This window comes from Megascapheus bottae, chromosome 18 (genome assembly GCF_031878675.1).
Source record: "Megascapheus bottae isolate mThoBot1 chromosome 18, mThoBot2.hap1, whole genome shotgun sequence".
NCBI classification, from domain to species: Eukaryota; Metazoa; Chordata; class Mammalia; order Rodentia; family Geomyidae; genus Megascapheus; species Megascapheus bottae.
Genome location: NC_143526.1, coordinates 25,591,473 through 25,717,835, shown reverse-complemented (window position 1 = coordinate 25,717,835; position 126,363 = coordinate 25,591,473). Strand labels below are relative to the sequence as shown.

Here is a 126,363-nt window from a genome sequence, read left to right as displayed (position 1 = left end):
TACTTGAAAGTTTCTCAGTTACTGCATCACAAATATCCGTGTATGAATTCTAAGAGCTTAAAATTCAGTTCCTCCAGGGCCTCATTTCAAGTCCTCAGAAGCCACACGTCACTCGTTCCCTGGTGGGATGGCACAGGCCTGAGAGCAAGAAGCCACAGATGAGCCCAGAGGCCCAGAGCTGACTTCCTTCTTCCTAGCAATATAGAGGGAAGACTCATAAAGCATGGCCAGAAAAGAACAATTTTTCAATTTCCTTTATTTCCCCACTCTACCATCTGGAGAGGCAGTCCTTACCTGTAGATGAGACTTTGGCAGCTATGTTCCCTGAGATGGGAGGAAAGCCCAAAGCCTGCTCTTTCTCAGTTCCCAGAGGGCTCTGGGAGAAGGGAAGAAGTGGTAGGGGAGACAGGATGCTCCATGGTCCCCACTGTGACCCTGGAAAGGAGGACCTCTCATGCCACTGAAAAAGTTGGATACAACCTCTCCCACGGACCTACCTTGAGGACAACTGGGAAGAGCCTTGAGTTAAAACTATTAAACCAGACTTTATTTACTAGACTGATAGTAGGGGGTTTTATTTCACTCGATGGTATAAGAAGTAAAAATCTACAAAAGGCCAGGCCCTGGTGGCTCATGCCTGTAATCCTAGCTACTCAGGAGGCTAAAATCTGAGGATTATGGTTCAAAGCCAGCCCAGGCAGGAAAATCCATGAGACTCTTTTTTTCTCTTGGTTGGTAGTTATTTGTCTTTTTTTTATTGTGATTAATAGAAGGGTTACATTATATTCACCAGATGAGACTTATCTCCAGTGAACCACCAGAAAACCAGAAGTGGCACTATAGCTCAAAAGTGGTAGAGTGCTAGCCTTCAGTGAAAAAGCTCAGAGACAGTGCTCAGGCCCTGAGTTGAAGCACGCTGACTAAAAAAATACACAGTGAGGGAGTGGGGGGAGAGAAGGAGAGGAAAGATAAGTGATAAAGAAGTAAGAACGCTTAGACAAAGTCTACCCCTGGGATCCAACTACATCTGGATGTATCTGGCACATTAGCAGGTGGGCTGGCTGGAATTTTTTGGCTGGAGAGATGAAAAAAATTCATCTGGGGAGGTCATTTCCACTCTAAGGAAAGAGGAAAGTGAGTCTGACCCAGGAATAGAGTTTTGATTGACAGACCAGAGTTGAGTTTGTGTCATTCATCTCTGCCCCAAACCTGGTCCCCTTGGATACATAGGAGGGGTTCTTGAGAAGACTCGGGGCCTCTAAGTTAGAGCTCAAAGTTATATTTCAGAGCTACCCTGAGGTTCAAGCAATCATACTTCGGGGATCCCCCAAGCCAGGTAAATACTTAAGGGGCCAATATACTGCCATTTAACTTCTCTAATTCAAGGGCTTGTTATATTGACATTACTCAGAAAGACAGACTGCTGGCTAGACTACAACTACTCCTCTTCTAGTGCTCATGCCCTTATCCATTCAATAGTCTACCAGGTGAGCCATGCTTCCAGTCCTTCCTTCCTTCCTTCCTTCCTTCCTTCCTTCCTTCCTTCCTTCCTTCCTTCCTTCCTTCCTTCCCTCCTTCCTCTCTCTCTCTCTCTCTCTCTCTCTCTCTCTCTCTCTCTCTCTCTCTCTCTCTCTCTCTCTCTCTCTCTCTCTCTCTCTCCCTCCCTCCCCCCCTCTCTCTCTCTTTATGTGTGTGGTGGTGCTGAGGCTTAATCACAGTTCCTGGGCTCTGTCCCTTAGCTTTTTCCCTCAAGGCTTCATCCACTGGAGTGACAGTGCCACTTCTGCCTTTATTTTCCTGGTTAACTGGAGATAAGAGTTTTGGGGATTACTGGATACTGGCAAATGCCACTAGTTACTTAAGAGACTGAAATCTAAGGATCACAGTTCAAAACCTGCCCAGGCAGGAATCTCTGTGAGACTCTTATCTCCAATTAACTACCAGAAAATTAGAAGTAATGTTGTGGCTCAAAATAGTAGAGTACTAGCTTTGACCAAAGAAGAGCTCAAGGACAGTACGTTCTCTTTCTCTCTCTCTCTCTCTCTCTCTCTCTCTCTCTCTCTCTCTCTCTCTCTCTCTCTCTCTCTCTCTCTCTCTCTCTCTCTCTCTCTCTCTCTCCTCTCTCCCCTCCCCCCTCCCCCTCCCCCCTTCTCTCTCACATACACAGAGCAAAGGAGCAAAAACCAGTACACCCAATAATGTAATCAAGGCTGACATAATATTTATAGGGATGTTTAGTGTATTTATTAATGAGTTTAGGTGAGATACCTCTGCCAGCCTGATCCCATATCCTGGGAACCAAAGCAGCATAGTCAAAGCTACTCAAGTCTGAATGAAGGGGTAAAATTTAGATTTCCATCTGTTCATATGACCTCATTTGTTCTCTTGAGCAGGAGAGACCTAAGGAAATTTGAGTAACAAGATTTTTGTCAGTGAACCCTGTAAGTTTATCTTTCATGGGAAAGGTCTATCTTAATTAAGAGTCTACTTTATCCACTAGTAAGAAATGTTCAAAGTATCTAAAATATTTATATGGGACAGTGTCTAGAAACACCCTCAGAGATGGAAGAATGGGTTAAAGCTCTCAGAAAGAATAGGAGACCTAACTAGATGTGTTCTGCTCCACTTAAAACACAAACATGAGGGCCGGGAGTTTGGCCTAGTGGTAGAGTGCTTACCTAGCATGCACGAAGGCCCAGGATCGATTCCTTGGTACCACATACATAGAAAAAAGCTGGAACTGGTGCTGAGGCTCAAATGGTAGAGCTCTAGCCTTGAGAAAGTCCAAGGAAAGTGCTCAGGCCCTGAGCTCAAGCCCAGGACTGGTAATGAATAAACAAACACAAACAAGAGCCAGACGTGGTGGCTCACACCTATAATTCTAGCTACTCTAGGAGGCTGAGATCTGAGGATCATGGTTCAAAGCCAGCCCAGGTACTAAAGAATGTGAGACTCTTAGCTCCAATTAACCACCAGAAAATGGGAAGTGGGGCTGTGGCTCAAGGGTTAGAGTAGAAGCCCTGAGCTAAAGAGCTCAGGAACAATGTCCAGGCCCAGGGGTAAGGTGGTAGCCTGGAGCTGAAATGCTCAGGAACTGTGCCCAAGTCCAGAGTTCAAGCCCCATGACTGACAAAAAAAAAAGACCCACAAACATGAGCTGGTAAGAATTAGGAAAATCAAAGAATTTGAAGTGTATCACCTAGACTTTTTATTTCCTATCTAATATGTCTCTTTTTACAAAAAAATATTTTTGTAGGGAGTCTCAAGGCTGAACTTCCAGCAATCACCCTGCTAAACAAAGTGTTTATTATAAATGTTTTTTTAACTAAACAGTTCCAAATTAATAGAAAACTTCACAGAGTTTTCCTAGGAATCCATTCAAGTTTTCTTAACCCTAAGGTTACATTCCACTAAAGCTCCTCTTCCATTTTTGGAAGAAAATACCAATTACTTGTGAATGCATCCATATTGTCATAATACCAATTGAATACCCAATTAAAATGATATCAATAGTTATTAATAAGGCATTGATGATAGGCATGGTAAAAAAAAAAGGAAGCATTAATCCAAAAGAACTATGAAGCAGTATTTCACTCAACAATGTATTTTGGTGGGTTTAGAAATAGGAATTTAATGTAATCAAGTTCCCAGCTGGTGGCTCATATCTATAGTCCCAGCTACTCAATAGAATGAAATCTGAGGATAGTGGTTCCCAGCTTGAGCAGTAAAATCCAAGAGACTCTTATCTTTAAGTAACCAGCAAAGAGCCAGACATGTAGCTATGACTCAAGTGGTAGAGTACCAATTTTGAATGGAAAAGCTAAGAAACAACAGTACTGGCACACACTAAAATATGAAAGCAATCAAATTGTCACTAGCAAATCTTACAATTATTTGGTTGCAAGAAGTAGAAGCCATATGAGCTAAGTAAAATAATAATAATAATTAAAATCATAATAATTTTAAAGAATTAAGATCTCTTGAAGAACTCCTGAAAAGAATACAAGCAAGCTAGGGCTAATATGGACTTTAATTATATTCCACTGTCCTGTCTCAGTTTCTCTCTATGTTGGTCCCTCCCTAGTTGTGTAGTATCTTTTTAAAAATTTTTCTGTCAGTTGTGGCGTTTGAATTCAGACCTGGGTACTGTCCTTGAGCTTTTGGTTGTGAATTTCTTGTCTCCAGTAAACTACTCAGAAAAGGCTGGAAGTGGTATTGTGGCTCAACTGTGATAGAGTACTAACCTTGAAACACACAGAGACTTGAGGATAGCACCCAGGCCTAGAGTTCAAGTCCTAGGGTTGGCATAAACAAACAAGCAACGGAAGGAAAAAAAACCATCCAATACAGCACTCTTGAATCTCTTGAGCTCCTTGGTTCAACTAAAACTATGTGCAAAGGCCTTCCCATATTCTCACGCTGCTCTTCATGCATTCTCATGCTTCAAAACCTGGGGCAAGTGCCTGCACAGTGAGTTTATCCACCAGCTAGCCAGCCTCAGGGGCCAGGTGGCATCTTCTTCTCCATGTGCCACCCTGTGAGGCTTCAACACCTGTCTGATAAATGAAGAAATCACTTGGGCAGGCAGGTGGGGAAAACTCACACTGGGCTCATATGGGCATCCATGAGAGTAACATCTAGATTGTACAACATAAGGGCAGTGGCCATTCAAATCACATCGCATTACAAGTATTTACTCATCGAACCCTCATCCAACCCTGAGAGGTGGCACTATTCATCTTCTTGCTTTACGTATGGGAAACTGAAGCAAAGAGTGGTAGAGAACTCTCAGGATTAAAGCTAGAACTGGGATGTGAACCTTGATCTCATCTAGGGTCCCCCCCCACTCTCTCTCTGCTTGTATGGAGCCTCAGGTCAGCTTTGAATAATACCTGAACCTGAGGCTGGTGGCTGCTAAGTCCTAGGGTGGGGTAGGGGATGTGAGGGTCACTGTGTCTGGGACTGGGCCTTGGAGCAGCATTGAGTGTCTCCTCAGAGCCCCCTGGGGTAAGTGTATGATGCCCACCCACCCTGGGCCAAACTGTGAAGCCAGCCTAACTTAGTCCTGGTGCAGTACCCTTGTTCTCTTCTCCTATCCCACGCCCCAGTTTTTGTCTTCATTGTTCACTAGTTCATTCAATAGACATTTAATGGATATCAGCATACCAGGATTGTTTGCAACACTTGGAGACAAAGCCCTAGAAAGTCATTATAGTGTAGTAAAAGAGTAAATATATATTTCTGTGATGAGATAACATACTTAAGTATTAACAGCTGTGTGAGAGAAGGACAGAGACACAGAGAGAAACAGAGAGGGACAGGATAAGGACTACAGGCAGAGTTCCAGCTTCAGGAGAAGAGCTTGCCTGAGCCCCTCTTGTACCACAAGTGGTAGGTTCATGCTCAGTGTAAAAAAAAAGTAAAAAGCATAGAGAAGAATGCCACAAATCACAAAATGAAGAAAAGTCTGTGAGAGGTTAGTGGCTTGTCTGTGTGTGGCACAGGAAAAGTAAAAAACACACATCCTGCTAAACACACACACACACACACACACACACACACACTTTTGAGTTGTTCTGAGCTCTTCTGAGCCAGAGAGAGACAGACCTCATGTTACCCATACTATCACTTGAGAAGGACTATGGATAAAAATTTCAGCCAAGGATTTGCTCATGAATTTAACAACATAATGACTATATATTTTTCATATTATATATAAATATATATATGTGTGTGTGTATATATATACATATATACATATATGTACTGCCATTCCTGGGGCTTGAATTCAGGGCTTGGGCACTGTCCCTGAGTTTCTTTTGCTTAAAGCTAGCCACAGTACCACTACAGGGTTGTTTTTTTTTCTTTCTTTTTTTCTGTTTATGTGGTACTGAGGGATCAAACCCAGGGCTTCATGGATGCTAAGCAAGCATTCAACCACTAAGCCACATTCCCAGCCCATGTTTGGGGTTTTGATTTATGTTTATGTTTGGGGCTCAAATTTAAAGCAACTTCTGGGGTTATGGTTACAAAACAAAATCGACATGTTCTAAATATGGAAACTGTAAGTTATAATGTAGATACAACAGAAAGAAAACAATGAAAAGGGGGTGTGGGTGAGACTTGAATAGTAGAGCACTTGCCAAGCAAGTGCTAAAAATCTAGGATCTCATGCTTATCAGAGCTGCCCAGAGCCTGAGATCTGGAGGATCATAACTTGAAGATAGTCCTGGTTTTAAAAAAAAGTCTGGGGCTGGGAGTTTAGCCTAGTGGTAGAGTGCTTGCCTAGCATGCATGAGGATCCAGGTTTGATTCCTCAGTACCACATACATAGAAAAAAGCCGGAAGTGGTTCAGTGGCTCAAGTGTTAGAGCTCTAGCCTTGAGAAAGTCCAAGGACAGTGCTCAAGCCCTGGGCTCAAGCCAGGACTGGCAATAAATAAATAAATAAATAAATAAATAAATAAATAAATAAACAAATAAATAAATAAAATAAAAGCCTGGGAGATTGACTCCATCTCTAAGACAAGCAAAGGCTACACTGGGAGTGTGGTTCAAGCAGTAGAGAGCCAACTAAGCAAATCAGGTAAGCAAAAGTTTGAGCCCCTGAATTCAAAGCCGAGTACTGCCAAAACAAAACCAAAGAAAACAAGACCAATAAAAGAAAAACAAACAAAACAATGAAAGCAAGAATTCGTTAAATGTACTCATTTCCTCATGTTTTATAGGAAGGGAATGAAAAGATTTGTTTAAAGTAGACGACTCAGCTCTCAAAAGTACAATTATATTTGAAGTTCTACAAGTATCTTCAGCCAGGGACATCATCTTTGGTGGCCTGAGGGTTCAAGCAGTGCTGACATCATTTGGACTAAAGATACAGAGTGAACTGTGAAATATTCAACTGTCTTGGACAAAGATTTGTCTCTTCCACACGCTTACTGTGTCACTGTGGAGAAATAAAATAATAGAACTATTAGTAGTCCTAACCAACCAAAGTTAAATGGAGGAAGCAGGAACAACCTGATTTGGTCATTGCTCTTGATGGAATATCAATTAATGATGTGTTAAGAAATAGTAGATGGTGGGGATGGGGGGAGGGAAATGGGGACCAAAACATGAGAAAGGGTCTCAAGGTTTGTGAAGTAATGCACCTTCTCTCTGGTGAATATAATGTAACCCTTCTATTAATTACAATAAAAATTATATGAAAAAAAGAAATAGTAGATGAAACACACTGGGTAAAAATGAGAGTGCCTTTTGGTACTGTATGGCTTATTTCCCCCCCCCCCCGCCAGGTGTCCATAGGAGCTAGCTAAAAAGTAGTTGAAAAGTAAAGGAGACCCCCATGGACCAGGGAAAGAAGGAAAGACAGGGAGTGGGAAACTTCCCTGTGGAGCAAGTTCACTGGATGCTGGCAAGGATCTTGAGAAGGTATCTCCCGTGCTTTCTAAGGTTGCATCCAAGGGATGAGAGTGGACGATAATAAGACCCTCCGTGTTCAGATCAGTGTGGGGTCTGAAACTGGAGAAGAACTGTGTCCACATCGCATCTATCCTCTGGAGCAGCATGGTACCTGTGACATGGGGAGCTGTGGGAGAGCAGCCAGCATTTCCCTGTCACACAAGGGCAGAACACCAAGTGGAGAAAGCCAGGGGACTTGATGGTATCTCACCGGTAGAAGCAGAGGCTCCGCGGCGAGATGACGTCTAGGCCAGGCTGCGGATCAGTTCGATGCTCAGACACCTTGTGGAGAGTCAGTGTGGAAGGATGATGGCCACCAAACAAGCGTGCTCCACACCCAGGACCAGAGATGCCCCTTCTAACTCCATAAACCCACTCCACCCCGAGTGCGGATGAGATCTAGGTAGGGGATAGGGACCACAAGAAGGCAAATTTTAGAAATAACTGACTCGTCACCTGTAATGACCACATTTCCCAGAAATTGCCATGTTTCCTCTCTCCCTCTCTCTCTCATTAGTTGGATGGAGTTTCAAAGTAGAGATTCATCAGGGCACTGGTGCCTCACCCTGTAGTCCTAGCTACTCCAGTAGCTGTGATCTGAGGAGCATGGTTCAAAGTCAACTCAGGAAGAAAAGTCCATGAGACTTCTATCTCCACTTCACGAACAAAAAGCCAGAAGTGGAACTGTGATTCAAGTGGTAAAGCACTAGACTTGAACAGAAAACCTTGATACATAAGGCCATATAGTATGAAGCTAATTGAAAGGACCTCCAGGATATTGAAACAAAAGCCATGTAACGAATGATTGTTGTCCTTAATGTACTATGTTGTCTCTCATCAGCTTTGCTGTCCCTTGGTTATCTCATATTGGTATAGTATCTCACTTTGTTATCTGATATATTGAATTTATTTGTATTTGGTTATTTGAAATTTGATAGGGAAGGGGGGAAAACCAAGATGGGAGGTGGGGGGGAGGGTAATGGGCACCAAGACATGTGAAAGGGTATCAATGTATGGGAATTAATGCACCTTCTATCTGGCAAATATCATGTAACCCTTTTATTAATTACAATAAAAAAACTGGGAGAGAATGAGAGAGGAGGTGACATTGTTAAAAAGGAAATGTACTCATTACCTAACTTACATAACAGTAACCCCTCTGTATAACAATTTTACAATAAAATTTAGAAGTAAAAAAATAAAAGATTAAAAAGAAAAAAAAGAAAAAGCCAATGGAGAGCACAAGGCTGTGAGTTCAAGTCCCAGTACCAACATCAAAAGGGGGGAAAGAAAACACTACAGATGAAGCTGTATTTTAAGTTCTATGTGCAGCCCACGGATTATTTGGCCTGAAATTTCCAGTGAGAGAACAAGATAACCGCTTTCGCTTTTCCTGATTAGGATGGCCTGCGGCTGGTAGCATCCCTACACCTGAGAGTTAACGATAAATTGAGAAGCAGGTGCTGTGTGGGTGTATTAAAGATGAAGCCCTCTGCCACAGTACAGCACCACCCTGAAAGCCCTAGACAGACAGGGTGAGAGGAAATAACCTTTGGGACAAAGAACTAGCTAACTCAAGACTTAGGGTTTGTTCTGAGGGAACAAATGGGAAAAATGTTCTGAGCAGAGACTGCAGCAAGTTCATGGCGGTCCGGCTCAGCCAGAGACAGCATGGCTGGAACGAAAGGTGGAGAACGAGAGGTGTTTTATGTTCCACTTATGCAGCCAAAAAACAAGTCCAGTTCCCTGCTTCCAGGGAACTGGAGACCAGGGCATGGTGGGCCTTCCTCTCTGCATGATTATAGTTCAAACTGCAAGGCTGAACAGGGAGCTGCCATCCCCTTTCTCACACAGAGGACGGCAAAAGCTGCTTGAGAGGAGCCAGCTGGGGGAAGTTTCTTGGAGGACACACATGCTTCCCAGGCCAAGAAGCTTCAGGAAGACGCCAAGGAGGGGCGAGTAGGACAGCACAGCCAGCAGGATGGCCCAGGGGCCTCTTCCAGCCAGCCCTGAGATGCTGACCCTCTGCCAGTGCTGGCCAAATTTCTCCAGTTACAAAGCCAACTCACAGAGCTTTCCTTGGACACTCTGACTGCCTCTTGTCCCTGCCCAGGGCCCAGCAACCCTCCTCCATGCATGCACAGAGATGAATGATCAGCATGTTCTCTCCCACGCTCTACCGAATCACTTTGCTATGGAGACTTCCCCACGCCTTCCTGCTGTGGCCTGATTGAGAACAGGCCCTAGCTGTCCAGTGCGTCCAACAAACTTAACCTTTTCCTCCCCAGAGCCTGGCTAGCAGGGAAGAACTGGGAGGAAGGCCTTGAAATGACTCTCCACTACCCATGTCCAGGCAAGGATAGGATAGTGCCAGGCAAGCCGGGGGAGGGGCAAGAGATGGGGGCAGGATTTTCCTTGTGCTGTGTCTCATGGTGAGGAATTTGAGGTTTCCTCTATAGTGCAATGAATGGGTTATAATGGGTTAGATTGTGAAGCTGGTGAGGTGGCATCTGCAGGAAGATCATTGGGAGTTCAGGGGGAAAATAAATCCCCTGGGGGTTGGGGAAGGAAGGATGAAGAAATGTATGGGAGAAAGAACCTGGGCACTGGGCACTCTGGTAACCCCAGCCAGCTAGGGGAGCCTGGGATGAAAAGACAAATGTAAAGCTCAGGGGATGGAAAGTGGAAAGCAGGAATGAATGAATGAACTGGAACACGCTATAACCTGCGTCTGTCTTTCATTTGTCCGAGGTAACTCATGCAGGTTGCCAGTGCACAAATCTCAGAACTGCAGGTGGATCTTATAGGAGGAGGGGGTGGGGGAGGAGGAGGAGGAGCAGCAGCAGCAGCAGCGGCAGTGGAAGCAGACTGATGGGAGTTCATGCTGACAAAGCCCTGTAGCAGATGGGGGATGGCCACAAGTGCAGCATCAGTGGTGCTGGGCTCCTGCACTAATGCAACCTTCCAAATGCAACTGCTTATGCCACTCCCGTTTCAGCAAAAAAAAAAAAAAAAAAAAAAAAAGGCAGGAATAACCCCTGTCTCTGTGTATTTATGGCGGTACCTTTGCTGATCAAGAGCACTGTGAAAGGACCCCTCAAGTGGAAGTAATGGGTTACTGCAGGATGGACTGGTTTGAGGGGGATGAATATTTTTTACATCTATAATCCTCGCTACTCAGGAGGCTGAGATCTGAGGATTGTGGTTCGAAGCCAATCCAGGCAGGAGAGTTCCTGAGACTCTTCTCTCCAATAAAAGTTCGAAGTAGTGCCGTGGATCAAGTGGTAGTAGAGCTTTAAATAAAAGAAGCTCAGGGAGCCGGCACAGTGACTCACGCCTGTAATCCTAGCCACTCAGGAGGCTGAGATCTGAGGGTTGCAGTTCAAGACCAGCCCAGGCACAAAAGAACCTCAGACTCTTATCTCCAATTAACCACTTGAAAATGGGAATGGGGCTGTGGCTCAAGGGGTAAGGCAGTAGCCTTGAGCTGAAGAGCTCAGGGACAGCACCCAGGCCCAGAATTCAAGCCCCATGACCCACCAAAAAAAAAAAAAAAGGAAAAGAAAAAAGAAGCTCAGGGACAGGCCTCAGGCCCCAAGTTTAGCCTCAGGACCAATACCAAAAATAAAAAATTAAAAACTTACACACATTTCACTTTGTTTTGATTTGTCATAATAAAGACAATATTCTTAAAGGCCCAAAATATCAGTGAGGGTGGGGGGAATCTTAAAATAGTAATGGTTTCTTTCTGCTTCATTCCTCCCTAAACAGGCACTGAAGGTAGCATACCTTGCATTCACCACCCTATACACTGATCCACATGTATGTAGCAACTGGGTCTCATTTGGAGAGGGGGCTAAGCTCCCACCCAGTCACTCCAGTCACCTGGGAATATGTCTGTGTGGCCCTCTCAAAGTTCTGAGTCCCTGGGGCAATACATAAATTACAAGGAAGGAGAGAGATTCAGAGATAAAGTAGGAGAGAAGACATTTCTTGCCAAGGGCAAAATGTCTTGTATGGATTATTTTTTGTCAGTCCTGGGGCTTCAACTCAGGGCTGGGCACTGTCCCTGAGCTTCTTTTGCTCAAGGCGATATCCTACCACTTAGTATGTCTGTGTGGTCCTCTCAAAGTTCTGAGCCTCTGGGGCAATAAGTAAGTCCCAAGGAAGGGAGAGAGATTGAGAGAGAGAGCAGGAAAGACAGTTATTGCCAAGGGCAAAATGGAAACCTTGTATGATTTTTTGCCAGTCCTGGGGCTTGAACTCAAGGCCTAGGCACTGTCCCTGGGCTTCTTTTGCTCAAGGCGATGTCCTACCACTTGAGCCACAGTGCCATTTCTGGCTTTTCTATTATGTGGTACTTGTTAATCAAGCCCAGGGCTTCACACATGCTAGGCACTCTACCATTAAGCCACATTCCCAGACCCCAGGTTGTATATGTTTGAAAGTGACCAAAAATAGAGGACCTTAAACTATACCCAAAGGAACTACCATAATGGAATAATGTTAGGAGTTACTTTTAAAAAGAGGAAGACTCTTATCTCCAAGCAACCACAAAATATGGCTCAAGTGGCAGAATCCTAGCCTTAAACAAAAGCTCAGGGGACAGTGCTCAGACCCCAACTTCAAGTCCCAGTACTGGTACAAAAAAAAAAAAGGAAGAGTAGTGAGCAAGAGGCAAGAGTAATAGAGGTGTGGATTTGTTCAAAGTCATGGGTATATACGTATTATAAGGAGACCTCTTGATATAACAGGTGCTAATAAAAACGTAAGTCGGGGTAGCCAGTGGTTCACACCTGTAATCCTCACTACTCAGGAGACTGAGATCTGAGGATCATTGCCAACCTGTCAGGAAAGTCTATGAAACTCTTAACTACAATTAACCCCCTAGAAAAGCTGGGAGTTTGGCCTAGTGGTAGAGTGCTTACCTAGTATGCACAAAGACCTGGGTTCGATTCCTTGGTATCATATACAGAGAAAAAAGCCTGAAATGGTGTTGTGGCTCAAGTGGTAGAGCTCTAGCCTTAAGAAAGCCCAAGGACAGTGCTCAGGCCCTGAGTTCAAGCCCCAGGATTGGCAAAAATATTAAAAAAAAAAGTCGGAAGTTGGACTGTTGTTCAAGAAATTGGCACTCTCCTAATCATTTTGTGGTAGTTGCTAGGAAGATCTCCCACAGAGGAAATGGATACCAGGTTCTCAGTAGGGGTGCATGCCACTCCAGCTTTCATGTTCAAATCTTCCAAGCACCTGACAATAATGCCTGCAAACTTGTTCAACTGAATTTTGTTGCTGGTGGTGGTGGTTGTGGGGCTGTTCTTAAGCCTCTTTGTGCTCAAGGCTAGTACTCTACCACTTGAGTCACAAAACCATTTTTGGTTTTTCAGTGGTTAACTGGAGTTGAGTCTCAAGAGGACTTACCTCCCCGGGCTGTCTTCCAACCATGATCCTTAGATCTCATCCTCCCGAGTAGCTAGTATTATAGCCATGAGCCACCAGTGCGAGCTAACCGAATTTCTTTTTTTCTTTCACCAGTCCTGGGGCTTGAACTCAGGGCCTAGGAACTGTCCTTGAGCTATCTCAAAGCTAGTATCCTACCACACAAGCCCCAGCAGCACTTCAGGCTTTTTCTGTGTATATGGTACTGAGGAATTGAACCCAGAGCTTTGTGCATGCTAGGCAAAGCACTCTACCACTAGACCACACTCCTGGCCCCTAACTGACTTTATTTGCCGATTTCCCTCCCTTAGGTGCTGACTTTTAATGAATTACACATTTCTTAAGAGACCAGACAAAAAAGGAGACACGTGAACAGCAAAACTGTGTCCAGGAGAGCTTTTATTTGTACGGAACAGTTTTAAAAATACAGAATAAAATAGCTTTATCTCTACTATTATTCACAACATCTGGTCCAAATATTACATTATTTTTTTTAAAATACTTAAACGTTTAATGAAGCCATGTTAGAAAAAACAATATGAAAATTCTTTTTAAAAACTCCATAAAAGAATTACACATCTCAAAAAACAACCCTACCCCCAAATAACCCTCAGTTCATAAAATAAAACAAAAACAAAGAACTCCAGGAACGTGTATAGGCAGGGTCAGTCACAAAAACTCAAGGAAAAAAGAGGCATTTCCACTGTTTTAAGAACAGTCAGAAATGTACTAATTTGTCAAAGCGAAGGTAGTTAGGAATGCAGCGAGAAGGGTCTTCAGGAGCTGTTAGTTAGACAGCCCTTGCCAGGACATCCTAAGGGCCTGCAAACACACACAGCAATGGTAAGATGGCGGGAAACGGGTGTGATGAGGAGGCACAGCCAGTAACCTAAAAGGAAGGACGGGAATGTTCATGAGGCTGCTGGAGAGGGAAGGACCCTCGGTGCTCATATGCTTTGGGGATCCATGGGTGGAAGGTGAACACTGGAAGATAGGCAGCCTTCTTGCACTACTGAGGTTCTGACCACAGGAAGAGTAGAAAGCCGGGATGTCCTACTCCGTGTCCACATCCTAAGGTGATGGAGGACAACATATGGCCCCTGAAAGCCTGGCCTCTTCTCTGAAGAAGGGGAGGCTCCCTGTGGACCAGAGCTCTGAAACTGCTCAGGTGCAGGAGCTGCGAATGAATCTTTACAGTGGGTATGGCATGCATAGCTGGCATGCAGTGGTAGCTGGGTGAGCAGGCCCTCACTCCAAGCTCAGGGCTGAGAATACAGACCAAGCATAGCCACCTTCAGGATAGTGCCTCACCTCCGTCCACATACATAGGGTCTGGGATGAGACTTGTGCAACCACATCCAGACCACATCTTCCATCTGGCCTGGCTACTCTTGTGGCACTGATAGACAATGGACATGAATGAAAGAATTAACAATTTAGCTCACCATCATAAAATATACATATGGGTAAATAAAGTATCCACACATACTAGAGATTCATCAATGGAGAAATCCTATCAGCACATGACATTGTCATGAAAATTATATCATTCCCCCCCCTGGAAAACTGTGACTTATCCTGGGCAGAAATGTTATTTTACTATATGGAAATACTGCAATATTCATGCATAAACCATGTTGTCATCATAAAAGTCAGTATTCTACAATATAAAGCAATTCCTGCATGTGAATTTGTTACCACCAAATGGGAAAATACAGGACCCAAGATGCTTTGTTTTACCTGGCCTAGAATAAAGCCACTTCTCTTGCCTGGATCAATTCCAATCATCTAAAAGTGAACACTGGAACCCCTCTTAAGGAAGGTTCTGGAAATAAATGTACCAATGAAGCTAACTTTAATTTCTTAATGAGACTGAACACCATTGGTTTTCTCATTTTCTAATGAGAATGAAAATCATTTAGCCATTTTCCATTATTCTGAACCTGCAGTGGTGTCCCCCACCTCCCCACCCTTGTTAACACTTCCTGATGTTCATGGGGGGGGACACAGAGGCTTTCCCAGGGACACTAAGCAGGTGGAGGCGGTCACTGAAAAGCAGAAATGGGAGTTGTCTTGCAAGCACTTTCCTATCTGGAATATTTCATAACGGTTGCCTGTCAAAACAAAGGGAGGCATGGGCCAGTGGCATGGACAGGGAATGCATCAGGTACGGACGATGTAGAACCACCAAACCCTTCCTCCCAGAAGACAACCTCCCCTCAGGTGTGTGCTTGGACTCAGGTAGACTATATATACTTTTTTGTTCAACAATGGGCTTCTATTCTGTAGTACACTTGGTAGAGGGAAGATGACTTCCCAAGAGAGCTTGTGGGAGTAAACGTTGCACATTCGGGATTCATTACTGGTTAGGGATGTCCAATTGCTCAAGGTATACAGAAGAGCCCAGACTGGGTGAGGGCAATCTGCTCAGGCTGGCTGCTCTTTTTCCTCCCAACTCTCTTCTCTTTCCTCCCCCTGGAATAGAATATCAACAGTTGACTCCAAAGGAGCAAGAAGAGCAAACTCCCCATTTTCTACTGGGAGGACTATTCCCAAGGACCGCAGGACTTCCTTTCTGTGGATGCTTGTCAAGGTCGCCTTCCCCAAGAACAGAATTGGAGTCCCATGATAAAATCTAGCCAAAAAAAAAAAAAAAAAGATTCTAAAGGGAAAAGATTTCTAATAACCAGAGGCTCACCGTCTAGGTAGACAGACACCCAGGAGGGAAGGTGCCTGGTCATATTAAGTTGAACGGAACTTGGGTCTCAATTATCAATAGTACTATTGCTTTCTTTTGTTTTGTGGAGACAGGGTCTCAGAACACAGACCAGACTGGAATTTGCTAATTAGTTCAGGCTGGCCTCAAAGTCATATAATACTCTTGCTCCTGCTTCCTAAATGTTGAGATTACAAGTGTTATGCCACCACATCCAGCAGCTTTAATGCTTTTTATTTAGCTATCTGTGTTCCTTCTGCCCGCCTTAGAAAGCTAGAATTCTGTCATTCTCTGGGACATTTAGCAGTTTTTCCTGCTTTTCAGAGCCGAGAAACTGGAGATCCTGAGCAGACAGAAGGAAATGGGAGCAATTCAAGGCTGCAGGAGAACTATCAATCTTATCAACATGAGGAAACCACAGTGTGCTTCTAAAGTAACTGTGCCTTGAATATACATTAAACAAGACACAAATTAAATGTAACTTCGAATCTAAGTTCTTAATCTGCAAGAAAATTTGGCAAAACAGAGGTGTGGGTCTGAGGTGTTCTCGAAGCCCAAGACTTCCAGGAAGTCAAGGAGACCATAATGATACACCAATGACCTGGCAATGCTGTGTGAAGTAAAGGCAGCCGGGGTGGGGGCACGGGAGAGCACCCAGTGACACCAGGCAGCCTGAGAGAAACACACCCTGCTGGGAGAGGCAGCCAGGTGAGCCAGCAGGGAGGAGGCACAGCCTTGGGAAGCAGGCTTTTCCTTTGGCGGCAAAGTTTCAAACCAAATTCAAGAGAAGTCATTTTGTCAGAAAGAATGTAGTGTTGTAAGTTAGAACTCGAAACAGAGTGCCCACTGTTTTTCTCACTATCTTCTGCAACAACTGAAAAGGCAGGAGTTGGTGAAATCAAGGGCCAGCGCGCATGCATTATGAATTCCTACCAAGAGTTTCTGGGCCATGTCTTCTGCTGCAGAAGAATGAGAGAAATGACTTTACCAGGATGCTGGGCCATTCAATATGGCAGCCCATTCTGTGACTTGTCCTAGCTTCCCTTCTTCACACAAAACACATTCATGTGTAACTTGACCCATGGTTTCTGGGCTCTGGTCCAGTAGTCAGTTTTGATAAATAGATTAGGCATTACAGTATTTACACGTGCATGGTATCAAGCAATACAAAACACAACCACAATCATGGTTTACTGGCCTTCAAGAGCCGATACAACAAACTTCCCTGATGGTGTCCACAGCTTTACAAATGCTGGTTCTTTTCTTAAGGGGGAGGAGGGGAACAGGAGACAAGTAACAGAGATACAAGAGAAGAGGACCACATGGAAAAAAGAAAACAAAACACTGATTTTGAAAAATCTGCTATAGTCAATAACATTAAATAGTCTGAATAAAATGCAGCAGTAACATCCACATGACAACAGAGCCAAGACACCCACACTAATCTGACAGGTGCCTATGTGTATATGTCACACCAGCCAGTAGTTAGAAATGTCAAATAAGGTACCTCAGCCACAAAGAGAGGCCAATGTAAATGTGCTGGCCCAGAGAGGGCAGGGAGACAGGGAGACAGGGAGACAGAGAAATGGAGAATCCAATATTGGCTCTGGGTCCTTTCCCTTCCCCTTCAATCCCCTAAAGAGAATCCCATTCAACAGTATATGCACCAATCTTTATAGGACAATCAGGAACAACAGAATCACACTGGACCAGGGAGTTGTGCCCCTTGGCCAGAGGTGATCTCTGCAGACATGGACTGAGGTTAAGCGAAGAGAAAGCGGGCCTGGACCCTGGAGGGGGCTTTTCAGGAAAGCTAGCACTGGGTAGTAGAAAGGGACCAAAAAGAAAGGATCCAGAGGACTTCAAGTTCAGTGACCATGGCCAGCAAGGGACACTGTCAAAGGACACGGGATCAGGGCTTAAATAAGGAAAACAAGTGAGACACCATATTTAGACACAATCACCAGCCACAACAGAAAAGGGATGTGCAACCTGTCTTAGCTCTGGGGTGCAGGATGTAAATGGAGATATACAAACAGGTATTTTACTTCTTGTTACTCAGCAAGGGACTACAGATACATGCCTCACTGCGGCTGAGCCGCAGGGCACAGCTAAGGCTATACGGTGGCCTGGGAGTCTTCGTCTGAACTCCGGCTGTTCTCACCCTTCCCGAAGCCTTTCCACGTGTAGCCTAAAAAGGTTGGGCTGATAGGTAGGTAGCTGAAGCATCTGTATTTTTTAATAATGTTCATGCCAAATGGCAAGTTGTAGGACTCCATGCCATCCAGAGACTTGTTCCCTTTGCCTATGCCCTTCTTCCATTTCTGGATTCCTCTTTCTTCTGGGGTACCTGTCATACAATACCCCAAACAAAGAAATGTTTAGTTTAACAGTCCTATGAGGAATGAGATCCTTAGTCCCTGTGTGTACATACCCACCTTCTATACACATACACTACATCCCTACCCTCCCTGCAGTATGACAAGGAACAACTGAGAAACTAGAATGGTCTCAGCTCTCCAGGTTCCCAGATCAGAAGCTGGAAAACCCTCACCCCACCTTGTCCTTCCTGTTCCCCACCTGAGTGATTTTTGGGTGACTTTCCATCCTCCCTGAGCCTCAAGTCAGGCTCAGGCCATTATTACAGCCTTCCTAGGTCAGGACAGTGCTCTCCTGACTGGCCGTCCATCTAACATCCCTCTCCCAAATCTGTCCCTCAAATAGGGTGCAGAAATAGCAACAATAACAAAACCATCAAATTTAAACTTGTGAAACAGGCCGGGAGTTTTTGTTATAGCACACAACACCTTTACCAGTCTGTCACTACACACATCTGACTGTTAAGGTGTTTGGCTCATTTCAGTCTGCATGCAGGGGAGCAGGTGTTCTTGTTCCAAGCTTGATTCTCTCCTGCCTCTGCTCCAGAGTACTACTTACTGCGTTTAGCTTATGAAAGATTTGTCCTTTAAAATAAACCCACTTCCAAAAACTTTGAGAAGCAGCTTGGAAGACTCCACGGTGAGCTGCACTCCAGGCCAGTCCTTCACCTGGCCCAGCATGGCAGGAGCCCATCAACGAGGGTGACAGGCACTGGACTCCGTCTTCACCTCATGACCTGACCCATCTCCTATCACTGATCTTGGCCTCGCTGATCTCAGCTTCTGCCCACTTTCCTCTGGCCAGTCAGCTGGAAGCTCAGCTTAGGAAAACTCATTGGAAGATCAGGGCTCCCAGAGGAAAACACAAAAGGCAGTGATCGGTGGTTCATGACTGGGTGAATGAGTCCAGGAAAGCCACACCGCAGGGACTGAGCAAAGCTACAGGCCAGAAGGAGCCCGGGGACATTCGTTGCTATGGAATGGGAACCAACTTACTAACAAAAATCAGGTTCTTAGGTAGGGAGTCTCACCACTTTCGAAGACAGTTTTCACCACTGATGGCTTCAAACTGATTTACTCTTCCTGCTTGTCGCTTCCTCCCCCTTCTCCTCCTCCCTATGCTGGCCAGCTGGCCTTAAGAGATCCTCCTCATAAGTAGATGGAACTACAGATATGGGCCACTGTACCCCACTCTGCTTCTTGTCTGTCATCAATGTAAAGTGACTCGCACATGGAACACGCATGGTTAATGTGGGCCACATACCTGGGATGGTGTTGTCCAAAATGAAAGCCACGCAGCCTCCTACGAACATTGCGGTTGTAAGAAGGACGTTCAATACTTGATCAATTCCTGCGATGCCTGGAAACAGTGTAGGAACACCATGAGTCATCAGTGTGGCCAGGCCAGGCGTGACCCCGGGGGTATCTGACAGGGGACATGGACTGGATATGACTGTGCCAGTCAGTGCTATGTATGGAAGTTCATTCATTCTATGATGATCAATGAAAGTACCGGGGGAGGGAGATCTTCCCGTTTAAAATTACTCAAAAATTAAAGACAGCTGTTGTAAGGCTAAAAAATGCCTTACAAAATGAGCAAGACGACAGAAATGTGATGTTTGACTATAGTCAAACAAGCGTTTTCAGAATCCTGGATTGCTGACTGGAGCCTTGTTGCTTTTAACCAGGAGCAACTGAACTTATGAAGATATCCTTCTGTGAATGTGACGCTTGAAAATGGGAAAAAGCTAGCTAGGTGCTAATGAGTCATGCCTGTAACCCTAGCTATTCAAGAGACTGAAAACTGAGGATTATGGTTCAAAGCAGAAAAGTCCATGAGACTCTTATCTTCAGTACACTGCGCAGTAAAAGCCAGAAGTGGTGCTGTGACTCAATAGTAGTGTGCTAGCCTCAAGCAAAAAGAGGACAGGCACAGTGTGCAGGTCAGGAGTTCAAGTCCCAGGACCAACAAAAATGGTGACTAGGGACATTGTTCTGTTCTGGCCCTGAATTCAAGCTGTAGTACTGGCACAAAAAGTAAACAAAAACATTTTTTTAAAGAGCTGCATGTAAGCCTCTTCCCTGCTGTTATGATACATGCACACTTTCTTCACCTAGAAGATGAGATGTGCTGGAGAGGATGTGGAGAAAGGAGCCTTACACCTAGCTGATTGGACTGTCAATGGCAAAGCCACCAATGAAATGTGTGGCAGTTCCTCCAAAAACCTAAACCCAGAATTATCACGTGACTATTGCTACACATATGAAGAGAAAAGAAGGTGCTAAAACAAATAATTTTTATGCTCATCAATCACAGATCTGTTATCTGTGAGGGGCTCTAACATCTAACCACAAACCCTGAATGAATAGTCTAAGTGCCTCTCCATGCCATTCACAGGCATGTACAGATAGAGAAAGGTTTGTGCCACCCACATGAAGCCAAATGAGGATCTCTGCCTTCTCATTTTAGCTCTCCCACTATAAATGTCCTTTGCGCAGTCTACTTATAACAGTGTCTATCGCACGGTGTGCTTTTCCTTGGTAGCTGTGTTGTTAAAAATGGCCCCACATGTACTGCCATGCTGTCTGGCATTCCTTAGCACAAGAAGGCTGATGGTGGGTGTAAAGACAAGATCCACTCCAGGCTGAGTTACAGTACCTCTGGCCATATTTCCTCCCAATGGTTTAAAACTTGCTAATTCTGCTTTAGACAATGCCCCAGCAGCCAAAACACAGCTCATGACGGATGCGTGGATAAAAATGTTATGGTACATGCACGTGCACATTTGCGTGCGTGAGCGTCTGTGCGCGCGCCCACACACATACACAATTTAGCCAGAAAGAGAGAAAGGCCATATACTCTATGATTCCATTTATATGAAATGCCTAGAACAGTAAAGTCTATAGAGACAGGAAACCTTATGGATACCAGAATATCAAGTTTTCTTTTGAAGTGTTGGCAAATTTTGGAACTTAGATAGGGGTAACAGTAAGATAAAATTGTTAATGGAGTAAAAATGCCACATTAAGCATCTGTCTAGCAAGCAGAAGGTCATCAATTCAAATCCAGGTACCCTGGCAGGTTATATTGATCATGTGAATAACTCTCACATAGAAAGTTAATCCATAAAGTTGCAGTTCAAGGTTAAAATTGGGCAAAAAACTTTGTGAGACCCCACTTCAATCAACAAGATGGCTTATAACTGTAATCTCACCTATGTGGGAAACACAGATTGGAAGAGAAAAGTTCAGGACTGCTGAAGGGCTGAAGATGTGGCTCAAGCAGTAAGGAGCGCTTACTTGCCTTGTAAATGCAAGGCCTCGAGTTTACAACCCCATAACTACCAAAGGAGGATACTCTTTAGGGGAGGAACACAAGGCACAATGCCTATGTGATTCTGATCATATAATACTTACGGAAATGAACTCCAGGAAATGGAAACAAGAGGATTAAAAAAAGAACCCATAACCACGCCTCAAAAAGTCCTTAATTGTGCATTTGAAATAATAAAATACCAGTCTTGATAGATACTTCTTTTGTTGTTGTTGTTGGTCATGGAGCTTGAACCCTGGGCCTATCCCTGGCTATCTGGGCTATCCCTGAGCTCTTCAGCACAAGGCTGCTGCCCTACCTCTTGAGCCACAGTGTCATTTCCGGGTTTTCTAGTGATTAATTGGAGATAAGTGTCTCACAGTCTTTAGTACCTGGGCTGGTTTTGAACCATGATCCTCAGATCTCAGCCTTCTAAGTAGCTAGGATTATAAGCGTGAGCCATGGCACGGCTCATGTTTGTGTTTTAACTGGAGCAGGACACATCTAGTTAAGTCTCCTATTCTTTCTGAGAGCTTTAATCCATTCTTCCATCTCTGAGGCTTTTTCCAGACATTGTCCCACATAAATATTTTAGATACTTTGGGCTTTTTTTTTGGTGGGTCATGGGGCTTGAACCGCCTTCCCCCAGGGCCTGGGAGCTGTCCCCAAGCACTTCAGCTCAAAGCTACTGCCCTACTCTTGAGGTAACCTTCACTTCCCATTTTCTAGGAGTTAAATTGGAGATAAGAGCCTCAGGTTCTTTTGTGCCCAGGCTGGCTTGATCCTCAGATCTCAGCCTCCTGAGTGGCTAGGATTATAGCTGTGAGCCACCGAGCCTGGCTACTTTGGACATTTCTGACTAGTGGATAAAGCAGACTCTTAATTAAGCTAGACCTTTCCTATGATAGATGGTTCCCTTGATAGATGTGATAGCTATTTCTTAATATGGTTCTTCTCTGTCAGTCTCCATGATATATTTACCAAAATAAAAAGCAGGAGCCAACCAAACAGGTCTATTTGAAAGTAGCTATAAAGTCCATGAAGTTGAGTTTAAGAAATCATATTTCTTTTGTTGTTTTTTGAGATAGGGTTTCACTTAAGTAGCCTAGGCTTGCCTGGAACTCATGATCCTCCTGCTTTTAGTTCCATGGCAAGAAGTTATACATCTTAATATGGCAGTCCCAGTGATCAAAGAGACCATGACACTTCCTTTAGCTCTGTAGAGAGGCAGCCAATGGGGAAAGCCCATGGAGCTCCACGGACTGCTAGCGTGAGGGTCAGAAGGAAGGCTGACAAGGTACAGCCACAAAAGTGCCTCAGGCCCTCTCCCACTGGGAAAAGAGCTGCTTGCGACTCCTGGCTGTGGTTCCAGCTCTGTCACCCCAGGTTAAAGGCCTGCTTTCTTTACCTGTCACTAGAGGATTCTGTCTGAGGTAACTTGGAAGGACGAGTCCAAAGAAGATTGAAAATCCAAGCACAAAGAGGTTCCGGGAAGAATTCAAGTCGATGAACTGTAGATTGGAGAGGCCAACGGCTGTGATCATTCCTGGGGAGAACAACACGAGGTCACGTTTCATGGATTTCTGGGCCACACAAGGACAGTTACTACGTTCCTTTCTCCACCATCAGAAGCAGTTGGGAGACCAGGGCAGTCAGTGGCAGGAAGAGAAGTGTGGAGCTGGAATGTAAGCATTCTGCCTCTACTCAAATGACCTTGGCAGAAGCACCACGCACCTTTCCTCTAGATTTAAGGATGGAGAAGAACAGTGGTTCCTCTTCTGATTAAACTGGGGAAGTCACCGAATATCTGCTACATGACCCTGATGGCTATAATCAAATGGCTCAGCAATCAAACCCACAATTCCACTGTGATACAGTCAAGTTTAAATATCCCATCCCCAGAGAAAGATAGGTGAATTCAATCAACTAGAAACGAATTAAGAGACTACTACCTTAATATTCATGGCATTATTTTCTTATTGCGGGTTCTACCTTTAACATAAATTCAATTCAAGAGAGTAATGCTGACATAACTCTTTATACTTTAAAACAGAAGTTATTAGTCTTAATCTTAAAGATTGAAGGGAATTAGCAACAAACAAACAAACAATAACCACTGCTGATCTTCATTAAGAATTAGCCAATGTGAAGAAAGACAACCGAGAGGGAAGCTGGCTTCCAAGGAGTTAGAATCTTCCTTACCGAAGAGCGTGCAGAAGAGGGCTCCGAGCACGGGGTCTGGGAGGGACGCAAACAGGGCACTAAACTTGCCAATCATACCCAGGCCAAGCATGAGTGCCGCGCCGTACTGGATCACCCGGCGGCTGCCCACCTGTGAACACACCAGAGGTCAATGCCAGTTCGCTTGCCATCCTTCCAGCCATACATCCCAGGGCAAATACAGCAGGTGCTGGCAGAAGCCAGATCATCTTAGCTGTCTTGATTGTGGGTAGGGGGCCTCATAGACCAGGGGACCAGGGGGCAGGGATGAGCTTTGTTTCTCCGTGCCCTAGATTATGTCACCCGTGCTCAGGTGGCCACTGGCTGAGATGACCCTCAGGGGTCTCAGATGCAAAAAGTTACACTCTAACCTTACTTCCCTTCCGGGTTCCTCATATCACACTTTACTAAGTCAACCCTCCAGAGCCTTTGGCCCAAGTCTATTCTCCCTCCATTTTCCACTGCCAGACACCTATCCTCCTCCCTCCCAACATCGTTCCTCATGGTGTGTCTTATTTGTGAGCAGTGGTACTGTGCAGAGGCCACATTGGTTTGTAGCACCTATTCCACCCGTGACATACGTCCAGGCAAGTCAGCGTCCCTGGGTCTCGAATCTTCTGGTAACCCTCATGATTTTGTTTGACATACCTGAAGTAGTCTGGGCAGTGGCTGGTCAGCACAGAGTTATTTGAGGCCACAGAGCTGGGCTTCCTCCTCTTACTGACATGGATGGAGTACACTTTCTAAACACACTGAAGTTGTGCCTGCTAGTTAGTGTCTGCCTGCGTCCTTGTCCTGTTGTGTTGAGACCTAACTTCTGCTTTCTAGAAGTTTCCTTTGAGCCTGAGGTCACTCAGCAGGAAGTAAAACTGGCATCTAACGCAAGAATTTTTCACTGTTGTCTTCTCCTTTTTCTGCCTAGACTACACCTGCTGCTGTAAACTAGATAAAGAAAGTTCCAGACATGTCTGGAGGCGTGTCCACAGGACTATATAGATTTATAGTGAGAAAAAGATGGCTAACTTAAATTTAAACTGATTAAAAAGAAGGGAAATTTAAAAACCAATTCCTCCTGTGCACAGGTCACACACTTCAAGTGCCCACAGGCTCACCTGTCACCCTCTGGCGCAACATTGCAGGGCCTGGCGTGAATGTGGCAAGTTTTACAGTGTAATCTGGGTTTTCAGGGCTGGTGGTGTAAGTGTGTAATTTATGGTCATGGTCAACTATTCCAGAGTTCTAGCCAGTGATGACCTAAAGCTTCCAAAGTTTCTCCAAGGTTCAGTCAGCTAAGGGAGCAACAGGACCTAACCTTTTCCTATATGAATGAAGAGCTGGTTGACCAGCTGGACTTGGTCACAGCCAGCTTCCAGCCTCCATCATCTCAACCCAGAAGAGCAGGGCAGGCCAGTAGCAGGAAGGGTGGTACCAACAGTTGGATTAAGCAGAAATGAATTGTGCTTAGCTGCAATTACATGACGAAGAAGTCTTTCATCTGCAAATGGCTTCTCAGTGAACACCTTCGAGGATTACTGGACTAGCACGTGTTAGGCATCCGAAGATGGACAAATCACAAACTTGTAACAAAACATTGCTCTTCTATGTGGGTGCCCAGAGGGGTGTGTGTGTGTATAAGTTAGAGAGGGTTGCTGGAGATGGTCCTGTAGACTAAGTAAGAGTTCTCTGGAAGAGGAGCTTCGAGGCAGAGGGAACAGCCTAGCCTGTATGACGATTTCCACCAGGGCTGGGAAGCCCTGCCATGAAGTTTATGTGAAAACCATGCACAGAAAACTTTTCACACTGTCAAGAACCAGGCAGCAACTAAGCCACTCTTCTGCTCAATCAGTATTACTTAAGAGCCCATGCACACGTCCCTCTCCTTACATACCACACACCTGGTATTAAAATCTCTGCCCTCTAAGAGTGCCCTTCCCAGCAGTTTGTGTCTCTTCTTATATTGACCATTCTCTGGCTTTTTCACACCTAATTCTGACCTCCCTCCCGAAGAATGAAAGCTCTGCTCATGCGGGACCGTCTATGTAGGACAACCCACTGTTCTGACTTCTCAAGTATTCCAGCAGTATGCAACACAACAGAAAACAGTGACCCTGGACACCAACCACCAAGAGGTAGGACATCTAAGGAGACTATTCGCTCTGTTCCTAGAGATAAACGTGGGGCCAAACAGCTCCAATAATCTTTCTGTTGCCTGCCACATATTTGCTACCTACTAGGGAGGCCCACTAAGTGCTCTATATCGAGTGATTCACTCTAATACCTTATGAGACACCATTAGATAGAGCTGGACACCAACAATGATGGAACTTGCCCATGGATCAGGGCTGGGATCCAAACCAGTCACCTCCTACCGTGTCACATGGTTCCTTTCTATAGGATAAACATTAAACTGTACTTGGCACAGTGGGGTCTGGTAGGAAACACTAACTGAAGAAAACAAGTTAGCAATTCCCTGTACCTGGAATACATGATTAACTGGATGAATCACTGTCTATAAATGGAGGCAGGACCTTGGGGAGAGATGCAGATCTGTTCTCTCATATGGAATCTGGCTCAATGGCTCAGCCCAGTGCTGTCCACAGAGCTTACTAGATAACGGAAACATTGCTCAGCTGCGCTGTCCACTGGCAGCCATCAAGCCAGGTGAGAGACTTGGCCCATGGCTACTGCCACTAAGAGAACGAAGATTTAAATACACACGAGGCTACTGACTACCACATTGAACATGGGTTTAGACCTGGAGCCACAGGATTTCAGCATTCTGCTTTGACTTTGTCCCAAGTCCTTCAGTGCAGGAGTGGCAAGATGGGTCACACTAACATTTCTGCCCCGTGTTCCACTTCACTGTTCCAGGCAGATGCAGATGGACTGGTTGTGACTATAACCTTTTCTCCAGGGATCACGACATGTGATTGACCAGATTGCAAACCTGATTACTGGCCTGACTTTCTGCCCTTGACTGGATAGATGTTGTCTCTTTGCCTGGGGAAGTGGCTCGAAAAGCTTGGTCCACAGGGATTCAGCTAAACATCAATTAGCTCATTAAAAAGTGTTGGCAGGGTGCCTTTTTTTGAGTAAGCTTGTACCATCCAAATTTTAATAAAGATAATTATTCCCCATACCACCTGGGTCACTTGTTAAAAAAACTTCATCCTCTTCAATGACCTTGGCTTAGTAATGTGATTTGTTTTCAAGGGGTACACAAAGGGAGAAAGCTTGTTAAACTCTTTCCCCTAAAGAGTCCCTCTCTATCAACAACCATATTGTGACTATTTGGGGCCAGTTATGTGCCTGCAGGCTCATGTGTGGCTGTGGACTAATGTTTCAGACAGCCTGGATCAAGAACTGGAACGGCAGGATTCTATCCTCTTCCGGCTCAGGAGTAGCCCATTTTGCACCCATTGGACCATTCCTGGGGTTGACTTCCTGGGCTCCACACCCACTTCTTACCACAGACAACAGAATTTAGGAATGGTGCTGGAGGAGGTGCCCCTTGGGCAACCTTTCCCTCCTGTGCCATGCAATAGGTACAACAGGCAGCAGGTGGAGCCAATAGCACACATGAGGCCCCATGAGTTCTGGCCTGGCCCTGCCAAACTTAGGGGAAAACCCAACAAACAAGTCAGGAATGAACCCTGCATCCACGTGCTGCTTCTCTCACCTGGATCTGTAATCCAGATTAATCAACTTTAGTGTTAGGTTTCTGGTCATCTGGCTAAAGAATCATGGGCAGAGCTGGAGGGAGGACTTGTCTAGAAAGCGATCCCCAACCCCATCTAATGTTACAGAGGTCAAACAGGTCTAGAAGTCTTCCGGAATTCAGCCGGAGTTCTCACGTAAGGAGGCCTGTGACTCATATAGGCCATTTAGGATAGGGAACCAGTTTTAACAGTCTCCAATTACACAACACCCAGGCCTCTCCTGAGTAATGAGGCTTCTGGCAAACAGTGCTCTTTGGCCTAAGGCAACTGGGATGTAAAGTTTAATTGCCTGTAATAAAGTTGAAAGGCCCTAAAGCAGCATTCTTTTTAAGGAAGTTGATTTAGGGGTGGGGCAGTGGCAGCTTATGGGTCATGGTGGAGCAGTGGGGTGACTCAAGCCCTGCCCCCATCAGTGTCTTCTGGTGTCAAACCCCAGTGTCACAGTGCAGGGTCTTCATGTGAGATAGTTTTCTATAATGAGGGGCATCATCTGTAACTGATGACACCCCTAAACTGGCCCATTTCTATCTGCCCCATGGTCTGCTCACTTTACAGCAGCCAAAGTGACCACTAAGAAGTCAGATCACGTTACTCCCTGTGGTACCTCTTCTACTCAGTGTCTGTGGTTCCCCTAAGAAGGGCTCTGTGAGCCAGTCATCAAGGACCTGTAGGCCAACACCTATTCTTACTTTGTTTCCTCTCCCCACTAGTCTCCTATGCTGATCTTTTGTACAACTCTACTATGCTCCCATGCTGATCTACAACTCTACTATGCTGTCTTCCATGCTTACTTTTTGTTCACTGATGAATCACCAAGTACGGTTCCAAATGGGTGGGGATGATGGAAGTGAGTACTCCATCAACATCTGAGCACACAAGTGCCTCCTTACCCAGCCAGGCCAGGGCAAGAAAGCATCCACAAACTTATCAAAGGGAAAACCAATGGGAGAGGAGGAAGGTAGTGAGAATTGCAGGTCCATCCTATCTTAGACGGATCAATGGAAAATAGACAAAACACTTGCCCAACTCATTAATTATGAAAATATTTGTACCTTTGTAATCCCCAAAACTCCAATGTTGGGACTGGATGAAGTAGAGCCATTTCCAGTACCAAATATACCATCAAGGACACAGGAGAGACCCTCCACGAAAATCCCCCTAAAATGTAAAGGAATGGAAGAAAGAGAAACATTGGTTAATGGGAAAATATCCTGATAAATTTTAACTGTTTTGCAACCCACAAATGTGGCAGAAACCTGTATCACTTAAGGGTGTGGAGGGAACATGCAGAATCTCAGGCTCCAACCTGGACCTGCAGAAAAAGCAGGACCTGCTTTCCCACAGGCTGCCAAATGCATGCTACTGATTCTGAAAAGACTTACTAGAAACACATTAAACACAGGTGTTTTAAAATCACTGCAAGCACTGTTCTTGGGCTTCAAAATCACTGAGCACTGTCCTTGGGCTTTCTCTAAGCTAGAGCCTTACCACTTGAGCCATAGCACCACTTCTGGCTTTTTCTATGTACGTGGTACTGAGGAATCAAACCCGGATAGTTGGGCATGCTAGGCAAGCACTCTACCATTAGGCCAAACTCCTGGCCCCCACTCAATCTTTTCGAAGGACAGCTGCTGGCTAGGAAACTGGGGTGATACGGGCTATTTTCTCTTCTCTGCAAGTCCGCTAGGGTTATTCTCCATCTTGACATCCAGAAACTCAAGACCAAAGGTTTTGCCAGGCACCAGTAGCTCACCGCTATCATCCTAGCCACTAAGGAGGCTGACACCTCAAGATCCAGTTCTCAGTCAATCAGGGAAGGAAAGACTCTTATCAGCAAAAAGCCAGAAGTGAAGCTGTCTAAATGGTAGAGTGCCAGCCTTGAGCAAGTAAACTAAGGGTTAGTACCCAGGCCCTGAGTTCAAGCTCTAGTACTGCTGTGCATATAGGCATCCATGAAAGAAAGAGCAGAAGGGAGAAAGAGAGAAAGAAAGGGGGGAGAGAGGGAGGGATGGAGGGAAGGAGGGAGGGAGGGAAAAAAGAAAAAGGAAGGAGGGAAGGAAAGGGGAAGAAGGGAGGGAAGGAAGGAGAGAGAAGGAAAGAAAGAAAAAGACAAGGGCTCTGAGGGTATAAAATCTACAGCAAAGCTCCTACATTTCTACATTGTGCAGATGTCATCTATTCCTGATCTTCCTGCCCCTAGTTCTATGCACTGTAATTGTGAACAGATCGCACAGCATCTACCCTGAAAAATACATGAAACATCTGACAGACCATAGTGATTCACTGTCTGCTGTTAAGGTTTCCCCTACGAAAGTGAGAAAAGTGTATCCTTATGCCTTCTGTCCTCCTTAGTCGGGACTGAAAGAACCCTGTAAACTATGAAGAGCTGTTTCACTCCAGCATCTAAAATTTGAGCTTACATGGAAAACAAAGACAACAGAAAAATCAAAGCATATCTATCAAAACCACAGGAAAGCAAGGGATTTATTGTGTGAGTTTCGGGCTTAAAGTAATTTTCATAGAGCAACTGGGAGAGAAGGGCAGGAATTGTGCTTTGCATTACAGATGAGGGGAAGAGGGCCAAAGAGAGCAGTGACTTGTCCAAAGACAAAGAGTCAATAAATAATCCTTCTCCTTGGGAGCCTTCGTGCTGAAATTCCTAGGTCATCTAAACCAGTGGCCTGAAGAGAGGAAGAACAGGGCTTCCTGGAGACATACCATACCTGTTTATTGCATGGATAGGAGGTGGTGGGGCACAGGAGAGCCTGGCGCAGGCATAGTAGTCACCGATGGACTCAATGATACTGGCAACAACAGCGCTAAGCATGCCGATGACGCCAGCAGCAGACACGGTGGGCAGTCCCCACTGAACTGAGGAGGGAAGAGAACAGCAAAAGCAAAGTAAGCCATGTTTACTCTCCTAGAGGGGAAGGCCAAAGTTATGAGCACTTCAGGGATCTCTATTTCTGCAAGATCAGCTTCGATGTTGAAGATCATGGGATTTTACTTTTGAAAATCTCAGCCATGGAAGCACGGGATGTCTGGGAAAGTTACTGAGTCAGGCCTCTGCTGAGGACCCTTCCACATCTTTATCTAAAAAAGGAAGCCACTTGGCTGGAAGAGGAAGATGTTCCTTGTCAGGCTCAGTGTCTAACAACTCCACACTCCCTGCTGTGCTGGAAAATTTATATGAAGGGGATTTATGACACTGCTATAGAGAACACAGTGCAAAGTGGCAGCATCAAATAAAAACACAATGAAAAAAATCACTAGCTAAATCTAAATTCTAACGATGTTTCTGGCACCTTTTTTTTTTTTTTTTAAAGTAAACCACAGACCATGTTATAAAAAAATTGCTATGTGCCGGTGGCTCATGCCTACAATCCTAGCTACTCAGCTAAAAGAAGGATCATAGTTCAAAGTCAGCCTGAGCAGGAAAGTCTATGAGACACTAATTAACCGCCCCCCCCAAAGTTGGAAGTAAACAAGTAGTTCAAGTGGGCCTTGAACAAAAAGGCTAAGGGGTACTGTAGACATTGAGTTCAAATCCCAGTAGTGGTACATGCACGCACTTGCACATACATACACACAGACACACAGACACACAGACACACAGACACACACACACACACACACACACACACACAGGGCTGCAGGATGCTGGTGGCTATAATCCTTGCTATTTGGTAGACTAAGCTCTGAAAATTGTAGTTCAAAGCCAGCCTGGGCAGAAAGTCCGTGAGATTCTTTATCTCCAGTTGACCACAGAAAGCTGGAATTGGAGCCAGGGCTCAAGTGGTAAAATGACAAGTTTTAATCATAAAAGCTCAGGGCCAAGGCTGGGTGCTGGTAGCTCTTGCCTGTAATCCTAGCTACTTAGGAGGCTGAGATCAGAGAATCATGGTTCAAAGCCAGCTCAGGCAGGAAAAGTCCATGAGAAGCTTATCTCCAATTATCTACCAAAAAAACTGCAAGTGGAGCTGTGGCTCAAAATGGTAGTGCAAGCTTTGAGCAAAAGTGCTCAGGGACATTGCCCAGGCCCTGAGTTCAAGCCTTGCAACCACTGCCCGTTACCCCTCAAAAAAAAAAAAAAAAAAAAAAAAAAAAAAAAAAAAAGCTCAGAAACAGAGCACACAGGCCCATAGTTGAAGCCACAGAATCAGACAGAAAAAAATTTTGTTTTCTATTTTGAAACAAAAAGTCCCATCATTAATAGGATATATTTTTCTTTAAAAGTGTATCTATCACTTGCTGTTAATATGAATAGTCTCCCTTCTTCTCTAAACCACTAGGTACAATATACCCACTGAAGATAAAGCAGTGAGGGAGAGAGACGGATGAACAGTCTCTCAGGCAGAAATAAATCCTGTAGTTTGGGGTGCAAGGTACTCCAAGAGAACCAGGAACAACAGAGAGACAGGGCAGTTCCAGTTCAACTGAAGGCAAGCCAGGTATTAGGGAGGCAATTAGTACCCTACTTGGGCAAGAGGCAGGAAGAGAGGTGGAGTGTCCCTGGAAGGATGAGGAAGGGGTACACTACAGGAACAGCTGATGTTCAGCAGAGGGGGATGTGTAGGGCATGGAAGCGACCTGGAGAGGTTTTGACTTTTGTGTGGGAGGAAGGATGGGCTTGGATATTAGAGTATGTCAAGACCACTAGGTCAGGGATACAAGGTGCAGCTCCCAAGCAGTTGTGAAATAGGCTTGCCAGCACCTCCTTTCAGGGTTGGTTCAAAGCCTTCTTAACCAAGTCACATCTGAGGTTTTTTTTTTTTATTTTTTGGGGGGGGGCGGCAATCATGGGCCTTGAACTCTGGGTCTGGGTACAGTCTCTAAGCAACTTTTGCTCAAGATCAGTGCTCTACCACTTGAGCTACAGCAACACATGCAGCTGTTTCTGTGATTAACTGGAGGTTAGAGTCTCACAGGCTCTCCTGCCTAGGTTGGCTCTGAACCAAGATCCTCAGATCTCAGTCTCCTTAGTAGCTAAGATTACAGGCATGAGCCACCAGCACCTGGCATCATTTGGGCACTTTCTAAATGATCCTTAATACTGTTTCTATATCAATGTGGTCGTGTTTTTTTTTTTTTAGGGGATTCCTATTTTATTCTGCCATTTACAAGTTGAACTTCTCTAATCTGAAAAGCTCCAAAATCTAATGTTTTGTGTGTGTGTGTGTGTGTGTGTGTGTGTGTGTGTGTGTGTGTGTTTGTGCCAGTCCTGAGCTTGGGCTCAGGGCCTGAGCACTGTCCTTTGGTATTCTATCACTTAAGCTACAGTACCACTTTTGGCTTTTTTTTTCTATGTATGTGGTATCAAGGAATCAAACATGGGTCTTCATGCATGCTAGGCAAGCACTCTACCTCTAGGCCAAACTCCAGGTCCCCAAATCTGTTTCAAAATTCCGAACCTGACCTCAAGTAATTAGTTAAATGCAGGGGCACTAAAATACCACACAAATGTTATCCAGGCTGTGGTATAAGGTGCCAAATAAATACAATTGTACTTTGACTTGGGTTCTATCTCAAATATATTTCAGTATATAATATTTTTTCCCCAAAATCTGAAATCCAGCTGGGTGTTGTGGCTCATACCTATACTCCTAGCTACTCAGGAGGCTGAGATCTGAGGATCATTGTTTGAAGCCAGCCAGGGCAGTAACATCCATCATGAGACTCTTATCTCCAATTAAACACTAAAAAAGCTGGAAATGGAGCTATGCTCAAGTGGTACAGTGCTAGCCTTGAGCAAAAAACCTCAGGGATAGTGTCCAGGGCAAAAAAACAAAAACAAAAACAAAAAAAACACAAATCCAAAACACTACTGTTCCAATCATTCTGGAAAAGGGATCTACCAGTACTATTTTCAGAAAGTGTTTTAAAATTCTTAATCTTGTCACCCTTAGGATTTTCTTTTTACCTGAGATCCTTAACTCTGATTTCTAAAATAATTTATGCTAATACTCTAAATTCATGATCTTAGTTTTTAATACCCTCATATACACACACATATAACTATCTTGATGATTCCCAGCCTTGCCTTAACGCTAGCATATTTCACTTCTTTAACTAAAATCTCCTTGTTTCAACAAAACGTTTTCAAATTTCTTCCTCGACACTCTTCTCACGTTGGATCAGACAGAAATGTGTATATTGTCCTACCAGTCAATTCTTTCAAAGGCTGAGGATCTCTGGTCCCAACATGAAAAACTTGCCTCCGAATTAATCGGAATCACTGGATAGCCGCCCCCCCCCCCCCCCCGATTCCAGGTCTCTAGAGATTGCACCAGACCCAGAGGATCTCTGGCACCTCACCAGCTCTCAGCCTCGAAGGAGTAACCTGAAGAAGTGCCCTGTACTCCATCATCACAGTAACACTACTCAACCTGTCACACCTGGGGAAGCGGCGGTCCTGCAACAGGAACGCCTGCCCTACCTCATGCTCCTACTGGCCCCCGGCCTGGGAAGCTGTCTGTACAGGCAGAGGCTACCTGCATGTGCTGGGGCTGCAGCATCCCACCTGTCATCCCCCACTGTCTCCTGACTGCCTTAACAAGGATTATAGGTATGTTTATGAACTATGTACATTCTTTTGTGGAAACTAGATAGGTATGTATAAATATATACTTAGCCCTCATGTGATCTGATGAGAATGTTATGTTAGAAAGACTAGACTTTAAAGCTTTTGTGAATGTATCAAGAACAGAAGGAGGAATGCCAACATTGTCATTATTCAACATGCTTAAGCAGTCATCCTTGACCTAACTTCAATTATTCTTGGCTTCTCTTGCTTTCTCCCTTTGTTTTTTTATAAAATACAAAAGTAAGACTAAATAAATTGTCTTAGTCTGATTAAGCACAGGCTTTGATTCTCATAAAAACCCAAAATGGTATAAACAGTACAATCACCGAGCAGGCAACACCAAGCAGGCAACAACCACTAGGCTCATGAAGCTGACTGAGGGTGGGGCCTAGAAAACACTACACGTGACTCCAGGTGACACTTCAGCAGGAGATCATATGCTCTGCCCATGAGTCACCCAACACTCAAACGAAAACTTAAGATCCATCTTCCGGTGCTTGTGGGTATTGGTTTACTTCTGCAGCTGTGACCAAATTAAAACGATTATGGCCACCCATTAAAAGATTATATAAATCCCGTCAAGTGTGAGCAGTTTGCTTGCTAATCTCCAGGCCTCTCCTATTCAAGCTTTGTGATCTAGGCAGCTCATTTTGGAACCAAGCAGTTTCATCCTTGCCCCCTCAAATCCTGGCCACTAAAGGCCAAACTTGCCAAGGATTTAGAACCTCACAGAGGTAGAGAGCCAAGCAATTAACCCAAGAAGGAAGCTAGTTAGTGCTCCTGTTTTCCTTTTTTACTGTCTATTTTCCTTTTTTACTGTCTAATCTCTAATCACCAAACTGCCAGACCTTTCGATGTTTTGGAACAAAGAAAATGTTTCATGCTACTTCCAGTCCTTCTAAATCAGAGCATCCTGGGCTCTGGAGCCCTCTAGCCACCAAGATACTTACATGGATATGGAACCTTAAACCAGGGGGCTACCATAAGCACACCATGTCTGGCATCTGTGCGGGCATAGAAGCCATACTTGGTCTTGTCAGGTGGGAAGACATTAGTCACTGTGAAGATGAAGCAGAGTAGCCAGGACACCAGGATGGCCAGGATGATCTGAAGTGGTCAAGGAGAGAAGCTCTGTCAGGCAAAGCTTTTTGCCAGAGCCAGTGACTCTTGGACACACACAACCTCCCCTTCCTGCAGTGTTACATCCCACCCCTATCCCCTGGGAACCCACAGTGTAGGTCACTTACTCTGCAGCCCTACTCTTTGATAAGAACTGCATTAGAAGCAGTTTTATGGAGGGAGGCTCGAGCTGCCCTTTCAGAGTCTGGCTAGGAAAAAAAGAAAGGACCTCATGCTGCACAGGCCACTTAGGGGCTCGGGTTTCAGAGGTGGAACTATGTACAGCTTCTAAATGTTAAAGCCATGATGGCCGAAGTATCCCAATGTCATCCCACAGACACGGGTGCCCCAGTCTGTTCTTCATCTAATACCCTAGGTCTGAAGCAGAGACAACAGCACCATGAAGATTGGGGGGTGGGGGGGTCATACTCACAGGGAACATTTTGAAAAGCTGTAACTTGTATGCGGTCCACCCTTTCTTGGACTTATAAATTGGGAGAGGAAATTTAACATTCCTGGCATACTGAGAAAACAGCAACACTAAGAAAATAGTCCTGGGAAGAAAAGAAGAAATGAAGTTAAAGGTTGTTGCATCTAGGTTTCTGGAAGATTCAAAAGTTTCTACATCAGCATTGACTGTGTGTAGACAATTCATATACCCAAAGAGCCGTTAATCCTTTTGGCTAGAATATGGGCATTTAATTTCTTGGAAATACCATTTGGCAGAAGACGTGGTATAACTCATTGATCTTAATACCTCATTTCTTAATGGTGAAATGAGTATTAATCTTAAATGAGTGTTAAGCTTCTGAGGTTTGTGTATCCCCACATTACCCTAAAGCCTTTCAGTTTATCAATCATCTTCTGTTTTGTTTTGTTTTGTTAGGCAAGCACTTTACCACTAAGCCAAACTCCCGGCCCTTCTGTTTTGTTTTGTTTGTGTCTATCCTGGGGTTTGAACTCAGAGCCTGGATGCTGTCTCTCAGCTTATTTTGCTCAAGTCTGGTGCTGTACAATTTGAGCTACAAATCCTTTCCTGGCTTTTTGGAGGCTAGCTCCCTTTTCTGCCTAAGCTAGCTTTGATCCCATCCTCACAGTTTAGCCTCCAGGATTACAGGCATGGGCCAGGAGCTCATGGTTTGTTATGTTCATTTTTAATCTTGTTTTTCTGATTGTTGGAGATAATTGCTTCATGTACTTTATTTGCCTTAAAGGCTATGAATTCCAACCCAGAGCACTCTAAATGTGGTTAGTGCTGTTACTGTCATTGTTCACGACATTATTTGTAATTGTGAAGTTTCAATTTCCTTTCTAACTAGGAATTTATTTATAACACTATTTTTTAAGCTATATGGGTCAGGTTTATTTTTTTGTTATTTCATGTTTTTGTTATAGGTTTCTGCTTTGTAAATACAGTGCTTCCTCTTTTGGTATTTATTGAATTTCCCTGAAGAAACATTTTTAATGTCAGCTACATGCCCATGCTGGTTGGAGAAAGTTTGACCAACCTTTGATGAAATATCTTTGATATCTTCACATTCTTTAATTTAATGTGTGATGATGTATAGATTACTGTAACCCCCGGATACATAGAAAAACAAGTCAATGACTGTTGTTAGAAAATAATTCTGTAATTATCTAATGACAGATGTTATTATAAGCTTTGTTTTAGAAAGCTTATTGGTCGGGGCCAGGAATGTGGCCTAATGGCAGAGTGCTTGCCTAGCATGCACAAAGCCTGGGGTTCAATTCCTTGGTATCACATATTCAGAAAAAATCCAGAAGTGGTGCTGTGGCTCAAGTGGTACAGCAATATCCTTGGGGGAGGGAGGAATACTGCTCAGAGCTGGGCGCGGTAGGTTACACCTGTAATCCTAGCTACTCAGGAGGCTGAGATCTGAGGATCAAGGTTCAAAGCCAGCCCAGCACAGAAGGACCTGAGACTCTTATCTCCAATTAACCCCTAAAAACCGGGAAGTGGGGCTTGGCTCAAGGGAAGGGAAGGTTCAAGGGTAGCCTTGAGCTGAAGAGCTCAGAAACAGTTCCCAGGCTCAATTCAAGCCCCATAACCCACCAAAAAAAAAGGATAGTGCCCAGTCCAGAGTTCAAGCCCCCAGGACTAGCAAAAAAAAAAAAAAAGAAAGAAAGAAAGAAAAAGAAAAAAGAAAGGGAGTTTACTGGTTGGTCAGTAGACAGGTGCTGGTAGCTCTCATTTTTAATGCCACTCAGATACCTCGCATATCAGGAGTCTGGTATTTGAGGACTGTAGTTTAAAGCCACCCTGGGAAGGGAAGTCCATGAGACCTGTGGTTAGAACACCACAGGTAATGGCAGGCCCAGCCTTGAGGTGAGGGTGGGGGAAGCTTAAAAAAGAAAATAACACCCAGACCCTGAGTTCAAATACCAGTACTGGCACTGGCACAAAGACACACAGACACAAACATTCATCATACATCACACACACGCACGCACGCACACACGCATGTTCTAGTTAAGGCCAGGAATTTGGCCTAATGGTAGAGTGCTTGCCTAGCATGCATGAAGACTGGGGTTCAATTTCTCAGTACCACATACATAGAAAAAAGCTGGATGTGGCTGTAGCTCAAGTGGTAGAGCTCTAGCTTTGAGAAAGCCCAAGAACAGTGCTCAGATTCCAGGACTGCCAAAAAAAAAAAAAAGCCCCAACAAAACAACAAAAAAAGTAGCTTCTCAGTATTTCAGCTCATGTATAGGAGACCTGGCATGAGTTCAGAGCCCAGAGCTGAGGACACCACAGCTGGTATCTCATTAACAAAGCTTTAAACCATCCACTCCACACTACACATGTCACTACTAGACCTGCCTTTAGAATACCTTGACTGTAAGTCCCTTCCCAAGCTCTAGGTCCTTTCCCCACCCCACCCCACCCCCACTCTCTAAAAATCTCCTTCAACTCTTCCCTGGCATGAGTTAAATGAAATGATGTCCTCGGTGTAACTGTCCACAAATGCTGTATAAGGCTATCCCACAATGGCGGTGGGGGTAGGAGGGTGGGCTCACCCCTGTCCCTTCTGGATATTCCCAGGACACTTACAGCATGGCGATGCCCCAGTGCTTCCCTGCTCTCTCTCCAGCTGCTTGGAAACCAGAGAGGCCAATGAGGGCCACAGTGGGTGTGATGGTCAGGGGCCCGATGTATCTCAGCAGAACCCCAGGCAGGCCGAGAAGGCCAATGAGCACTTCTATCAGTGAAGACATGATGATGGCTCCCTGGATCTGAAACAAGAGACGGCGCCAGCGTGAAGGTGAGCTGCTTGGATATCAAAGACTCCAAATGTCATCTGTAGCCCCCAAGTTAGACAGCAAGCCTAAGAGCTGAAAGTCTCCCTTGGGCCCCACAAAGGCTTCCATGGAGGTAACTGAGGCCCAACACTAATGATGCAAGAGAAAGACTGGAATGGGAACTGAATATAAAGGTAGCTTGCCCTTTCCACTGATGAATAAGACAAAGCTTAGAATTCTCCTTTAAGAAATAAGGCCATTTCCTCTTGGTATTGGGGCTCAGTGGTAGAGCACCTATCTAGCAAGCACAAGGCCTGAGTTTAAACCTCGGCATTGCTAAAATTAGAAATATGATATTATGGGCTGGGAGTTTGGCCTAGTGGTAGAGTGCTTGCCTAGCATGCACAAAGACCCGGTTCCATTCCTCGGTACCACATACATAAAAAAAAAAACAAAAACAAAAACGGAAATGGTGCTGAGGCTCAAGTGGTAGAGCTCTAGCCTCGAGAAAGTCCAAGGACAATGCTCAAGCCCTGAGCTCAAGCCCAGGACTGGCAAAAAAAAAAAAGAAAGAAAGAAAAAAAATATGATATTACAAAGCCAAACTAATAGGAATACTTTAGTACAAAGACCTGGTTTTAAAGATTTAGCTCCTGGACACCTTTTTTTTGTTGTTGTTCACAGGGCTTCAACTCAGCACATGAACTCTGTCCTTGAGCTTTTCTTTGCTCAAGGCTAGTACTCTACTACATTTCACACTTTAAGCCATAGCATCACTTGTAACTTCTGGTGATTAATTGGGAGATGAGTTTCATAGACTTTCCTGCCCAGGCTGGCTTTGAACCACAATCCTTCGATAGATCTCAGCCTGGAAACCTTTTTTTTTTTTTTAATTTTTGTTTTATTTTTTCACTTGATTATGGGGCTTGATCTTAGTGTCTAGGTGTTGTCCCTGAACCTCTTTATGCTCAAGACTAGCACTCTAACACTTAATTGATAACTATACTTCTGGTTTTTGAGTGGTTAATTGGAAGTAAGAGTTTCACAGGGACTCTTCTACCTGGGCTCTCTTGAATCACTATGCTCAGATCTCAGCCTCCTGAGTAGCTAGGATTATATGCATGAGCCACTGGCATCCAGCTTCTGGAAATCATTTAGAAGTGTCACTGACATAGATTCTCAACAGCCTGGCACAATGGCTCACACCTCTAATCCTAGCTACTTAGAAAGCCATGAAGACTGTGGTTCAAGACCAGCTTAGGCAAGAAGTTTATGAGACCCAATCTCAAACAACAAAACCTGGGTGTGAAGGTGTGTGTCTATCATCCCAGGTGTATAGGGAGCATACATAAATAGAATTGCAACCCCAGGATAAATTCAAGACTCTACTATTACTACTACTAGAGGGAAAATTGGAGAAAAACAAGGGAGGGTTAACAATGTTCGACAAGAAATGTACTTATTACCTTACCTATGAAATTATACATCACCTTGACAATTAATTCTAAAAAATAATAGCATGCCAAGCGTCAATGGTTCACATTTGTAATCCTAGCTAGGCAGGAGTCTAAGATCTGAGGATTATGTTTTGAAGTCAGTCCAGGCAGGGGAAAAAAAAATCGATGACTCTTAGCTCCAATTAATCACTACAAAGCTGGAAGGTGCTAGTGGCTTATGCCTCTAATCCTAACCACTCAGGAGGCTGAGATCTAAGAATTGTAGTTCAAAGCTAGACTGGGCAGGAAAGTCTGAGAGACTGCCACTATAAAACTGGAAGTGTCATTGTGGCTCCAGGGGTAGGGCGGTAGTCCTTAGGTGAAGAGCTCAGGGACAACGCCCAGGCCCAGAATTCAAGCCTCACAACTGACAACAACAACAAAGGAAAAAAAGAAGAAGAGAAGAAAGAAAACTAAAGTGGAGGTGTGGCTCAAAATAGAAGAGCACTAACTTTGAGCAAAAAAGCTTGGGGACAGCTCACAGGTCCTGAATTCAAGCCCCAGGACCAGCACACAAAATAACAACAACATACCAGGAGCTGATAGCCTATAATCCTATCTAGTCAGGAGGCTGAGATCTAAGAATCACAAGCCATTCTTTGTGTCTGGAGACTGCTACCTACTGCCTCTGTTCAAGTATACTTTAGCAAGTATCTTTCTACTAGTTCTTTCAAAAAACGCAAGCAAATGCTATAGCTCTAGGAGCAATTCTTTTGCCTGTCAACAAGCCTCTCAGCTCTTCCAAGCGAGCTGTAAGCCACAAGCTGGTTAGGCTGGGGGTGTGAGTGAACAGGCCTGGGGAGCTATAGAAAGAAAAGAACTCCACAGTTTGGCAGTTCAACTTCTACTGTGAAAATAAACTTTTCAGAAGTTGAAGATGGAAAGAAGGCTGCAGGAAACACAACCCCAATTTCTTTGGCACCACCAATCTTGAAACCCCAGAAACACACAACAGTCAAGAAAAGGACAATGGCTGTCCTTTACCTCACGGATCCGGGGATACCAGCTGTCTTCCGGGGGTAGCAGCTTTGCCGTTTCATTGACAACAGAAGCATCTTGAAAACAAAAACAAAAACCAAGGTTTTCTTGGCGTGATACTGATGTTTCATAGGGCATAGTCATTTTACCCAGAAGATTTCCTCCCTGTCTTAAGGATCTTTTAACCCATCTCTCAAATTCATCCTACACAAAGTAGGATTCATCAATCCTACAAGGTGAACACTCCCCAGCCCTCATTTAACCAAGTGTACTGGCTGAGAGTGCCCCAACATAACAAAGCCTAACTGGCGTGGCGCTACTCATGACCAGCTTCACACAGAAAACCAACCTTTGCAAGCAGCCAACTGAAATGCCTGACAGCAAGGTTGCTGGACTGAGGTTGTAAAAACCAAGATAAAATGAAGGGCCTTTTCCAATTCCCAAAGTAACTCCTAGGAGCAAGGAAGGAAATGAAGGCTGGGAAGTTTGGCTCCTAGAACCTTTTGAGAGGACGACAGTCAGACTTGGATTGTCTCCAATTTTCTATCTGTCCTTAACCTAATCAGGTGCCTGAAGGATCTTTGCGATCACTGAGGAGGGGACTAAAAGTCATTTGCAGAAAACCACAGTAGCCAGATCCTTAAAAAGGAAGATGTCTCAGAGAAAGGATGCTGATGCAGCAAGAGTGATTACTGGTGGGTCCTAAAATCCACTGAAAGAGAGAGGCAGGAAAAATAGCACAAGCATCTTTTTTCCCCCCTATTCTGTTCCCACATTTATCAATTTCATTAGCATGGAGAAATGAGGTCACTTCTGGTCCTTATTTGCTCTAGGATTAGGGATGAATGAGTGGATAGAGATAGAGAAAGACAGACACGATCCACAGATTGGAGCTGTGTTATAGGCTGGTGTACCTACTTCTAGGAGTGAACATTGCTGGGCCGGCATGTCCAGACCTCCCTTTTACAAATCACCTGCATTAAAGGACCCCCATGACATATGTGGAAATAACTGCAATTACCTGTGGTGTTACATTTCCATTTATCTAAAGACAGGATGGCTCGAGCAGGGGCCAAAAATGCAAAAGCACTGGCCTGAAACAGGGGTAACCTAAAAGAAACGAGACCAAAACCATGATCACGGCATCGGGAACTACCGAGGTAGTTCACTATTTGACAGCTTAACAGTCTTTTCTGTAGACACACATGAGTAAACGCAGGCACACCTGGAGGAAAAAAGCCCCGTTTACAAAGATCTCCTACGGCACACAGCCAGGGTTTTCCACCCTCCCCTCTGCAGCTCTGCTCCCAGGCAGTTCCAGGAGGGGATCGGGGGACCCTTGTGGTCATTGTCAGCACCCCAACACCAGCCCTTGACATTGCCACCTCTCCCCTTGGGGGTAGTGTGCACTGCGGGTATTTGGGCTTCCCTCCCTCCTGCTGAGCTTCTGAGTTCCTTACTAAACATCAGTGTGCACCTGCTATGTTTCTTCCCTCCTTTTGCTCTTCCTCCTTTTCCTTTAAAACTCCCGTCATTTCATTTTGGGTATCAAAACCCACCTTGTCATAAATTCTATGAATTAAAGTTATATTAGTGATCTAGATGCGTGGAGGCGAAAGCTATTAGTTACAAAGTGACAGTATGTTAATAAATATTCTGCTTAAAGTGGTATTCTATGGCATTTTTAAAGGGTCCCCAAAGCCAGCAGACTCCCCATTTAATTCCCTACTCACATCTTCACGATATTGTCAGTTAGACTTTAAGTAATTCCTATTGACTTGATGAATAATTTACCTACTCAAAATGATTTTGCCATTCTTACTGGAAATGTACAGCTTCTTTATGACTAGCATCATGAAACTGGCTCCTGCTGTTTGCAGGGCCGGGGAACTGCTGGACACGCAAACCCTTAAATGCTCCAGACAGCCTTGTCAGTGGCCTGGACAGCACGTGAGAAACCCAGCATCCTCCCTTCTGAGTGGTCGGACGTCAAGTTCTTCCCCAGTGAAGCTAGAACTAACTGGGCTGGAAGTAACACTAATCAAAGGACAAAAAGCTGCTTTGCAAAGGCCTGAGCCCAGCACACCTCATTCTGGGCCAGATTAAGAGTCATAACTCCATTGTCACAAATACTCCTCTGTCTGTTTTAAATCATGCAGGGAAGCCAACTGACAGCAGGCAGGATGAACTTTAAGACAGAGCTAAGCCATATGGTACCAACTGGCTGTACTGCTGACCACCACTCACATGGAACATGCCACAACTACAGTATCTGCCAGAAGAGCCTGGAGCCATTAACATGAATTACGTATCTGTCTGACACAAGCACACCTAAAACTAGCTGGGGTCTTGAGGGGTTTCCTGTTGTGTGAAGACATTACTGGTGGCCATCTACAAAGATTAGAATGTGGGTGAAGACACTGTGGGGCTGAGGACAGTTGCTGAGTTAACCTTCAAGAATGACAAGCACTTTGGCCATCCACAATGAGCTATATGAGGACTCGAGGAAGAGAGAAGACAGGTCCAAAATGAGAGCCATATGACAAACCCAGAACCCCCTGGAGAACTGGAAGGTACAAAGAGGTACAGAGTAAAGTTCAGAGGGAAATGTCAAGTGTCCTGTTGTCCTTGTGTTGGCAAGGTGACTGCCTTGATCTAAAAGAATCACTGGGACCTTAAATTGGAAGCTAACTTCAATCTAAATGGATGGCCTGACAGTTTGTGCCATTGGTCTACACAATGACCTTACTTCACTGACTCTCATCTTTTGGCGTAGATCCCATATGACACTTGCCCTCTAATGGCTCCTTCAAACTAATCTGCCCATCCCATCCTTAAGGCTAGGACTCTCACAGGAGGAGCAGGAGGGCCCCTTTTCAAACACCATCTTATTCCCCAGCACTCACAAATACTTAAGGAATTGAAGGGTTGCTTACAAATGCTCTTTGAAAGGAACTGTGTTAGACTAGAAGCAAGGAAGTAAGCCTTCCTAATATACTGGTTTTAACTAAGAATTGGGGAAAGACACTGCTTAATCCAAACAGCACTGAATTGAGAGTGCAGAGTTAACAATAAACCCAGATCACAGTTCCTCCTAAGGTACCATCAGGTTTTACAAGGTTAAAAGGCCAAGCTTGCTTCCTATGGTAAGCACTATGAAGGAACAGAATTAAATCTTACTAGAAGTGAATAAAACAAGAAAAAACACAGCATCCCTGAGAGGACTGAAAGCTGGCTTCCTCTGCCACAACAGCAACAAAATTTGGTACCAAGCCTTTCATTCCAAAACCAACACCAACTTGAATTTGGATCATAGGACAATTTCACAACAATAATTTCTAAGAAATACGACCCAGCTTGACCTTGAGGAGCTATAACTTTGTCATTCAATTAACCACCAGGATTGTGTTCTAAATGCCTTTCAAGAAAAGCAAGCCATAATGTGTCCAAGAAAAGTTCTGCCAGCTGATGACATTTCCTGATTATTGACTATCTGTGAATAGGATCACCTGGTGCTGGGAAGCTGCTGGCACAAACAATCCACCTCATACAAGCTGGCCTCTCTTTAAAAATAAGCTAATTCGGGGCCGGGAGTTTGGCCTAGTGGTTAAAGTGCTTGCCTAGCATGCATGAAGACCCGGGTTCAATTCCTCAGTACCACATATAGAAAAAAGCCGGAAGTGGTGCTGAGGCTCAAGTGGTAGAGCTCTAGCCTTGAGAAAGTCCAAGGACAGTGCTCAGGCCCTGAGCTCAAGCCCAGGACTGGCAAAAAAAAAAAAAAAGCTAATTCACCAGCCCTGGTAATAGTGGCTTCTGCGCTTGTTATCTGAGCTACTCAAGAGGCTGAGATCTGAGGATCATGGATTCAAAACCAGCCTGAGACGGAAAGTCCATGAAACCCTTATCTCCAATTAACCACCAAAAAAACAAAAACAAATAAACAACAAAAAAAAAGTGGAGCTGTGAATAAAAATGGAAGAATGCTGGCCTTGAGTAAAAAGTAGTACCTAAGCCTGTGTTCAAATCCCATGACCAACCAAAAGGGGGGATATCAATTTCATAATGTAATCTAATATTCAGATATATTTATTTTTTAAGTATGTATAGCTTTCCTCCTGACCGAGTCTAACTTTACTTTTTCATGTACTATGTTTGAGGCCACTCTAAGGATTTTTTGGTGAAGACACCACATAGTGTTATGTTTGTTATTGTGTTACATGGGACATCCTTTATGTTCAACATCTAATGAGGTGGAGATATTGAAGACAGCAGATACTGCATTGTTCAAACACAGCTTTTAGCATTTAAAATAAACTGTAGACTATGTAACTATGATTTAAGTACCATGACTTTCCACTGTTCCATCTGTATTATGCTGAAACAGAATCTCACTATGTAGCCCAAGTTGGCCTAGAACTCATGATACTCCTGCTTCAGCCTCCCGAGTGCTAGGATTATAGATATGCACTACTTTGCCTGGCTTTTACATCTATTTTTATTAACTGATACCTTTTTATAAAGAAAAGCTTTCCTTTTAAGTCCTTTTCTCTTTCAAAATTTTAAAATTTACTACCATGCCCATTCTTTAAGTTGCCCCAAAACTCCCCCTGAACAGCCTGTACAAGCTGGTTCCTGCCCCTTTTGACAGGGCCCTCCAGCAAGTTCCTAGCTATATGGAATAAGGTGTGCCAGATTCAACTTGTCTTTTTCTAACGCCAACCCTGGAGCCAACCATCTCACCAGAGATCTTGGGCTTGTTATCATGAAGAATGGTTAGTTAGCAGCCAGTGTGCGTGGTGGCTCACGCCTGTAATCCTAGCTAAGATGTGAGGCTGAGATGTGAGGATCAAAGCCAGCCCGGGCATAAAAGGACCAGAGCCAGAGACTCTTATCTCTAATTAACCTCTAGAAAATGGGAAGTGGGGCTTGGTTCAAGGGTAGAGTGGTAGCCTCGAGCTGAAAAGCTCAGGGACAGCACCCAGGCCCAGAGTTCAAGCTCTATGACCCACACAAAAAAAAGAATGGTTAGAAACCAAAACCTGGGTACTGAGTGGGCTCACACTATAATATCACTGTTTCTAGTTCCTATATACAGTAAATAGAAACATCAGCTTTGGAAAATCAGAGATGAGACCTACAACCCAATCCAATACCACCAGACCCTATGACACCTTTTTCTTTGGGTAATCTTTTAAAATATGAAATATGACATTACCAACTATTCCAGGTCAAAGGTTTCTTAGCATAAAATACATTTTAACTGGTTAAAGATCTAGCCAGGTGCAAAGGGTCAGGAGAGGACTCTAAGGTGCAGTAAGCTTTCAGCTGGTGATTACAGTGGTGGTTGTGCACACACAGGTAGAAACTCACCTGATTATACATGTTAGAAAATGGAAGATTCTACTACCGGTCAACTACCACCAAACAGGACTTCATGCAAAATACATTTACCAGTGTCATCTGCAGGCTGATAAAGAAGATAATATACCCCTTAATACCAGTCAGGCATATTAGTTCCATTTTTTTTAAAGGAGAATAAAAATAGCTTCCCCTCTTACATTTTGGCAACAAGTTTTGTCATTTACTCCTGTTTCAGCTACCTTTGGTAGTCACCTGATTAAAAATGAAGAGTACAGAGGTAAGAAGACAGGGCTATGAGGAAGGAAAAGGATAAGCAACTCAGGGAGGCAGGGTGGGGATGTGGCAGGCAAGCAGGGCCAACAGGCAATAGAGAACAAAATTCAGTATACCCACTTAGAGCAAGAGGACCTGGACAGTTTCCTCACTAGCACATCAGGAGGTGCCTCCCATAACAGGGATTTGAAGAGCAATCTCAGAGAGCCTGGTCTGGAGCAAGCAGCCCAGAAATAGACAACACAAAGGCAAGAAGCTACTCAGGCTTCAAGAGGAGCTGGATCAAATCCCATTTTCTGATGAACCATGACAGATTCAGAGGTCAGTGGGCCCATCCGGCAGCATGCTGACTGTGCAGCCAAGACACACATCCACTTGTACTATCTTTACCAAGGGCCTACTGCAGTGTGGAGCTCCATTCCTTCTGCCTCCTCCCTTCTAGAGAGTTCTCAGGTGAGGGAGGACAGGAACAGCTACTATCTCATTTGATGCTCATTAACACTTGTGTTATTTTACACTGCAGGGGAAATAAGGAACCAGGCCACTTGGCCAAATTCTGGTAAATGATAGAAAGGAGCCCATGCCAATGGAGCCCAAAGCCTTGAATCAGCTGGAGCGGGGACTTCCAAGGTCTATCTCACCGTGGCTTCTCATTTCAATAGACTGCTTAAAAATTTCCCCCTCCCTTTCTCTTTTTGCTGGTCTTGGGCCTTAAACTCCACCTAGATGCTGTCCCTAAGCTAATTTGGCTCAAGGCTAGTGCTCTACCACTTGGGCTACAGCAACACTCACTACATTTTTCCCTTTGATTAATTGGAGATACGGATCTCATCGACTTTCCTGAGAACTCAGCCTCCTGAGTAGCTAGGATTACAGGCGTGAGCCACTGGGACCCAGCTTTAAAATTCTTTTCAGTGGAGTGGGTGGTAAATATTTTATTTGGCGGACAAAAATCTACATCCTGTTATTATATGCCTACTTGGCATGGCAGAACACAAAGGGCTTGACATCACCTGAATGATATAATTTTGGCAAAAAAATAAAGTTCACCTTGAGTCATCCATGCCTTTGGGCCCATCTTATAGTTTACAATAAAGGGGAGTGTGCAACAGATCACTCAGTACTGTGGTTATGTGCAGTCTCATAACAAATTCAGACCCTACAAACACTCCATGAGACAACCAGCCTGTACTCTAAGAGATAATAATGTAGAGAAGAAAACGGAACTTATTATGAAGAGACCAAAGTGAAACAACAAAGAAAAGCATCACATGAGCCTGAATGGATCCTGGCTTGGAGGAATGGGAATAACAGTGATAAAATATATTTTAGGGACAATTGGGAAAATTAAATGCAGACTGCATATTAGAGGTGATGACAAAAGATTCATTTTCTCAGGGTGATAACTGATACTATAGTCATATGGAAGATTCATTTCTAGCTGACTATTTAGAGGTGAGTCATTATGCTATCTGCAACTTCAAGCGGTTCAACACAATAAAGAATAAAAATGTAGCCAGAGCTGGGGGCGGAGCGGTGGCTCATGCCTATAATCCTAGCAACTCAGGAGGCTGAGATCTGAGGTTCACCAGCCTGGGGACTAAAGTCTGTGAGACACTTATCTCCAATTAACCACTGGAAGTGGTGCTATGGCTCAAGGGGTAGGTAGAATGGTAGCCTTGAGCTGAAGAACTCAGGGACAGCACCCAGGGCCAGAGTTCAAGCCCCACGACCACCCCGCCCCTCCTCCCCCCCAAAAAGTGACCAGGTCTAGTGGCTTGGCTAAGTTCCTGCTACTCAGGAGGCTGAGATCAGAAGGATCTAGATTTGAGACTAGCCCAGGCAAAAAGTCCATGTAAGCGATCTTTTCTTGGCTGATAGCTGGGTGGGTACAGTGGTGTGTTGGCCTATCATTTTAGCTATATGGGAAGCTGAGATTGAGAGGACCACTGTTTCAGCCTGCCCTGAGCAAAAGAAACTCTTCCATCCTCACAGAAGAAGGTTCACGTGGTGTGGTGTGTGTCTATCATCTCAGTTATGGTGAGAAGTATAAAGTAAGAAGTATTATAGATGTCAGCCCACAGAAGAAAGTAACACCTGGACGAATATGGTCGATGTAGTTTATTTGCATGTATGAAAACAGAAAAATGGAACATACTGTAATTGTTTTAAGAAGGGGTAGGAAGAGGGAGAAGAGTGACAGTAGGAGGGGGGACAGAGAGAGTGGTGGTGGTGGTAGGGATATAAGGGATATATTGTTTACATGTGTAGAAATGTCTCAAAGAATCTCCCTGTACAATTAATATAGTAAAGGGGAGGTTTGCAGGCATGCCTCAGCAGTAGAGTGCCTAGTAAGCTTTCAACCCTGAGCTGAAACTCCAAGTACTACGGAGGTGGGGTGGGAGCCAGTGGGCAATCTCACTTTGCAATCTCATCAATAAACTCTCCAAACTTAAGTCCCAGCAACAGTCATGATTATAAAGCCCCCAGACTTAAGGCCCAGATAGCATCCTAGACTCAGTGTACATAGTTCATGGACAAGGATCTCACAGGCCCCAAGGAAGGCCAGTCATGAAGACCTCTCCTCCCACCCAGCACCTTCCAACGTCAGAGAGAGCCAGGAATCGGGAGCAGATCAGAGGTGGTCCCAAAGGCAGTCCAGCTCTCCTTGAGTCACACTAGAGGTAAAGGACCCTCCTCCATAAAAAACTGAGTTTTCAGTGCAGAACAGACGGGGGAGGGGGCAACTCTGGGTTAGGAGGACACTAAACAATCTTGTGCCCTAGCCTCCAGGGATTAGAAACGTTTGGTAATTTCCAGAACAGGCCTAAGATGAGCTGAAATTGACAGCATAAGTTAACCAGAACGAGAGCCACTGATATCACCCTCAAGGGAACTTAATAAAAGAAAACAAAAGACACTGAAAGCAAAGACAAGTAAGGGTAAGGCAGGGGTCAGGAGGCAGAGGTTGAGGAAGAGACAGCCAGCCTGAATATTGCCATTGCCAGATTGAGGCTCTGGGAGGCGGGCAACAGAGCCAAAGTCCCACAATTGGGGCCTAAGACCCAACTGTGACAAACTCCACTGCAATAAGGTAACAGGAGGCAAAGAAAAACATCCATGGGGAGACAGGGAAGAGGGGGGGTGTCACTCATGAACTGTATCTCATTTCCGGACCGGAACCCTTGCAGGTAGATCAGCTCAGAGACAGCATGTACCCAGAGGCGCATCTGCACTGTGCCATTTCCGGTTGGCACCCTCAGGTTTAAGTCTACAAAAACACAAATCTGTTTTTGTGCTAGTCCTGGGGCTTAAACTCAGAGCCTTGGATGCTATCACTAAGCTTTTGTGCGTAAGGCTAGCATTCAACCATTTGAGCCACAGCTCTATTTCTGGACTTTTTTTTTTGGGGGGGGGACAGTTAGTTAGAGATAAATTTCACCAACTTTCCTACCCAGGCTGGCTTTGAACCGTGATCCTCATATCTTAGCCTCCTAAGGAGCCACAGGCACTCAGCAATTTATCTATTTTCTTTTTTAATAAAATAGGATTCCAGGACCACATTTCACTCACATACATAGCACTAGTTCACCTTTGTTTCCTTCAGATGCTTTGTTTTATCCTTGGGGATCCCCATATCTATAACACCCAGTATGATTGCAATATGGGGTGCTAGCATGCAGCAAGCAAATACATATATACAGAATACAACACAAAGAACTACCTTAGAATTAGCTGGAAAATAATTTGTCTTACAAGCCAGAAAGTCCATCATGAGCAAACTTCTGCTCTAAGCCCTAGGAGCTGACTAATGGACTATAAAACCAAACCAAATCCATGCAGGACACCTGCAATTGCCAGGACTCCATCTGCTTTTCCTTCTGCAGGATGTAGCTCTTGAATCTTACTTCAATTGCTTTATTTATTTGATCCTGTTCTGATCATGTCATTGATATAGTAAGTCATGGGTTACTTAGCACCTGAAAGAATCAACAGGATGTCCTGGCATTTATACCCTACAACTTTCCAAATTATAGGAGGCTTATATAACAATCCACAAAAACCCAACAGATCATTAAAATGACAAAAGGCTATCCCCAGGGTGAACAAATGAGATGGCGGTATGCTGAAAATAAAATATACAACTGCGGATGGGGATGAGGGAGAAAATCTGAAAGAGAGCCAGAGAAGGGATGACACTGTCCAAAAACAAATGTACTCTTTACCTGACTTATGGGACTGTAACCTCTCTATACATCACTTTCATAACAATTTTAAAAAATTAAAGGCCATTCATAGATCACCTCAGTCAACTTTCCTCTCTTTCACAAAGGAAATGAAGAGAGCACCTGGCCAATGGTCTAAGGCTCACAAGGTAGGTTCTTCTGTCTCCTCATTTGATACATACAGTAGATATAAGCTATTGGTAGATACTCTGATAAAGAGGCTAACAAAGGTTCCCCATGACAGGCTAAATTCTGAGGAATCCCATACCACGATATGACTTCCTGCCTCTGCTCCTGCTTTGCCAGTTAGAAAATGCCCTCCTCATCCCTTCTGAACCCAAAGCCCACTGAGTCTCCAGGACCTATAACTACTAGCACCCCCTCCTAACTCCATGAGTCCTTCTAGGGCATCTTTGTCTCCTAGTACACTGCAGACCTGGACTTTATCACATGTGCACAGTCACTTCTGCTTGCCACCAGTCACCCTTGCCTTCTACAAGGATAAGTCACTACATGTCTGTGTGACTAAGTCATTACTCTTCCTCTTCTCCCAGGTTAAGAGTATGAGCACCCCATACACCCCAACAGTCATAGGACTTCCATGCCCCAAGACCAGCACAATACAAAGTATTCCAAAGCACCTTCTCCACCCAGTATTGTGTAATCCTTGCTGTGGCTATTCTAATAGGCAGGTGCCACATACAAGGAGAGGGGGAAGGAAGGGAGGGGGAGCTATGGCTCCTCCCACCAGGGGTCAACTCCTTCTTCATCCTGTCTCAGCTCACTGCTCTTTCAGTGGAGACTAAGGAAAAATGAGCTACCCACAGAGGTTCTCTCTGGATCTTACATCCTGAGCAAGGGGGTACCAGGACCAATGGTACTCACCCAAATTGGCCAAGAGCCCCTGCTGGGTCACTAAGCAAATGTGTTTACTTCCACTGTAGCCAGATTTGGCTCTTGGCATGACATGGGAGTGTAGCTCCCATACAGATGTTGCTGCAATAAAGACATGCTAGGTCTCCACTTTGGCTCAGCTAATCATTCCCAATTATAGATGCTGGCTCAGATTTACTGATGGACTGGCCTGTAAAGTCCACCTCTAAATCAGCTGCTAGAAAAAGACCCATTTCTCAAAGATCAGGGCCCTGTGAACAAGGTAAGGCCACTGAGCCAGAGAACCAAAGCTTCCCCATCCACTCCTGACCTGTAATGCAGAGCCTTGACTGTCATGACAAAAGAAGGTATGATGCTGCTACCATGTGTAGTGCCTGGTCTAAGTGCTCTGTGGAAGGCCTGGACTCATCTCCTTCCTAGGCAGGTCAATGAGACCTCCATCCCTCTCCTGCAGGTACCCTGAGGAGACCCTCCTCTGCTTGGCATGGCATGCCATGGGTGGTGGTTGCAAATAATCGAGCAGGGGCTGAATGAACCCCAAGAGCTTGCCAGCTTCATGGCATCCAGTGAAAAAAGTTTCTCCTCACTAGCAGACCTTGGAGGAAGCCGCCATAGACGCCATCTACACTGCAATCTGCCACCTACGCTGCCATCCACACCTTGGCATACTCCCCCTCCCCCCACAATGGAGGGAGCTCTACTGAGAAGCCTGAGGATTCTGGTTCATCAGAATATAGTCTATCACTCCCAAGCTCCCTTCTGCACCACCCTTCCTCAGCAGAAAAGGCTAACCTGGGATTTACTCTGAAGTTGCAAGAATTAGCAGGCTTATTCTGAGGACAATCCTGAGCAGGGACCCACTTCATCTGAGCAAGACCCTAGGAAAGGGAAGGGCTACACTCTGAAGAGGGCAGAAAGCAAGTATAGGAAGAGCTAGGAAAGATTGCTTCACATCCTTCTTGAGCCAGGTCTCTTAACAATATAAGCAGGGTTCTGGGGAAGCAAAAGTAAATAAGCTAAAGCCTGTGCATCAAGGGAAAAAACAACGTGAAAACTAAAAAGGACAGGTGAGGGAAGGAGAGCCATAGCAGAAAGAAAAGTGAACACGTATAGAAATCCAGGAGAGAGCAACAGCAGCTTCCAGGAAGTCAGGCTTGAGTCACAAGAGGGGTAGGACAAGCCAGGATGGAGGATGGGGCAGGTATATCTGGGCAGGTGGGGGATACATGGTACAGAAGGATGTAACAGCAGTACACGCAAGAACTATGGTGAGCATGGGTCATGGGCATGGCTGGAAACAGAGATAGGGAACAAGGGACAAACTGGACACCAGGTATATCCTAATTTATATGAAGAGTAGAGGACCAGTCCAGTCAGCCCAGAAGGATACAGGAGGTAGAAAGATGGCAGGGATAGGACACAGAATGGGTCTGAGAGAGGAGTCCCAAGGCAGAACAGGTAGGATGCTGGGGATGAGGGCCTAGCCAGCCAGGGACAAAAGGAGAGAGATGGAGTTTCTAGATTGTGCAAGTGGGAGGGGATGGCACTCTCCATCAAGAGAAGAAACATTGCTGGGGTGAGGTGGGGGCTAATGATCACTAGAACATTCTCCCAACTCCAGCTGGTCCTTCCAAGCAGCCCTGGACAAGTGGCCGGGCTCAGGGCCTTAGTGGGGGCAGCAGCATCCCATGTTAGTACCCCAATCTCACCTGCATCCAAATGTTGTCTGCAGCAGTGTTGTAATTCCCACACAGAAGAAAATAGTCCCAATGAGCTGGCTGGTGGCCCACTGATCGTTCCCCACACACATGGCATCGGCCAGCAGAAAGGGCACTGCAATCGTGCCGCTGAAGCATGTCAGGTAGTGCTGTAGGCAAAGAGAACAGCAGAGTGGCAAAGTAAACCCTTCATGTTCTTTCAAATTCCATCCTAAGGTAGGCACGGACCACAGGGAAGATCTTTAGATTTCATTTTGTTGTTTGGGGTGTTTTTTTTGGTTGTGGGGCTTGAACTTAGGTCCTGGGTGCTGCATCTGAGCTCTTCTGCACAAGGCTAGCACCCTACCACTTGGAACCACAGCTCCACTTCCGGCTTTTGAATAGTTAATTGGAAATAAGAGTCTCACAGGGACTTTTGTGCCCAGGCTGGCTTTGAACTGCTGTCCTCAGATCCCAGCCTCCTAAGTAGCTAGAATCACAGGTGTGAGCCACCTAGCACCCAGCCTTGATCTCTGGGTTTTTAATCTATTCTTAATACGTTGAATCATTTCTTTTTTATTGTATTTTCTCATTCTGGTTTTCCTCTTGCAATAACAGTGTTGACTTTCACGCCTTCATGCGAGCATAAGCTTGAATATTTTTTTTAACTAAAAAATATTTGTTGTCCCTTCTCCCACATAGATTGCAAAACTCTAGAGCCTCTCTCCTCTAGCCTGCTCATGCGAACTACATTTTGCATTCTTAAAGCAAAACCTAGTCAGTCATGTTGTATTTTCTTCTAGGATTTTATTTCCATACTTAGATCCCTGAAATAATTAGTCTACGGTTTGTGTGGGAGTGTTTTTAATTTTTTCATGTCTGGGGATTAAAGCTACATGAGTTTCATTCATTGCGTAAGGCATATTGCACCTTCCCTGTGTTCTGGCATTGTTTGGCAAACAGAATTTATGTGTCCCAGTAGGGTTAAAGGTGCAGAAACTATAGAAATCCTTCAGGAACAACCTCATCCTGCTGTTCCTTCGAAGACCTCCTCTTCAGTCCTAAGGCACTGCACTGGCTAGAGCCCTACCTCTCATAGCTTCCTTGCCTCCCTGACTCCCCCTGCAGTTTTCTGTTTATTTCTGTTCTGCTAACTTCCTTTTTCTCTTCCCTACAGCTTCTTGCTTCTGACCAAGCCTGCCAAATACACAGTAGCTCATGAGGCCAACAGTTGTAGCAGGGTTGGGTGTGGGGGAGCAGGAACACTGCTGTTCACAAATGCTTGCTGTACCAAATGCATGCTGTTCTCATGCATTTGTATACAATGTGTGGTTAAGAAATTGACCTTAGCTATTCAGGATCTGGAGGATCTAAGTTCAGGGTCAACCTGGGCAGAAAACTTCTCTAGAATTCAACTGTAAAACAGCCAGTAAGAAGGAAAGTTGAGGGTGAGGTCAAATGGTAGAGTGCTAGCCTAGCAAAGAACAGGGGCATAAATGCAAGGCCCTGGTACCTCAGAGGGAAGGAAAAAAAGTATGAGGCTGCAAGACTAATGGCATATATTCTTGTTTGATAAGGGGAGACTTCTATAGACATTTACATAATACAAAGATTTCAAAAAGTTTGCTTTCTGGCTAGGCACCAGTAGCTCAAGATTGTAATCCTAGCTACACAGGAGACTGAGATTTGGGTATCATGGTTCGAAGTCAACCTGGGCAGGCAAGTCCATGAGACTCTTAACTCCAAACAACTACCAAAGAAAGCCAAAGTGGAGCTGTGATTCAAGTGGTAACACACTATCCTTGAGCGTAACAGCTTCAGGACAGTGCTCAAGTCCCAGGACCAGCACACACAATAAAAATTTGACTTCTGCATCTGGTTTGGGATATTCAATCTGAGGAGGGTTTCTGGTTCCTCCTTTAATAGTTACCTTGCAGCAAGGCTGCCATGATATCGGATGGGAAATTACAGGCTAAAAACCCAACAAAGACATTCTCGGGCAAGTCAGTAGGCACGGCCCAGCAACATGTGCACACAGATAACTAAGCAACAAGGCTGCATTTGTGGGATCTAGGAACTGGCCACACCAACTTGAACAAGGAAGTATGGAAACACAGACCTGGGAAATATACTTCAAGCTAAAAACTATAAGCCCCAGGAGGCAGGGCACCTGCCTACAGCTGAGTTACCTCCTGCCTTGTCTCCCTGACCATCCACTCTCCCTCCTGGGGGAAATTGCAGCAAAGTGGCCAACAATGTGGGAAATTTCCTTTCCTTTAAGAAAGGAAGGTCATAAAACTTAAGATCTGGACAACAGGATTCCTTTTGGGAGGTATTTTATGCAAAGCTTGATGTGGCTGTGGATTGCTTACTTAGATTGCTTTCCTCCTATTCTAGTCTCTCTTTGTTGTAGTTGTTTGGTTTTTCTGTCTGTGTCATGGGGCTGGAATTCAGGGCCTGGGCTCTGTCCTTGAGCTCTTTGCACAAGGATAGCACTCTACCACTTGGAACTACTGTGCCACTTCTGATTTTCTGGTGGTTAAGTGAAGATAAGAGTCTCCAAGACTTTTCTGCCCAGGTAGGCTTTGGAACATGATCCTCAGATCTCAGGCTCCCGAGTACCTAGGATTACAGGCATAAGCCACCTGCACCTAGCTCGCTGTCATTTCTATTCCACTACCATCTTTTTTCCTTTTATATCATTTTTCTTCCTGCTATTAAAACACTGTTTTCCTGCTATTATTCAAATAAAGCTCTTAATGGAAACGGAGCTGTAGCTCAAAGTGCTACAGTGCTAATCTTAAGTACAAAAGAGACAGTGGCCAGGCCCTGAGTTCAAGCCCCAGAACCAGCACTCACATTTTTTTTTAAAAGGGGGAATTTAAGATTGATGTTGAGTCCTCATTCAAACCAGGTGCTGGTGGCTCATGCCTGTAATCTTAGCTACTCAGGAAGCTGAGATCTAAGGATTGTTCAACGCCAGCCTGGGTACTAAGGTCAGTGAGACTCTTATCTCCAATTAACCACTAGAAAACCAGAAGTGGCATTGTGGCACAAGGGGTAGGGCGGTAGCCTTGAGCTGAAGAGCTTAGGAACAGCGCCCAGGCCCTGAGTTCAAGTCCTGCCAACCGAAAAAACAAAAACCTCACATTCACTCTCAGATAATAGTGGCTCATGACTATAATTCTATCTACTACTCAAGAGGCTGAGTTTAAGGACAGCCCTGGCAAAAAGGCTACAAAATTCTATCTCCAAATAACTAGCAGAAGGATGGGTTGTAGGTATGGCTGAAGCAGTAGAGCACCTGCCAGGCAGTATAACGCTCTAAGTTCAAACCCAATATGATCAAAAAGTAAAAAGAAATAAATGTGCATTCATTATTCTTTACAATCAAATCCTCAACAAATAAAAATTTAACTAGATGTCAGTGACTCAGACCTGTGATCCTAGCTACTCAAGAGACGGAAATCTGAGGACTGTAGTTCAAAGGCAGCCTGGGCAAGAAAGCTAAAGTACAGCTATAGCTCAGGTGGAGTGCCAGCTTTGAGTGAAAAAGCTAAGGACAGGGCCAGGAGCATAACCTAGTAGTAGAGTACTCGCCTAGCATGCACAAAGCCCTGGGGTCGATTCCTCAGTACCACATACACAGAAAAAGCCAGAAGAGGTGCTGTGGCTCAAGTGGCAGAGCACTAGCCTTGAGCAAAAAGTGTCCAAGGACAGTCACCAGGCCCTGAGTTCAAGCCCCAGGACTGGGGGTGGGGGGATTGGGACAGAGCCTGCCTAGACTCTGAGTTTCAAGCCTTTGTACAGATGCATGCATGCATACATATGTATATTCACGTATGTACGTACGTACACACACACACACACACACACGCTCTTTAAAGATAATTCCTCAAGCATCTGCTGGTGGATTTTGCATCCTGAAGGGCCTATCTTACCTGCAACCCCAGAAATATGCACAAGTACCAGGGAGGAACATCTTCTATGGTGTAAATCATGTCAGACCTCTGGGGGTCCAGGCTGCCAGTGCTGTCCAGGGTTTCCGCAAGAGAACTCTGCCATGGGAGGGAGGAGACAATGGACTTAAGTCAGTGCCAGCTCAGCTCAGGTGGCACGGACCCACATTAGCTCTGCTCTGCATACCCACTGCTGCTGAGAAACAACTTATCCCAGGGTCATCCATCTCCAGGCATTTTGAACAGTGGACACCTTTAGAGTCTGTTTTCTCCAGGGGAGGGGGGGGACAGTCAATCCTAGACTTGAAGTTCTATATCTCCTTGGAATCAACTCATTCCTGTCAACACCCAACTTGCTCAGAGTGCCTCTCCAAGCCTGCAGTTCCTCTTGCATGGACAAAGATACTCCAGGTTGAGACTAAAAAGTGAAGCCTTGAAAGCTTCAATTCTTGCCAATGAAGAAATATAAAATGTTAGCCACTTTCAAACTGATCTGCCCTTCCACTCCATCATAGGTATCTTTGTACCTGAAAATACGGTCTACCCACCTCTAGCCAGAATACTTCATGATTCAGACAACAATATTGAGTAAAAGTAGCAAAATTCAAAACTAAAGCCAGTGTGGGTGGCTCACGCTTGTAATCCTAGCTACTCAGGAGGCTGAGATCTGAGGATCAAGTTTCAAAGTCAGCCCACACTATAGACCTTGAGACTCTTATCTCCAATTAACTACTTGAAAACTGAAATGAACTGTGACTCAAGGGGTAAGGTGGTAGCCTTGAGCTAAAAAGCTCAAGGACACCCAAGCCCAGGGGTAGGGTGGTAGCTTTGACCTGAAGAGCTCAGGGAAAGTGCTCAGGCCCAGAGTTCAAGCCCCATGACCAAATTGGGGAAAAAAAAAAAGTATAGAAAAATAAGCACTCATGCCTGTAATCCTAACTAGTCAAGAAGCTGAGATCTGAAGATCACGGTTCAAAATTAGTGTGGCTAGCAAGGTCCATAAGACTCAAAAAAAAATAATTTGCAAAAGTCAGGTTAGAAATATGGCTCAAATGGTAAAGCACTTCACAAGCAAGCAAGCTAAATAAGTGCAAGGTTCTGAGTTCAAACCCCAGTACTACTCAATCCACTGCCCCACCCGTACTCCCACACCAAAAAAGGAAAAAACAAAACAAAACACAACAGTGTAGGGCTGGGTGCTTGGGACATAGCTCAAGTGGTTGAGTGCCTTCCTCTAGTAAGCTCAAGTCCTAGGTTTCATGCATAGTACCACAAAAGGGACAAATGAAAAATATAGTTTAAGTAAAAGTTTCTCTCCTACTATCAGCAAATATTTTTAAAAATGTTAAGTGTTATATGTTCACTAAACTAATAAATAACCATCACAAAGACTAGACTCAGATAGCCTAGACATTTCCAGTCAGCCTTGGCATCACTTCTGAGCTCATTCAATGTCTGAGCCAAACAGAAGACTCAACACAGTTTGTCCTCACAGCCTCTTAAAAGGCTTTCATTTCTGAACCTTGAAAACGATTTTTGCATCTTAGAATCTGAGATGCATACAAGGTTTGGTTTTTTTTCCCTCAAATATTTTATAATCTACCAAACAAAACACTTAACAAGAAACAAAATGAAAAGGGGGGAAAAAAAGATGAAAATGATGACACAGTGACTCTGACCTGATCTAGCACAGTAAGTACTTTTATCTAATGAATCTGGCCCAAAGAAAGATGCTTGCCACTCAACTTTACATGAGGAGAGATCCCTTAACGCAAGCAGAGACAGTTATTTCCGCCTCAACTTCTAGAGCCTAAAGGTAAATGTCTGATCTAAGTTCACATTTCATCTAATCCAAATGTAACTAGATGTGACCTTTATAAGACAGTCTGTCTTCTTTTCCAAAAGTAGGTACTGGAAGAGTTTCAGTGTGAATGAGGTATAATGGATACTATGTCTCTTGAAAAGTCTGTAGAAATGGCAGAGAAAATGCACCTGTGCGTAGAGTCTGGGTGTAGAAGTATCACTGAGCAGGGCTGAGCTGCACCTTGGTGTGGTGCTTTTCTGGTGCCTGGAAGATAATTTCTAAGTTCTTGGGATATCCTGAATCTCAAGAGAGGCTTAAAAAGACAACAGCAGCCAACAACAACAAAACTCCAAAGCCTTAGGCTGGGCAATAGCTTGCACTAACAGTATGGTTTACAGCAGGGGGCTCAGGACACAGGCCTCAGCTTGCCCTCCAGAGGGGATTGTTAAGTGACTCAAGTCAGCAGCCATGGCAGCCAGCCACACCTAAATGACTTATCTCCAATAAAACCCTGTATCTCACGGCTCCAGCAAGCTGCTCTGGCTTGGAGTTTTGTCCTATCTTGTTATGGGGACTATATCAAGACATTGGCTGCCTGACTGAGTGAGGAAAGGAAGGGTAGAAGGCAGTAATGCCTCTTGTTGCCCAGACACTGCCTCCATTCCTCTCCTCCATTGCTGATATTTATCCATAGCCTTCCCCTAGAAAGTGCTGTGAGAATGGTAGTGTGACTTGGGTTCTCCAGTCGGTCTAGAAAGCCATTAGGCCTGATTAAGTAAACCCTGAATGGGGTCATGCGAGGCATGACACAACTATGGATACAGGCTACACAAGGTCAGTTCAATTCCATCACACAATCTATAACCACCCAGGTAGAGTGTTAGTGCTTACAAAGTAGCAAAGAATATGGTGGGGGGGGTCACAGGGAGGGTATTAAATCCATATATGCTCCCCACCTCAGTTTCACACGAGTGGAAGGTGCTATGGAGCTGTAAGAGGCAGGACCTAGCTGAAGACTCACAAGGTCAAGGTGGTTAGCTTGGACTACATTATAAGATCCTCTGTCAAAAAGAGGCAGGCTCTAATGAGACATCTTTTGGCCGCCAGCAGTATGGCCTTGAAGGGAATTATGAGACCCTGTTTGTCCTTCCTCTTTCTGCTTCCAAATTAAGGACATTAGCACTTATTCACAAACTCCCTGCCCTAATGAGTCGTCCTTGCCAGTGACCCATTAAAATCACTTCATCTCGAACTTGATCCATCAGTAGAAAGAGTAGAATATGGCAAGTACTTCATTGTAATGATACAAAGCTGAATCACACAGGGTGTGGTTCCACTGCTATAGTCAAAGATCTTCACAGGTGTCTTGAATCTAGGGACACTCACTGCTGGTTTCTTTTATTTACTGAATTGTCAGACTAACAGTCTACAATACTAATAAAACACACAGTAGACAAAGCTCCAGATCAGGTCTATCACAGTTCCCTGTAGCACGGGACAGTGGGGGGGGGGGGAGGGAGGCGGGATGCAGCATGGGTCGAGAGAGAGGTACCTTCTCGGCGATACCATTTTCTGTAGTGTAGATGGCCATGAGCTCAGTGTCTTCATTGTCCTGCTCCCCACTGGACGTGGCCCCTCCATTGATTACCACCTGAGGGGAAATGGTTGTGAGATAGGCTGCCGCACAGAAACGTGTCCTTTCCAAAACACCTCCTGTCATTGTGAAGAGCTCTGCATCTTCACTTAGCACAACAGCAAAAGTTTAGGTTTTCTTACACTGATGGGTGAAGCCTACAGCTGTGAAAGCAGGGACATTTTTGATGGAGGAAGAGCATGCTGCTGTGCCCACGGGATAAAGCTGTGTGAGACAGCTTCTACTTTTGTTCAGGGAAAGCCAGAGTAGAATGTTCCAGACAAATATTGATAGCAGCCCTGGAGGAGAAAGTGCTCTGGCTACAGGAACTCAGCTCTGCTGGTCACTAACTTGTTAATATTGATTTGCTACTAGAAGTAAGTAAACTGCTAGTCTGGATTCCTGACTTTGTCACTGGGAGAAGAGTAGGGATGAATGGGGACACCAATAAAATTCAGTTTCTGGGCCCTTTATGAAAGGACCAGATCTCAACTCAGGACAAATTTAAAGGAAGCAGCAGGTCACAGCTATTTTCTAGCTTGCACTGGGTGACTGTATAATTGTTCTATCAACCTGTACCAAGGACCTTAAAATATTCTTACTTCTCATCTAAGGTTCATAGACACCTAGGAATCTATCCTAAAGAATACAGAAAACAAAACAAAAAGCTTTCACTCCACCCTCGAAAGTAATCACTATTATAGTATAATAGAAAAATAACTTCAAAAGTAATCACTATTATAGTATAATAGAAAAATAACTTCAAAAGTAATCACTATTATAATAAAAAAAATAACAAGGATGAGAAGAAAAAAATGGGCAAGAGGAAGAGGTGACATTGCTCAAAAAGAAATGTACTCCTGCCAGGCACCAGTGGCTCATACCTATAATCCTAGTTACACAGAAGGCTGAGAGGTAAGGATGACAGTTCAAAGCCAGCCTGGGCAGGAAAGTCTATGAGATCCTTCTTTCCAATTAAACACAGAAAACCAGACAGAAGTGGTGCTGTGGCTCAAAGTGGTGGAGTACTAGTCTTGAGGGGGAAAAAAAAAAACTCAGGGACAGTGCTCAGGCCCTGCATTTATGCCCTATAAGCAGCAAAAAAAAAAAAAAAAAAAAGAAAGAAAGAAAGAAAGAAAGAAAGAAAGAAAGAAAGAAAGAAAAGAAATGTACTCTTCACCTGACTTACGTAACTGTAACCCCTCTGTAATCACCATTATGATAATAACTTTTTAAAAATTTATTAGACTATGTATACCTGTAACACTTAAAGAAAAATAATCTTACATCAAATCTGTAATCTTTTGGACAGTACCGGGGTATGAACTGAGAGTTTCCTACTTTCTAGAAAGGTGTTTGTTCTCCCAGTCCTTTGTGCTTTGGTCTTACTTTTCACCTCCACTATAATCCTCCAGTTTATACTTCCTGCTGTAGCTGTGATGACAGGCCAGTGCCCATCATGCAATTGTTTTCAAGAGATCCATCTCAACCATTTGCCCAAGCTGGCCTCAAGCTGCAATCCTCCCTGTCTCAGCATCCAAGTACCTAGGACACAGGCATAAACCACTGGTGCCCAGCCAACTATATTTTAATAACACAGATTTAGCAAGTATGGAATACTGATTTCAAAAACACTAGCAAATCCTCAGTCCAAAGAAAGGAGAGACTAAATGCACAGATTTTTTTTAAAGAAGACAGAGTATATAAAGTTTCAATTCCATCACTATAAGTATAGGAAGAAGACATGATAGTCTAACATATAATTCAACGTATACAGAAAAGAGGTGTATATCAACAATTTGTAAATAACATACCAAATCATACTTTTTCAAAAGGCCAAAGGAAATGGGCAAAAGCAATATACAATACACTGAAATATAAAATATACAATAAACATACCGAAAGCTATCTCACCTCATTTAAAAGTATACAAATGAGAATTCTGCATTTTAACACAGGGTGGGATTTAAAATATGAATGAAGATAAAGGAGATGGCGAGAAGGCTCTGCTCTATTTAAGGTGGCCGTTCTAGGACAGACACATCCCAGATTAAACTCTTACTCATACACAAATTTATCCTCTAGAAGTATTCGTGCTCCTGGTACTTACGTCCACCATGGGACGTAAGCATTTTGTGAAATACTGAGCACTTGGAAACAGCCTAAATGTTCCCCCCAAAAGATAGATAAAGGGCAGGGGCATAGTGGTGCAGCATGAATAAGAGACCACCCTTATCTCTGAGGAGGAGGGACTTGTCTCCATGGCCCCCTTGTGCTACTCCATCAGAATACAGGAATGAGAAAGGCTCCAGATAAAAGGTTCCAGAGCACAAGGAGAAGAAAGGCAGTGAGGGACTGGGCACAGAGGGGGGAGGCTGTCATGTCTCCTCTCAGTACACTGACCATGATTTTATAAGAAGAGCAACAGATTGTAAATTTCTATTTGAATGACATGATGTCCTTTTTCTCAAGTAAAACAATTTGAAACCCAATTTGCACATTTGGATTTTGTCTTTGCCATGGCCCCCGCCCCCACCCCAAGCTACTGTATTTATTCACCTGCAAAAGAGGTTCCTCTACTGGAATCTGTCTGCATCCAAAGTACAGGGCTAGTTTGACTCCAAATGTGGGAGTGAGTCCATTGCTCAAGAACGGATTTTTTTTTTGGTCTGTTTATTTGTACCAAGCGAGCTAAAGGTGCTAAAATGTTTGTTTCTAAATAGTTCTTGGAATGATGGAAGGTGTAGAAGGGAGGGAAGGACAGGATGGAGTGTCATAGGAGTAACCATACATATACTACAGGTCAGTGTTTAATCTAATGGCCAAGTGTGCCTATACTGTTATTCCAACAGAAGCTATGTGAATTGCTGCTACTGACACATGGAAGGCAGAGGGTACAAGGCATGTGGAACAACTCACCTCTGAACAAAAGGTTTGGAACTCGATTTCTCACTCAAGATCTAGAGCAATTCACGCACCATGATAACAGGCCTGACAGCCATTTGAATCTAAACCAATTATGTTCAGAGTAGTAATGAAGTTTTTCAGATTAACTATCCTTTTATTCTTTATAAAAGGCAATACTTGGGGGCAGGGAGTTTAGCCTAGTGATAAGAGTGCTTGCCAAGCATGCACAAAGACCCAGATTTGTGTCTTCAGTACCACATACATAGAAAAGAGCCAGAAATGGTGCTATAGCTCAAGTGGTAGAGCTCTAGCCTCGAGAAAGCCCAAGGACAGTGCCCAGGCCCTGAGTTCAAAGCCCAGGAATGGCAAAAAAATCAAAAACTAAAAAGCAATAGTTCGTTTTCTCTCTCTCTCTCTCTCTCTCTCTCTCTCTCTCTCTCTCTCTCTCTCTCTCTCTCTCTCTCTCTCTCTCCCTTCCTCCCTTTCCCCCTCCTTCTCCCCTCTCCCCCGCTTTCTCTCTGTACTTGAGTTTGAACTCAGGGCTTTGGTTTGATAGACAAGCCCTCTATCACTTGAGTCATACCTCAAACCTTTTTACGGTAATTATTTTTTAGACAGGATCTCAATTTTTGCCTAGGCTCATCTGAAGTGCAATCCTTCCACTTATGCCTGATGGAAAAATACCACTGTGCTAGCTTTTATTTGCTGAGATGGGGTGTTTATCCAAGCTATCCCGAAACCACAAGTGTCCCAATCTCAGCTCCCCACATAACTCAAATGGTAGCCCCACCAGGCCTAGTTATTGTTGGGTGAAATGTGATCTTACTAACTTTTTGCCCAGGCTGTCCTTAAACCATAATAATCCTCCTGACCTCTGCCTCCCAAGGAGCTAAGTTTATAAGTATGAGCCACTAGCTTCAAGCCAGTAACTTAATTCTTAAACTACCTTCCCAACAGAGACATAAAAAAGATTATTTCGCCAGGCACTGGTAGCACTCACTTGTAATCTTAAGCTATTCAGGAAGCTAAAATATGTCTTGGTTTTGAAGGAGGGAAAAAAGTCTCCCCCTCCCCTCAAGGAATTGGCAAAAAGCCAGAACTGGAGGTGTGGCTCCAGTGGTAGAGTATCCACCTTAAGGGAAAAAGCCAAGTGTATAGGCCCTGCCTTTAAGCTTCAGCAGCAGCACAAAATGAAAAGACCGCTGGGAGCAGTGGCTTCACCCATAATCCTAACTACTCAGGAGGCTGAAATTTGAGGATCTTGGTTCAAAACCAGCCCAGGAACTAAAAAAATCCATGAGACTTTGTTTCCAATTAGTCACCAGAAAACTGGAAGTGGTGCTGTGGCTCAAAGAGGTAGGGCAATAGCCTTGAGCTAAAGAGCTCAGGGACAGAGCTCAAGCCCCATGACTGACCAAAAATGAAACAAAACAAACAAAAACACCATTTCCTCTGGTATCTAAGTCTCTGCTACAATTAAAGTGTGTGTGTGCGTGTGCATGTACGTGTGCATGTGTGTGTGTGTGTTAGTCCAGGGGCTTGAACTCAGGGCCTGAGCACTGTGCCTGAGCTTCTTTCTCCCAAGGCTAGCACTCTACCATTTGATCTATAGCGCTAGGGTATCAAGATTAATGTTCCCCTAGCCAATATTCCAAGCACCTTCAATGGAACATAAATTCTCCCACTTGCCTTCAATACAACTGAAATTTCCAAATTTAACTGCCAGGAAAAAGAAGTCAAGGTGGGTACAATACAACACATCTGAAACCACTCCCAAGAGTCTGTGGATCTCAGATTATGACACTCTAGAAGATGGCGCTTATAGCTTTAAGGACATGCTACTAGCCACCTTGATGCTGGCTGACCCAACAAGGCCTCTAACCCTGTTTCCACTGCCTCCAGACCCCCACTGACACTTGTAAGAGGAACTGGGGGTAAAGGGTCAAAGTATCTCAGTTTGCATGTATGAAATCAAATAATGAAACCTGTTTATACTTATATTTGCCAGGAAGAAACAAATCCCCGAACTGCCTTTTAAGCATTGCCATCATGAACCACATTTCCAATATTGAAAGAAAAAAATACCTTGAGGGAAGATCTCTCTAACTTTATACACATCAAGTCACAAACTTGCATCTGGGAATAAGTATTACTACCGAATATAATGTATGAATCTAATTAGTCTTATCTAACCAATCGTACTTATTCAAATAAAACTACCCTGGATGCTGCTATTTCAGTCCCAAGCACGGACCCTGGGTTGAAAATAACATCTTCACCCGTTTTCCACTGCAATATGGATAGAGGTTGGATTACATTTCATAAGAGTACATTTTTGGAGAGAAAACTGAAGTCTTCAGTTTCCTCCAGTGAGCACTGGAACAGTTTTTTAAAACATGGATAACAATGTGTCTCCCTCCAGGAGTCAATCCCAGCAGGTGATTGCAGTCTAAGATCCCAGCCAACTCAGGAGACGCAACCCAAAGTCAACACAAGGTACTCAATCCTCAATGCCTTAACTTTCCCTGAAGACACAAGTGTTAAAGCCCATGTGGAACTACTTTAGAGTGGTCTGCGAACACAAGAAGGGAAGGAGGTACTATTACCGGAAGAGTGAAGAAACTGGGGTGCTTTGCATCATCTTCGTATTTGCCTTCCGTGGAACTCCCAGCCTCCATTGACTTGGATGTGGTGTTCTTACCAATACCCATCATCAAGAGAAGCCGAGCACTCCTGCTCGGCTGCTGGTCTTCTTGAGTAGCTGCAGTCAAGGTTTAGTCGAGCAGGGAGTCTAAGAGTTCAGTCGACTCTTCTCGCACCTGGCACACCCAATTCTTAGATGAAGTTGAGATGTATGAGTGCCATATCTCTTAGCACCTGCAAGAAAGAGTGCATGCAAATCACCTCAAAGCACACAAACAACAGGACACATAAAGCCATCCAGGTCTCTGCACTAAAAGAATGACAGAGTAAAAGTTATACACAGAGACCCCAAATATCTCCTCAGCTCTTTTTATTTCTTTTCTTTTGTTTTTCTTTTTTGCTGGTCCTGAGGGTAAACTCTGGGCCTGAGTGCTATCCCTGAGCTCCTTTTGTTCAAGATTAACAATCTTCCATTTGAGCCACAATACCACTTTTGACTTTTTGTGTGTGTGTGAAATTTAGTTGGAGATACAAGTTTCAGATTTTCCTGTAGGGGGTAGCATGGAACCACAATCCTCAGATCTCAGCCTCCTGAGTAGCTAAGATTGTTTAAGTGTGAGTCAATGGAATCTGACTGTCCTCAACATTTTTCAAGGACTACCCTCTTTGCTTCTGAACTGCCCCCTGGGGAGGAGGAATATTGAACTGGATTATCAGAAACATTACGATATTATAGGGGAAAAATTAGGTAAGTTCTTCCTCTGCTGTGCATTACGGGATATATCTAATAACCCACCAACGCCTAGTAGAACGTTCCTCAATGACAAATGTTCTGTATTTTCTCATCTGAGAGTTATTACTGGCCACATGTGGCTATGGAACACTTGCCAATAAGGAATTGAACTGTAATTAATTAAAATGTAGATACCTACCAGGCGCCAGTGGCTAATGCCTGTAATCCTAGCTACTCAGAAGGCTAAGACCTGAAGGATAAAGGTCAAAATTAGCTCTGGAAGAAAAGTATATGAAACGATATATATCTCCAATTACCCAGCAAGGTACTGGACTACAAGGGTGGTTCAAGTGGTAGGCATTAGCAATGAGCAAGTAGGAGACCCCAAGTTCAAGCCCTGATTCTAGTATAGATATATAGAGAGAGGGAGAGGGAGGGGGGAGAGAGAGAGCGAGAACTAGAGTAAGAGAGAACGAGCGAGAGTGTACCACTTGTGGCTAAGAGCTAACTCCCTAGACAATGTGTTATAGTCAACTTACGATGACTGGACAGAAAACAAAATAATTCTGAATTCTCTCTGTTCACCATTTCAAGCACCAAAAAGAGTAGAGGCAGATCCAATTCAGGACTAAACAGCCACACAGAATTCCAAGCAGCAAGCAGAATGAGGTGTATACAGGCTAATATGCCATAGAAGAAGAGGCCAATTCAGTATCGAATAGTAACATAAACCTTAAAAAAAAAAAAAAAAGATAACTCCCCCCCCCACACACACACACCATCAAAAAGGGAGATAAAGTAAAAACAGAAAAGAAGGGACAGGAAGTGAGGAGAGAAATAAAAACTCCTAGGCCTGGGCCAAGAGTTTTGCCTAGTATTAGAGTGATTGCCTAGCATGCACGAAGACCTGGGTTCCATTCCTCAGTACCACATACATAGAAAAGCTGGAAGTGGTGTTGTGGTTCAAGTGGTAGAGCACTAGCCTTGAAGAAAAAGCCCAAGGACAGTGCTCAGGCCCCGAGTTCAAGACCCAAGACTGGAAACAACAACAGCAACCCCACAAAACCTCCTAGACTCAAGATGGATCTGATAAGTCCAGAGACTGACAATATCCAATACTCAGCACACTATGATGGGGAAAAAGCCAAATGCAAGAAGCTTCTGGAACAATTCTGCCAAGTTTTAGTGATATAGCAGAAGATGAAAATGCAGTTTCAATGAAGTATGATGGTCTAGTGAAAGTGACCCACCCTGCATCAACAAGCATGTGAGAACCTGGCTGCAAAGCTGCAAGTCACAAAGGATCCCACAAGGGTTGGCACACATACAATAAAACATACCTAGGAGTGTCTGGAATTTTTTTTTTTAATAAAGAAAGGGATAAAGTAAGTAGGTAGAAGAGCAAAAGGCAAAGTGCACTCAGACACCATCACTCCTATGAGGGAAAAGAGCAGATCTTACCACCTAGTTTCCTATCAAGAACAAATAAATTCAACCAGGCATCAGTGTGGCTCAAGCCTATAATTCTAGCTAACTACATAGGAAAGCAGAGATCTGAGGATCACCACCCACAAGAAAATCCACAGTGGTTAATCTCCTATTAACCAACAAAAAGCCAGAAGTGGAGCTGTGGCTCAAATGATAAGAGTGTAGGCCTTGAGCAAAAAAGCTAAGGGATAGCACACTGAGGTTTAAATTCAAACTTCAATAGCAGCACACGTGCCTTCCCACCCACCCACCCTACCCAGCCCAAAAAAATCAAGAATAGTTCAACCAGTTTTCTTTGGACCTGAACATAGACTACAACACATGAAAACTTGTTAAGCTATTCATCATGGGATACATTTTTCATTCAACAAATGCTTTGAATGGGGAGAAGGGTGCCATGTAAGGAAATAAGAGAAAGTTATGTAAAATTTCACAGCTCAGAGGTCAAAAGAGTCAAAGAAGAAAACCAAAACAAACAGCTGCCAGAAGATTAAGTGGTATTACTGGAGAGACACAGAGAACTACATGCCCCTAACTGCACTTTGCAGAGGGGAACATTACAGTCTACATTCTCATTCCTATCATAGTCACATCTGCTTAAAAACAATAGTAATGCAAGGAGCTGGTAGCTCATACCTGTAATCCTAGAAGACTGAGATCAGAGGAACATGGTTCAAAGCCAGCCCAGACAGAAAAGTCTAAGAGACTCTTATCTTCAATTAATCACAACTGGGAGTGATGCTGTGGCTCAAAGTGGTAGAATACTAATCTTGAACAAAAGAGGTCAGCACCCAGCCCCATGATAGACAAAAAAAAAAAAGTCTGGGGTGATTGTGTTCTCATGGAGACAAATATGGATGTATTTTTGCCATCAGGACTGGGACAGAGCTAGCAGCACCTGGGGGGGGGGGGGCAGGGAAGGATGCTGCTCAACAGTCCTCTCCCACCACCTCATACGGCAGAGATTCTGAGCAAGGCTTCAGGAGAAGGCTGCAGAACAGAGGTGAGGGAGTGTCACAAGTGTGGAGCAAAAGAAGGAACACAGTGGCTGAGGAACAAAGGAATGTATCCTTGGAAACTGCTTTAACAAGTCCCCCCAGAAAGACTGAGAACACTGCACCCAAGCACTCAAGGCTGATTACAAACAGCAAGGCCAGAAAGCATACACCAACCTGAGATAAGAGGCTCCATCCACCGGATGAACTTTCCTTCCTTCGAGCAAATGCCAAGGTCCAGAGGCAGAAAGCAAAAGATGAAAGGAAAGGATGGGGGGGGCGGGGCAAAGGGAGTATGTGGCTCTGTGTTTGAATTCATGTCAAAGCAAAAGCCTGACATGATAGTTTATACCTTAGCTAGAAGAGATTGGGACAGTCTGGACAAAAAGTTCAACTGATACCTTTCCTTCCTCTTATCTCAACCATTAAAGCTGAGCGTTAGGGTGAACATCTGTCACCACAGCTACCTAGGAAATGTAAAGAGCAGTCCGGATTGGCTAGACATCAACATAGGATTATCAAAAATAACCAAACAAGAAGGGCTGGAGGCATGGCTTAAGTGGTAGAGTGCTGCCTATTATGCGCAAGGATTTAATTTCAACCCCCTCCCTCTCCCTCTCTCTCTCTCTCCCTCCCTCCCTCCCTCCTCAAAGTTTCTAACCCTGAGAAACCATAATCTGTGTTCAACACATAGTGCTTCCAGGCTCCTCTTTGTACTCCTTGGAGGAAAACAAAACAAAACAGAAACGTCTACTTACTACCTTGCCCTGGCCACTTGCCATAAGGAAGGAACATTAAGGGATGAAAGACCATGGTAGCAACAATGACATTAACAGTAGTTATCTAGTTGCTACATACACGAATGCCTCTCATTGTGAGTGTCATTTATCTCTGGTCAGTGACTATATTAGTACTTAATTTGCCCATTAACTCTATAATAGTGGCAAGTGAGCTTATCAGTATTTCTACCCCATTCTAGCTATTATTGAAAGCAAGGCATAAAATTGGCCTTTAAATGTTCAGCTTACAGCTGACTTACCCAACCAGACACAGGCCAGATGGCCCGTAGGTACAATCTCAGCAAGACTCGCTGTCTGTATTGCCTTCCTTGTCATTTGTGGGGGAGCTGAGGGATAGCTCTGCCTCTGGTTCCTGCAGCTGTCTGGCTAAGCACAAAAGACCTTGCTGTAGTGCAACCACCTTTAGGGGTGTATCAGACACCATGATGAAATGATCAGATAAGCACTGTTGGGAGTCGCTACAACAGAAAGAGGAGAGGTGAGGAAATGGAAGCTGCCATTTGACAGGGAGGGGGAAGTGGAGAGTTGTCATTGGAGAGGGAGGGGGAAATGAAAAGTTGCCACTGGACAGCAAGGAGAAAATGGGGATTTGTCACTGGTCAGAAAGAGAAATGTAGAGTCACCGCTGAACAAGCAGAAAGTTTCCCTTGTAAAAGAAAAGTAGATTTTATTACAGAGATTTGCTCTAAAATGCTGTGCATACAATTAGCAATACTGTTATAATACCCTTAAAACTGTGTTTAAAATGGGTAGCTCACAAGGTACCTATGGTTCATACCTATAATTCTAGCTACTCAGAAGGCTGAAATCTGAGGTTGGGGTTCAAAGCAAGTCCATGATATTCTTCTCTCCAATTAATCACCTCCTCCCTACAAAAGCTATACTGGAGCTATGGCTCAAGTGGTAGAGTACTACTCTTGAGTAAAAAGAGTTCAGGGACAAGCTGGATGTGGTGGCTCGCCCCTGTAATCCTAGCTACTCAGGAGGCTGAGATCTGAGAATCAAGCTTCAAAGCTAGCCCTGGCACAAAAGGACCTGAGATTCTTATCTCCAATTAACTTCCAGAAAACAGAAATGGGGCTTGGCTCAAGGACAGGGTAATAGCCTTGAGTTGAAGAGCTCAAGGACAATGCTCAGGCCCAGTGGTAGGTCAGTAGCCTGGAGCTGAAGAGCTCAGGGGCAGAGCTCAGGCCCAGAGTTCAAGCCCCATGAACCACAAAAAATAAGTAAACAAACAAACACATTAGCAATGGCCTGAGTATAAAAATATGTACAAATTATTCCTACTTTAACAAGTCCTTCAATTCCTTAAGAAGGAAAGGACTAGCTCTCCAGCTACCCATATTTATGCACAAATGCAGAATAAGTTTTTCATTAGAACTTTTGCAAGTAACAATGTCTCCTGTACTCAATTGTTTTCTTTTCCTTTCTCTTGTTTGCCCAGATATTTCTCTCCCATTTAGCAATCAACTAAGCACATCACCTAACATGGAAATACAATGTTATTATCCAAACAAACGTTTTAAGTCAAAGATACTCACTCCTCTTGGAGTAAATACCAAAACCTGTGTTTTTTGGAGAACCAGAACATCCTGAAAATGTATCCACATTGGCACCCACGCTGAGATCATAGCATATAACTTGGCAGTGGCTGAATGAATTCATCACCCAAGGGTACAATCTGCACTCCTCCAAATCATAGTCCCAGTTTTGTTTTTGATTTTTAGAGTAAGCTAAAACAAAGACCAATAAAATACACATTTAAAGTAGTGAGTACTGGTGGCTCACACCTGTAATCCTAGCTACTCGGGAGGCTGAGATCTGAGGATGGCAGTTCAAAACCAGCCTGGGCACAAATGTCCATGAGAGTCTTATCTCCAATTAACCACCACATATCCAGAAGTAGAACTGTGGCTAAAGTGGTAGAGCACCAGCATTGAGCGGGAGAAAAAAGCCAAGTGAAAAAGCAAGCTGCAATGCAGAAATAAAGTGAAAAAAAGAAGACAGACTAAAACACACATTTATCCCAAACAGATGGCACTTCAAAAAATATCACAAAGACAGGCCGGGTGCTATGGCCAACACCTGTAATCCTAGCTACTCAGGAAGTTGAGATCTGAAGATCATGATTCAAAGCCAGCCTAGGTACAAAAGCCTGTGAGACCCTTCTCTCCAAATAACCACCAGAAAACCGGAAGTGGAGCTCAAGTGGTTGAGTATTAGCTTTGAGCTGAAGAGCTCAGGGACAGTGCCCAGGCCCAGAGTTCAGGCCCTACAACCGGCAACACACATACACTACAGCGAAAAATCTATCATATGAGCTAAACACCTTCAGTTGTCAGAAGATACGAGGGTGAAGGAAAACAAGAATCGATGGTTTCTGTACTCAAGACTCACCTAGGAAGTTAATCTAAAATGTAGATTTCCTTCTCTCTCTCTTTTTTTTTTTTTTGGTTGGTTGTGGGCTTGAACTCAGAGCCTAAGCACTGTTACTGAGCCTCTTTGTGCTCAAGGCTAATGTTCTACCACTTGAGCCACAGCACCACTTCTAAAATGTAGATTTCTTATTACACGTATTTATAAGTAGAAGTTTAATGCTGTTCTAGTCATCTGGAAACACCTAAAGGTCCACCAACAAGCGAATGGGTAAACAAATCAAGGTGGGTCCAATCCAAAGGCATCCTAGCAGACAGTAAAAACAGGCACCTACTGGTGTGTGTGCGGCACCACAGATCCTGGGCACAGCAGTTGTTCTTAGTGAACCAAGCCAGACAGAAGACATGTTGTCAGAATTCCAAAAGACAAACCTGAAGAAGAAAACAGTGGCAACCAAGAACAGCAAAGGGACAGAACACCAAGAGGGAAAAAAGCGAACCTGGCTAGGGAGTGGTAGAAACTGGTCTGTTTGAATGTGATTCTGGGGTTCCATGCATATGATTATGTACTGACTATAGGGAAGTCCTATCTCAATAAAGTTGATTTGAGAAGGGGGGAAAAGAGCTTGAAAAATTATATAATTCCAGCAAACTTAAAATCATCCCCTCTTCAAATTCCGATTCCACAGTCTTGCATTGGGGCTTAGGACCTTAAGTTTCTTCAAATGCTGGTAGTGAGGATGCCCCTCACTGCTCCCCACCACCCCCCGGGACTGGCAAACTGGACTTGGAAGAAGGTATCTTCTCAACTTGAATGAATCTATCTAGATAGGTGGGTGTATGGCCAAGGGCAAACTAGAATGACAGCATCGAACTTCTACATGCTAGCTGGAACCCTGTTCCCTAGACCCAAACAAAGTGGGGCACTGGTGGCTCACACCTGTAATCCTAGCCTCTTGGGGGCTGAGATCTGAAGATCCTGGTTCAATGCCAGCCCAGGCTGGAAAGTCCTATGAGACTCTTATCTCCAATGAACTACTCAGAAAAAGCCAGAAGTAGAGCTGTGGCTCAATGGTAGAGTGCTAGCCTTAAGTAAAAAGCTTAGGGACAATGCCCAGGGCCTGAGTTCAAGCTCTAAGCCCTAAACATCAATATACTTTGGTGGGATTCAACTACAGGAATTTATTCTTCCTATAATAGTCAAGTACATAACGATATGTTTCTTGCCAGACACCACTGGCTCAAATGTGTAATCCTAGCTACTAAGGAGGCTGAGATGGAAGGAGGGTATCTGATACCAGCCTGGGCAAGAAAACCCATGAGCTTCTTATCTCCAATAAACTACCAAGTGGCTCAAGTGATAGAGTGCTAGCCTTCAGCAAAAGAAGCTCAGGAACAACACCCAGGTCCTGAGTTCAAGCCCTAGGACCAGCACCAAAACAAAACAAAACAAAAACTACCTCAAACAAAAGTTCCAGATTCAATGATAAATCACCTTCTGAAACCCATCTATGATTTTTTTTATTGTTCAACAAAGGCTGCTCCATTAAATTCTGATGTTAAACATTTGACCTAAATACTCTTAATCCAACTTAGACATTTTAAAAAAAGGATTCTAAGAACAAGTATCTTCAACTTACAAATAATCAAACTCCCTCAAATGAAATTGCTAAATAATTACCTAATACTTTAAAAGTCCTACTTTTGGAAGTTTACAGCCTGGTATTCCTAGCTGTAAAACTTTAAACAGCAAAGAATGAACCTGTAAGCAGTGATAATTATTAGATCTTGGGATGGCAGTTCAAAAGATGTGACTGAAAAAACACTGAATTACCCCATTGTCTTTTCCAAAATACTTCAAGAATACTTGTTCTTATTTTTTATTTTTTTATTTTTACTTTTTGCCAGTCCTGGGGCTTGAACTCAGGCCCTAAACACTGTCCTTGGGCTTTCTCAAGGCTAAATAGCTCTACCATTTGAGCCACAGCACCACTTCTGGCTTTTTCTATGTATGTGGTACAAAGGACTTGAACCCAGGTCTTCCTGCATGCTAGGCAAGCACTCTACCACCAGGCCACTACTTCTGGCTTTTTCTATGCATGTGGTACCAAGGACTTGAACGCAGGTCTTCCTGCATGCTAGGCAAGCACTCTACCACTAGGCCATGCTTCCAGCCCCTGATTCTTATTTGTAACACTGCAAAGTCACCATGCACTAGTAGATTATGAAATTAGTGGATCTTGACTAGGCTGTGTGTTTTGTGGCACTGGGGTTTGAGTTCAAGGCCTGGTACATGCTAAAGAAGCAATCCAGCATTGCACAGAAAGTTTAAAGCAATGCAATTGTTATAAATATGTGTGCGTGATGGCATAATTCCAACATATAGAAGGCTGAAAGGCAGGAGGAACAGAGTTTAAGACTCTGTCTTAGAAAAACAAAAAATAGAATAGAAATAGGGAAAGGAAAGAAAACCAGCTTCAGAGCTCTCAAAATGAGGGAAATCTAGTCCTGGGGGTTAGATTTGGTTTGTGCTGCCCCAGGATTCATTAGCTCAAGCATGGTGATGTTGAAAGACACAGTGGAGCCAAGCACCTGTGACTCACACCTGGAATTCTAGTAACACAGGAGGCTGAGATCTAAGGATCTTGGTTTGAAGCCAGTTGAGGCAGAAAAGACAATGTAACTCTTATCTCCAATAAACCACCAAGGAGGGAGACAGGGAAAGGGGGAAAGGAGGAGAGGGGGAGAGGGGGAGGGAGAAGCGATCAGAAGTAGATCTACAGCTCAAATGATAAAGGTGCTAGCCTTAGCTACTCAGGGACAGTGCCCAGGCTCTGAGTTCAAGCCCCAGGACCAGCACAAAAAATAAATTAAAAAAATAAATAAAGCAGTAAAGCCCAGTGGGAAGTCACTGGAGACACTGCCCTGGAAAGGGATTAAATAATTCTCTTGAGACCTAGACAGTTCTTGCTAGAAGTTTATTACAAAGGAATCGTACTCTAGCATCCTGTGTCATCCTGTAATTGCCCTCTCAACCATGCCCTGCCACAGTGCCCCTGCCATGATGCTACTATCTGGCAAGAGGCAAGACCTTGCTTGATCAGCCACCCAGATGAAACTAGTCCATAAAGTTTGGCCTTTCAGTCTTCTTAGACTTTTAGCCAGACATGGATATTTCATTACAGCACAGGGAAACTGATTAACATACCCAAGTTTCCAGACAAAATACTTTGGAATATGGATCAGTCAAAATAAGTCTCAAAGTCAGTCAGGTAACTGAAGCTCTGCACATAAATGCATATGCCACTTGTCTGAATTGAGTCAGGTTATTTACTGAGCTTAAACTAACAGATTCAAAGAAATAATCCACTGATATGAGCTTGTGGGGGCAAAAACAACAGCACTGGTAATGAAATAATGAAGCCCTGGCCACAGCAGTGGGCAGGAGACATATAATCACCACCACTGGATTAGTCTTCCATCACAAATTAACTAAGGACCCTTTGCGCTCCAATGAGCCATCCTATCACTCCCTGCCTTGCTTGTTGGACTTGTTCTTTTTTAGTCCTGGGGCTTGAACTTGGGGCCTGGGCACTGTTTCAGAGATTCTTTTTTGCTCAAAGCTAGTATCCTACCACTTGCCACAGTGCCATTTCTGGCTTTTCCTGCATATGTGGTACTGAGGGATTGAGCCCAGTCCTTCATACATGCTAGGCAAGTGCTCTACCACTAGGCCACATTCCCAGCCCACGGGCTTGTTCTTTTAACAGGAGCATTTCAAAAGAAGTGAATGGGCTGGGTGCAGTGGCTCACACCTGTAATCCTAGCTACTCAGGAAGCAGAAATCTGAGGATCAAGGTTCAAAGCCAGCCTGGGCACAAAAGGGCACAAAAGGACCAGGACCAGAGACTATTATCTCCAATTAACTTCTGAAAAAACAGGAAGTGGGGCTTGGCTCCAGGGTAGGGTGGAAGCCTTGAGCTGAAGAGCTCAGGGACAGCCCCATGACTCACCAAAAAAAAAAAAAAAAAGTGAAGGAAACCTAGATTTCTATAGGGAAATCCAGGTTTACTGCAAACTTTCTACCAGTAGCTGCAGGAAGGGGATCTTTTCCAGCCCATAATTCCAGGGAAATAGAAGGAAGCCCAAGGCAACATCTCTGCTCTGAAGGTAGAGGAAAGATCTCCAGTGAATGCTGCTAAACTAGTTAAGAATCATCTACAAATTGAATTCCAGGTTTTTATCAGTGGATCAGAGAACACAGAGCTGCTGCTGGGTAGACACCACAAAATTCCTAGGAACATTAAGATGAGGTGAGTGAAGAAATGCTAGCATGCAGGCTTAAAGGAATGGCTCAAGTTGTAGAATGACTGTTTAGCAAGCCAGAGGCCAGGAGTTCAAATCCCAGTAGCTCTAAAATAAAAGAAAAATGAAAAAGAAATGCTAGCTTGCTTGTTTGTTTGCTTTTTTGCTGGTCCTGGGACTTGAACTCTGAGGCTGGGCACTGTCTCTGAGCTCTTGTGCTTAAGGTTAGTGCTCTACCACTTGAGCCAAACTCTATTTTGGCTTTTTGGTGTTTCAACTGGAGACAGTTCCATGCACTTTCCCTTCCCCAGGATGGCTTGGACCCGTGCTCCTCAGATCCTAGCCTCCTGGGTAGCTGGGATTACAGACATGAGCAGTGGGCTCCCAGCAAGAGGAACATTCATGAAACTATTTTATAGTGCTTACAGCAAAAGCACTAAAGGCAGAATAGAAAGAAATGTCACAGAACAGGACTTGTCTGCAGAAAAATCCATCAGCCTACCAAAAGACTTGAGAACCAGAAGCCCTAGTCCAGCCCAGAAGAATAAATTTAGCCTCTCTGTAGTGCTGAACCCAGGGCCTCTTAATTGTTACAGGAGCTCTGCCACTTGAGCTACTTACTCCATCAGCCCACTTTGTGTTGGTTATTTTTTGAGTGGGGGGGGGATCTCACTGTATGTTCAAGCCAGGCTGGTCTGCAATCCACCTATCTGTACTTCCCGGCATTACACATACAGACCAATACTCCCAGCATTAGTTGAGATGGAGTGTCCAGAACTTTTTTTTTTTTTTTGCCCAGGCATGTCTTGGAACAGCAATTTCTCAATCTCTACCTGTCAAGCAGCTAGGGTTATACAGGGGTAAGCCACTGCTCCCAGGTCACACACACACACACACACACACACACACACGCCCCTTAGCTGATATGCACATCTGAGCCATAAGAAGTGATGGCCATGCTGTGAAAATGTGAGTCCAAGTCTCGTCTTCAAGAGATGTCCAATCTATGTACAATGTCAGTCGGAGAACTTTTGAGTTTTAACATACAAAGTCAGAGGCCAGGAGTTTGGCCTAGTGGTAGAGTGCTTGCCTAGCATGCATGAAGACCGGGGTTCAATTCCTCCTACCACATACATAGAAATGCCGGAAGTGTTGCTGTGGCTCAAGTTGTAGAGCCTTAAGAAAACCCAAGGACAGTGCTCCAGCTCTGAGCTCAAGTCCAAGGACTGGCAAAAAAAAAAAAAAAAATCATGAAGTCATCAACAACCTTCATTGTTTTCTGATCTAACAGTATATTAGATGTCCTTCTGTCCACCTTGCCTACTGTTTTGTAACAAGACCCTCTGATAGCCTGGGGATCCTGGCTACTCTGCCACAGTGTCAGATGCCACCCACAATGATTTCCCAGGTTTGAGCTCAAGAGGCTACCTCCTCCAGGAAGCATTCTTGGGTTGGCTGTCCCTCTTCCACATTTCCACAGCACACAGAGCTCTCTTGGTCCCGCTTCCCAGACAACAAATGAAGGGACGCTTTCTCCTCCTCCACGTCTCCAAAGGCCCTTTTAATATGAAGGTGACCTTGGAGGTTCAGGTAACTCCCAGGACATGGCTCTGTCCATTCTCTTGGCTCCATTCTCCCTATCTGGCACAGCCCATGACTCACATCATTTCCCAAAGCAGTCCCAAGTATACAGTGGGTGACCTCGAGCCTCTGTACCACAAGCACCAAGAGAAGCATTTCAAATAAGTGTCCACAGTCTAGCCTTGAACTCATGGACTTCCCAGCTCTGTCTCTGAATCACTCTTCTGACCACACCATTCAATGCTCTCATCCTTTCCTGGTGTCTCAAGCGCCAAAGTGACATTTCTTTCTCTCTCTTGTCTGTTCCCAATGATCCGTTCAGTTTTGCTGGACCCAGGCATTCTGGCAACCACCTGCTTCCCTCTCTTTCTCAATATCCTTTGTCTGCCCACCTACCCTGGCTGGCTCCTGGCCCTTTCCTGGAGTTAGTTACTCCTCTTCGCTGCACCCTCTTCCAAGATACTGGATGCTGTAATCCTTGCCCAGATGAACATCAGAATCAAATGCAGTAAGCTAGGTAGGAAGGGTTTTGTGATTTTCTTTTATTTTTTATGATCTATAAACAGGAACCTTTTTGATTGTATGCCTGTACTGGGGCTTGAACTGAGGGCCCGGGAACTGTCCCTGAGCATTTCTGCTCAAGTCTAGCACTCGACCACTTGAACCACAGCTCTACTTGCAGCTTTTTTAGGTAGTTAATTGGAGATCCGTGTTTCACAAACTTTCTTGCCTGGGCTAGTTTCAAACCACAATCTTCAGATCTCAGCCTCCTCAGTACTTAGAATTAAGGCATGAGCCACCACCAGTACCTGGCCTAAATAGAAACATTTTAAATATTCCATGTTTGTATATGTGGCACACTTTGTCTTTTCTTTTCCTTTATTTCCTGCAGGGGAACATTCATTTGAAGAAAGAGGGAGAAAAAAAAAGTTAAAATGCATCCACCTCTGGATTTGGTGGTAGTCACCTGTAACATTACCACTAGCTAAGGTAGAAAGATGGGGAGTTCAAGTACAGTTCAAGGGCCACATAGCAAGTCCCTATTGTAAAAAAAAAAAAAAAAAAAAAAAATACCAGCCAGGTACCAGTGGCTCATGCCTTAATACTAGCTACTCAGGAGGTTCAGATTTGAGAATCACAGTTCAAAGCCAGCCGAAGCAGAAAAGTGTAGATTTAAAAAAAAAAAAAAAAAAAAAAAAAGACAAGAAAGTTGGATGCAATGGCTCACTCCTGTAATCCTAGCTACTCAGGAGGCTGAGGGAATTGAGGTTCAAAACCAGTCTGGGCACTAAGGTCCATGAGACTCTTATCTCCAATTAACCATCAGAAAACCAAAAGTGGCGCTGTGGCTCAAGGGGTAGAGTGCTAGCCTTGAGCGAAAAAACACCCAGGGAGAGTGCACAGGCCCCGAGTTCAAGCCCCAGAACTACGAGCCCTCCCCCCCCAAAAAAAAATTCTAAAGGGCAGTGCCTAGGCCTTGAGTTCAAGCCCTAGTACTGGCACTAAATAAAATACCAGGTAAAATCAAAATTTTCACTAATGACAGACGACTATTACTTAAAACTGTATGCCACAGATGCTATGCTTTTCTCTGGCATCTGAACTTCATATCCAGAATCTTAACAGGATGAAAGAAAGTTAACATACACAGCTAGCAGAAGATATCCATGAAGTTTGTTCAATCTGTATTCCTTTTTGCTGAACATTTGGTTTTCACTGACAGACTGAAATTCTAAATGAAGGGAAAGATAAAAGCACACAGAGAGCCTTCCTTAGCAGTCCCAGAGTGGACCTGCCCAGGAATATAAAGCAAGTTATGTATTTGGAAAACATGGACTCTGTCTCTTTAATTGCTGTAGATAAGGATTTTTAGTGCTACTCTTTCACACGTACTTAATGAAGGACACTGTCTTCTCAGAGTTGCATAAATGTGACTACTCTGTTATTCAAACATAAGCATTGTCTGGCAGCACTGAGACTAGAGAATTTTCTAGTAAGTCACTGAGTGAACTTGAACTGCAGGCTCCTTACTGCCTACACAAGCATGCCCATGCACACATGCACGCACGCACACACATACGCACGCACACACATACACATACATACACACACACACACACACACACACACACACACAGAGTAGGACATGCAGCAGACCAGACACATGGCACAGGCAGCATCACCAAAGTACACACATGGTCACAGATACACACAGAGAAAGAGACAGACATGTTCAGACACAGACAGGAAACAACCCTCAACCTCAGAACTCATCCCCCAAAGCAAAGCTTTGGTACCCAGAATGGTCTTACCTTCAGACTGAAGGCTCCCACAAGTGTCCTTGAATCAGAGGCCCACCCGCCGTGTCTGTGCAGGCTGCAGTCGTTCTTTCGTGCCAGCCGTACCCCTCTGGGTGTGCACTGTGAGCCGCTTTCAGGTGCTGAGGCAATTTCAGCTTTTATAACCCACACAGACTGGCCAAAATTGTATAACTGCACCGCCTCGTCAGAAATGCTATTTGCATTACACAATAGCCACCACCTGGTTACACGCGGTTACTGCAGCCCATTCTGGACTCCAGCTCATCTGGAGTTGCTCTACTGTAGAAGCCCACATGGGATTACATTCCTCAAGCCCGAGCAAAGAAGAAATTAAAACCTGTCCTTGCAAACCCTACAGTTTAGATGAGTAAGTCCACCCATACTGCTGTCAGCTCAGCACAGAAGAACTTTATTCCCTGATAGTCTCTCCTTTCCCAATCAGACGCCCAAGGACAGTTGTTGTCAAAGTTTATCAACAATCTGAGAGTAAGAACCCTTCATTAAATAGACAAGGTGAACAGATAGCCAGGAAGGCTGGTAGTGGAGGCAAGGCCTTCGCAGTATCTGGCATGCAGGCTCAAGCTTCACAATCCCTCTGAACAGTGGAAGTGGCCATGAAGACACAAAAAAGCAAAGACAATGCCTAACACCACGAACCTGCGGCCAGACTGCCCTTCCAAGTCCTAACCTAGTCCAGGGCCCACCAGCCATAGGGGCAGCGGCCTGCTGTACCTCCTCTATACCTGGCTGTACTTCTCTGATCCAAACAGGGACCAGGGGGCTCAGAAGAGAATGAGCAGGCAAGAGGGGGTACCTACCCTGTGATACAAAGGTAAAAGAAGAACCAAGATCTCCCCAAGAAAATGCAGCTGGGGGTGTGGGGGGGGAGGGAAACGGGTACCAAGACATGTGAAAGGGTATCAATGTAATGTGAATTAATGCACCTTCTATCTGGCAAATATCATGTAACCCTTTTACTAATTACAATAAAAAAATATATATATATAATAAAAAAAAAAGAAAATGCAGCTACAGGTGCTACTCATTCATGAAAATCTTGAGGAAGTAAAGAGAGGAGACAGAAAGGCACCACGAAATTGAAGAAGATGCCATCTAAACACTGGAGAGGCAGTTTAGGGCCAAATGCAGGACCACTTACTATCACAAACCAGAGCCCCACAGGACCCCACATGACTACCCAATTCAATGGGACAACATGCCCAAGGAGTCAAGGGCTGTTGCAGGGACAGACTATCATGACTCCAGCCTCAGAGCACACACTGCAGGAGCCCAGGGAAACAACAATGAAACAGGTGCCAGTAGCTCAGGAGGCTGAGATCTGAGGAGCAAGGTTCAAAGACAGACCAAGTGGAAAAATCCATGAGACTCTTACCCTAATTAACCAGCAAAAAGCCAGGAAAAAAAAAAAAGACTGAAAGTTCAACTAAAGGAAAAGGAAAGGCAAAACAATTATTTGGCCAGGCACGGGTGGCTCATGCCTGTAATCCTACTTCAGGAAGCTGAGATCTGAGGATCGTGGTTCAAAGCCAGCCCAGGAACTAAAAAATCCATGAAACTCTTATCTCAATTAATCTCCAGAAAACTGGAAGTAGAACTGTGGCTCAAGGGGTAAGGTGGTATCCTTAAACTAAAGAGCTCAGGGACAACACCCCGGCCAAGGGGTAGGGTGGTAGCCTTGAGCTGAAGAGCTCAAGAACAACGCCCAGGCCCAGAGTTCAAGTCCCATAGAGACCAAAAAAAATATATATATTTCTAGGTAAATATCCAGAAAATAAGTACAAAGGGGAAGGAAGGGGGGACGGAAGGGAGGAAGGAAGGAAGGGAGGGAGGGAGGGAAGAGAGAGGAGGAGGGAGGAGAGGGATAAGGGGGAGGAAAGCCAGCTAGCCTAGAAAAACATATTTCAATGCCAAAAAACAGCCAAGCGTGGTAGTTCAAATACCAGCTACTTGGAAGGCAGAGGCGGGGACGCAAGTTTAAGGCCAGCTTGAACAATGGTATGAAGAACCTATCTCTCAAGATACAAAATAGAAACAAAGACAAAGGAAATAAATAGCCCAAGTAGCACTTGCCAGGCAAGCATGAGGACCTGGATTCAATCCCCAGTATGCAGACACATATAAATTCCCTATACACTTATTTCCCCACTAACTCTGGGGGGGGGGGGGGGGGGTGTGTGTGTGTGTGTGTGTGTGTGTGTGTGTGTGTGTGTGTGTGTGTGTGTGTGTGTGTGTGTGTGTGTGTGTGTGTGTGTGTGTGTGTGTGTGTGTGTGTGTGTGTGTGTGTGTGTGTACATGTACTCTACTTCTGGGATTTAAAGTCACTCTACCACTTAACTCACAATTCTACTACCATCTCTCTGGTGGTTAACTGAAATAAACAGTCTCACAGACTTTCCTGTCCAGGCTGGTTTTGAAACAAGATTATCAGATCTCAACCTCTTATTTGCTAAGATTACAGGTATGAGCCACTGGTGACTAGGTGTGGATGCCATTTTTGTGTTGACCTTTATGTTTTTTGTTTTTTTTGGCCAGTCCTGGGCTTGAGCTCAGGGCCTGAACACTGTCCTTGGACTTTCTCAAGGCTAGAACTCTACCACTTGAGCCTCAGCACCACTTCTGGCTTTTTTCTATGTATGTGGTACCAAGGAATCGAACCCGGGTCTTCATGCATGCTAGGCAAGCACTTTAACCACTAGGCCAAACTCCTGGCCCCTGACCTGTATGTTCTGAATTCCAAGTTCATCTCTCTCTTACATACTGTCTCTCTCTTTTGTGCTGGTGGTGGTGGTAGTATTGGTGATTGAACCCAACTGAACAATGTGTCTTATCCTTTCTTGTTTGTTTGCTCTTGAATAGCCTAGAACTCATTCCTCTGGCCTCTGTTTCCCGAGTAGCTGGAATTGCAGTCATGTAATACATGCCTGGCATGATCACCTCAATTCTTAGCACCTATGTATAGAAAAAAAAGCAATATAAACACAAGAGAAAAAAACTAATTCCACAAAAATATGCACTTGAAAATATCTAATTTTATTCATGAAACCTCTGATTTGCATTTTTCCACTCGGAATAAATTCTAAGTCAGGTACAGTGGCCCAAGCCTATAGTCCTACCTATCTGGGAAGCAGATATGGGCGAATCACAGTTCAAGGACATTCTAGGCAAAAAAGCTTGAGAGATTCCATCTCAATCAGTGACTGGGGGCGGGAATGGAGGGTGGGGAGTTGGGGGGAATGGGGGGAGAGGGCCTGTTGCTGGGGAGCAACAGAGAGAGCACAACTAGAAGAACCACAGTTCAAGGCAGCCCAAACGTAAAATGAGATGCTCCCTCAAAAATAACCAGTAAAAAGGGGACTGGGAGGGCTAGGAAGGTGGCTTTAGTGGTAGAGTGCTTGCCTAGCATTCATGAAGCCCTGGATTCAATTCCTCAGTTATCACATGAAGGCCAGAAGTGGCACTGTCACTCAAGGGGTAGAGCACTAACGCTGAGCACAGAGCCTAGGTCCTGAATGACAGTGACAGAACCCAGGTTCTGGATGAATTCAAGCCTCTGGACCAGCAAAAAACAAACAACAACAAAAAAAACACCGGGGGTGGGGGGGAGGGACACTAAAGTTATGGGTGAAGTAGAAGAGTGTCTACCAAGCTAGCTCCAGATTCTGACTTCAACCCTTAGCATAGGCACTGATGGAGAGGAATCCTAGCTACTCAGGAGGGTAAGATCTGTGGATCATGGCTCAATAGATAGCCTAGGCATAACAAGTACATGAAACTCTTAACTTTAACCAGCACAAAGACCAAAGCGGAAGAAGCCGGATGCGGTGGCTCATGCCTATATTCCTAGCTATTCAGGAAACTGAGATCTGAGGATCACGGTTCAAAGCCAGCCCTGGCACTAAAGTCCATGAAACCCTTATCTCCAATTAGAAAACCAGAAGTGGTGCTGTGGTTCAAGAAGTAGGGTCACAGCCTTGAGATGAAGAGCTCAGGGATAGCGCCCAGGACCAGAATTCAAGTCCCACGACCCCCCCCAAAAAATAAAAGACTGAAGTGGAGATGTGGCTCCAGTGACAGAGCACAAGCCTTGAGGGAAAAAGCTAAGCAAGATGATGAAGCCTTAAGTTCAAACCCCAATACTGGCGCACACACACACACACTTCTAACTTACCACAATTTCTCCATGTTCACTGATTATGTTTTATCTTTCTGATGAAACACCATACACGCTGACATGTCAGCGCTCCTACTATTATGAAACTAAGTAAACACAAGAGATTTAGGATTATCAGATGGACAAAACTAATTCTGTGGTAAAGATGACCTGGGGAAGAGGAAAATCTAAAAATCACTAAAAAGCAAAGCAACTGGATTAACTTATAGTGCCCTCTAGCGTTGTATTTAATTGGTACTAAACAAAAGAGCTGAAAAGGGAATGAGCCCAGGGGCAGAGCCCAGGCCGGCCCTCAAGTCAAGCCCCACAACCGAATGAATGAGTGAATGAAACATTTTTAAAGGGGCTGAGCATTTGGTAGAGTGCTTGCCTAGCATGCATGAAAACCCAGGTTCGATTCCTTGGTACCACATGCATATAAAAAAGCTGGAGGTGGTGCTGTGGATCAAGTGGTAGAGCTCTAGCCCTGAGAAAGCCCAAGGACATTGCTCAGGCCCTGAGTGCAAGCCCCAGGACTGACCAAAAAAAAAAAAAAATTTAAGCCAATATATCTCAGAAAACTTATGTTGGAAACTATACATGAGTGAGCTCCTCTCTTTCATTTAATTACTAATTACTTAATTACTATTAAGAACTCTTGGTTTTGAATCCAGACACATGGCCAGAAACTAAGGCATCAACATCCTTTGCAGCTAGTTGGGACAGTTCTGGCTACAGACACATGAGCCGAAGAAGCATGACCCCCCCCCCCCACCTCCGCCTCCACCTCCACCTCCCCTGTCCTGCATCTCTCTTTTGCCACCAGTTCCATCCAGCACCATGTTCAAGAGTCAGTACTCCATCAGGTACTCAAGGCTTACACCTGCAATCCTAGCCACTCAGGAACCTGAGATCTGGAAGATCACAGTCTATATAAAACCTTCTTCATTTTCAGCCCAGGCAAAACAGTTAACAGATTATCTCTCTAAAATAACCAGCAAAAAGCAAAGTTGGAAGCTTAGCTCAAGAGGTAAAGGACTAGTCTACAAGCAAGCTTACAAATATGAGGTCCAGAGTTCAAACCTCAGTAACTACAGTGAGGGGAATGATTTTTTTTAATTAATAAAAAAGAACTCCAATAGTGTGAGTAAGACGCTTCTCTTTCACATAAAGGCATCTCTGAAAAGTAAAGAAATCCAGGCTCCTTGCCTAGAATGCATGAGGCCCTAGGTTTAATCCCCAGCCCTTTTTTTTTTTTAGTGGGGTAGAAACACGTATCTTAGGGATTCAACCCAAGACCTTAAACATGTTAGACAAGCACACTACTATATGAGCTATACTCCCAGCCACATACACATTTATATTTGTGAAACTATAAAATAATCTGACAATCAAAGTGGGAAAACTTCATGTGGAGAAAAATCTGAGCAGAGCCCTGGCAAGATAGTCTACTTAGCATAAGCCAGTTCATGTTCAAAAGAGAATAGATCAGCACATATTTCAAATCAGGGGATGTGCTGGGGGGGAAAGGGTCAAAGTTATTTTCCTTCAGAGGGACCAAATGGAAGGTTCATGATAAAGGGTAAGCGTCTGGTACAGATGAATAAATTCATTGTTCAACTTGGCTATCAGATTTATTAAATTGGCTTCTTTGGCAGACACTTAAAGGCTAGCTATTCATCCATAATCTGAAGGCAAGACTAGGAATGTGTGCTGGCAGGCACCTGGCGATTCCCGCATTGAGGTAAAACCAGAGTTCACTTGACTCTCCAGGTAAGCACTGGGGATGGCTTCCTCTGCACTCTTGCCATCCCTGTGTGCCCTGCCTGGCACCAGGCAGCAAACACAGGCCAAGAGGAATCAGAGCCACATCTGAGGGCAGCACCCTCCCTGGAACCTGGGATCCTGGCAAAGTCATTAGCTAGCCAATCCAAAACCGCTTACTTTGTAAAATAAGGGCATCATCTCCCATCTGAAGTTTTATACTTAGGTTTACAGTAATGGAAAAAGCATCTTCAAATTAAGTCTTATTCAAAACCTGGAGACAGGGTTAGGAATCACGCAAATGGGAAGTGTAGGACGTCATTAAAATGGAGACTTGCTGGGCGCCAGTGGTTTCAAGCTTTTAATCCTATTCAGGAGGCTAAGATCTGAAGATCATAGCTCAAAGTTAGCCAGAACAGGAAAAGTCCAGATGACTCTCATCTCAAAAAACTCTCATCAGCAACAAGCCAGAAGTGAAGGTGTGGCTCAAGTGGCAGAAGATTGACCTGGAGTAAAAATGGCGAGGCAAGCGTGTGAGACCCTGAGCTGAAGCCCCTGTAACTGGCAATACATAACTAAATGACCAAGAAGGGCAAAACTCAATTACTTTAAATAATTACAATTATTTATAGTATAATCTTTTTAAAACACAATCTTTCTCAACTTTTTTCAAATTAAAGAAAATAGATAACATAATAAGAAGAAAAATCTGTTTCCATAATACCAACTGCTGACCAAAACACAGAACCCAGGACTCTTACATATTCCCCACCAGTGTGAGAAAAGATACAACTAATTTGGATAGTCATCTACTCAGTTCTTATGAGTTAAATATACGTTTACCCTCGTGCATGGCAATACCAGTGCTGGAACTATCCACCTATCAAAATGAAAATTTGTATTCAGACAAAAGCCTGTGTTTCTACTGGTTTTATTCAATGACAGGAAACAGCATCCACCTGCAACTAGTGAATGGACAGACAGGCCAGCTTGCATCCACACTCAACGGTAATACACATAGGTTGAGGTGCTTGCATTGCTACTCAGCAATGCCACATCTCAGCCGGCTTGGACACTAGAGAAGCTCCCCCAGGTGAAGGTAGTCACTGCATCATGTTGCCAATAATGCCACCTTTTTTTTTGGAGGGGGGAATGGGGGGTGGAGGTGGCAGTCCTGGAGCTTGAACTCAGAACCTGGGTACTATCCCTAAGCTGCTTTTGATCAAGTTCATGATACTACTACTTGAACTCCACTTACAGCTTTGTAGTGATTAACTGGAGGTAAGAATCTCATAGGCTTTACTGCCTGGACTGGTTCTGAACCCAGATATCAGCCTCCTGAATAGCTGGGATTACAGGCATGAGCCACCAGCACACAGCTTATGATGCCACCAAAGCAGCAGCAGGAATATCTCCAAGCCATTATGTATTTACATAGTGGGTTAAGACGAACTATCACAATGAATGAATGCAGCCACGTGGCCAATGTGGCTTGAAAATGTGATCAGTGATTCATACTCCAAAGTAACTAAACACACACAGCAAGCCATCACCTATGGTTTTAATTGCGCAGTTGACACTATGAGTTTGTTTGTAGATACACAAATACCATTTATCATAAAAGATAAAATTACGTCTAAAAATAGGAAGAGGAGAGCTAAGACTAGCAGAGGATATCTGAAATGTTTTATTAAAAGAAAAACTTGAAGCAAAATTATGCTCCTATTTATTTGGCAATCTTTATATTTTAGTTTGTGTTTTGTTTCAGTTTTTTGCCACGTTGGAGATGGAAGCCAGGGCCTGTCTGAGGCATTCTACCTCTGAACTACATCTCCATCCAGTCTACATTCTTTTTTTCTTAATTTTGTGCTGGTACTGAAGCTTAAACTCAGGGCCTCATGTTCTTGCTTGGCTTTTTCTACTCGGGGAGGGTAATTTATCACGTTAAGTCACATACAACCCCACGTCCAGGTTTTTATTGGCTAAATGGAGATAAGATACTCATGAGCTTTTCTGCCCAGGGTAGTTTCAAATCTCAAATCTTCAGATCTCAGGCTCCTGAATAGATAAAATTTACAAGCACAAACCACCAGTGCCCAGCTTCTTTTATTTTCTTCTATTCAATTTTCAAAATTAAAATTTAAAAATAGACTAAGACAAAAAAAAGTTAAACCAAAGACCCTTGCCAACTGGTAGACAAAACGATATGTGAAAATGTGTAAAAGCAACTGCGCCTCCAGAGATGAGTCATAGAATCACATAGGCGGACTTAGTGTCTCTGTGCTGGTCTCAGGTTCCTCTTAATTTCTATTCCCTTTATGTCTATGATCAATTACTTAAATGACAAATTAATGTGATGTTCTCTTCATCTCCAATCTCCCCTCTGCCTGGGGGAAAAAAATCAATCTAAATCATCATGAGAGGCAGGATGGAGGCTACAACCCTGATTGCATCAAGGAGGAATCCTACCATTTGGGAGTGGGAAGTGCAGACAGCCTTAACCTCCTCCCACCAAGAGTCATAACCACACCACTTCTAAAAATCCCTCCTCTGCGTCCTCCAGAAGATACAAACATATCATCATAAAAAGTTCTCCGGATGCCCCAAGAAACCACTGTATGTCACCTCCATCAGGAAATGTGCAGAATACTACAACTGCTCACAACAGACCCTCTACAGCCCTAGCCTCACTTCCTCTGTGTGTCAAAGTGGGTGGTATCTGGTAAACATGAACATGCTCAGGGCAAGAGAGCAGGAAGTTGGGGGAACATGGAACTGATGACCTATTTTCTTAATAAACTAAGGCGTGGGTGAGCATCACAGTTGGAAGGATGAAGGGACAGGAAGGCAGGAGCACTTATCTGAAGGCTTATTTTCTTAATGAACTGAGTAATGGAGGTCACCGTTGAAGACTCCTGTCGAAAGTTGAAGTGGCTGAGTAAAGGAATGGATAGAAGTTGCTGTGGGAGGAAGAAAAGGACAGTTCCCAAAAAGAAGTCCAGTTTGATCTCTAAACTCATAATCTATAACTGAGAAAGACACCTGCTTTCTCCCTAGCTGATTTCAATCAGAAACAAGCACTCGTGCACATAAGCACTCGTGCACATATACATACACATGTGTATGGACATACACATACACACACTTACCAGACTAAAGCCCTGGGGGTGGGGGAAGGTTACACTGAAGCAATGCCAGAGACAGCAAACAAAGTGCAAACACAGGGACAGCAAACAAAGTGCAAACACAGGTAAGAAGACCCACAGGTAATTATCTTTGGAATCCTCAGAAAGCAGGGAAAAGAAAACCAGAGACCACAGAAGAAAAAGTCTACAGGAATAGGACCACAGGAGAAAAGAATGAGAGATACTAAAGGACAGGAAGAATGCACATTCAGAAACCCTAAGTTCAAGATCATCTCTGAGCATGAGAAGGGCAAGAAAAGTGCAGAGATCAGATGAGCCTCAACTAGGCAATGGGACTACAAGACACAACAGAAGGCAGCAAGCTGAGAGCACATCATCACATACTGTAAGTTATAGCAGGAAGTGGGAGATGGTGGCAAAAAGGTGATGGTTGACTAAGGCTGAAGTGCTCTACCTCCTGCTCCCCCTGCCTGGAAATACTATACCCCCTAGAGAACTCTAGTCATAGTTCAGATCTCTGTTTTTAGTATCAGCAAATTCCTCCCGATCCCTCAAATTCATAATCACTCACTGTATTCTTTCCCCAAAGGAATGACTACAGTTCATACTAAGTATCCTTCTTTATCCAGATCTGTTCTCTTCTGGAGTTCATGCAGTCTTCTGTGTCTATATGGTTCCTACTTTAGCAAAAAAATAGGACTTTGGAGAGTAAAGGACACACTGAAAATGTGTGTTCAGCAGGCTGCCAGGTCAGGAAGGCAGGCACACCAACTTCAGAACACCTTACTCATTCACCCTTAAAAGTAGCCTGTTTAGCAAGGTGTGGTAGCACACTCCGGCTATCTCAGTACTTAAAAGGTGGAGGCAGCCACAAGATCAAGAGCTCAAGGCCAGTACATGATCAACCGTGAAAAAGAAGCAAGGTCTGCTTGTCATAAGAATTGTCAAGTTGCTTCCAGGCACAAGGAGCTCACACCTCTAATCCTTGCCTCTTTGGAGTTTGTTATATTGAGGATCATGGTTCAAAGCCAGCCTGGTCAAAAATAATAATTATAATAAATCTGCAAAATTACATCTCCAATTAACCAGCAAAGAGCCAGATAGGCGTCTTGACTCAAGCGGTTGACTAGCAGCAGATCAAGCAAGCCAAGTAAACGTGAAGGAGCTTCGCACTTGGCAAATGCTGGTACCACCAAACAAACCCTGGTAATAGCATTGACACAGCAACTGTGTTCCTCCTGAGTAGTAAAACATATCTGATAACCCTGTGAAGAATGGCACCAAAATGGCAGGTGGTTAGCTTATAGAATCAGGATGGTTTAAATGTATTATTTTTTAACATATTACTTTTCTACAATGTGTATGTATCATCTTCATAATTTTTTAAACCATGAGTTGTTGTCTAAGGACAATACTCCAGTGAATAGACAGAGAAAACAAATTCGAAATCAAGGCACTCAAACCTCATATGCCCTACAGAGAGATACATGCTCCCCAAGAGAGGTCACAGAGGCAAGCAAGCCTGCCCAGTGACCAGACACACATGGCGCTCATCTCCAACACCTAAGGAACCTTAGAAGACAATCGCTCTGGACCCTGAAGAAAAACGGTGTTCAGAGGGTTCTGTTTTTCTTGTATCTTCTCACATCTTTTATTCCTCAATCTCAACCTTTTCAAAGGCCAATTTCATTTTGCATTGGTTAATGTACTCATTCATTTATCGTAGGTCTACAATTTATCTGAGGGAGAGTTGGGGGAAGGATACCTAAACTTTACATTATCTATCTGTCTACCTATCTATACATATGATTGTCAAAAAAGAAATGTACTCAGCATGTCTTTCTTTTTTATATACAAGTCAGATAACTTAAAATAGGCTAAATTGTTTTTCTTCTTCTCAGGTCAGAGTGGAGGCAGTAGTAATCAATTTACTTGCTAAAGTGCACAAGTATTTTCCAGGCAATAGAAAATCTCTGCGTCTGACAGGAAGAGAAAAGACATATCGTACAGTTCCTAAAACTGGATTGCAAAACACCCCAAATTCCATAACTTATTGAACCAAAAGATACTAATTCAGTAGCAGATTCCTCAGTATAGATTAATTACAATAATTAATCTTGCTTGCTAAATGTAAAGTTTTTACTTGGGTAAATGTAAGTTTCTTTAACTCTGTTAAATGTAGCTACTAAAAAGTTATCTATATGACCCTCAGTATAGTTGTATTAGACAGCATTGATCCCAAGAAAGTGATTGCTAGGAAATGAGAAAAGGCTATTACAGAGCACGTACACATGCACGCATGCATGTACGCACAGACATAGTCATCTATCTTAGCCCAAATACCAAAACAAACCCAGTAATTGGTATCTTCCCAACCAGCTCAGCAGCTTGCATGAAGAACAGCTGTCATCACCTAATTGTCCACACACAGATAACTGGAGAGGAAGGAAAGGGCAGATGAGAGAGAGGCCAAAGCAGAAATTCATGTGCTAACAAGAAGCTTAAACTGAAAGAAAGGTCAAAAGGGCTCAGGAAAGGTCTGTTTACTGGAAACCCAGAACCAGCCCAAGAAATCGTAAAATTACAACACAGATCCCACAAGGTAAACACTACTGAAAGGGCTTTTACACTACTACATTGCAGGCTCTAGTTGTGAATGGAAACGTAAGACAAAATTAATACCTATTGAAAAGGATTGTCCTTAGGAAGAGTTATTAGTGGCATTTTTCCACTCCAGAGAAAAACGGCAAACAATTTAGCTTATGTAAGTGGTCAGTCTTAATCCACCAGTTACTGATTTATTATTATTATTTAGTTCCAATAGTAAAAGCGCGTTTTGCGGGTCTGCTTGGACTCTCCTTCATAGCAACCATTCATTACACAATGTGTGTCTCTTCTCTCCTTCCTTCTTATGCAAGTTGTGTATTCACCATCAGTGTTTACATACGTTTTTGAAACTGCCCAATTTTTCCAGTAAATATTTAGTTCCCTTGTTGCCATGAATCAAGGCATAAACAGTATTTTTATGTAACATGGTTGGTAATGAGAAAGCCCAGTCACTGACGTCAACAACACCAACTATAAACCAAAAAGCAGAAATCAGAAGACATACTGAGGTCTCTTGAAAGTCAGACGCCAATCAAAATAATAAGAATTTATTTTTCCTCATAGCTCAAAGCTTTTGACTTTGTTTCTATCTGAGTTCCTTCGCATCTGTATCAGTTCTAACAATTTCTAAAATGCCCTGAACACACACTTCTGGCATCCTTAGCTAGGAAAGCCAAGCAGCAAAGTCACCTGCATGTTCTGATGGCAAAGAGGAAGGGTTTTTCTCTCTTCTCATTTGGTAATTTGTTGATGTTAGAATCTGCACTGCAAGCTGAGTGAATGAAACCATCCATTCCACTCATTTCCTGACCATGACCATGGTTTAAGAATTGAGACAGAAATAGACCACACCCGGGGCTGAAAGTTTGGCCTAGTGGTAGAGTGCTTGCCTAGCATGCATGAAGACCCGGGTTCAATTCCTCCATATCACATACACAGAAAAAAACCAGAAGCGGTGCTGTGGTTCAAGTGGTAGAACTCTAGCCTTGAGAAAACCCAAGGACAGTGCTCAGGCCCTGAGCCCCAAGGCCAGGACTGGCCAAAAAAAAGAAAAAAGAAATGGATTACACTCTAGACAATTTTCCATCTAACTAGACAGCCAGGACAAGTGTGTGAGAAGAATTACAGCTGCTTCAGAAAGGCTGTGACAGCTCAGGAAAACATCAGAAACTATCTGGAAAGTAGGACTTGGGACCTTGTAAGGCAACCTGAATCCTGAGAGACGGATTGCAGTAGAGGGCGCCAGAGTAGGCAGGTGAAAAGAAGACTCTCAATGCCAGCCCCCACCTCTCCAGCAAAAAAGACCAGACCAGTTATACAAGTCATGGGGTGAGGGAAAAGAGATGTTCTCTTGACTAGGTCAAAGAAAACCATAAAGGAAACATCAATCAATCTGGAAATAAGTGGTAAGAATACACACAGTCCATCACTGAATCACCTCAAGATGGAAGATCGATAGGTTACTATGGAACTAGAGACATGGCTCTAGTGGGAGAGCACCTTGAGCAAGCTCAAGGCCTGAGTTTAATCTCGGGGGTAAACACACACACACACACACACACACACACACACACACACACACACACACACACACACACACACACACACACACACAAATTTAACAGGTTACTGTGTTAATGCAAGAACAGTTGTCCAGGGCCAGGAGTTTGGCCTAGTGGTTAAAGTGCTTGCCTAGCATGCACGAAGACCCAGGCATTCCTTGGTACCACATACACACAAAAAAAGCCAGAAGTGGTGCTGAGGCTCAAGTGGTAGAGCTCTAGCCTTGCGAAAGTCCAAGGACAGTGCTCAGGCCCTGAGTTCAAGCCCAGGACTTGCAAAAAAAAAAAAAAAAAAAAAAGAACAGTTGTCCATTAGCAACCTTTGGTTAGATCCATCAAGGGTTCCAAGCCAAAACTTGGAGAGGATGAAGTTCTATACAAATAGCATAGTATTTGCACACAACATATGCACAAAGGTTTGTATACTTTATATCATCTCTAGATTACATTACTAACAGAATGTAAATGCCCTGCAACTAGCTATCATACTGTATGTTTAGGGAAAGAAAAGACAACAAAAATCTTTATTTTAGTACAGCTTTTAGTACAGGCTTAGTTCAATGTTTTCCTTCTGAAATCTCAGTTGGCTAAAAAGCACTTGGCTGAATTCAGAGGCAGTACCCAGAAATGCTGAGGAAATGTAAGAATCTTTGCAGCTGGGCACTGGTGGCTCACAACTGTAATTCTAACTACTCAGGAGGCTGAGATCTCAGAATCATGGTTCAAAGCCAGCCTGGGGAGGAAAGTCTGTGAGACTCTTATCTCCACTTAAATCACAGAAAAAGCCAGAAGTGGCACTGTGGCTCAAGAGGTAGAGGGCTAGCCTTAGGCAAAAGGAGCTCAGGGACAGTACCCAGGCCCAGTGCTTAGGCCTCAAGACTGGCAAACGAAAGGGGTGGGGGGGTGGGGGAAGAATCTTGGCATCTGGAACATGACAAGTACCAGAATGAATACAGGAACTGATTTCAAAGAAAATAAGAAAAAGACTTGGTATCAAAAATTACCTTTAAGAACAAGAACAAAGATGTCCCTTCTAGAAATAGGAAACTCACTGGCAAAGTACATGCCTAGCATACAGGAGGTTCTGGGTTCTACTGCCATTATCAGAGGCACTAATGGCTCACTTGTAATCCTAGCTATTCAGGAGGCGGAGATCTAAGGATCACAGTTTGAAGCCAACCTGGACAGGAAAATCCCAGTGACTCTTACCTCCAATAAACCATCAAAAGGTGAAAATTAAGCTGGGGGCGGTAGCTCACCTGTAATCCTAGCTACTCAGGACTCTGAGATCTGAGGGTCCAGGTTCAAAGTCAGCCCCGGCAATCAGCTGACTCTTATCTCCAATTAACCTCCAGAAAACCAGAAGTGGGGCTGTGGCTCAAGGGTAGGGCGGTAGCTATGAGCTGAAAAGCTCAGGGACAGCACCCAGGCCCAGGCCGGAGTTCAAGTCCCATGACCAAAAAGAAGGGAAAAAAAGTGAAAATGAAACTGTGGCCCCAATGGTAGAATGCCAGATATGAGGGAAAAAAAAAAATTAAGGGACAGCAAGCATCCAGTAACAGATACTAAGAAGAAGCAAGAAAAGCCACTCCCCAAGATGAATGCTAAATTCCACAGAGTGATGCATATAGTCAACAAGTACCCACCAAAGACCACCCAACACCTGAGAAATTCTTATTAAACAATCAAAGAAAAAAAAAGATTTGTGAATAAATCATAAAGATGAGAATTTAAATTCAAAGTTAGAAACCATTTACTTTGTGAAACCAGCCTTCCTCTCAGCATCATTGTACAAATGCTGGTCTGAGAAATGTAAATGTGTCTTTCAATACAATGGTAAGGAAAGGAACCCAGTATATCTAAGAAAATAAAAGAAAAATTTTAAAAAAGATTCATAATAGTAGGACCAAGTATATTTTATACTTTCTAAATCTGAGATTGTAGCATTTGTTTTGTATATCTAGATTACTAATTGTCTTTTACCACAAATAAAAAAATTTTTTAATCTTTATTTCTGGGTCAGGAGTTTGTCCGAGTGGAGTGGTAGAGTGCTTGCCTAGCATGCACAAAGGCCTAGGTTCGATTCCTTGGTACCATACATAGAAAAAACTGGAAGTGTTTTTGTGGCTCAAGTGGTAGAGCTTTAGCCTTGAGAAAGCCCAAGGACAATGCTCAGGCCCTGAGTTCAAGGCAGGACTGGCAAAAAAAAGAACCTAAATTAAAAAAAAAAAATCTGTATTTCTGAAAGCTCCATAACTATATATCTAGTGAATTCCACTTGTCCATAAAGTAAATAAAAACCATGACATCTTACAAACCGCACTGAATATATTTAGGTTTTTGGTTTTTTTGTTGCATGTTGTTTTTTTTTGTGGAGGGCGGGGAAGGAAGGGGGTTGAGTTTTGGGTTTTTGGGGGGAAGGTCGTGGGGCTTGAACTCTGGGTCTGGGTGGTATCCCTGAGCTCTTCAGCTCAAGGCTAGAGCTTACCATTTGAGCCACTGTGCCACTTCTGGTTTTCTGATGGTTAATTGGAGATAAGATTCTCATGGACTTCCATGCCCAAGCTGGCTTTGAACCACGATCCTCAGATCTCAGCCTCCTGATTATCTAGAATTATAGTGAACCTCCAGTGCCTGACACATTTTTTTTCTTTTTTGCCAGTCTCATGGCTCGAACTTAGGGCCTGAGAACTGTCCTTTGGCTTTCTCAAGGCTAGAGCTCTACCACTTGAGCCACAGCACCACTTCCAGCCTTTTCCATGCATGTGGTACCAAGGACTCGAACATGGATCTTCATGCATGCTAGGCAAGCAGGTTAGAGCTCTACTACTTGAGCCACGGCATCACTTCCAGCCTTTTCTATGCATGTGGAACCAAGGAATCAAACACAGGTCTTCGTGCATGTTAGGCAAGCACTCTACCACTAGGCCAAACTCCTGGTCCAATACATTTAGTCTTGGCAAAACAAAGTAAGAGAAAATATATCAGTAGAAGTGTCATTTCTTAGCCATGCATAATCCTAGCTACTCAGGAAGCTGAGACTGGGAAGATCAGGGTTCAAAGCCAACCTAGACTGAAAAGTTCAGGAAACTAATTAGAATTAATCAGCCAAGAAGCTGGACTGAAGAAATGGCTCAAGAGGTAGAGCAACAGTAGTGAGCAAAAGGGTTGGATAAGAGACCCTATGTCTATAAGCAATTTTTAACTTAAATGCTATGCATTACACCAACAATCTTACCACTATGCTACTCTCCCCTTAAAAGAAGAAATGCCTTTGTCTGTATTCTTCACAATAGCAGACAGAGAGAGAGAGAGAGAGAAAGAGAGAGAGAGACAGAGACAGAGAGATAGACAGACAGACAGATAGAAAGATGATGGATGGATGGATGGATGGATGGATAGTTGAGAGAGACAGACAGGCAGGCAGGCAGGCAGACAAAAGTCTGTCTCTCAAGACCTGGGATAAGGAAGTAAGTAGAAAAAAGGGTCCAGGGACAATGCTTCTTAGTAATATTTATGTGCGTAATCTCCTTAATTAAATTACAGAACGCTTGGAAAGAGGTGAGGAAACAGTTCTCAATTCACTTTATCCCCAGGGTCCCACATATTTGTTGATGATTAAAAAAAAAAGGCAAAAGTACAGATAGAGAACAAAAATATTTTCCTCCTAACTTGTAATTAATACAAGTGGCAAGACTATGCCTGCTTATTTTCTGGTTTAATCTACTTACATGAAATTTGGCCTAAAGAAGCCCATTGCCTTATCATCAGCATTAACAACAGCTCATTACTCCCAGGTTATGTGCTTGAACCGTTCCTGGCATGCACAAAGGGTGAGGTCAAGTACACAAGGGTCGGATGATGAAGGCTTTCAGGGTACTTTTCTCAGAGAAGGAACTGGAGACGTGGTTTAGATGTACCTCAATGTCGTGGTACAAGTCTGTCCGTTGCTTTCCTCTCTTTGTGCTGCCTAGATCTAAGCTCAGAGCCACAGAGGAATTCCTAATGACTGCAGCTAAGTCCTAGCTAGAGAGGAAAAAATGGTATATTAAAACTAAAAGTAATCAAAAACTTAGCAGGAGGTACTCTCTGTGAATGGAGGCTATTTCTCACTGGACTATAGCTAATCCTAAACCTTAACTCTGTTACTTCTGAAACTCATTTTTCTTTTGCTTAGCTGAGGGTTTGTTTTGTTTTGTTTTTAGTGTATATTAAGTAAAGGGTTTCATCACAGCATCTCCATCCATACATATAAGATCCTTGGATCATAGCTGCCCCCTTTACTATTCTTCCCAGTCCCCTCCTCTCCCTGATTTGACTTTTATTAGCATAGTACTAGAGGGGAGTAACTATAATATTTCCGATACGGCACCAACCCCCTCTTTCTAGCACTTCTCACCTCCCTCCCTACTTCACTATTTGTGGAACATCTCCAAGCATCCAGCCCATCCACAGGCTGTCTCACATCAATTTTCCATTTGAACAAAGTATTCTGAAAGACAGTTTTGACGAGTGTCAAAAAAAATTTTGCCAAGCATTGCTGGCTTATGCCTACTATAATCTTAGCTATTCATGAGGCTGAGATCTAAGTATCCCAGCTTAAAGCCGTCCCAGGCAGGAAATTCCATGACTATCCAAAAAGCTAGAAATGCACCAGACCCAGAGTTCAAGCCCTACAACCAACCCCCCCCCCCCCAAAAAAAAAAGCTGGAAATGGAGATGTGGCTCAAGTGGTAGAGAAGTAGCCTTGATCAGAAAAAAAAAAAAAAAAAAAAAAAAAAAAAACGGCTCAGGACCCAACACCGGTGGCTCACGTCTGTAATCCTAGCTACTCAGGAAGCTGAGATCTGAGGATTGCAGTTTGAAGTTGAGCCCAGAAAGAGTGTGTGGCACTGTCATCTCTAATAAACAACTTAGAAAAGGCTGGGAGTGACACTCTGGCTCAAATGGTAGAAGGCTAACCTTAAACAGAAGCTTGGGGACAGTGGTCAGGCCCTGAGTTCAAGCCCCACGACTGACACAAAATGATAGTTAACAATAATAACTGTTTTAATGCAACTTTAGCCAGGAACTGGTTGGTTCACACCTGTAATCCTAGATATTCAAGAAGTTGAGATGTGAGGACTATGGTTTAAAGCTAAACCAGGCAGAAAAGTCTGTGAGACCCTTATCTCCAATTAACCAGCAAAAATCAAGAAATAGAGCCAAGCACTAGTGGATCAGGCCTGTCATCCAAGCTACTCAGGAGGCTGAGATCTGTGTACACACACACAAATCAAGAATGAACTACCTGGTCTGTATCTTACAGGTAAGAAAACCTAAGAGGTACAAGGTCTCCTAGTCAAAGCGATAGAGCTCAGAACCAACATTGCTGTTCCACATTGCCTTAAATACCATTGGAGTTTAAAAAAGAAAAAAGAGAGGAGAGAGAGAGTTTTTTGTTTTTCGTATCTTGAGACAGTGTTTCTCAAAAAGCCAGTTACAATCTATTCTAAAGCTAGGCTGTTGATGGATACCTATGTTCTTTTACCATTCAGTAAGTGAACATGTATTATATACATGTTATGTACCTGGTCGTACATTTCACAACACAAAAAACATTTCACAATATAGAGAGTCTCAGCAACAGCTGGCATAGTCTCAGCCATGAGCCTAGCTCTCCAAACAGATGAAAGATGTACGAGGTAACTGACAGTTTAGCCAGACCCTCCTTGGAAAATACTTATACTGAGAATCATTCAACTCTTCCATTTGTTGTTGGATGAATTAGCCCCCTGATTCACCAGGGGCCAGGAGGTAAATGAGCACACAAATGTCATCAGACTACAAATCTAGTCCTCAATGAGCAGAATGAGACTTGTGTTTATTTTAATTCCAGAAAGTCAACACTGGTCTTTTGCTGTTTGGAAACAGGAAATATTTAAGTGACTAGGATATGAAGTTAAGCTGGTGCTAGAGTGCTTTGCTCAGCATGGACCCAGCAATGGATGGACGGGGAGACACACACACACACACACACACATACACACACACACAGATGCACGCACGCATGCATGCATGCATACATACACATTCATACAGTGACAAGAACATGGAGAAAATATTCTCCTTACTAAAACACATTTTGCATGCAAGATTTTATAAAAAGATGAACTCATTTCTCAAAAAGTCTTTATCACAATAAATTGATTTCAAGCCATGGCAATTAAAACTTGACAAAGTCTGATGAGCTGAGAACAACAAAGCAACATCCATCAATAAAGGTTCATCAAGGAGTAATAGAAAACCAAACAACAGGAGGACCACTTTAAAAGAATGGGTGACATTGGGTGCCTGTGGCTCATGCCTATAATCCTAGCTGCTTACTGAGATCCTAAGAACCTAGGTTTGAAGACAACCCAGACAGATAAATCTGAGCCTCTTATATCTAATTAACCAGTAAAAAGCCTCAACTGGGCAAGTAATAGAGCGCCTGCTTCATGGGGAAAAAGCACAGTGTGAGCAAGCACAAAGGCCCTGCAGATATCAGAATAATTTTTTTTTAAAAAGGCTTCCTTCCAATTAAATAAGCTACAATATATATGTGCTTTTTTAGAATGAAGATTGCACAATATTTACAATAGGCGGCCACTTTTATTGAGAAGTATTCACTGTATGTATGGATTTATGTAACAGGAAAAGGTTGTCAGGGTTAAGCATCAAGCTACTGTGAAATGGAGGAGTCATGTAAGAGATTATGAGATTTTCCCAATTTACAGTTACCATAAATTAGATTTATGTTCCCATGAGTGCTCCTTATTTTTTTCTTTTAGAAAATTTGCAAACTAGCAGAATGCCATTTTAGCTGCCTAAGGGCAGAAAAGTTCTCAAAGGGGAAGTCAAAGTTCTATACAAATTTGTTTTTGTTTGTGTTTGTTTTCTGCTAGTCCTGAGGCTTGAACTCAGGGCATGAGCACTATTCTTGGGCTTTCTCAAGGCTAGTGCTCTAACACTTGAGCCACAGCACCACTTCCAACTTTTTCTGTGTATGTGGTACCAAGGAATTGAACCAGGGTCTTCGTGCATGCTAGGCTAGCACACTACCACTATGCCAAATTCCCAGCCCCTTCTCTAAAAATTTGTATCTAGAAAGCATTGCCCTATACTGTTTGGGGAAAAAATGAGTATTTATAAGGACATGGCTTTCTACTCTAGTGGAGACCAAGCCACAGAACTGGGTCCCAAGTTCTGATACAGGGGAAAAAAAAATTTTTTTGAGAGAGAAATCACCAAAGAGTTAGGCAAGAAAAACCAAGCTACAAACAAAAACTCAGTGTTACCAGTGAACTTGAACCTAAGTCAGAGCACAGGCATAATGTTCCTCCCCCTTAAGAGGTTCCACCATCCTCTGTGAAGAAAAAAAAAAAAAAAGCCCTTTACACACAAGGCCGCGGGGTTGAGATCAAAGCCCAGGCCCTGGAGCAGGTCAGAGGCATATGTATCACTGGGAACACACTTAACTTTCTCCCTGAATAAAGGCCAAGGTGAACTGACAAGAAACTGGTATTTACTGTTGCTTATTTGAAGTTTACAAAAGTTCTATAGAAATGAGTAACTCAGGAGGACAATGGGGTAGAAGGCATGAGAAAGGAGGGAGGGAGGATGAGCAAGTCCAGTCATTATATTCAATGCACATTATGTAAAAATGAACTTAAGGGTAGAGATAGGAAGGAGCAGTGGGAAGAATGATGGAAGAGATTACACTGATCGAGAGGCGATGCACCTATAACCTGACTTGTAGAACTAAAACCTCTATATAACTTCTTAATAATAATTTTTAATTTTTTGGTTTGTTTTTTTGTCCGTCCTGGGGCTTAAACTCTAGGACTGGGCACTATCCCTAAGCTCTTCAGCTCGAGACTATCACCCTACCAGTTGAGCCACAGCACCACTTCTGGTTTTCTGGTGATTAACTGGAGATAGGAGTCTCAGAACTTTTGTGCCGGGCTGGCTTTGAGCCATGATCCACAGATCTCAGCCTCCTGAGTAGCTAGGATTACAGGCCTGAGCTCTTCTGCACAAAGCTAACACTTTACCACCTTGAGTCACAGTGCCACTTCCAGTTTTCTGGTAGTTAATTAGAGATAAGAGTCTTGTGGAATTTTCTGCCTGGGCAAGCTTAGAACTGTGATCCTTAGATCTCAGTCTCCTGAATAGCTAGGACTTAGGGGCTCAGCTACCAGCGACTAGCAATATTAATAGAAATATCCAAAATCTGAAACTTTCTCAGAGCAAACATGAGATCACAAGTGGAAAATTCACACCACAAAGCTTTGTTTAATGTATAAAGTTGTTTCAAGAGGCCAGGAGTTTAGCCTCGTGGTAGAGTGCTTGCCTAACATGCACAAAGACCTGGGTTCAATTCCTTGGTACCACATTCATAGAAAAAAGCCAGAAATAGTGTGTGGCTCAAGTGGTAGAGCTCTAGCCTTGAGAAAGCTCAAGAGCCCAAGGACAGTCCAAGCCCTGAGTTCAACGCCCAGGACTGGCCAAAAAAAAAAAGTTGCTTCAAGGGCTGGGAATGTGGCCTAGTGGTAGTGGTGCTTGCCTAGCATACACGAAGACCAAGGTTTGATTCCTTGGTACCACATAGGCAGAAAAAAGCCAGAAGTGGTGCTGTGGCTCAAGTGATAGTACTCTAGTCTTGAGAAAGCTCAAGGACAGCACTCAGGCTCTGAGTTCAAGCCCCAAATGGGCAAAAAAAAAAAAAAAAAAAAGACAAAGGATAGTACCCAGGACCTGAATTCAAGCCCCAGGACCAGGACAATATCTAAACAAAAATAGGTAAAATTTTAACAAGTAACATAAGTAAATGAAGAAAATTACAAAGAAAATAACTACCCTCAAAATAGGCACTGGCTCAAACTCATTGGTCTCTGATTCACAACTTTCCCACTAAGAAATGGAAAATCTTTACTTTCTAGAAGTAGAGATGGGAGAGGAAGAGAGAGAGTACTTTCAGTTTTGATGTGAACAGGATCACCTCCAGTTCCAATCTTGATCTGTGTGTCTGTAGTTCTATGAGCCCTAAATGCTTTTTTCAATAAAGGGAAGTTAGGGTTGTTTGTACTCATTTGAGTGAGTTCCTTATTAAGTTAAGAATAATAATCCTTTGGAGGTTGCCATTTGTTACTAACATTTGAAATAAAGGTCATTTTTAAAGTATTTTTGAAATCATGCAATTCCTCCATGCTTAGACTTTCCTCACGCCAAAATCAGAAAAATGCTTATCATTACTTTCAGCCTGATGCTTCAGGTAAAAAACAATTGTAAAATGTTGAACACTTTTTTGTTGTTCATGGTGGTGGTTGTCCTGTCTTGGCCTGGGCACTGTCCCTGAGCTCTTCAGCTCAAAGCTATAGCCCAACGCCTGGTCCTAGGCATTGTTCCTGAGTTCTTCAGCTCAAAGTTACGGCCCTATCCCTGAAACCATAGTGCCACTTCCTGTTTTCTAGTGGTTAACTGGAGATAAGGGTTTCATGGACTTTAGTGCTCTGGCTGGCTTTGAACTGCGATCCTCAGATCTCAGCCTCCTGAGTAACTAGGATTACAGGTGTGAACCACTGCTCTCAGGCTTAACACTTAATTCTTTTAGAATCATTTATTTATGTTTTATCTTGAGTGTGGGTATGATCAGGAGGGAGAGGGCTAAAGAAGAGAGTGAGGGAACTGTGCCCAGAGCTCAAGTCCAGACCAAAAGAAGAAAAAAAAAAGGAGAATGAGAAAAGAATATGATTAAGCAATTATTAACACATTCAAAAATAGAACAATGAGGGTGGGGAGTTTGGCGAAGTGGTAAGGTGCTTGCCTAGCATGCATGAAGACCCACGTTTGATTCCTCAATACCACCTACATAGAAACAGCCAGAAGGGGTGCTGTGGCTCAAGTGGAAGAGCTCTAGCCTTGAGAAAGCCCAAGGACAGTGCTCAGGCCCTGCATTCAAGCCCCAGGACTAGCAAAAAAACACAAAAAATAGAACAACGAAACATGCTGTGTTATTTTAAAAAAAGAGAGGGGGTGTAAGGAAAAGTGATAGTGGGAGGCAAGTTTGCTCAAGATATGTACTGTAACCTCATCAAGATACATTGTATGCATGTATGGAAATGTCACAAACACTCCCCCTAAGCAACTAATGGATTCTAATAAAAGTGTAACAGTTCTGGGCCTGGTGCGTGGCCTAATGGTAGTGCGCTCATCTAGCATGCATGAAGCCCTGGATTTGATTCCCTGGAACCACATAAGCAGGAAAAGCTGCTTATGTGGTACTCTGACTCAAGTGGCAGAATGCTAGCCTTGAGCAAAAAGTGTCCAAGGACAGTGCCCAGGCCCTGAGTTCAAGCCCTAGGACTGGCAATGTGTGTGTGTGTGTGTGCGTGTGTGTGTGCGTGCGTGTGTGTGTGTGTGTGTGTGTGTTAAGGGTTTGTTTTTTTTTTTTTTAATGTTTTTCCTTCTCAGAAAAAAAACAAAAAACAGATGAATGCAATTGTATTCACTTTAGTTGTAAGATACACTGTCTAAATAAATTATAATAGATTTTTTTTTTTTGGTGGGTTGTAGGGCTTAAACTCTGGGTCAGGGCACTGTCCCTAAGCTCTTCAGCTCAAGGCTTCTGCCCTACCCCTGGGACTGAGCATTGTCCCTGAGGTCTTCAGCTCAAGGCTAAGGCTCTACCTCTGGACCCACAGCTCCACTTTTCATTTTCTAGTGATTAATTGGAGATAAGAGTCTCATGGTCTGGGCCGGGAGTTTGGCCTACTGGTAGAGTGCTTGCCTAGCATGCACAAAGACCCGGGTTGATTCCTCGGTACCACATACACAGAAAAAAGCGGTAAGTAGTGCTGAGGTGAGTGATAGAGTCTAGCCTTGAGAAAGTCCAAGGACAGTGCTTAGGCCCTGAGCTCAAGCCTAGAACTGGCAAAAAAAAAAAAAAAAAAAATATGTCTCAAGGTCTTTAGTGCCTGGACTGGCTTTGAAACTTGATCGTCAGATCTCAGGCTCCTGAGTACCAAGGATTACAGGGGTGAGCCACCATGCCCAGCAATAGCAAAGTATTTTAAGATAAAAATACTCTAAAGCCATTTTGGAATACATCCAGTGAAATACAGAGTCCATCAGTTACTGAATCAATGGGGAGCAGAACACCCCCAATTTTTATAAAAACCCAGTTGCAGGCAGAAACCTAACACTAGCAGGGGTCTGGGGCCAGCTTGGGATATGCAGCAGACTGATCTTAAAACAAAGGAACAACCACCACCACCTCTACCACCCAAAAACAAAACAACAAAAACTAAACCAGGCACCAGTGGCTCACAGTGGCTGAAATCCTAACTATTCAAGATGCTGAGATCTGAGGATCCAAGTCTGACGACAGCCCAGGCAGGAAGGTGTATGGGACCTTATCTCCAATTAACCACCAAAAAGGCAGAATTAGAGCTGTTGCTTAAGTGGTAGAACTCTAGCCTTGGGAGAGTAAAGCTTAGGGTAGCATCCAAGCCCTAAGTCCAAGCCCCAAAACTGGTACAGACACACACACACACACACACACACACACACACACACACACACACACACACACAGTGCTTGTTGAGCAGACTGACATTTGCTCACCTAAATCTAAGCAGTGATCTGCCAATGGTGTCAGATTATAGGTCATGTACAGGTTTTGTTTATGCTAATAAACACACATTACATTCAGGATTTTAAGTTTAAAATTCATAAACAAAAAGCAAAGTACCTGCCTGGCACCAAGGGTCAGGAGGCTGAGATCTGAAGATCATGGTTCAAACCAACCTGGGCACAAAAAAGTCCATGAAACTCTTATCTTCCATTAACTACCAGAAAACTAGAAATGGCACTGTGGCTCGAAGTAGTAGAGCACTATCCTTGAGCAGAAGAAAAGCTCAGGGACAGTGCCCTGGCCCTAAGTTCAAGCCCCAGGACTGGCAAAAAAAAAAAAAAAAAAAAAAAAAAGGCAGTAATAACAACTTACATATTTTTCCTTCACCTTCACTCAATACATTTAATTCCATCCCCTAAATAGGATAATCAATCCTAGAAGGGAAAAGAAAAGAGTGGGCAGCAGTGAAAGGAGGGTGGTAACAACAGGGGAGTTTCACCTACCCTAATTAAGAAGATGTAAGTAGAGATATTCCTGGCAAAATGACAAAGTTTGAAAAATGCAGTCCAGTGGCAATTATCAGAGTACTCAATCACACTCAATAATACAACTAATGATCTTGGTTTTCACTCAATAAACTGCACCTGTCTCTCCGTGTGACTAAGCCCTGCCAACCTTCCATTGTGCTAAGGAGAAAAATGCTATTTTACATGCTGCCAACCCCCAAACCAAAGCCTTTCCCAAAACGTCCTGCTGAGATCACAATTAGGTAATAAATAGATTAAAGTGACTCAGAATGATAAACCTAGCAGAACCAGGGCAACCTGGAAATGGTTCTGCCCAAGTCCTAGGCAGGCTGCTCTTCCTGTGGCTGGCTTAACCTACCACATCTGACCCAGCATCCTGCCTGCCTAAGGATGGCCCCTGTGCCTGACACAGATAGGTGAAAGAATAAACAGAAATCACTTCGCAGCCCACTGCTTCTGTGGGCAGCGGAGGGCACCCAAGAGTAGGAAGCTCATACCAGTTGAAGGCTGCTCCAGAAACACAACCCACATCCATTGCCTCTCTTCACTGTCAGGAGGAAATCATCAGATGCATACTGGGCCCTTAGCTTCCTACTGAATAAAGCCAGCTGCCTCAAAGCAGCAAATATAAAGATAAAGAGCCTGGTTCTGGTGGCTCACATCTTTAATCTTAACTACTTAGGAGGCTAAGAACTGAGGTATTAAGGTTTGAGGTCAACCGGGACAGGAAAGTCTAGGAGACTCATCTCTAATAAACTACTCAAAAAAAAAAAAGCTGAAAGTAAACATTTGGTGCAGGTGGTAGAACCCTAGCCTTGAGCAAAAGAAACTCAAGGACAGTGTTCAGGCCCTGAGTTCAAGACCCAGGACTGGCAAAAAAAAAAAAAAGTATTATAAATCACTATCACCATGGGAAAAAGAAAAATACAACTCACAAAACTTGGAAAAAATACACTGAACAACAAAATAAAGACAAAATAATGATTAAAAATTATTCATGCTTGCTATTTATCAAAGAAAAGCAAAATAAATATGGTGAGTCCATTTGGGGGAAAAAAGAGTTCATTTGGGGGGAAAATTAAGAGGAGGGAGGGGGAGAGGGAGGGGGAAAGAAGGAGGAGAGAGGGAGGGAGGAAGGAAGGAGGAAAGAAGGAAGGAAGGAAGGAAGGAAGGAAGGAAGGAAGGAAGAAGGGAGGATGGGAGGGAAGGAAGGAAGGAGGGCGGGAGAGAGAGAGGCAGGGAGGGAGGAAGGAATTTATATATAATAATTATCTCTGGTACATTAACCTGGGAAGATATCAGCTGTTATGTTATGCATATATTAGAACTTGAAAATTTCAAATTATATCCCTTTCAAAAGCTTAAATAAATAACACAAAAACACATACATAGCTAATCAACAGTATATTATGTTTATCACAGCCAAAAGGAAAAAAGTTCAAGTTGAATATCCAACAATACAAGGTGTCTAGCAAAAAAAAAAAAAAAAAGATGTACTCAACACAAAAGTCAGCAATTATGCAGATGAATGGATACAGAAAATGTGGTATATATACACAATGGAATTCTACATAGCCAACAGACAAAATAATGGCATTCACAGGGAAGTGGATGAACCTAGAGCGAATCATGTTGACTGAGACAAGTCAAGACCTAAGAACAAAAGGCGCATGGTATCCCTAATATGTGGCTATTAAATTCAAAGAGTACAAGAGCGAGGACTCAATAACTGCATACCCAAAGCTATGAACATGGTAATGGAAATATAAACATAACTATATAGATATAAAAAAAAAAAAGCCGAAAGTGGTGCTGAGGCTCAAGTGGTAGAAGTCTAGCCTTGAGAAAGTCCAAGGACAGTGTTCAGGCCCTGAACTCAAGCCCAGGACTGGCACCCAGCTTCCCTCTTTAATTTTTTAACCTCTTGATTCTTGTAGTGAACTAGCCAAGGTCATCATTTATTTATAGTTCAAGGTAAAATTTATCTATTTTAAAGATAAATCATTTGAAAAGTACACAGTCTTTTTAGCTCAATGTATTATACCCTGCTTTTTGGGAGTCTCCAACACTTTTTTTTTCTTTTAAGAAATATTTTATTGTCAGGGTGAAGTACAGGGCTGTTACTGTTACATTCATAAAGTAGTGAGTACATTACTTCTGGAACATTGCTACACCTTCCCATGTTTTTCTCCCCCATGCCCTCCCTTTTTCCCCTCCCAAGTTGAAAATTTCATTTCTAACATATTGTCCCATGAATATAGTTGTTACACTGTTAAAAAAAAAAAAGTCAGCAATTAAACACCAAGTTTAAGAAACTATTTAATGACGTATTCACACTCCTAAGACTCATTGATGTGTAAAAGGAGATTAGGTTAAGTACAAAACCTTGCGTGTGATCTCTATTCACAAAATATGCACATTCTCATAATATGCACAAATACATTTATACACAAATACAGGAATTTTGCTTTCAAACATAATCAGAAAAAGAACACTAGGTAAATAAAAGCTATTTCATCACAATCCTAGTTTGTTGTTAGTTTGGGTGCCAGTACTAGGGCTTGAATTCAGAGCCTATGCTCTTGTTCTTCCCCTCAAGGCTGGTGCTTTACTATTTGAGCCATACCCCTACTTTTCAGTAACTCTGCTGGTCAGTTGATGATTAAATTGAGTTTCACAGACTTATCTGCCCAGACTGCATTCAAACTGATCCTCAGATCTTAACCTCCTGAGTAGATAGGGTTACAACAGGTGTGAGCCACCCGTGACCAGAAATCCAAGTATTTCTTGGATTCTACAAGGCAACTAGTTGCACTTTCAGATACTTTTCCAGTAATTCTTGTCTTATTCTCACCAACCATATTTGTCTTATTCTCACCAACCATATTCTACTCACCAAGTAGTCCAACAGTAATTCTAACCAATAGCTCCAGTGTTCTCTAAATGACAATTCCTAAAAATAGATTTGAGTTTCCTGCATATTTCTCTCAATCTATTTCTGATTTAAAAAAAAAAAAAAGCAAAACAAAACTTCCTGAGAAATGACTCTCTTCAGGGACTCAGCACTAGCTCCACTCAAAACATAATCCAGGGACACAATCTACAGACACTACAGACACATGGGGAAGTCAACTTTAAAAACATTTCATTCCCAGAAGAGCAACATCAGGGATCAAACTACATTAAATTAAGAAATACTGCACAAACGGAGAATAATTCAGTTACCCGAGAGATATCAGAGGATCTATAGTTAGTAATGTGCCCATTTCCATCTGCCCACATCTGCTCAGACTTTTACTCTTTTTAAATCTTCCTAATATCTACCTTTTTTCCAGTTCATTTTGGATAATAGTGCTCAACCCTAACTATACAAAAATTGCCTAGAGGGCTGGGAGTTTGGCCTAGTGGTAGAGTGCTTGCCTAGCATGCATGAAGGCCCAGGTTCAATTCCTTGGTACCACATACATAGAAAAAAAAAAAAAAAAAGCTGAAAAATGGTGCTGAGGCTCAAGAGGTAGAGCTCTACCCTTGAGAAAAGTCCAAGGAGAGTGCTCAAGCCCAGGACTGGCAAAAAAAATAAATTAATAAATAAAATCTACTCTTTAAGGAGGGTGTTTTAAAACAAAAAAAAAAATTGCCTAGAAGATTTAAAATTCCAATACTCGAGCTGAATGAACTCCTGATGAGTTGCAAAACAGGACTGTGAAATTTTTCAGTTAAAAGGGCTAACTGCTAGACCTTAGGAGCTCATGCTTATAATCCTAGCTGCTCAGGAGGCTGAGATCTGAGGATCAAGGTTTGAAGCCAGCCTGGACAGGAAAGTCTGAGAGACTCATAGGTCTAATTAATCACCAAAAGGCTGGAAGTGGAGCTATGTTTCAAGTGGTAAGCAAAAAAGCTAAAGGGCAGCAGTATCCAGGCCCTAAGTTCAAGTCCCAGGACCAGTACCCAAAAAAAGAAAAACAAAAAAAAGATTAATTCTTTACCAAAATATAAATCCTTGGTACTTCAAACCACAGCAACAGGTAGAGAAAAGACAACCCACAGAATGGCAAAAAAAAAAAAAAAATACCGTCAAGTAACATATCACGCATCACACAAGAAGTTCATAGGAAGAAGAAAAGAATTAAGCACTGAATCCTATTAGGAAGGTGCAAAGGACCAAAACCGACATTGTTCCAAAGGGCCAACAAGCACATGAAAAGGAGCTCCACTAGTCCTTCGGGAAATGCAAGTCCAAGTCCCAGCGCCCCTTAACCCCCCACCCCTGGGAAAGCAGTATGAAATATGGAATCACCATATGAGCCAGTAATTCCACTGCAAGGTATTTAACAAGAATATCTACAAATGCGCATAGTGACATTATTTATAATGGCCAAAATGTGAAAATAACCTCAAATGTCAACCGGTTTAAGAATGGATACACACAATCATGGTAGAGGCTAACGGAAAGTAATAAACACGTGCTGACAAGTACTGCTAACACAGCAGGTAGCACACCTAGAATCCTAGCACTTCAGAAGCTAAAGCCAGAGGATCCAGAATTCCAGGCCACCTAGGTAAGGTCCTGTTTTCAAAAAAAAAGGAGGGGGGGGGAGGACAGAGAGACAGGGAGAGGGAAGGAGAATGAACAGTCTATTACAAAAGACCAGTCCCTTCATGGACAAGGTGCAGCACAGAAGTACCCTGGACCCTGCTGGTCATAAAGACCAGCAGCAAGAACCTCAGGTGCCCAGCATATAATCTATGCTCCACACTCTATCTTATGGTCTCAGTCTTATATTTCTAGGGGCCCCAATATTGCTTGCCAAGGGTCCTACAGAACGGGGCTTGTTATTAATCCCACTCACATTCAACTTAGGTGATGAGGGACCTCAATGCTGTAAGATTCACATACATACCAGAGAACCCAGTTACATGGGTGACCTTCACCAGGTACTCAGGAGACAGACACCCAAAGGCTATCTGCTGCTTTGGACCAAACCTATGGAGAGCATCAATGAGTAAAGAGAGCTAAAGGAAGCCAGTCTCTTTCATGGAATGAATTTCCTTGTAGGACCTTACAGACAGACTGAGACAGAAGAAACAACTAAGACAAAGACAAGAAGCAGCTTTGGAGAAGCCTAATCCAAGAAGGAAACAATGAACATCACTGATATGGTCAGAATAGGCAATCCATTGAGAGGGACTGTGTAGATTAAGAAGCTGCCAGAAGTGAAGGTGTGATTCAAGTAGTAAGGGCATCAGCCTTGAGTGAAAAAGCCAAATGGGAACATAAGGCCTTAGGTGCAAGCTCCAGTGTGGGCAAGGAAGAAAATAAAGTAAGCCACAAGTTTCCTGTAGCTACTTCTGCTAAATGACTGCTAACAGACACAGATTTCTTTCTGGAATAGTAAAATTGGTCTGAAATTAGATACTAGTGGTTATAAAATTCAATGAATATAATAAAAGCAACTCGAGTGTATCTTTTAAAAGGGTAAATTTTATGGTGTGTGTATTATCTCCACAGAGCTTTTTAGTGTCATCCTGAAATGTCAGGAACTCCTCCCTGCCATCTCCACAGAAACTCACAGGGTTCCTTTTGCATGGGCTACGGAGCATGAATAAATAACCTTTCTAACTCAAATGGCCTCACTTCAGGGCCCTGTATTTATTTATAACCAGATCACAAAATCAATTTAGGGTATCAGAACCAAGTATGCTTTTGTGAAATGGGAAAAGAAAAAAAAAAGTCAGAATACACACCAGAGACATAGAGGGGGGAGGGGGAGGGAGAGAGGGGGGAAGGGTAGAGAGGGAGGAAGGGAGGGAGGGAAGGGAGGAGGGTGTAATTGTATGAAATTTCTCCTTGCAATACATCAAGATATCTATCTCTGTATGAAAAAGTGGACCAGTCAAAACATAGTCTAGAAAACATATTTTAGGAATTGACGGACAGCCTCAAGAAATAAGACAGTAAGTGTGGGATCTCAGAGCCAAAAACAAAAATTGGAAAGAAGGAGAGGGCGTTCTGGCATATCACCCTAAGTAAGCACCAAAATAAACCCCAGAAAAGTGAACTTGACCTTGCATCTGTTCTGAGGGTCACATGTAGTAGTAAGATTCCATACCCAGTATATCTCCTAGGCTTCAGCCAAAGGCTCAGATGAGCTTCCTCTTCGTGGCTTTTGTGGGGGAGGCTGCAGCAATCCTCAGAGGAAGCTCAGGAGAGCAAAGAACAAACACCCCCAACACCCCCTTGCAACCACTAGAGAGAGCTGTGGGGAAATGCAGACCCCAGGATGGGCAGCCTGGAAAGCAGGGTGTCAAGAGTCTGGAAATCACAAAGGATCTCACCAGGAGTCCGGTGGGCTAGCTTAGGAGACAAAGCTTAGCACCTCCATACGATATCTGTCACCTGCATCAAAGAATACAGGAAGGGAAACCATAGCCCACAAGGCTTCCAAGGGAGAAAGTATTTTCAAAGAAACTGACACAAAAGAGGCAAAACAGCTGCACAACTCAGCAGCCTGAGCCAAAAAAGAGAAGCTTTTGGGATGATCCTGAAGACAGATCTCGCCTGGTAAGAAATCTACAGTCATGCTAAAATCATAGGGAAACAGAACTACTGCAATTAACAGGAACAAATTCTACTAAGGGTTCCAACAAAGTGATAGTTTGTTCATTCCAAAGAAGTGTCAGACTTGCTCATTTACAAACAAACAGATCCACCCATACCACTCCTGGGCATCTGTCCAGAACATCACCAGCCAGAATACCATAAAGACACTTGAACATCCATGTTCATTGCTGGACTACTCGAAACAGCCAAGTTACAGAAACAGTCCAGACTCCCTACAATAGATGAGTGTATCCAAAAACTATGGTACCTATACACAATGCAATTCACACAGCCATTAGAATATTTTATCATTTACAGAGAAATGGATGGGCCTAGAACAAACCATGTGAAGTGAGGCAAAAGCCAAGTTCCGAGCCACAAATGGCCTGTTTTCTCTCATGTGCAGAAGCTAGATCTAAAATACCCTGGGACATGATAAATTATGCAGGACTGTAGGCATAGTCGTCCCAGGAGAGGAACACAAAGATGCAATGCCTATGTACATACAATCCAATAAAATACTACTTATCAAAATGAAGGGGCAGGGAGTTTGGCCTAGTGGTAGAGTGCTCGCCTAACATGCATGTAGGCCCAGGGTTCAATTCCTTGGTACCACATACACAAAAAAGCCCCAAATGATGCTATGGCTCAAGTGGTAAAGCATTAGCCTTGAGGAAAGCTCAAGGACAGTGCTCAGGCCCTGAGTTCAGTTCGCAAGACTGGCAAAAAAAAAAAAGACCTCCAGGAAATGAAAACAAGATTTTTTTTTCTTCTCTTTGTTGCTGTTTGCTTTCTTTTCTTTCTGTCTTGTTCAGTTCATTTATCTGCCTTTGAGGAAGGCAAGGAGGGGCACAGAAATGGAGGGACAAACGTAAATAACTGCAGTAGTGGTATTCACTAAACACTGTCTTTGAAATGAACTATACAACTTGTGAGTGGGAATGAGAGGGAAAAACTGGGAGAGAGCAAAGGAAGGGGTGGTAGTGTCCCAAAACAAATGTACTCTTGGGCCTGGAGTTTGGCCTAGTGGTAGAGTGCTTGCCTAGCATGCATGAAGACCTGGGTTAGACCCCTTGGTACCACATATAGAGAAAAAGCTGGAAGTGGTGCTATGGCACAAGTGGTAGAGCTCTAGCTTTCAGAAAGCCTAAGGACAGTGTTCAGGCCCTAAGCTCAAGCCCAGGAGTGGCATTTAAAATGGCAGAAAAACATATGAGAAAATGTTCATCATCTATGTTCATAAAGGAAATGCAAATAAAAACAACCCTAAGATACCACCTTACCCCAACAAGAATGGCCAAGATTTTGAACTCAGACAATGACAGTTCCTGGCAGGGTTGTGGAGAAAAAGGAACCCTACTACACTGCTGGTGGGAATGTAGACTAGTTCAGCCACTCTGGAAAGCAGTGTGGAGGTTCCTTAAAGAACTGAAAATAGACCTTCCCTATGATCCCGCCATACCACTTCTGGGCATCTATCCTGAACAGCATGACCCAGGATATTATAAAGACACCTGCTCAGCTATGTTCATCTCTGCACTATTCACAATAGCCAGGCAATGGAAACAATCCAGATGCCCTACTGCAAATGAATGGATACAGAAAATGTGGTATATATACACAATGGAATTCTACATAGCCAACAGACAAGATAAAATAATGGCATTCGCAGGGAAGTAGATGAATCTAGAGCGAACCATGTTGAGTGAGACAAGTCAAGACCTAAGGAACAAAAGGCACATGGTATCCTTAATATGCAGCTATTAAATCCAAATAGTACAAGAGTGAGGACTCAATAACTGCATACCCAAAGCTATGGACATGGTAATGGAAATACAAACATAACTATATAGACATAAAAACCTATGACTCTATAGACATAATATTTTATTTCATAAATTAATGTTTCTATGACATACAAACCCTTAGCCTAATTTTAAGTTCTAAATACTAAGTCCCAGTGATTGTAATTAGAGATTCCCTCCTTGAACATTTGTTTGTTAAACTTGTCATTTAAAATATGATGTAAACATAACCCATATAATGAATGATTGTTGTTCTTAAGGTACTATGTTATCTCTCATCACTTTTGCTGCCCCTTGGTTATTTCATATTGTTACACTATCTCACTTTGTTACCTGATATATCGGATATATTTGTATTTGGTTATTTGAAATCGGATAGGGAACGGGGGAAAACAAGATGAGGAGTGGGGGTGGGGGGGAAGGGAAAAATGGGGACCAAGACATGTGAAAGGGTATCAATGTATGGGAATTAATGCACCATCTATCTGGCAAATATTATGTAACCCTTCTATTAATTACAATAAAAAATATATGAAAAAAAAAAAAAGAGAGAGAAAGCCCAAGAGGGGAGAAAAAAAAATTAAGCTGGGGACTGGTGGCTCACATCTAGCTGTGATGAAGCCTAAAACCTAAGGATCACAGTTCAAAGCCAATCCAGGCAAGAAAGTAAGCCTGTGAGACTCCATTTCCAATGAACTCCCAGAAATCAGAAGTGGTACTGTGGCCCAAAGTGGTAGAGCACTAGACTTGAACTGAAGAACTCAGGGACAGTTCCCAGGAAGAGAGTTCAAGCAACATGACCACCCCCCCCACCAAAAAAAAGACAACAACAACCAAGATTAAGAAAAGGACCGACCAGCCACTGTGCATTCCATTTTAATCTGTTCTACAAGTACTTGACAATGCACAGAGAAAAAGGGGGAAAAACATCAAATTGGTCACTTAGATGGACTAAGAAAGTTAAGACAATCAACAGAAAAATAAAATAAGCTTGGTCAGGTTGTCTCACAGACCATTTCATCTTTTTTTGCAAATACACAGAAATACTTCATTTCCGAGGCTTGTTGCATCTTAGACAGCGTCAATGGACTGTGGGTAGGAAACACTATTTTCCAAACTTGGCCTGTAAAAACAAAACAAAACAAAAAACAACCTCCCATGCACAAAATTCCATGGCAAATTTAGAGGCCACATCCCAAAGCTACATGAGAGAGAGACAGAGAGAGAGAGACAGAGAGAGACAGAGAGAGAGAGACAGAGACAGAGAGAGAGAGAGAGAGAGAGAGAGAGAGAGAGAGAGAGAGAGAGAGAGAGAGAGAGAGAGAGACTGAGACTGACTGTGTACCTGTGCATCTATGTGTATGCGTGCACACACACATGCACTTGCACTTATCTGTCCTGGAGAATGAACTCAGAGCCTGGTGTTGTCCCTGAACTTTTGTATTCAAGCCTAGCTTTCTACCATTTGAGTCACAGCTCCATTTCCAGCATTTTGGTAATTAACCTGAGGTAAGTCTCAAGGACTCTCTTGTCTGGGCTGGCTGTGATCTGAAATCCTCAGATCTCAGCCTCCTGAGTACCTAGGATTACAGATGTGAATCAATGGCCCCAGCAAGACTCAAAAGTCACTATATGATGGAAGAGGCCAGAGATGTACAACTAGAGTCCCAGCACTCAGGAACAAACACAGGAAGATCACATGCTTGAAAGGAGCTTGGGCAACACAGTAAGACAGTCTCAAAAAAAAGGAAGGGGGGGCTGGGAGTTTGGCCTAGTGGTAAGAGTGCTTGCCTAGCATGCACAAGACCAGGGTTCGATTCCTCAGCACTCCACATACTTAGAAAAAGCCAGAAGTGGTGCTGTGGCTCAAGTGGTAGAGTGCTAGCCTTGAGAAAGCCCAAGGACAATGCTCAGGCCCTGAGCTCAAGCCACAGGACTGGCAAAAAAAAAAAAAAAAAGGAAGGGGCCTAGATCCTTAAATCACCATTTAAGAGGGAAAACCTAGAAAAATGTGGGCAAGAAAAATAAATTTCCAGGGGGTAGGGGGATGGAAATGGGGACAAAAACATGAGAAGGGGTATCAATGTTTGTGAAGTAAATGCACCTTCTACCTTCTATAATGTAACCCTTCTATTAATTACAATAAAAAATTGATAAATTTAAAAAAAGAAAAATTTTCCTCTTGCCAAACACAAAGTTTGACTAAAGTTCTTTAATACACTTCTTTGTACAACACACATACACACACATACATATATGCATACTTAAGTATGCTTCAACACTTGTATACTGGTATGGAAATGGGGGAAAAGGGGATGGGAGTAAAGGGAGATAAGTGCACTATTCAAGTAACCTATAGACCATATGTTAGAAAAAAATCTAAAGAAACTGACTTTGTTCTGCTGGTAGACAAATGAAGTCAGTACAGGCTGGGAGTGTAGCTTAGTGATAGAGTGCTTGCCTAGCACACTTGAAGTCCTGGGTTCAATTCCTCAGTACCATATAAACAGATAAAGGTGGAAGTGGCACTGTGGCTCAAGTGGTAGAGTGATAGCCTTGAGCAAAAGGAGCTCAAGGACAGTGCCCAGGCCCTCAGCTGAAGCTCCAGGAGGCTGACATCTGAGGATCAGATGTTCAAAGCCAGCTAGGGCAAGAAAATCCATGGGTAAGAAAATCCATAAGACTCTTAACTCCAATTAATCACAGAAAAGGCTGGAAGTTGTGCTGTAGCTCAAATGCTAAAGCAACAGCCTTGAGCAAAAGGAGCTTAGGGACGGGTTCCAGGCCCAGAGTTCAAGGCCCAGGACAGGCAAAAAAAAAAAAAAAAAAAAGCCTAGGAAAAATGTCTGCAATGTAGAGTTGCATAGTTCTCAAACTGGGTGAAGGGTCAAAGATCAAAATATAGCATATCCAAGCAGGGATGTGTGGCTCAGGCCTGTAATCCTAGCTATTCAGGAAGCTGAGATCTGAGGATCACAGTTCAAAGCCAGTCCAGACACTAAAGACCATGAAACTCTTATCTCCAAATAACCACTACAAACTGGAAGTGGCACTGTGGCTCCAGGGGTAGAGCAGCAGCCTTGAGCTGAAGAGCTCAGGGACAATGCCCAGGCCCAGAGTTCAAGCTCCACAATCAACAACAACAACAACAACAAAATAATAAGTAAATAAAATAAAGATATCTTGATAAAGAGCCATGAATGAGCTGGAAGCTAGTAGTTACTCAGGAAGCTGAGACCTGGAAGATTATAATGCAAGGCTAGCTGGGGCAAAAAAGTTTGAGATCATTTCCAATTAACTAGCTAAAAGCTGAACTGGAGGTATGACTCAAATGGTATAACACCAACTGGACATGAGAAAGCCCAGTAATAGTACAAGGCGCTAAGTTCAAACCCAGTACCAACACCCTCCCCCACAAAAAAAAAACACAATGTGTAAATTCAATAGAAAAATGTCAGCACTAATCACATTAGACCTGTGAAACAGGATTTAGAAATGTCTGAAAGTGCAGAGCCTGGTAGCTCAGGTCTATATCCCTAGCTGCTCAAGCTGAGACTGAGAATCACACTTTGATTGAAGCAAGCCTGGGGCATCAAGTCTATGATACTTATCCCCAATTAATCATCAGAAATAAAAATAAATAAGTAAATAAAAACATGGTTCAACTGATAGAATACTAATTTTGAGCAAAAAAACTTAGGGACAGTGTCCAGGTCCTGAGTTCAAGCCCCAGGACTGGCATTTAAAACAAAGGCAAAAAGTACTTGAGGCTTGCAGGTTATACAGTCTCCTGAGTAAGTATGGATAGAACAGGGAATCAAATCAGTATATCCCAATCACTCAGGAACTTCCTAGAAGTGAGAATTTCTGGGTCCTACCTGACCTATCTGAAAGAGAAACCAAAGTATGAGAGCTACCAAATCAGACAAGTAATCAACCCCCAGCCAGTGGATCTGCCTTTGACGATAAGGAAGGATTTTAGCCAAAGCTACCGAGGAGATGATGAAGCCAAACCAGGTTTGAAACTGCAATCTTAACTTAAGAATTAGGGGAAACATTCCCTGTGCTCTCAAATCCCAGAGTGAAGACAGTCCCAGAGACATGAAATCAAGATCTGCAGTAAAAGGGTGATCCACAAAAAGTATATTCAAACTTAATTACATGAGTGAAGTTGATGGGATGTTTTATTTACTTGAGCAAAAAGGAAAGTCTGGGAGTGTGATAAAGTTGGGAGTGGGACAGTTCTGGAAGATTCCTCCAGGGCGATCAATGTGAGTTACTAATGAAAGAGTACAAGGGGTGCAGAAAGGAAAACGCAGTAGCCACAAATGAACCCCAAACAAAAGAAGGAAGAGAAGGGGCCTATTCCACCTGTTTCCCAAAGTACCTTGCACTCTAAAAATGCACATCTGAGTAAGTCCCTTCTGGGAATTTCCAGGTGGACTTCCCCCACGATACAGTGAAACAGGCCCTTTCAGCCTCACCCCATCACACTCTGAACTCTCTCCAACTATCCCAATTCAGTAGTTCTCTCACAGGGCTTTCATTTCACCCTTTAAGGATACTCATACCTCTGCTCTGTCTGGAATATGGCTTAAACTCAGGGCCTAGGAACTGTCCCTGAGCCTCTCTGTGCTCTATCACTTGAACCACAATACCACTTCTGGTTTTCTGAGTGGTTCATTGGAGATAGTGTTTCACAGGGACTTTTCTGCACAGGCTTGTTTCAAACCACCATTCTCAGATCTCAGCCTCCTGAGTAGCTAGGATTCCGGGCATGAGCCACTGGCACCAGACCCAACCATACCTTTCATCCCAAGTTGGTGAAGAGCTTCCTGGAACACAGAGACACAGCATGATTAGAGTCTAACTTTGGGGCTCGCAATTAAGTAGCCTAGGGTCAAGTCCTTACTCTACTCTGCTCACTGACACACAGACCTTGGTACTGTGCTTTACCACTTTAAGCTACAGGCCTACTTCCTGTTTTCTGGCAGTTGATTGGAGATGAGTCTCACAGACTTTTCTACCCAAGCTGGCTTTGAACTGTGATTCTTGGATCTTCCTAAGTAACTAGAGCAACTGTCATGAGCCACTAGTGCCATCTATCTACAATTAACTACCAAAAAACCAAAGGAGCAGTGACTCAAGTGGTAAAGCACCAGCCTAGAGCAAAAAAACTAAAGGATAGTGCCCAGACTCAGTTCCAGTCCCAAGACCTGAACACAAAGTAAATAATAGATAAGATAGGTAGATAGGTATATAGATAGATGATAGATCCATAGACAGATATATAGACATATAGATATATAGGCAGGAAGATTTCAAAAAGCTCAGGAAAGGTACAGACTGAAAGCAACTCTCAATTTTGGAAGAGCCATAACCTAGATTCCGGATTCTTCTGTCTCCATGGACAGACATATGTTCCGATCAGCACCACTGGCCCCCATACCGGTATTGATAATTTTGTATGGCCCATGAACAAAAGCAGAAACAAGGTTTCCCACCCCTAACCTAGACAAAGCAACAGACTAAAGACAGCAAAGCCAGGGAGAAAATGAGAAGACTGACTTCATGTACATAAAGGGCTTGTTTAAAACCTGAGGCAGTAATGCACAGCTTAGCCTGAAGTAGAAAGGACAGAATAAAAGCAAACCTACAGTCTTAGCCTTCTGAAGAGAAAGAATGACTGGGAGAACAGCAGGATATAAAGATGAATTAATGGGGTTATGAGGCTAGGGAACTTTTATAAGCAAGATCAGGAAAACAGGTCAAGGGAGGGCAGTTAAGATGCTTAAAATTAAAAATCCTAAGAACCTTAAATAAAAAATAAGGCTTTAAAAGCTTCCACAGGCCTGGGAATGTGGCTTAGAGGTAGAGTGGTTGGCCTAGCATGCCCTAGCATGCTAGCAGCCCTGAGTTCAATCCCTCAGTACCATTTACAGATACAAAGCACCAATAGAATTGCCAATTATTATTTGGCATTTTTAATGAGAAAGTTCCCCAAAATGAGAAAATTCTTTTACCTATTATTGTTCCAGATATAGATTCCCAGATGGAGCCCATGAGCACAGGAAGAACTGACTTATGGGGCCAGGAGTTTGGCCTAGTGGTAGAGTGCTTGCCTAGCATGCACAAAGACCTGGGTTCGATTCCTCAGTACATACATAGAAAATACTGGAAGTTGTGCTGTGGCTCAAGTGATAGAGCTCTAGCCTTGAAAAAGCCCAAGGACAGTGCTCTGACCCTGAGTTCAAGCCCCAGGGCTGGCAAGAAGAACTGATTTAGTATTTCCAATACTCAACAAATCAGACTTTAGGCTTTTTTTTTTTGGTCAGTCCTGGGACTTGAACTGAGGGCCTGTGCACTGTCCCTGAGCTTCTACTGCTGCTCAAGGCTATCACTCTACCACTTAAGCCACAGTGCCACTTCTGGCTTTCTCTGTTTATGTGGTACTGAGGAATTGAAGCCAGGGCTTCATGCATGATAGACAATCACTTTACTACTAAGCCACCTTCCCAGCCATTATTTAGGTTCCTTGAGTACAAAAATTAATCAGTCAAAACATTAATCAAGGGCCTGGGAGCATGGCCTATTGGTAGAGTGCTTGCCTAGCATGCATGAAGCCTTGGGTCTGATTCTTCGGTACCACATACACAGAAAAAGACAGAAGTGGTGCTGTGGCACAAGTGATAAGAGTACTAACCTTGAGAAAGCCCCTGGACAGTGCCTAGGCCTTGAGTTCAAGCCCCAGGACTGGAAAAATGAAAATTAAAAAAATCAATAATGACTTGTTAAAAATGAGAAGGATGAGTAAGTGGATAGATGGAAGGATGGATGACTGGATGGGAAGCATTTCTACAGTACTACACATGACAAGCATGAAAGATAAGAAAACCAGCAAAGCCTTCTATAAAATTTTAGCCAGGTACTTCCATAAACACTTTTACCCTGTTTTGGAGACCACATCGATCTATTTAGTCCAGGCCTACCAGTAATTTCCTAATCCTCCTGCCTCAACCAATGTATGGAGTAATGAGATTACAGACAGGTGCCACCACACCTGGTTTTAAGCATCTCAATTGATTCTTAATAATCTCAGCAATACCATGCAATCAAAAACAACTGCCAACTTTGAGGACACGGTTCAAATGGTTAGAGCTGCTGGCCTTATTGAGTACAAGGTCTTACTAAGTTTAAATGAAAGGAAAGGGGGTGGGGGAATATCTATCATGAACCATCTTGAGAACAGTTCATAAAATGTTTGAGACCTATCTTTTTATTACAAAAATCATTTCCCACCCCAAGCAAAACAACTAAAAGAAAAAATACTAAAAATAAAGCCAATGCATGGCTTTCAGCAAACTAAATGGTCTAGAAAGCAGACACCCCGTGCTGGGGAAGTCGGCAGCCTATTTGTCTGGCTGGACACACCCATCATCTCCTTTTAACTAGCAGGTGAGTCACAAGGGCTTACCCTGCTCAGATCCATAAGAGCCCACAAGCTATTAAATTTTGGACGAGTGTAGAATGAGCAATAGTTCTGCATTCATAAGTGAATCTATGGGGGTCAACTCTAACCCAGATTTCTGTAGGTGGAGGTTGAACGAGCCCTTAATAAACCACTCCTGAGCCAAACACCTTCTGGGCAGCTGGCAGTCACCAGCAAAGGTGAAAAGGTAAGTGCACACGACTGAAACAGGTGAGGTCAGAGCCCAACAGCACTCAAATGCAAAAATCATTAAAAATAATAATAATAAAACAGACCACAAAGGCAACCGCTAACCCCAGATTCCAGCCTTTTTGCTTCAGCGAGGTCACATGCTCAATTGATGACAGCTACCGTCAGACTGTCCCCAGACTTGGGTCCCATGTCCTCTCGCACATCCCCGGCCTTCGCTGCTTACGTATGACCCAAATGTCAGCAGGGAGGGCATCTTCCTTCCCAGCAATGAAGAAACAAAACAAAACAAAACAAAACACTAACAACCACTGCCAAAGCGCCCCCCCCCCACCTCCGGCCCCAGAAAGCCCTGCCGGAAAACTTCCCTCCACCTGTACTTGCCCTCATTTACCCTTGCCGAAAGTCAATCATTTCTCATCAGTCATGCTTAAGATCTCCTAGTCCGCAAGCCGAGTTCCCAGCGGCTCCCCCAGCCAAGGGGGATACTCAGGGCCAAACGATGGAGGAAATCCCGCGCCCTTGAAGTACCACACTCAAAATGTCCATCTCTCTCCCCAGAGAGGTGCCAACCACGAAGGAGGGAGCCCACGACTGCTGAGGGGCAGACCGCAGAGAATGGCCCAGATGTCGCAGCAGATGCTTCTAAAAATTACTTATCGCAGCCTTTATGGAAGGGCAGCAAGCAAGCATGTAAATGGCACCACTGACTGACACTGACTCACACACACACACACACACCCCTGTCGCCCCTTCGCCTGGTCCAGAATTTCGGGGATCCTCGAAGAGATGATGCCCGCGCGCACCACCTGGGGAGAAGCGAGGGGACCGAACCCGAGATGCGCGGACGCAGCACCGGGGTGAAGGGTGGAGGCGGGAGCGGCCCACGGGTCTCGGGGAACCCCACTTGTCTCCGCGGAGTGCTCGGCGGCTCCCACGCCGGGCAGGGGTGAGCGCCCAGAGGGGGGCTCCCCCCCCTCGACCAGGCCTCCCGGGGAAGCAAGGGACTGAGGACGATGGGCATCTCGGGCGGCAGGACAGGGGTGACCCGCGGACACAGGGCCTCGGGAGCCCCGTGGCGTGGAAGGGCGCAGGCCGCGCCGCGGGGTCGGTGACAGCGCGCGAGGGGGCCGTGCCAGGCCGGCCTCGTGGGCGCGGCGGGCAACTGGAGACCCGACCGGCAGGTGCGAGCCTTGGACTGGACGGGAGACGTGGGGGGGACGCCGCGGGTCCGGTTCTCACCTGGGTCGCGCCTCGCTGTGCTCCCGTCCAGTCTCGGCGCCTCGGCTCCGCAGTGCCCGCCGTGGCCGCCGTGGCCGCCGCCGCCGCTGCTGCTACCGCCGCTGCTGCTGCTGCTGCTGCTGCTGCTGCCGCTGCTGCCGCCGCCGCCGCCGCCGCCACTGCCTCCGGTCCCCGCGTCAGCCGCCTGCAAAATGGCGCCGCGGAGGGGCGGATCGGGGGCGGGGAGCCGCGGAGCTGCCCGCCCCCACGCCGGCCCGGGACCCACCTCCCTCCCCGCCCCCGACCCCCGCCCTCCCGCCCTCCTGCCCCCAGCCCTGAGCCCGCCCCGGAGCATCCCCGGGGCGAACCTCGCCCCCCGCAGTCCCCCTTCCCCCTTCCTTTGGATCCCCGACCCCGGGACAGACGGGAAGCTCTCCCCGCTTCCTCCACCCTTCGCGTCACACCTGCTCCGGGGACCCACCTGGAACGCCTGGCGCTCGCCCGGGAATCCCCCCGCTCCGGAACCGTGCCCGGGGTTTCACGCAGCCAGACCCGAAGCCCTGCCATCGCTGCCGGCTGGTATCCAGCAGTGGGCGGCGCGCTGGTGCGCTCGGGGTTGCGCGTTTTACACCCGTCTCGCCGCTTCTCCAATGAGGCCGTCGGGTGGTTTTGCTGGCCGGAGAAGAGGGGTCTGCATTGCCCCGTGCCCAGCCACAGGCTCGCACCTGGCACCTCAGACTGGGAATTCCCTGGAGAGAAGGTTGGGAACTGGTTCTGCTGGGGGGAGGGGGAGCAGCCCGAGATTCTGCATTTCTAAACTGCTCCCCAGGTGACGAATGCCCAGATGTTAAAGGTTGACGCGGGTCTTTGCAGCCCTGCTCGGTGCAAACCCCTCCCGCCCAGCCGGGAGCACACCTGCCGGGTTAGGACACTGGGCCTCACCTCCCACCCCCACCCCATCCCCCAGAGCTCCTGAGGCTGGAAGGCTGAGGGCGAGGCCCTAGAATTTGCATTACTGACAAGTTCGTGGAAGGGGCTGGTCCTGCTGATCTGGGAAACACCTTAAGGAGTCACTGCTAAAACTGCCTGTGTACATAGCCAAAAAAAAAAATATATATGTATATATATATATATATATATATATGTATGTATATATTGGGGTGGGGCGGGGCGGGTGTCCTGGGCCTAAAACTCAGGAGCTGGCTCTTTCTCTCAGATTTTTCTCTTAAGGTTAATGCTCTGCCACTTGAGCCTCACCTGCACTTTGATTTTTTTTTATTTTTTATTTTTTTTTTTGCCAGTCCTGGGCTTGAGCTCAGGGCCTGAGCACTGTCCTTGGACTTTCTCAAGGCTAGAGCTCTACCACTTGTGCCTCAGCACCACTTCCGGCTTTTTTCTATGTATGTGGTACCAAGGAATCGAACCCGGGTCTTCGTGCATGCTAGGCAAGCACTTTAACCACGAGGCCAAACTCCCGGCCCCACTTAGGACTTTTTGATGGTTAGTTGGCAATTAAATTCTCATGAAATTGGGCAGGCTTCCAACCACAATCCTCAAATCTCAGCCTCCGGACTTAGTAGCTAGTATTAATGGCATGAACCACTAAGGCCAACAAATAGCACCTTCCTAAGCTCTTCATCTTGAAGCCACAGCCTGTTGGTTGCTTACTAACCATATAGTAATTCAAGACTTCCTCCAGAGCCTTAAAGAATAGTAGACCTTGTCTGACCTCGCATGGCTAAGAGCGGGTTGAATCATTGCAGTTGCCTGAGTATTTGCAGTCTGGGAGTACTAGCATCACACAGATCAGTGAAATAGTGGATCACCATCAACTACAGAAATTTTACAAACACAAGCTTGAAGAACTGAGGCAGAATACATGAGAAAACGAGAAAATTATATTTTCAACCAATGTTCAAAGGGCCAGACTCAAGTTAAAACTAAGAATTCAAAGAGAAAGCAGATAAGCTCCCTTCACACCTAACGCTTTTAAGATTAAATTCTTAGATTAGGAATCTAGGGCGGGGACTCTCTGAGATCTAAGACCTACTAATGCCTTTAAACTTAGGAAGAGCTATCTAAATCTGTCTTATTCTTTGAAATGGAAAAAAAAAAAAAAAAAAAAAAAAAGCTGGGCACCATTGGCTTACTCCTAGCTACTCATGAGGCTCTGATCTGAGGCTTATGGTTCAAAGCCAGTCCAGGAAACTTATCTCCAGTTAACCACCAGAATGCCACTAGAATGGCACTGTGGCTCAATGGGTAGAATGCTAGCCTTTGGATGAAGGCTAAGGGCAGCCCAGAGTAAAAGCCTCAAGAACAACCGCCCCCCCCAAAAAAAAAAACCCTCTTCCAGCTTGAATATTGATAGACTTCAGAACATTTCAGGAAAAAGGAAGTACTGCAGGCTATGTTTTAGGTGGGCCTCAATACTCATAATTATTGTCTAATTGAACCTACTTCAAGAGTGCAAATCAAGCCAGTTGTGGTAGCTCACACCAGTAATCCTAGCTACTCAGGAGACTGAGATCTGAGGGTTATGGTTCAAAGCCAGCCCAGGCACTAAAGACCTTGAGACTCTTTATCTCCACTAGAGAAAAGAATCACTAGAAAGGGGGAAGTGGGGCTGTGGCTCTCGGAGTAGGGCTCCAGGAGTAGGGCGGTAGCCTTGAGCTGAAGAGCTCAGGCAGGGACAGTGCCAAGGCCCAGAGTTCAAGCCCCATGACCCACAAAAAAAAAAAAAAAAGAGTCCAAGTCAGAAAAACTACATAACCCTTAAGTTCCCACCCAACACACCCAATAATACCACAAAGTTTAGGACACCTGAATTGACTTTGGTTCTTGAATCTGACAAGAAAGGTTTGGGCAAGATTGGAACATAAAGATGATAGAAAAGTATATTAGAAATGAAGTAGGTCAGAGAAAGGAGCACATGTACTAATAAAAACGCT

At 43.9% G+C, this 126,363-nt stretch overlaps 1 protein-coding gene across 1 annotated transcript; it reads right to left on the bottom strand.

Annotated features, from left to right (window-relative positions):
* Positions 1-15,402: 15,402 nt before the first annotated feature.
* On the bottom strand, positions 15,403-123,503 carry Slc23a2 (solute carrier family 23 member 2). The gene is made up of 16 exons (XM_090352036.1): positions 123,434-123,503; positions 66,040-66,310; positions 60,446-60,544; positions 57,072-57,188; positions 53,143-53,300; positions 41,701-41,789; positions 40,686-40,756; positions 38,018-38,199; positions 35,378-35,498; positions 34,776-34,932; positions 29,966-30,113; positions 28,295-28,400; positions 23,506-23,635; positions 22,712-22,849; positions 19,255-19,350; positions 15,403-17,962 (listed from the first exon to the last, which is right to left on the bottom strand). The coding sequence occupies exons 2-16, from the start codon at positions 66,145-66,147 to the stop codon at positions 17,730-17,732; spliced, it is 1,953 nt and encodes a 650-aa protein (XP_090208162.1). The 5' UTR covers positions 66,148-66,310; positions 123,434-123,503; the 3' UTR covers positions 15,403-17,729.
* Positions 123,504-126,363: the final 2,860 nt, after the last annotated feature.

What these genes read in the sequence shown, in the direction of transcription:
- Slc23a2 (XM_090352036.1), bottom strand. Translation starts at nt 66,147, where the DNA reads ATGATGGGTATTGGTAAGAACACCACATCCAAGTCAATGGAGGCTGGG. An exon ending in AAAATGGTATCGCCGAGAAG is followed by an intron (nt 57,189 to 60,445) that starts GTACCTCTCTCT and finishes CTCCCATGGCAG; the next exon opens with AGTTCTCTTGCGGAAACCCT. An exon ending in GCATATTTCTGGGGTTGCAG is followed by an intron (nt 53,301 to 57,071) that starts GTAAGATAGGCC and finishes CTTTGCCTACAG; the next exon opens with CACTACCTGACATGCTTCAG.